The 121826-nt window shown below is 38.7% G+C and overlaps 6 protein-coding genes across 13 annotated transcripts; 3 read left to right on the top strand and 3 right to left on the bottom strand.

Moving 5' to 3' along the window:
- The first annotated feature begins 2739 nt into the window (after positions 1-2739).
- LOC117573105 (protein NATD1) lies at positions 2740-4080 on the top strand. The gene is made up of 3 exons (XM_034256022.2): positions 2740-2853; positions 2913-3234; positions 3917-4080. Exons 1-3 carry the CDS (start codon positions 2828-2830, stop codon positions 4028-4030), a joined length of 462 nt encoding a protein of 153 aa, XP_034111913.1. The 5' UTR covers positions 2740-2827; the 3' UTR covers positions 4031-4080.
- LOC117573102 (tetratricopeptide repeat protein 21B-like) lies at positions 4076-28145 on the top strand. Of its 5 annotated transcripts, XM_034256018.2 has the most exons (8): positions 4183-5620; positions 5876-6231; positions 6305-6478; positions 6794-6935; positions 7001-7250; positions 7312-7509; positions 25776-26016; positions 26563-28145. In XM_034256018.2, exons 3-8 carry the CDS (start codon positions 6368-6370, stop codon positions 27619-27621), a joined length of 2001 nt encoding a protein of 666 aa, XP_034111909.1. In that variant the 5' UTR covers positions 4183-5620; positions 5876-6231; positions 6305-6367; the 3' UTR covers positions 27622-28145. The 5 variants fall into 5 exon arrangements, with proteins under 5 accessions (XP_034111911.2, XP_051863665.1, XP_034111909.1 ...); XM_052007704.1 differs by having other exon boundaries at positions 4183-5531; positions 5876-6478; XM_034256020.2 differs by lacking the exons at positions 25776-26016; positions 26563-28145 and adding an exon at positions 11624-11738 and having other exon boundaries at positions 4076-5620; positions 5876-6478.
- LOC117573104 (survival of motor neuron-related-splicing factor 30) lies at positions 9307-10489 on the bottom strand. The gene is made up of 3 exons (XM_034256021.2): positions 10370-10489; positions 9677-10095; positions 9307-9611 (listed from the first exon to the last, which is right to left on the bottom strand). Exons 1-3 carry the CDS (start codon positions 10409-10411, stop codon positions 9341-9343), a joined length of 732 nt encoding a protein of 243 aa, XP_034111912.1. The 5' UTR covers positions 10412-10489; the 3' UTR covers positions 9307-9340.
- Positions 28146-37982: 9837 nt separating the features above from the next.
- On the top strand, positions 37983-111657 carry LOC117573245 (leucyl-cystinyl aminopeptidase). Of its 4 annotated transcripts, none has more exons than XM_034256304.2 (13): positions 37983-38084; positions 62469-62544; positions 78785-79038; positions 79102-79360; positions 80173-80252; positions 84009-84183; positions 86975-87120; positions 87176-87326; positions 87386-88080; positions 110311-110494; positions 110555-110751; positions 110806-111117; positions 111230-111657. In XM_034256304.2, the coding sequence occupies exons 2-13, from the start codon at positions 62473-62475 to the stop codon at positions 111465-111467; spliced, it is 2763 nt and encodes a 920-aa protein (XP_034112195.2). In that variant the 5' UTR covers positions 37983-38084; positions 62469-62472; the 3' UTR covers positions 111468-111657. The 4 variants fall into 4 exon arrangements, with proteins under 4 accessions (XP_034112195.2, XP_051863666.1, XP_051863668.1 ...); XM_052007706.1 differs by lacking the exon at positions 37983-38084 and adding an exon at positions 39347-39364; XM_052007708.1 differs by lacking the exons at positions 37983-38084; positions 110311-110494; positions 110555-110751; positions 110806-111117; positions 111230-111657 and adding an exon at positions 55379-55401 and having other exon boundaries at positions 87241-87326; positions 87386-87499.
- LOC127566118 (uncharacterized) lies at positions 50335-51242 on the bottom strand. The gene is made up of 2 exons (XM_052007728.1): positions 51053-51242; positions 50335-50981 (listed from the first exon to the last, which is right to left on the bottom strand). Exons 1-2 carry the CDS (start codon positions 51140-51142, stop codon positions 50697-50699), a joined length of 375 nt encoding a protein of 124 aa, XP_051863688.1. The 5' UTR covers positions 51143-51242; the 3' UTR covers positions 50335-50696.
- On the bottom strand, positions 53963-58305 carry LOC117573120 (uncharacterized). Its single transcript, XM_034256045.2, has 2 exons — positions 58183-58305; positions 53963-58123 (listed from the first exon to the last, which is right to left on the bottom strand). The coding sequence occupies exons 1-2, from the start codon at positions 58246-58248 to the stop codon at positions 54251-54253; spliced, it is 3939 nt and encodes a 1312-aa protein (XP_034111936.2). The 5' UTR covers positions 58249-58305; the 3' UTR covers positions 53963-54250.
- Positions 111658-121826: the final 10169 nt, after the last annotated feature.

The following is a 121826-nucleotide window of genomic DNA, read 5'->3' on the forward strand; positions in this document are numbered from 1 at the left end:
ATTTTAGTAATTGTGTAGAGAAGGTGCTTGTGAAAAGTTTGGCTGAATTTTGAAGACTGCCCTTCAGAAAAAATAGAGAAGTACAATGTAACTCTGTTACATGCTCTAGATGGAGAGGGAGAGAGCGATCAAGCGCCGTTAAATCAATCGCTGCAGCTGATGAACCAAAGCCTCTCTTGTTTTCTCTTAGCAGCTAGAGCGATGGTACCCAAACACCACAACATGTTGGACTTGCAGTCTACCACCAAAGCTATCGCAATGCTTATGAAGCTGCTATTTAACTCTAAGCTTCTAAGACACGAGTAATTGTTGCCGTGTTTAACTGCGTTTCAAAACTACAAATGCATACACATACCAATATAGGCTAGCATGTATATAATACGCATACGCATACATACAATACATACTTAGCAGGTGTGTTTGCCCATACAAAAGTATTTCTTTAATAACTTCCACAATTTTTATCTGATCGCCTACTTACTAGGGGTCTTAGTTGCTTTAGTCGACAATCTGGTATATTGTGCCGTCTATGGTATATTTTGAATGCGGTACTATATCGATATACCACATATACCATTTGGAAGTGTTTTTGCACTATATTTGGTATATTTTAAGAATAATACCGCAAAATATATTGCTCTTATTCAAAATGGGTAGAGGGTATCTCACAGTCGAGTACACTCGACTGTAGCTTTCTTACTTGTTTAATGTGGTACTATATCGATATACCAAATACACCATTTGGTATATTTTTTTTGTATTTTCAGTATAGTTTGAAAATAATACTACAATATTTTGATTTTATTTAAAATGGGTAACAGATATCTCACAGTCGTGCACATTCGACTGTAGCTTTCTTATTTGTTTTATCTATGTATATATTTTTAAATTCCTATCTCGCATGGATTTCTTGTTAAATGCTGTTAGCGAAATGAATGGATAAGTTAATTTATAATTTTTGCAGACTTCTGTGATTAAATGGCATAGCGGCAAGTAACACGCAAGATCCTTTATCAAAAAGAAAATTTTCTAAAATTTTGTGTTTTTTTTATGTTGAACCAGAGGCACAATTTATCACGCTCACCAATAAAGCCGTACGACCGCAATTTGAATGAAATGATATAATACACTTGGCCCTCGCTTAACACGGGGGTTACGTTCCTAGAAATCCTCGTGTTAAACGAAATCGTGTTATGCGAAACATGGATTTAGTACAAAATAAGGGGTTACGTTTGCAAAATTCAAAATTGGCAGCAAAAAAATTTTTTAATTTTTCAAATTTGGTCTGTTTTTATTAAAGTTTTATACATTTGTTCAAAATTAGCCAAAAGTTATTATGCATATGCCTTTAATAATTGCATAACATTCATATTTTAAAATTAAAATTTGGTATTAAATCAAACAAGTAAGAAAGTTATAGTCGAGTGTGCTCGACTGTGAGATACCCGCTACCCATTTTTAATAAAGGTAAAATATTGCGGTATTTTTTTTTTTTTTTTCAAAATATACCGAAAATACTAAAAATATACAAAATGGTATGTTTGGTGTATAGATATAGTGCACCATTCAAAATATACCATAGACGGACCAGATTGGCGGCCAAAGCAACTAAGAGCTAGGGCTCTAAGTAGGCGTTTTTGTCCATACAAAAGTATTTCTTTAATACTTCCACAATTTTTATCTGATCGCAACCAAATTTTCATAACTACTATAGTAATTATTGTATATACCAAAATTCGCAACTCTAGCTTTAAAATTACGCTTGTTATTAGATTTTTTTGATTTGCGGGGGCGGAAGTGGGCGTGGCAAAATTTGAAACAAACTTGATCTGCGTGCAAACATAACAAATGTCGAAAAAAAATTATAGCTCTATCTCGGACAGACGGACATGGCTAGATCGTCTCGGCTGTTGACGCTGATCAAGAATAATTATACTTTATAGGGTCGGAGACGCCTCGCTTTACCTGTTACATACATTTCCTGCCGGCACAGAGTTATAATACCCTTCTACCCTATGGGTACCGGGTATAAAAAGTTGCTTCTTCTAATTAACTATCAGGTTAAAACTTATAGAAATCTAAAAATGTTAAAAAGTAAAGAGATTCATTCATATTCATATCAATTTGAAATATTTTTGATGGCATTTATAGTTTAAGCCAGTTTGTTTCAACATGTTTTCTCTTTTGGTGGATCCTTATCAAAAAATCCTGTAAGAACGAGGTATTTAGCGTGTTAAAAGAAGGATGGGAGCAAATTTGTAACCGTGTAAGGCCGAGTTCGTGCTAAAAGAGTCCGTGTTAAGCGAGGGCTAAGTGTACAATACAATTTAAAGGTGAATAACTATAAATTGTAGTTGTCAATACAGTCTTTTTCTATAAAAAATCAAGTTAAAAATACTTGTATAATGAAAAGGACGGCATTAAATTTGTTGAAGTTGTTTTATAAAAATTAATTTATTTAATTTAATTATTTAAGTGCTAAAATTTTATAAAAGAAATTGTTGAAATCTCCAGAATTTAATCCATTAAAAAGGTGGCATCCCCTTTTTTTGTGGGAAACAGCAAATTGCCGTTCAACTAATTTATTTTAAGAAAGCTTCAAATCTTTATATGCAAAAGAGACAAAAAATCATCTCAAAAATATTAATATCGCTTATTTTTGCAAAAAAAAATATAGCAATGATAATATTTTTTAAGATGAAAAATATCGGTATATCGATATTTTGTTATTTTTCTGACATCCCTAGTTTATAATGCTTTTAATTAGATCGAAAAAACATATTTACAGCTCTTTTAAGTATATGTCAAAATAAATATTAACAGTCATATGTACAGTACAGATATACAGTACAAGTATATAATATTAAAAAAATATAAATATTTTTAACAGCTAATATGAATTCGATTTCAAGGGTTATCAACTGCGGCATTAAATGTCTAGGACGCTATTCTATTATTGGAGCAATTCGTGAGCCGGAATTTTGTCGTAGAACTCAAAATTTTTGTGTTTTCCAAAGAGTGAACGTGTTGGTCTCCTATGCAATTTTGCCAACCCCACGAAGATGGATGGGAACTACTTTTAAAATAAAACATGATGATAGCAGGTTTTATATTGAAACTAAAGAAGGTGTTGCTCAGTTGAAGTATGACATTAACGATGGAATCATGCACATTAAGCATACTGGTGTTCCTACAGCTTTGGGTGGACACGGCATAGGCAAGCTATTAGCTAAGGTATTTGCTTACCTAGTGATTAGTAGTATAATTTGTGTGTTCTATGTACATATATATTTAACTGTTGCCAATAGCAACTTACAAAATACAATCCGGTTGCGAGGCAAAGCAACATACATATATGTATGTACATATGTATGTGAACATTTAATTTCGCGTACAAACACATTTTTGAGCAACACTATTCAGTCTTTATTTTGAGGTGCTACGGAAATCAACTGCCCTTGAATATCATCAAAGGAATATTGTTTAAAAAGCTGGTACTACATTGTTATATATATGTTAATGTACATAATGTACATGTATGTACATACGTATATTTAAAACGTCAACGTTAACACTCAGAAAACACTAAATATGCATATGCAAACAAAAATTTTTTTTTAACCATAATTATCGTCAACATGCACAATTATTCTAGTCATATGCAAACAATAATTCATGTTAATATTGCAATTGGGGATTTTCAAATCCGTTGTAGGGAATAACGGTATCCATGGCCTTCTCAGGCGCGTTCTATCTAATTAAAAATATATTAACAAAAGACAAAGTTTATTTCAAGGCGATTTCATATTTACCAACTTATTTATTGGCTAATGACAATATTTATCTACATAATTAAATGTTTTGTTAGGCAGATAAATTCATTTATTTTCATATTCCTATTATAATTTCTTTTTAGGCCGCATTGGATTATGGTGTACAAAGCGGTCTCATTCTCAAGGTATCGTGCGGTTTTGTGAAGAATTACGTTGAAGTTTACGAACCGCAGTTCCTGAAATATATTATGCATTAACAGCTGTAATTCTGTTCTTTTAAATAAAGAATATAATCATCAAGTATGGACTCGAACGACTACACAAGCTTAATATTTTATTATGGCAGATTGCGTTATTACAACTCGATGCAAAAAATTGCATTAGATGGGTTGGCCAAGTTTCCGATGCAATCCGAGTTTCGACTATTTAACGGAATTGCACTAGCAATTGGTAATCGAATGCAAGAATGCATTCGAGAATTAAACCCTTTGAAAAATGAAGCGGAATTGGGATTGGCTGCCACAGTGGCACTAATACACGCTCATAAAAATTGTCACGTAATAGATCGAGACGCACTACAGGTACTAGAAACTCGAATTGGCGACAGAGTTAGTCTGAAAAACTCAAGTAATGCTCAATCATACTACTATGCAGCTGTTTTTTATTACTTGATTGATGATTTGAAGACTGCTATGGAACATATCGAAATTGTTATGAAAATGAAAGACAATACTTACGATGACGCATTGATATTGAGAATATGGTGTCAGCTTTCTTTAAGTTTCGACCAGTCGGCAGCTAATAGCAAAATCCAAAACACGCTGGAAATGTGTATTGCTCGAAGCAATGGAAAAAATATTGATGCATCCTTAGCACTTGTTCGATATTATCAAAACACTCGCAAGTTTAAGGAAGCACTTTCAGTCATTGAGAAGCTAAGCATTCGATTGCCTGAGATAAATATTCTACTTATTGAGAAAATGAATTTGCATTTAGCAGCCCTGGACTGGGACCAATCGATGGATACTTCAATGCGCGTCATTAATTTAGAGCCTTATAATATTGCTGCTTTACTTACTAAAGGCGTACTGCACATAATTCGCGAGAGTAATATCAAAGCAGGGGCAACATCACTGCAGCAACTCCTCGCATCTGTGGATCGCAACGAGCCTGGAAATCACACACTACTTCTGGAAATATGCCAACTATTCTCAAGAATTTGTTCGCGAAACTTTGATGTGCTTCAAATAACTCACTTATGTGTGGAAAAAATGAATCAACAGAATCCTGCCGATGTATTCATTTTAACTGAATTAGGATACCAGGAGTTGCTTTTAAACAAAATTGTTAATGCAGAATTGACATTCCGCTCGGCTTGCGATGTTAATAGTAGAAACTTTGAAGCATTTTGTGGTCTAACTTTGTGCAAACTGAAGGCACAAATGAATGCGGAAAACAGGCAGCAGATACGTCAGCAATTGGCATTTCTTATGAAGCTCGCCGAATACAAACCTAACCCTTTGGTTCTGTATATGTCTGCTTTACTGGCTGAAACTGATAATATTAAAGAGCAACAATTGTCACCAGTGCAAATACTCGAGGAAGCTATAGAATTACATTTCCGAAAACTTGAATCGTTTTCGTTTGGTATTGATTACATCCGCCACATGAATCCGGAATTTATGCTAGACTTATGCAAGACGTTCATTGGACAGACGCCCCCTCTCTTGCAGAAAGCCTACTTTGAGATCAACCTAAGTATGGGGCAGCAGTCAATGCACATTACGATTAAAAACACTCTGAACATACTGGAAAGCATACTTCAAATTTGCCCTGGACACCAAGGAGTATGCATTTGTATTATTTTAACTATCCCAATTGGTGAACAGAAATTATTTTTTAAAGGGATCGATATTTATTGTTACTGCACTTTATAAATTACAATCGGTTCAATTCTTCCAAAAAATTTTATTAGACATTTTGTCTATGTTACTCTTTCCATGTATTTATTCGAGTCACACATATCCCTTCATCAGCTTTAATCATTTATTTAATGACAATATTTTATTTGCACCATTTGTAATAATACATTTTCTAAACAGGCGATGTTTATGCGTGGAAATATTTACTTCATATGCGGCGAGTATTCGAAAGCCGTGTCACAGCTGCGAAGTGTACTTAACGTCGTTGGAGAGAAATATACTGATGCTTATTTGCTTCTAGCTCAGATACTAGTAGAGAAAAAACAATATACTAAAGCGTTCGAATATTTAGAGCTTGCGTTGGTTCATAAATTTACAGTGCGCGACATGCCTATGTATCATCTACTTAAAGGCATAATATATAAAAATCAAAATAATATTTTGGAAGCACATCAGAGCTTTCTGTTAGCGATGCAGTTAGCTGGTGGCGGGGTAAAAACGGAAATTCAACCTCTAGATTATAGCCTTGATAAAAGGTTAACTATCTCAGATAAAATGACTTTGTATATCGAGCTAATCTATATTCTTCGTGAAATGCCTGATTCACAGGGCATTTACGAAAGTGAGCGCATTTTACAAACTGCACTTGAAGAATTTAAAGGATCTGTTGAAATGGGTCGATTGGTTATTGCCCATTCGAAACTTAAGATTGAGAAAAGTGATATATCAACGGCAATAGATCTGCTTTCCTCAATTAAGCCAGATCAAACATATTACGTACAGGTATGTATATATGTACATATATATAATGCAACATAGTGTGCACAACATTTTTTTGATTATCTTTTTCTTAAATGTTATTTTGTATATGCGCTTGAATTTAAATTCGCACTAAAAGTTTGATTGCACTGTTAAAAAAAAAAAACGTCATATTTTTTGATAAATATGTATTTAGAAATGCTTCCTTCTTTTATTGAAGTTATAACAATTTTTTTTTTATTTATTTAATTTCATCAAATTTAACGATTGGATGATAATTCGAAGTGTATTGTAAAAATGGTAAAACAAAATAAAAATGTATTTTTCTGAAATTTAAAGGCTCGGATACAATTGGCTAATATTTACCTGCAGCATCAAAAGAATCGCTGTGGTTTCGCAAAGTGTTTTAAAGACTTAGTCGAAATTCGTCCTGAACCCCAAAACTTCTTGATGCTAGGGGAGGCGTGCCTATCTATTCAAGGTTGGACTTTAATTAAAAAATTTATAATTGATACATGTGTATTTTTATGCTTGATTTTATTTTAGAGACTACCACGGCTATTTGTGCGTACCGAAATGCATATAAGATGAGTCCATCAAATGCTGTATTGGCTAGAGAATTAGGTCGAGCATATGTTAAAAGTCATCATTATGCTAAAGCTTTAAAATATTACCACGAAGTAATACAAAACCCCGATTGCTCTGCATTAAAATTAGACTTAGCCGAATTGTTTTTAAAATTGAAGCACTATCAAAACTCAGTTAATATATTATCGGAGACAGATGGCCATAAAATGTATGTACATATATAAGAAAAAAAAAAAAATTTAAGAAAAATTAATTTGTTACTTTTTTAGAAATGATGACAGCTTGACAGAGCTCCAACTAAGAACCAAGAGACTTTTATTACTGGCTCGTGTCCATGAGAAGTCTGGAAATGTTTCCGAGTCTTTGAAAGCATTAGATCGAGCTCGCGATAACCAAGTTATAATTCAAAAGCGTTGCGCTATTGATCAGTCTGAGAGTTTACATGAGCAACACAAAATATTGTCGAAGTAAGTAGTTTTTTTTATAAAATAAACAATACAGAAAGCTATAGTTGAGTGTGCTCGACTGTGAGATACCCGCTATCCATTTTGAATAAAAGCAAAATATTGCGGTGCTATTTTTAAAATATACCGAAAATGGTACAAAAATACTACAAATATACCAATTGGTATAGTGTATATCGATATAGTTCAACATTCAAAATATACCAAAGACGGCACAATATACAAGATTGTCATCCAAAGCAACTAAGAACCCTAGTAAGTAGGCGTTTTCCCCATACAAAAGTATTTCTTTAATAACTTCCACAATTTTAATCTTATCGCAACCAAATTTTAAAGAATCATAACTACTATTGTTAGCTTTAAAATTACGCTTGTTATTCTATTTTTGATGATTTGCGGGGGCGAAAGTGGGCGTGGCAAAAAACTTGAAAATTATAGCTCTATCTCTTATAGTCTCTGAGATCTAGGTGTTCATACAGACATGGCTAGATCGCGTCGGCTGTTGATGCTGATCAAGAATATATATACTTTATAGGGTCGGAGATGCCTCCTTCTACCTACATTTCTATCTACATTTCCTGCCGGCACAAAGTTATAATACCCTTCTACCCTATGGGTAGCGGGTATAAGAACAAGAACTCGAGGATGCTCCATTCTGAAATACCCATTTTTAATAAAAAAAAAAAAAAAAACTGCGTTATTATTCTAAAGATATACATACCAATTTAATATACCGAACAAATACTAAAATATCCCGAAGATATATGCCAGAACAGGGCAGCTAAGACTTGACTAGCATATTTTCCTTCCATAAATAATGGTTTTTTAAATAACTATTACAATTTGTATCTGATCGTTTTTAAAATTTCATGAATCATAAACTTTAATTATGACTGTATGTATCAAAAATCATAACCTACCTTGAAAATTACTCTTTCTAATCGAAAGAAAGAATCGAAATCGTGGCAGAAATTTAAGACACACATGATCTGCGTGCAAAAATAACAAGTGCTGTCTCTTATAGACTCTGAGATTCAGTGTTGCATACGGATAGTATATTTTGTATTATATAGAATCGGAGTTGACTCCGCTGGTTGCTGGCGGCACAAAGTTATAATACCCTTCTACTCCTATAGGAAGCGGGCTTTTTGATGGAAAAATCGGCAATCATCATGAATCTTTAAGAACAATTGTAATATCAAAGTTTAAAACGTAATTTCTTTCCAGTCTACAAAAAAGTGCATAGTAAAACCTGGTTCAAAAACAAAAGTGAAAACTTTTAAAACCATAACGAATATAAAAACTTGTAAAAAAAAAAAATAGTAAAGAAGTTTCATAATCATAAGCATATGACCATATGTTCGATACACTTCACAATTCAAAGTCGAGGAAAAGGGGATTGGGATTTTGGCGCGCGTGTTGAAGAGGCAGACGAATTATAAATTGGTAGAATAAACATTATAAAGGCAAAGGCCTTTGATGGCATCACGAATAGATTTAACTTACTTACCTACTGGCCGTAATATTTATATTCTTCAGTTAAAGTACAAACCATAGCAGCTTGTATTTTGGACAGTGTTTTTAGAAAAATATAGTTTTAACACTGTTTTAAATACATACCATAATACATACATGTACTTTCGGATAAAGTAAGATAAGATAATAGGTAACTTGGACAACTATAATGCTGTTTTTTTACACCCGATACTAATGTTTACGACATCGTCGTAAAATTGCAAGATGTAAAAATACATTCAATAATACCTTCAGATGTGTTATATACATAAGTACAACAAAATATTTTGAGAAATCTATGCCTTTTGTTTTTATTATATTACAAGCCCTTACGATACTTTTCACCTATGGTAAAGTCAGTCATACCTTTTCCTGCCGTACCACATGTGCCAATACCCACTCTTCCACTAACGTTGTCGGGAGAGGCAAATATGCTGTTGACTTTCATGCCTGCTTTCTTTTGATTTTTCGTTGTAAAGTTAAGCCATTTATTTTTATCTGATTCACGCTCTTCTTCCAAGTCTTTGAAGCGTTGTTGTTTCTTTTGTTTGCGTTTTTTTAAATATTCCTTTTGGTTTGGTCGATGTCGTCTATGGAATTTGATAAATTATATTAACTGTTATGTACTAACAGAATTGGATATAAATTTTCTTACTTATTTGACGGAAATACTTCATTGCGGGTAGTACGTTCTCGCAACTCCTTAAGCGTTGTTGTAGAACGGTTCTGATAAGCATCAAAAATAACGCTGACCTCGCCCTTGCCAGTTATACCTTCGATGGTGGCATCGTAATATTGACCATCTTCTGTCCATTTGGCTTGGCATTTGTCTCCAATCTTCCAAACTTTGACGGATGTCACCAATTTCTCAGCCTCTAAAAGAGCAGCTTCAATATCATCAAAGTAATTTGCGGACGCCGATTTTGATGAAGATGGCTCTACGTACGATGATTTACGTTGTTCTTCCAATTGTGTTTTTATTAAATCTCGAGTCAATTTTATTACTTCTTCGAGGTCGTCCTTTAGTTTTAAAAGTTCCTCATTACACGGGTCTGTTTGCAAAGCAGCTTCAACCTTTTAAAGGCAAAAATAAACAGCAATTTGTAAATTTATGTTGGTAAAGAATGCGTAATTAAATCACACACTTCTTGTAGTCAGATATTTAAGTATGTACATTGAGCGAAGTACATTAGAATTGCATTAAATATCCCAAATTTAAATTGTCTTGTTAATTGTAAACAGTGGGTTTAAGTCCTGCATGCATTATATGGATTGTTTTCTGTACACACACCGACGTCGACAATATTAATTGCATTTCGCGCGTTAGGCCGTGTGTTTTTAAACTTACTTGTTGCAGCTGGCATTTATAATTCTGTAGATCGTCCGCCATTTCTATATTTGTATTTTCAGATACTGAATTAAAAAATGTTGGCTCTTTGTTTGTTAGTGATGACAAATCACTAAAAGCATCGGTTGCCTTTAATAATATTCGTCTATCGATAATATCGATTTCTTCTGTGCAACTGTTTCAGTATGGAAGCCGTAGTTATGACTTTTTGTGCACTAATAGCCTTTTTCCACTGCCACACAGTTCTTTTACGTTTCGAACTGACTTTTATGGGTTTAATCAAGATAGGATTGAATCGGTGCAGAAACAATTCTTATTGTTTGCTCTTCGTAGTTTAAATTGGAATCCTAATATTAGATTACCACCGTATCGCAGTAGACTTTTATTACTAAACCTTCCTTCTCTTTCTGACCGTAGAACTATGCAAGGTGCTGTTTTTATACAGAGACTAATTAATGATGAAATAGACTCTTTGGAGCTGTTAAGTCAAATTAGTTTTGCAGTTCCTGTCGGGATCACTAGGAATTTTCTTCCGCTTCTCATGTCACGTAGATCTCTAACTTTGCTTGCCATAATCCCTTCCGTATTCTGTGTGTGAACTATAATAATCTCAATAACGTAGTTTGCTCTAGTAAATTTATTCCTTTGCTTAAAACCTTATTATTAGCTTATTTATCGAGTATTTAATTGTTATTTATCTTATTATACATATATTCTAACATATTTTTAAGCTAATTTAATTAGCTGTCCAGCGTCTTTTAATATTTATTCGCGGTTTTCGTATAATGCATGCTGTTCACAAATTTATTTTGTTTTGTCTTCGCGTCAACAAGCCTGTGCTTGGTATCGCTGGGCCACTTGATGGTACTGCCGTTAGTACGTCAACGTCCAAATAACGTCAAATAATATGGGGCGAACGTAACGTAATTATAATTATAATTATATTATTATTATTATTATTATTATTATTATTATTATTATTATTATTATTATTATTATTATTATTATTATTATTATTATTATTATTATTATTATTATTATTATTATTATTATTATTATTATTATTATTTTCATATTATTATTTTTATTTTTATTAAATAATTGACTACATTCTTTCTGATTAGTGATAATTTCATGATTTTATGAGACAATCTCATATCGATTTTGGCCTTTCATGTTAGTGCATTACTTCTTAAAAATATTCTTAAAAATTGTTTCGCTTCGTTATATGTACTAATCGCAACCAAAATTCAGCTCTTTCTCTTACAGACAGAAAGACACCAGGGTCCACGGTTTCTCAAAACAACATTTGCTATTGTCCCCCGCAGATCAATATATTTTTTAACACGTCTTCTCAAATTATATAAAATAAGAAAGCGAATAATCTCAGGTCGGGTTGAATTTAGACCATACAATATTAATTACAGGTTTTATAATTAAATAAATGTAAAGATATTGTAAAGCTCTCTTAATTTATCAGTCCTTCTTATGATAGTTTTGTTGGCCACTACAGTTTGATTTGATACATCGTCTCACCATTAGAACTTGAATCGCCATCGCACAGTGGTTGCGCCCATAGGCCATATCGAAAATTCGACTTGAAAATAATTAGCCAAATTGTAAAGAATTTGTCTCTAAATTGTCCACATTTTGTCATTGCAAACGAGTTTTTTTCGGAATTCTAACGGAACATGCTAAAAATAGAATGCAAAGTGTGAACACGTCTTCAATTTTGCTGCTGCAGCGGCGCTTAGTGAGCTTTTCTTCAAAACAAAAGTGAAGTTTAAAGTGGTCGGACGTTCGCAAAAATTCACCAAATTTAATTATTTAAAATGCATTTTAAAGTTGAAGGTATTAACTTTAATAATTTGGTTTTATGAAATTTATCTGACTAATTAAATTTTATTTGTGTATTTTATAGCGATTAACCTTTTTTTGTCTATTTTGTGAACGTCTTTTTCATGTTTAGTTAAAGTTTTAGTTGTGATCCCACAAAATTCCACAAATAGAATGTATGTTATTGTGTTCGTCTGACTTTTAGGGTACTGTATACCTAAAATCAGCTGCAGAAATTTGCCGATGTTAATATAATCGGAAAAATACTGATGCCATCTAGCGTTTGCCAAGGGAAGTTTTTTCTTTATTGTGCTTTTGTTTTGTCCTCGTCGCTCGTGTTTGTAATGTTTTTTTTAAATTTTTTTATTTATTTATTTCATTCAAATTCACTTTTTAGTTAATCTTGCTCTTGTTTCAATTGGAGAATTATCGGAAGAAGCTGCAGAGTCGCGAAACAAAGAAACTATATAGAAAGCAGACCTCACGAAAAATATCTCGAATTGCCACAAATACGGATTTAATTAATAGACTACTTTTGTCTTCTGATCCTTTTAATACAGAAGTAAGGAAATTACCTTGCAAATTTAAATCCAATTTAATGATATCAACGTTAGATTTGCTAGAAGAATTTGATTGACTGTTTTGTTTTTCTATGTTTTTTGATTTCATTGATGTTTTCTTATTTTTTTTAAATTTATTTGTTATGGCCCCTAATTTGTTTACAAAATTGTCTAATTATTAATGTATTTGAATATTACTTGAAACTAGTACTTGGACTACTATTTGGACTATATTTGGCAAGCATATATAAAACTGGTCCAAGCATACAATCTGTACGTTTGGTTTACTTATCTTGAAAAACAAAAAAGTTTTTCATACTACATACTTATTTCTATCCTATCGTTCCTATGGTAGCTATATGATATAGACGTACGATATGGCCAATTTTTTTACTATGCATTTCAAATATTTTTTTAGAATTTTGGAAAAAATTTCACATTGATATCTCAAGGGAAAGTATTTATGACCGCGGCTCCATACAAGCCCAACCACTGTGCATCGGTTGTGAATATTAATGTTTTAAACAGTAAAAACATATGGGTAATTCCATGGCGGAATTTGTCCCGTGCGAGACTCTTTACATCGAAAATAACATAAACTGAAACAATTTTGAAAATAGGAAAAGTTTATTTTTATAGCTCTAGATAAGTACTTTAATTAGAGCTAAGAACGGTTTTGAAATTTTCTTTCTATTTTGTTTTCTGTTGTGATAATTGCAAAAATTGACCAATTCGTACGCAAATCCAAAAAATGAACGAAATTATATATTTTATCGGAAAACAGATTAAGTTCCTAAAATCAATCTTAGCTCTAAATATAGTGCTTGTCTAAATCTTTAAGAATAACATTAACTTATTTTTAAAATTGTTTCAGTTTATGTTATTTTCACTGCAGTGCACTGTAAAAAGTCTCGCACGGGACAAATTTCGCCATTGAATTACCCATATGTATTTGAAGTGAAATGCGTGGTTTTTATTTGCTACTCTAAAAAGGTCTATAGCTCAACCATCTAATATAAACTATTCAATATATATGCATTAAAAACTCGTTTTTTCTTCACATACTTCCATGTATTTGAAATATAAGGATCCACTATTCTTTATAAATAGTGGTTGAAGTTTGTTTATATTCTGACCACCTGTTTTACATTAAAATGGTGACACTCAGTTGGAAGCAGCAAAATGTGACAGGCTATTAATTATTATTAAGTTTTGCTTTTACTGATAACGGTTAGTTGGCGTTTCAAAATCACATTCAATTATAGCTTTTTTACCGGTTTTAATTGAATTTACATAAATAATTTAATTTGACTTCCAAATTGTTTTTCTTATTAATTGGTCATTTCCGCTAGTTGACTTTCAGTCAAATACTAAACTGACAATTGTGAAGAAAAGACACAAACTTTGATAAAAATAAAAAACTTAACAATCGCAGACAAAATTTTCATAGCAGTAAAGTTTTAAAATTTATTTTTAATCCGGCTCTCAAACTAGGGTGTCGAGTCATTGGAACCCCATTTATCATAAGACTGACAGAATCAAAACGATCATATTTCGATCAACACCATGATTCATTTCACATAAAGACGTATGAAAATTTTAATGATGCTATTATATTAACAAGTACGTTACATTTATAAGTACTATCATAACATAATCAATATAACATCATAAAATTGTTATGTTATTATTATTAGAAAAAGTCAACTAGGGTTGAAAATTGTAGAAATTTGTTAGATGTTTTCGTAGTTCCAGAAATGTGACTGATGAGCTTTCTATGAGCAGTTATTTTGTGTGGATTACTCAAGATGAGGTGCCATAGCTCGGACATCTCTTACAGAATTTCCTGCTTTGTAAGCCCAAAATGCATATGGCTTTTTTCTCAGGTTGATAAACCGCTATAGAGCCGGGATGAACGATGAAAAGAAGAGTTGTCCACGCATTTTTTTGTGAAACAAACAAACTTGCAAATGCAGAACCTTTGTTCCCTGGCCTGACTTGACCCAATATGAACGATGTTAATGGAATAAGTTCTCATCCTAATTAATTTTTCTTCATTAAGAAAGAGAAGAATCCAGAAATATTTTTTTGTGCGTAACAAGTGCTACTAATTAAAGATCGATAGATTTAGTAACCGCATATGAAATGCTGATACGAAAAAATTCCTCAATCGTTTTTTTTTTAATTTATCAATCTTCTGCTTCTCTTCACTTTGCCGTTATGAGTGCGGAATAATAGGTTTTCTATTTTTTCGCTTGTGGAACTGCAGATTTGGTATCATATATTTCAATATCGGAGTATCGATTCAAAATTTATTTATTTTATTTATTTTGCACCTGCGTTTTTTATATGGAGTTACACTTTTAAAAAAAGAATAAAAGTTGAAAATTATGATTTCATAGTTATTTTAAAATCGATTGAAAATACCTATTACCAGCTGAGTTCATAAAGTTAAGAAATTATTTTGTTGAAGCGCGTGATGTTTTCCCCTTCTTAAAAAATACACACAATTAATTATCAAAAATTAAATTTCTCATGACTCATTTATAGTAAAGCATTGACATGTAGGTCATGCTCTTCTTTTACTTCTTTGCTTGTTTAGTTTACTGCCAACTTTTTTTTTTAATTTTTGTGTTGCCACATAATCTAAATTTTAACAATGTTTAATAATTGTTTTTAAAACACTTGTGATCTGAATTCGGATACACAAAAAGTGGCATCACACTAAATCAAAATCAGCATCAAAACGTTGAAGTGTTTTTGGAAATTATAAATTAGATTAAAATTAGTAAAAAATATTAAACCTTTATAAATAAAATAAATTTTTCTTTTATTATTTTTAAAAAATGTTAACTACGTTCAATAATTTTTTTAAATCACATGTGATTTGAATTCGGATACAAAAAAGTGGCATCACAGGTCAAGCGATTTACAAAAATCTTAATTTTAATAATTTACTTCACAGAATACACAGTTTAATCACAAATTGAACACTTTTTATGAATCAACAACATTTTTAGATAAAAGTGAAGTTTACATGTTTTTTTTTTTGCAAAATTATTATTATATGGCCATGACAACGATAAACATCGTCCACGCAGATTGGACCAAAGATTTTGCGAAGAATTTTTCTCTCGAACACTCCAAGAGCAGCTGCATCTGACTGCGTCACTGTCCAGCACTCCGCACCATATAGGAGTACTGGAAGAATGAGCGTCTTATAGAGTGTGGTTTTTGTGCGTCGAGAGAGAGCTCTACTATTGAACTGCCTACTGAGCCCAAAGTAACACCTGTTGGCAAGTGTTATTCTCCGCTTAATCTTCAGACTGACATAATTTGTGCTTGTTATAGCAGTGCCTAGGTAGATAAACGCCTTGACGGACCCAAAGCTATAGTTCTCTGCAGTCAGCTGAGAATCAAGTCGCCGCGATTCTCTGCTAGAGCACACCATAAACTTTGTTTTCTCCATATTCACTGCTAGTCCTACTTTCCTGTGACATCACGCTTGGTGCGACCAATGATATCAATATCACCAGCGTAACCAAGGAGCTGGACACATCTGTTGGTTAATATTGTGGCCGTCCGATGCACACCAGCCTTTCTTATAATACTCTCCATTAAAATATTGAAGAGTATACAAGACAGCGATCACCTTGTCTGAGGCCACACTTGGTAGTAAAGGTTTCGGTGTTGCTCAATGTCATTCTGCAAAGTCTAGTCAGCTTTGCTGGTATACCAAGCTCAGACATGGCGGCATATAGGCGATCTCGCCGGGGGCTATCAAATGCGGCGAGTCGACGAAGAGATGGTACGTGTCGATCTGGTTTTCGTAAGACTTCTCCAGGATTTGGCGCAAGGTGAAAATCTGGTCAACAGTGGACTTGCCAGGCCTGAACCCGCACTGATAAGGTCCAATCAGTGCTTCAGCATGGGGTTTCAGTCTTTCACACAATAGGACCTTGTATGCAACTGGAAGAAGACTAATTCCGCGGTAGTTGGTGCGCACCGTGGCATCACCCTTCTTCAGGATGGGACAGATCATGCTGAGGTTTCAATCTTCGGGCATGCTCTCCGTGAGCCATATCTTACTGATTAGTTGGTGCATGCTCCCTACCAACATATCACCAGCTGCCTTAAACAATTCAGCCGGCAGGCCGTCAGCACCTGCAGACTTGTTGTTTTTAAGCCGTTATTGCATCCTTGTCTTCGATATGACTTGGGATTGGCACTTTAATATCAGTGCCATAGATTGGGGTTCGTGGATCATAGTCTTCAGAGTCTGTGCTTGAGCCAGATAACAGACTCGAGAAGTGATCCCTCAGTAGACCTGTAGACATCCACAATAGCTCAGCCTGCAGTATTCTTTTGTAGGCGGCGTCCTTTGCAGCTGTTGCGTCATCACACTCCTGATCATACCATGGATTCCTTGTTAGAGGACGCTGGAATCCAAGCACTTCTTCTGCCGAAGCTCGCAGGGAGTGAGATATGAGCGCCCACATATCGCTTATGTCTTCAGGTATTAAAGGTGCTCGGCTTAATAGCCCCGAGACGTGAGTGGAGAATTCATTCAATCCTGTTGTGATTGCAGTTTTCCGTTGTCCAGCCGTCTTAACGCACTTCGACGTGCAATCTTCGCCACACATAGCCGTGTGCAAATCTTAGCTGCAACAAGATAATGGTAGGAGTCCATGTTGGGACCCCGACAGGATCGCATGTCGAGTATATTAGATGCGTGCATTGCATCGATCACAACATGATCGATCTGATTTCTGGTCAGTCGATCGGGAGAGAGCCAAGATACCTTATGGATGTCCAAATGACGGAATACAGTACTACGAACTACCATATTATGCGCAGCCTATTAATCTGAGACCATTGCTCGAGGTGGTCTCATGTAGACTAAATCGCCCGACGGTGGCACCAAAGATGTTTTCTCGTCCTACCTAGGCATTAAAATCCTCGAGGAGAATTGGGAAGGACAGCGGCCATAAGCTCGGTCGAGCTCCGCATAGAAAGCGTCCTTGGTGGCATCGTCCTTTTCCTTCGTTGGGGTATGTGCGCATATCAGGCTGATGTTAAAGAATTTGGCAGTAATTTGGATCGTTGCAATTCTCTCGTTTGTTGGCCGAAAGTGAGAGACTCGGCGCCGCAGCCTGGCACCTACAACGAAACCACAACCAAATTCATGCCGTTCTGGATGGCAGCTGTAGTAAATGTCACAGTTCTTCTTTATGCAGCCTTGTCCTATCCATCGCACTTCCTGGATAGCAGTGATGTCAGCCCTACATTTGTTGAGGGTATCTGCTAGTTGTTGAGCAGCACCAGGTCTGTACAATGTTCGTACGTTCCAGGTGTATACTCTCAAATCATTGTCCTTTTTACGCTTGCTATGGTCGTCAACGTTAGAGCAGTTCCTTTCCGAGGCTTCTCTTGCTTCCTTCACTGAAATTGTGTTTTACATGGGTGGATTCTCTCGTTGCGCGCTTTAGTTTGCCACTCAACGGCTGTCGAGTGACAATCCAGGGAGAACCACGTGGAGGTAGTGCGTCGGCTTGAAGAAAGCAGTTACAGGAATCATGCTGGCATTCACCAAGTTGAATGCAATTAGACACTTTGACCTGTATGCCATTCTATTTTTGGCAAAATAGTCAATGTTTTTGATACCACCGTAAAACGGGGCACCTGTTTCACGTACAAGTGAAATTGAAGTAAAATTCGAGTGAAACTGTTTTCTGTGGCACCCCTGTATTGTTGTTATTATAATATTAAAATATAAAAATGTCAAAAATAATGTTATATTTTTGCCAACAACACTGACAAAATTCAAGAGATTCCAAAATCACAATCACTTGTGCCCGATGTTGGTGTTATAAAAACTGGGTCTGCATCATATAAATTTCTATTAAGTTTAACCTTCCGCCGGATCATTCCTTAAGCGACTGTATGTAAGAGAGGAATGGCTAATTGAGCTGCATTATTGATCACGCGGCAGTGATTTTGAAAAAGTGGTCGAAATTTGATAAATATTGTGGTATATTTATTGGAAAAAGTGCGAAATCGATGGAAATTAGCTGATTATTTCTCCTTAAAATTAATTAACATTGGTATGCACTTCTTTAAAAAAAAACAAAGTTGACAAATGAAAGGAAGTAGCCAAAGGTATAAGAAAATGTTTAAAGAAAATAGTCGATCAATTTGATCACTTTGTACAGAAATATGATCGTTGCAGATAAGTAGAGCCAATTGATGAATAATAACTACAATTTATATAAACTTATACATTACTTTTACTTTATACTTTTTGAATGTTGTCAGTGGCGCATAATTTGTTAAATTAACAGAACCAAGTGAGTTTTTAGATGATAGAAGAACCAAGCCAGGGAGGGAATAGCGTGTGCGGTGAAATTGTGGCAGTACAACCGCGCGGTTTCACTTGCTCCGTAAGCCTCCTTTCTTCTCGCCCTTACCTGGCATTTACAGTCGAGTCCACAATTGCAAGCACAGCGATATTGTGGTAGTGCGATTAGCCTTCGCACTAAATATTGGTTCCCATTATTGTATCATATCATTTCCCCTGTTGCGCGGTACTCAGACATAATCACGGCCATAAGAATAAATATGTAGTCCCAAATCTAGTAAAACTTGAATTGTAGGGTACAAATATCTTCAGATTTTTGTTTTTTACAAATATTACAATCGAGTATGTACAGTTTCAGAGTTTTAAATAAAGTTGGCAATTTGCTTAAGGTTTTTTATCAAAACCTTTATAAGCACAAGCATGCGTTTCTTCTGTAATTATTTCTTGGCCGTTTCATACGCTGCTCAGTGTTGGCTAGGTGCATTATAGTTACTTATGCAAGGCTATTCTGCGAATATGCGGTTTTGGGAATGTCTAGCGTTAATTTACATTTGAGAGAGGCTTAAAGAATATAATTGATTGATTGGGTCGGTCTCTTTTGTCAATTTTTCTTAAGCATTTTCAAATTGCACACAAAATTAATGGTGGAAACATATGCATAATAAATAAATATAATATATTGTACTTACTATGCAATCCAATTCGTTAATGTTGTGAAAACTTCGAAGCTGCCTCAACTTATGTATATTTAGACTGAAGGCTGCATCTAAAATTATAGTTTAGTAATTTAGAACTTCGCCAGGTATTGGCCACAGCCGCAGCTAGCACAGTCGTATTTGTATGCATAAACTTTATAGTGTACCAGAATTTATTTGTAAAATAAAGGAATTCTTTCAAAATTGTTAATTTTTCAATTGTGTCTAATTCTATAATAAGGTGTTTTGGCTTTTACCACACACTTCCTGCATATGCAGCTACCGCGTAGAAAAGGCAGATTCACGCCAATTGATATAGTTCTGAAAGTTCAAGAGCAGGTCTGATAACATTAGTAGATTTTACACAAAGAGTTACGACGTTTGACGTTTTTAATATGAAGATTTTGTATTGGAAATAAGTTCTAACGGTAATTCTGGAGTTTGTACTTGAAGAGCTTTCAATCAGCACATTATCATGGAGTCACATAATACATGGCGCTTTGTAGCCGAATTGTAGGAAACACCGGTTTGTAGTTTCTTCGACTGCAGGTTCGTTGCATTTTCGACATTGATCGCTATTTGTGGTGCCCAGCTATTCAGGATGTACAGCAAACTTTAAAGTGCATAAAAGCATAAACAAGCAATGCACATTAGGATGAAATGCCTTTATTTTGGGCAAAACCTAAAAAGTTCATGTTAATATATCAATAATGATACAATTATTTCAAGCTTAGAAAAGTCCCTAGACATCGAAAATATTTAATTGGTATTTTATTGTGGAGCCCTCGACTTGCACCAGCCGTTTAAAGTCAGCTGTTCTTGCCACGTGGTGCGTGCAAGCTTGCTGACTAGTCAAGTTTCTTAATTTTGGCGTTGTCGTATTTTTAAACAGTTTGACCAATTAACATACCTTAAATTGGAAAATGTTCTGCATGGTATGTAGTAAATATTTGTATAAGTATTTAATTATATGTGCTTTTGTGTTGTCATGTTTTTAATGAAATACGTAAGCAGTAGTTTTGTTGGTTCTAATAGTTTTGTTGGTTAATATTTCAATAGATGCAAGCAAGGTTTCTATTCGTCGAGGTGACTTACTTAAAATTTGGCTGGATGCAAATCGCCATGTCAACGCCTCTTTTGATTGTAATTCCAAATGATTTTCCGGAAAACGATTTAGAGGTGATTAAAAACAAAAAAATATAAAAAATAAAAACTAAAAAAAAAAAAAATTAAAAAAAAGAAATAAGAAAATGCGAAATTCACAATAATATAAGCAGCAAATTCTCCAAGTTTCAACTTTCTAGCTTGAAAATTACGGTTGTGGCCAAAATAAAGGCATTTCATCCCTAGTTTCCAGATTTCCCTTTCCCGAAATTAAATAAAAACACTCGCGTTTAATATTTTCTTAAATATATATTTAAACGTTCGGGTTGTTAACAATAAAACGTATAGAGAGGGGGTTATTGGGGGTGACCGCTATTGAGGAAACGTAGATCGATACTGGAGAGGCAAAATGCCGACGGCATTTTGCAGATCTAGCGCCGAGCCCTTGCAAAGCTCGGCTCTGAGGTTGAGAGTTTTGGGAGAGAGAAAAGTTGAGCGCACTGGATCTTGAGTGCTGCGGGTGAGCGAAAAGCATCGAGTGCTTTTTGGTCGGCGGAACGGATAGTGTGCCACACACCTACAATGCGCTTGCATCAACATTCTTCCCCCCTTGCAATATTGGGATTGCAAAGAATATCAAACTTGGGAGGATACCCGGCAGGACAATATCAGGATAGATAGAGTGGGTGATGTCTTGGAGCACAACGTCGCCGTGCAGACTCCTTCAGCGCCCACGTGAGTGATGGAGAGGCCCAAGGCCCCTGGCATCGACTCGCTGATGCGGCTTACGGGACAACACGGATCCAACTCACGCTTCGAAAGCCGCTGTCCCCATGTGTAGCCTGACCGCCGCGGTGGGGAGTATGCTCACTCCTTTGCACTGGAAAGTGCCGTCTGGGGGAGCTAGGCACGGGCCTGGTGCGTGGGTGAGTGGGCCTGTGGATGCCGGCCTGGGAAACGTTGACACGGGACGTCCTTGGTGGTTCTTCTCTGGAGGGTGCCGGGTGGTCGCGTCGGCTCCTGGGCTAGCGCGAGGTTGTGCCGGGAGGCACGGAAACCCCGCGCGGAGTGACCGGTGCCATCGGTGTAGAGGAAGACTTCGTCTCCGTCCGGGATCGTTCGACGGACTGTCGAGCTGAAAGAGGTTCGGAGGGGGTCCTGTCACAGGACCAATCGTATAGGTTCGTTCGACGGACAGTCGAGCCGAAGGTGTCGAAACAGATTTTAAATTGGGGCCTAACACAGGCTTGCGTGTAGAGGATCGTTCGATGGACAGTCGAACCGAAGAAGGATCAGAGTGGGGTCCCGTCACAGGACCATTCGAAGCTGAAATAGATGTAGAGGAGGGTCCTGTCACAAGACCATTCTTAGGGGTTTGTTCGACGGACAGTCGAGCCGAAAAAACTGAAATAGATTTGGAGGGGGTCCTGTCACAGGACCGATCGTAGAAGTTCGATCGACGGACAGTCGAGACGAAAAGGACGAGATGGACTTAGAAATGGATTCCGACACTGGACCGGTCAGGATCCAACCGAAAATGGTCTCTTGACCAATGAGGGTCCCACAAACGTTCGGACGAGAGCCGCCGAGAAGAACGGATGGGAGGATATCCGCGCCTAAAAGCACGTCTATCTGCGAACTCTCATAGAACTTGGGGTCGGCCAGCGGGATGCTTGGCAGATTGTCGAGGATGGTTTGTGGGACAGAGCATGAGGGCAGTTTTCCTGCTAATTGAGGAAGGACGAAAGCCGACGCCTCAATCTGCAGATCGGGTCGCAACGGGGAGCCAATTAGGAATTGGCAATGCTTTTGGGGCTGGACTGCTACAACTTGAGTCAGCCCAGAGACGTGGGCTTGAACGGATGTGTATGGCATCCTCAAGCGCTTAAACAATCGTTCAGAAATGAAGGTGATCCACAAAAAGAGTTGACCTGCCTGGAGACGGGGGCCTTCTTGGGTGAGGCTCTTGGAACCGTCGGAGCGTTCGTGCTGGATGACACCTCCGCTATCGCTTCTAGGGTGCGATGGCGCTCTAGAAGAAAAGCGTTCATGTCAACCCACTTTGGAATATCGCTCTTGTTTTGGATTGACTGTTCCCAAAGAGAAAGGGTCAACTTGGGGAGCCTCGAAGAACACAAGAAAACCAGGATGCAATCCCAATTCTCTACGTTGATCTTCGAGTGCTCTAAGGCTGTCAGACACCCTTGAATAGTGCTCTGCAGCTCCTGAATAGAGGAACCCGACTTTTTCCCAATGGCGGGCAAATTGAACAAAATTCTCAGCTGACTGTTTACGAGCAACCGTTTGTTCTCGAAACGCTCAGTCAAGCTGGACCAAGCAGACTGAAACCCTTCATTTGTCAAAGGAGACTTTGAAACAATTGAATGGGCTTCACCGCTGGTCTTGGAGTTGAGATAGAAAAGTTTCTCAACTTCCGACAGTCTCGGGTTCTGGATGTAGAGAGCCGTGAATAAATCCCGGAAGGTGGGCCAGCGAGTGTAATCGCCTCCGAAAACTTCGGTGTCGCACGGAGGTAATCGACACCCTGTGGGCATGAATTGCACATCTTGTGGTTGTACGGGTGTACGGGGGGTGAGCGCCTGGGATGCGTTGGCTATTTGCTCACCTAACTGAGCTGCACACTGCTCGTAGACAGCATAGAAGTACTCGTATTTGGCCTGAACAGTAGGGAGCTCTTCTGTGGTCATCTCCTCAGACATGACGCAAGAGCCTCATACTCATTCTCGACCTTTTCCCATAAGGAACGCATCTGGTCCCTTCGGACTTGGCACGTATACAGGGATGGGCTATCAGCCGAAGGATTGTTGACTCTCGCCGCAAAGTGACTGATACGATCAGTCGCGGCGATGAATTTTTTCTTTCTTTGTTTTGTGCCATCGGTTTTGTTTTGTGGATCGGGACGGAAGGAACCTTGGTCTTAGGATCGGATGAAGGCTGTGTGACCAAGATCAGCGGCTTGGATTTGACTGCAAGCCTGGTGCCAGAAGCGGGCGAAACGCTAGCTGACCATGCGGGGACCTCTCTTTTCGATTGCGAATGAATCGGCGAAGGCTGGATGCACGAAGAGCCGACTCCTTCCTGGATTTTGGTAAAGGGGGGCTTATCGAGGTTCTAGCGGCGCTAGTAGAGGGCACGGACAGTCGAGTTTTACTTTTATCGGGTTTGCCCGATGACATGCTACGCAAAGAGGATGAAAACTAACTGGGCGCTCTTACAGTCCGACAAGGATACGGACTGTATACTAATTTTTCTCAGAAGCGAAAAATCAAGAAAATATAAAAAGAAAATACCAAATAGAAATTGGTTTTTTGCCTGAAATCGACCCAGATAGTGAAAAGAATACGGAAAGAGTGTAGCAAACAAACAATAAAAAATACCGAAAAATACTGAAAAAAATACCAAATACAGTGCTGCGGTATTTTACACCTCGATGGATACGGATTGTAGCGGACACAGACGACGAAAGCAAAAGGACGGGGCGGGGGAAATTTTCCGCAACAACAAAGGATGTTCGTCGAAAAAAGAGACAACAACAAAAAAAAAACAATCGTACAAAAAAATACCAGAGAGCAAGACGCTGGAAAAGACAAAAATGTGTATAAATGTATGAGTATTTAAACGACAATTGTTTGGATTGCTGTTGGATTGGAAAAACAAATAAAAATAAATTATATTATGTGGTTATGATAATGTGTGTGTATGTGTGTGTGTATGTCTGTGTATGTTTGAACACTGGCTGGAGTAACGCCCATACACAGACAATCGAGCTGAGAGTTGCTCTTAAAGTACGCACACCGAATATTCACTTGGAAAATTAAAAGGGTAGGGTATGTCGAGTGCGACTACCACTGCCCTGCCAATCTATTACATCACTCGCAGAACTACTTGCAGTATGTGCGTATGTATGTATGTATGTCTGCACTGCGCTGTCAAACGTTTGAGCAGGCGAAGTGCACGTATGTTTGTATTCGGAGAGAGAGAGCAAGCGCTGCTACAAGCCGGTGCGCTCATACGTTAATTACACCTAGATTAATAGTTAATTAATTGTCTTAATAGTTCAGCGATTGCATTTAAATTTCTTTTGTGAGTTATTGATATTCTGTTCGGCTGTGTAACTTAGGAATTAATAATTACAAAAGGTCATCGTAGATATGATGACAGCTTGTATGTCAACAAAGATAGTTATTGAGTTATAACTGTTAGGTGGCGCAGCTATGAATATGTTTTGAATCGCCTTTTAGGCCAAGTAATCGCATTGTTGCACTTTTATTATAATTGGACTCTCGTTATCATTGAATGAAATGCAGCTTCATAATAATAATGGGGCTCAAGTGTTCAATTGGTATTATAAACTGTTTATTTTGATTATTTTAGAGACCATTTTAGAATTTTTACAGCCACATAGTAACACGCGTTTAACAGCGAAATTTAAGAACCTTTAAATTTTTGATTTTGGTAGATTTTGGTATTAATTAATAAAAATAGTTTAGCTGATGAAGAAATTGTTCTATTTATATGGGCCGTGTTTATTGGTTTACTCTAGACTTTCTTAGTCAATATAACATATGTCTCAAACTGAATATTTGTTATTTGTAGCTATTAGTACTAACAGTTTCATTTGCCTTTAGAATTTATTGTATACATTTTTTACCCCGGTTCCACGATTCCTTATGTATCACATGAAAATTATTATTTCTACAATAACGGTTTTACGATTGAAATGAGAACAAAAGATTAATGGTGTTAGAGAACTATCGATGTGAATGTTGCTTACTTAAATTGTTTTATCATGACTACAATTATTTCTTAAAATTATTGTCTTTTCTTTTCAGAATATGCTTACTTGTGGCGCAGCAAGCAATTCTTATAAAAAACAACGAATTGGCTTTGACCAATTTTAAGGAGTGCATTAAGTACACACCAAACGATATTGACATATTAGTATCTCTTGCAAAACTTCAAATGAAACTCAAGGAAATGAACTTATGTCAAAATACTTGCATGCAGATCCTGCAAATTAATGCTAATAATGAATCTGCATCATTACTAATGGCGGACTTATCATTTCGAAAGGTTTGTTTTGTTCGTTATCATTTTAAGCATTATACAAATTTTTGAAAAAGCGAAAAAGCGTTTAGAAAATTCGAAATCATGTGTTTTATACGGACAGACGGACATGGCTAGATCGTCTCGGCTGTTGATATAAAAAGGATATAAAAAGGAAAGGACAAGAAATGTTGGTCACTCATAATATTCATTGCGTATTTAAAATAAAATAAATTTGTATACAAATATTTTTTTTGTGGTAACCCAATTGAATATCGTGTCATGACATGCCCATGGTTGCCGGACAGTCCAGTAGTTCACTGGATGACTTGTCATACCAGGCAGTGTGTCCGCCAGCGTGACTGCTGCACACGGCCTTTATTGAGGAAAATAGGCGTTAGGGAAATTGGGCGTTGAGTCACGCTGGCGGAGAATGTCTGGCGTGACATGTCATTCAACGGTCTACTGGAATATCCGGCTGTCACGGTCTTGGCATGACACCAGTTTTTTCACTCATTTACTTTTATATGTATGTACATATGTATATGTAATGCACGTTTTATATTATTTCAGATGGAATTCGAGAATGCTGCGTATCATTTCTCTCAACTATTGATATTGCAACCGTGTAACTGGACAGCATTAACGCGACTTATAGAGGTTATGCGGCGTTTTGGCACTTTGCTGGAAAGTTTGCCGTTCTTACAGCGAGCAGCACAAGCTTCTGAGCAGTACAAAAACTCATTGGAACTTAACTATTGTAACGGGTTATTTGAATGGTATAATGGCAGCCTTAACAGTGCGTTGCGCTATTTTAATTTATCGCGTAGGGATCCTGTTTGGGGTTTGCAATCTAAACTAAATATGATCGATATATGCCTTAATCCTGATGGCGAAACACCGAATTCAAATGATATTTTTGAAGCTGGTGACAGCGGAGAGTTTAATGAATCTCGGTTAATTGCTCTGCGCACCGCAGAGCGTTTAATTAAGGAAATGGATCCTAAACCTGGAGAAAATTTTGAAAATGCTATAACTTATCGTGTTCTTTGGAATTTTCTTCAAATAGCTTCCAAGCAAAAATTCCAAATTGAAACAGCCTTGAAAGATCTTACAGAACTTAGTCAGACGGACGGCAATCCGTTAATGGTAATAGTTGTTTATGGCATAGCGTTGGCTTTAGTTCAATTAAAACAAATTCAACGAGCAAAAAATCACCTAAAACGCATAGCTCGCTTAAGTTGGAGCTATGAAGACGCCGAATATTTGGAGCGAAGCTGGTTGCTGTTAGCTGACATCTATATTCATGCCAATAAGTTGGAAGTTGCGGAATCACTCGTGGACCGAGTCCTAGAATATAATAAATCCTGCACAAAAGCTTACGAATTGGCGGGATATATTGCAGAAAAAAATCAATCATATAATAACGCAATCAAGTATTATGAAAATGCCTGGAAAAGTTGTGGGCGCTCCAAGCCACATATCGGCTATAAATTAGCTTTGAGCAATATGAAAAAGAAAGAATATACAAATGCAGTTAATATATGTCAGCAAGTTTTAAAAATTTACCCAGACTATACAATAATTCGCAAAGATATTCTTGAAAAATGTCGAAACAATGTAAGATCTTAAATTAATATTTATTATTATTTTTTTTTAACTTTGGAACACGTGACATCGATCAAGTTGTCCGATTAAGCTCACGCATTATTAAAATTGTTCATCGGTCAAATCATTGAGTTGATATACAATATAAGTAATTATTTTTAACGTATTTAGTAATATAGTATTTAGTAATATACAGCTAGTCAGCACCTTGACATCGTGGGGACAATGGCCCCAATATGGTCGCACCAGCAAATAACAACTATCAATTGTGCTGCGTCAGCATAAATTAAGTCACCAGGTCTCTGGGAACAGCGATCACCACCTTACAAAAGACGAATTATCTTAGGACTTAAATTCAAGCACCCAAAACCCTTAACGACATCCGTTGCGTCAGCAGAGGTTTTTTAATTATAAATTAAAATTTCCTAAGTTAGTTCTAATTAGATTCGATAAAAAACAGACGTCTTTTTTTTATAAAAAAATTCTTTGTTTTTGGTAGGCATAAAAACTTTGTATCTTTACTGTTTGCACTGATTATAAATTAAATGGACTTGATTTATATTTATTTGCAACTTTTCTACAGCACAGTTTGCATAAGTTCCACTTTGAGGTTGGGTCAAAACAAGTTTTATGTATTTTTAATGAATCGCCAATTTTAACGTTTTAAAAAATTCTAAATGGAGAGTTTATTTGATCTATAGCGCATATGCTTGCAGAAAGTGGCAAACCACCTCAAAAGTACATAAAAGTATATATACTTCTAGCAAGAAACCACTTTGGAGATCAGAGGTATCGACTGTCTTGCTTCTAAAAAAGACGTGCTGTAGCCTGTGCGAATCTCAGTCAAGCTAATCTGGAGGGAAGTACCACCAAAGTACTGAGGACTGGTTGCAAAAATGCTGCCAAATGTTTTGTTTGTGCAGAGGCTGGAGGATACCAGGCATTACACAGGAAGCAGCTATTGCCCTCTCAAGGGTATCAGGGGTCACGCGTATGCCAAAATGAATCAAAGACTCCTGCAGCTAACTTACACCATTGCTTGGTGGCCCAACAGCCACTTAAGCAAACGGCATCTTTGCCAAGTTAAGAGCATACGTCCTGCCTACGCCGATATCCAGGCAGCGATTGTCTTGGTTCCTCTAATGTGGGCGCGAAGATTACACAGCCGGGCAAGTTGAAAGTCGGCTGGACGCGATGCAGAGTAACTAAGCAGGAGCCCAGAACTCGGTGCTTTAAATACCTGCACTTCGGACACATCTCGAGTAAGTGGCAAAGCTTGGTCGGCAGAACAAATAGCTCTTCAATGCGGCTAGCAGAACCATAAAGCGGTCAGATGCTTTCTTTGCTCAGCCAAAGGCAGCAGTGAGGTTAACCACGGGGTGGATAGCAGGCGCTGGTCTTCGGCAAACACGCGTAACCACTGTGTAGCGGCTCAGGACCTCTTCTTGGAGTCGGTCAGGGAGAACGGGGTGGAAGTATGCGTCCTCAGCGAACCCTATTTAGCTACCAACAGGCTTATAGCGGCTTCATCAGGGCGCTACAAAACTTTTAGAATGTATTCTAAATGTATCGACCAGGGTTTTATATGAGAGCGCTAGACTACAAGATACTTTATTCCCTCGGCTTCTATACCCTGAATTTAATATGTGTATTATTACAACTTTGTGCCGGCATGAAATCCACATATGTATGTAACAGGCAGAGGGAGGCATTTCCGGCCTCACGCTTCATCAGCGTCTACAGCCGAAACGATATAGCCATGTCCGTCCACATAAATCTCGGAGACTAAAAATTGTAGAAGTTATTTAAGAAACAATTTAATATTTTAATTTTATATCACGGCTGTTGTCGGGACAACATTTTTAGAAAAAGACGGCAGCACGCTGGGTAGCCGTGAAACGTCGCGAAGATCGTTGTGGCACGGCGAATCGAGATATTTCATTCGGAGTCGGGATAACGCTGGGCATCTACAGAAAAGATGCTCAAGTGTTTCATCAACTCCGGCCCGACTTGAGCAGACTGGGATTAAAAGCCTGCTTGGACAGCAGCTTCCTCAGTCTAGAGGTGTCTTTAATGTTGTCCAGGAAAAAAGCTCTTCTTTTAGATGAGTGGATCATCTTCTTGTAAGATTTCAGACTTCATACATGGCACTATGGGTCAAAAGCCCAAATATGCGGCATAAATGATTTTTTTTTTTTTGAAATAGTGTTGTTTAATTATTTTTTTGGTATCTTGAATACTTATATGATATAACAAAATTTTGATAAAATTTTTTGGGAATACCCCTAATTTTTTGCGCGCTTTTAAAGTCAGCTGTTCAGTGTCGTTTTGTTTTAGACAAAAAACCCGCGAAAATTTTGACGACTTGCAGCTCGTAAATCAATTGAACCAAACATTAAAAGTTAAAAGTGTGTAAATGGAAAATAAAGGTCAAGGTATGTAAATTAATAGTTACTAAACGTTTTTCTATATTTCTAAATGTTTGTGTTGTTTTGACTAATGTGTTGCAAATGTGTTGTTCTAGCTTATTCTAACAAAAGTACATGTGTTCTGTGAAGCTTTTCTTTTAAGTGCCTCAAAGTGCCTTAAAGGTAAAAATGTAATATTTTTAACAAATCTCTATAGAATCCATTTTTAGTAATGGTTTTTGCCCGTTTTTGAAATAACAATACATGTTGCAGGTGTTTATGAGTTCTCTCATGCAGCGCTGCTCAAAGTGTTTTTTTAATAACTTCGACAATTTTTATCTGATCGCAACCAAATTTTCAGGAATCATAACTACTATGGTAGTTATTGTATATACCAAAATTCGTAACTCTAGCTTTAAAATTAGGCTTGTTATTCGATTTTTTTGATTTGCGGGGGCGGAAGTGGGCGTGGCAAAAATTTGAAACAAACTTGATCTGCGTGCAAACATAACAAATGCTGTCGAAAAAAAATTATAGCTCTATCTCTTATAGTCTCTGAGATCCAGTGTTTCATACGGACGGTTATATGGGGGCGGGAGGAAGGCGTGGTCAAATTGACACAAAATTTTTTTCGAAATTCTATCTTTCTCTCCCAGATACTTGTGCAAATTTTCAGAATCTTAGGTCCATTTTTAGAGTTTATGCCGCAAGTTTGGGCTTTTGGCCCATAGTGCATGGGTGCAATCTGTCGCGATGGTTAGGTCTAGCACGGTACGAGAGGTGGGACCTATATAAATAGATTCCTCACCTCTGTTGGCTAGACTCAGCTTATAGTTAAGGATAAAATCAATTAATGACTCACTCCTTGCATTGATATCAGGACTTCCCCAAACGCTATGGTGGTCGTTGGTGACCGTGCCGATTATGGATTGTTTGTTGGAGGAGCAGACCATGTTCACCAATATTTTCAGATCTTCTGGTAGAGCAGGTTCGTCGCGGGTCATATAGCCACCACGGTTAGATCGTCAGTGCTAAAATTCTGCGTGGACAGTTCCTCCCCCATCTCCTCTGTCAAATTGAGGTGTAGGGTGGCGTCGGTTATGCTCTCTAAACCGAGACTTGCCTCTACCTCCCCTGACCTCAACACGTTTTTTGAGGTGAAGGTACACCTTCACCCTAAGCCGCACGCGATTTACCCGTTATCACTGGGTAAAGGTTCATCAACCTTCAGCACGGACCAATCACTTGTCGGAATGGCCGGGTTCTGCTTCTTAAGCACCTGAACACCATAGGGGACAGGACCTTGGCATTCGGCATGGACGGAATATTATTCCTGTCCAGCTTGGCCCCCTCCCATTGTCCGTCCTCAAGTGCCGACAGATCGGCGTGGCTTTGTCGTCTCGGCTGTTGACGCTGATCAAGAATATATATACTTTATGGTGTCGGAGATGCCTCTTTCTGCTTGTTACATATATTTCCTGTTGGCACAAAGTTATCGCCCTATTGTCATTGGTCGTTTAACTTTTTTAGAATCCAAACTTATGCTCACACTGGAACGCGGTAGGCAAATATCACCTATTGAACCTACTTGGGTGTATATGTTCGGCCATACAATAGTGTTAACGGGTAGTAGATCTTGAATCCGAAAGCTTCGGGAACTGCTGTTGGCGATGCCGTTCGCCTTGAATGCCTTATGGCTTGAGGGTAAGATGCAGAATCTACGGTACGAAGTGTGCAGGCTCCTATGGGCTGGGCAGGGTAAGCTGGAAGTATAAGAGAACTCTATGCACACGCGGCTGTCTGCCTCAACACTTGCCTATATGGCAGAGCAAATTTGTTTGTATCCAACATGGAGTGCTTTCTGGTTCTGTCAAAATCTCCAAATTCGTACTGAAAACGGATGACAGAGACAGAAATGGAGACAACGATTGCAGAATCTGCCAGCCGGCAGCTGATCAGAATGAAAGGCACCCCTGATAGTCCGACATTTATTTTTGAATGCGCCAGGTGGATGATGCATGCAAGGACAACCAAGCGTTAGTTGAAGGCAAGGGTTCCCAACCGGCGTTAGGAGCATTCGCCTTAAGAAACGACATTCAAAATAGAGGGATTCATAGCGGAGGTGGGGGCCGATATTGTTCTCACCAGCGTAAGCGGCGACACCCTTTACATCTAATTTGCGGATAAAACGAATGAGGGAAGTTACGGTTATGCATGCATTCAGGAGTCATGTGTAGCGTCAAGCAACACAGTAACAGGGCTAAGGTTCTCCAAGTACAAACTTTTCGTCGTGGGTCGATACTTGAGTTAATCCCACACACTAAAATAATCAAAGCTAATATTCCCTTTTAAAATTTACCAGATCTAACTATTAAAACCAAGGGAACCTGTATGAACTCAAGAACATTGCGTTTAAAATTAAATTTAATAGTCTCCAAAATTATAACATTTAGGAGCCCTTGCAACATAGAATGAATAAAGTTCTCCAGTTTTATTTCCAGTGTTAATTCTTATCGTTTCGGGACGATAAATAAACTTGCTAGAGAAGATGAGATTAGATCTCTCCTGAAATCATCTAAGCAGCCCTTAAGTCCAAGTCTACTAAAGACAACTAATAAAGTGTGGACTGAGAGGAGCTCTGAAATCAATAAATCACATCTGATTTTCTCCGATATATTGACTTGCGAAATCTATCTAAGTTTCTCTAATATACGACATTCTGCCGGTATGACAACACAAAACAGAAAATAGAAGTATCTATACATCATGGAAGGGCGTTAAGCTTTATTTTGTGTCATAGAAACCTTTAGGTCAAGCAACCCGTCTAGCTACGAATCTCTCTATATTTATATATATTTGGTACTTACAGGAAATTTGTGTAACAGTCTGAAGAAGCCATAAAGTATATGTATATATTCTTTATCAGCTTCAACAAAACGGAAAAATAGATGATGAATTTAAAATGTTAAGACTTTCAATTGAATCGCCGAAGCGAAAAAATGCCTAGCCGAGAATATAATTTTTGTAGATACATTTTTTTTCCTGTCAACACGGGCTTATGAAATATGGATATAATACCACAAACATAGTAGAGTTCACATCTTTGATAATTAAGAGCTTTAAAAAAATATATTCAAACTGACATTATATTCATTTAAGCTTTTGATTCTGTTTATCACTCTCTATTATTTCATAAACTTAATCTATTCGAATTTCAAAATAACTTAATTAATTGGATATCTAGCTATTTAATCGTAAGAACCCGGAAGTAAATTTTAACGGCATTTTTTCTAAGATAGTTAAGGTCACTTCCGGGATGCCTCGAGTCAGCCACCTTGCTGATGATGCAAATCTATGTTTATCGTGTTCCGAATCTCATTGTAAGCACAGATTGCAAGCTGACCTCGACAGTTTCCAATCATGGTGGCAAATTATTTTTTATACCCGCTACCCATAGGGTAGAAGGGTATTATAACTTTGTGCCGGCAGGAAATGTATGTAACAGGTAGAAGGAGGCATCTCCGACCCTATAAAGTATATATATTCTTGATCAGCGTTAACAGCCGAGACGATCTAGCCATGTCCGTCTGTCCGTCTGTCCGTCTGTGTGTCTGTGTGTCTGTGTGTCTGTCCGTCCGTCCGTATGAACACCTAGATCTCAGAGACTACGAGAGATAGAGCTATAATTTTTTTTCGACAGCATTTGTTATGTTTGCACGCAGATCAAGTTTGTTTCAAATTTTTGCCACGCCCACTTCCGCCCCCGCAAATCAAAAAAATCGAATAACAAGCGTAATTTTAAAGTTAGAGTTGCGAATTTTGGTATATATAATAATAACTATAGTAGTTATGATTCCTGAAAATTTGGTTGCGATCAGATGAAAATTGTCGAAGTTATTAAAGAAATACTTTTGTATGGGCAAACACGCCTACTTACTAGGGGTCTTAGTTGCTTTAGATGACAATCTGGTATATTGTGCCGTCTATGGTATATTTTGAATGCGGTACTATATCAATATACCAAATATACTATTTGGTATATTTTTAGTATTTTTGCAGTATATTCGGTATATTTTGAGAAAATTATCGCAAAATATATTTCTTTTATTCAAAATGCGTAGCGGGTATCTCACAGTCGAGTGCACTCGACTGTAGCTTTCTTACTTGTTTTTAATTGTAGTAAGTGTAACATGATATCCTTTTGCAGCCATTTTCAATTTAATTGCAGTAAACGGACATATTCTTTTACAATGTAAATGTAAATTGAAAACCCCAGAAAGTGTGTTTTAGCGGTCCAACAGCCAGAAAGAGTGACAGCTTCAAATCTTGTAGCCAAATTAATTTATTAAATCTTAACGTAACGTGATATCCTTTTGCAGCCATTTGCCATTTAAAAATACTTATATTTTATATACAAAACCTCATAAAAGTATTGAGAATACGAATGATTTAAGTATCCTTTTGCATTAAAAACTTAAGTTTGAATTGAATATCATGTCTTTAGCTACGTTGGCATACTGGGGTTTACTAAGCGTTAATTAAATGATCCCTTTTTTACAGTACTCCTCTACACTTCAGATGTGCGGCCGATTCTTGAATATGGGTCTTATATTTGGAATCGCCAATATAAGGTTAATCAAAATAGATTAGAATCCGTTCAAGAACAATGTTTGGTCTTCATAGCCTGAAGACCTTCTTACCTTTCAATCGTAGTAGACTCCTACTTATAAGTTTCCACCCTCACTGCGATCGGGTAAAACCATGCGTGGAATAATGTTTTTGTACAAATTCAATAATTTAAAATTGGTTCGCCCGAATTGATTAGTCAACTTAGTTTTAGAGTTCACTACAAATATTATACCTTTTTCCCTCTTCACCTTTTTTCTTGGATTTGCGCGGTATCAAGTTCTTGCATAGTGTCATTGAGCCACTTGATGGTGCTTCTTGCTTGATGAATTCGTGTCCGCAATTTAGACTCGTTAGAAAATTCACCAACACAGGCACTATAACATATCATATGTATGCCAACTGCATATGTGACGTCTTAGCACGAACTTATCCAAATTTAAGCAAATCAAAAGTTCTTTATCGCTAAGCCGCTAGATTGCGACGCAGACTGTCATTTTGCACTGAAATTTTTTTACTTGCTTCTTTTGAGAGTTGCTTTCTTGTGGAAGGAAGGCAAAAAGGTGCCGAAACGAGTAAATCGGTAAACATTTATTTCCGAAAAGTAAGAAAGCTGCAGTCGAGTGTAATCGACTGTGAAATCCCATTTGAATAAATGTGTTCAAACGGATAGGCGGTCAGACAGACGGCTATTTCGTCTCTGCTGTTGATTCAGCATATATGTATGTATGTATATACAGGGTGCGCCATCTAGACAGGACCTAATGAAATGTTGAATAACTTCTCCATTTTTTAGCCCATTTTGGAAAATAAACAAGATTCATTTAGGGTATAGAATGCCATTTATTGACAATTCACTCAGAATACAATATCGATCAAATGACCGCCTTCATTAGAAACACATTCCGCAATTTCCGCTTTGATATTAGCTTTTAGTTGTTCAATAGTCTTCGGTTTGCTGACATACACCTTACTCTTCAAGTAGTCCCACAGAAAAAAGTCCGGTGCCGTCAAATCCGGCGAACGAGGAAGCCACTCCAAATCACCCTTTTTTGACACAACGCGTCCCGGGAACTTGCTCTGCAATTGAACGATTGCTTTCGATGTACAGCGCTACAATTTCAGCCCGATTTTCTGCTTTGAGTCGATCCATGTCTAAAATGGCATAGGCTGACGTTTCAGAATCTGGCTGGCTTGTCAAAATAGGCTGAAAAATGGCGGAGTTATTAAACATTTCAATAGGCCCTGTCTAGATGGCGCACCCTGTATATAAATGTATGTATTTGGCACGCAGTAGGAGTCGTCTGCGACGCCATATAGCACATATATATTCACAAAGTTATAATACCGGAGCACATGCAAGTAAGAGAGTAAAAGCAAAGCTGAGCGGTATTATTACCGCAAAAACACTGAGAAAATAATATACATATATATATATAAAATAAAAAATAAATAAATTCTCTTCGATATAGGCAAATAAATTTCGTGTTGGCTTTTCTTAACATAGTAAACCAAAAAATTTTGGGATTTTGTATCCTCCTCTTCACTTTTGAAGCTGAGTAAGTGCCATTGTCGATTTTAAGTGTGGAGCTGGCAAAAAATAGTTAAGGACAGTGTAAGTATTACAACGTTAATTAAATGCATTTGCAGGTCCAAATACATGATAGTACCTACTGTCACGGTTGCCATTCGAAAAAAATGTTGTGTACCCAAAATTTTGAAAAAATGCACCAATTTTAGCAAAAATGTACCACAAATTTTTTTTCGTTATTTTTTAATACTATATTTTGATAACGTTTTTTTAAATTATCTTTTATTATTTCATATTTCATTTTTTTCCTTCAAATTATAGTATAGTATTTACTATATAAAAGAAAACAAAAACAGAACTTTTATTTAATCACTTATACTTTTCAAACATAAATAAATCAAAAACAGAACTTTCTCTTGAATAATAATGAATCAATTTTTAAACTATCTAAGTTAATTTTTAAAAATGAACAGACTTTTGTAGACCAAACATAGTGAAGGTATTTACAATCAATCAATTCCTTGCAATTGTTTGTTAGTGTTAGTTGTTATATAGTGTCTTAAATTCAAATTTATTTGGCAATTTAGTTGCAACGACATCCTGTTGTTTATGAATTCTATTAAGCTCCTGAACAGCGGTTCGTCAACACCTTTTTTTTACTTTCAATGTCTGTCCAAAATTTACGAATATCTTTTTCTTTTCCCTGATTTAAAGAAAGTCGGAGTTGGTTCCATTGGGATATTATATCATGAGGATCACCATTGTATAAATTTTCAAAGGTTTTTATTAGAGGTACTATGGAAAGTTCTTCTTCGTTTAGAAATTTGGCTGAATCACAAATTGTGATTCACAATATATACATATATATACCAAATATACCATTTGGTATATTTTTTAGTGGTTTTAGTATATTTTAATAATAATACCCCAAAATATATTTTTAGTATTCTTGTAGTAGAGTTGGTATGTTTTGAGAATAATACCGCAAAATATATTGCTTTTATTCAAAATGGGTAGCGGGTATCTCACAGTCGAGCACACTCGACTGTAGCTTTCTTACTTGTTGAATTCAAACAAGTGAGCCAAACTACAGTCTAGTGTACTTGACCGTAACCCACTACCAAATTTTTATATAGGCAAAATATTGAGGTATACTATCATATTGAAATATATTTAAAATTATTTTATCGCATCAAAATTTTCAGGAAACATAAAGGGTGTAGTTTTAATTGTTTGTACCAAAAATAATTTCTCTAGCTTGAAATCTTTTCTTAATATTTTACTTTTTCAATTTGAGGAATCTGTAGTGGGCATTTTTTTAAAGACCTAAGATATAATAGCCTTCTCCCTATTGGTATATATAAACCCGCTTATATCTTGTATTTCTTTATTAAAATATAAATAATACAAAAATCATTATTATGAAAATCAATGAATGATTGACAAGTGAGAAAGCTACTGTAAGCTATCCACCTTTCCTTCCACCCTTTTACTTTATCGAGTAGTCAACCACATGATTAATTTGAGATTGCTCTATATTTTGTTATTGTTCATCTCAATTTATTCATACACTTGAGTAGTTTTATACTTGTTTTGGAATCATGCAGCAGTCAATTTTTTTTTCTTCGAATAGAGTCGGAAAAGTCTCTTCCCGATGATTGCCGTCTTCAATGATCATCCAATTTTTTGCTGAGATGTGAGAATTAAGTTTAATTGGACACACTTACGAACATTAAATTGTTCATTGTGTTGTAAAAGTCTATTTGTACATGTGTACACATATACATAGATATGTTCCGTACACATGTACATGCTATTGCATGTCAAAACGTATTATGCTTGAGAATGGTGCTATAATTTAGTTTCAGATTTTCTTCTCGTTGATAAGTTACACTCGTCTTATGCGCCGTATTCAAGTAAAGGTAAAAAAACAGTATTGTACAGTATATTATAATTACTTTATTAAAATACACAAGTATGAAATGTTAAGTTATTATAAAAAACATGAAATATACATAAATTTTATTTGAACGCAAAAGGTATTATTGTTGTTGTGAAGTACACTTGTGTCAATTAAAGAAAAGTATATAAAAATATTGAGTCCGTATTGTATGCGTAACTAAAACCAGAATTATCAAATAAAGAAAATATAATGAACTCTTGCAATGTGGCAGTGCGACAAAATAAATGTGAAAATACTAGCTTTCATTTATGATAGAATCCCGAAACAGTCGATTATTATTATTTCGATTATTTTCATTACATTTGGTGTTATACAGACGACGTAACAGTTCCTCGTAGATTGTCTGAGTTTTGAATTCCTCGATGAGTTATGCTCTGAGTGCCACCCAGTTGTTAGGTTGAGTGATCTATGCGATCCTCAATGTCTCCATAGAGTTGCAGTCCGATAGCTCTAAAGTTAACACTGTTTCGCCGGACCCATCTTCTTGTATATAAGGATAAAATAAAATCGATTCTTTTCACAAATGCTGATAGATTTTCTGCGCCAATATCGAATGATCCACGCTTCACTTGATTTAAACATTGGCTTAAATGTGATACTGATAGTTCAACGGCCATGATGTTATTTGTTTCTTTTTTTTTTTTGATTGCTTTGTATAAGAGTTGCTTATGGGTACACAATGATTTTAGTTTAGTCACGACTGTTTTATTTTTTTTTTTTTTTTTTTTTTTATTACTGTATGTTTTATATTTTGAATCTTCTCTTACGAGACTAACAAAATGTGTTTAAATCTTAAAAATACTACATTATTCTAACAGTTTCTTAAACTGTATTTATGGTAGGCGGTCCTAGTAATTGTCGCTGGATGGGACGGTCGTTACGACGAAGGCGGGAACGGCTGCATACTAATGTTAGTGCTCTAGCAAGGTGATTTGGATGGTTCGACAGCTTGATGTAGTAATTTTCCATGTGTTGTGCTATTTCATCTCGGACGGGAAGTATATTCAAGTCTCTCTGAATGTTTTCACTCCGAACGTACCACGGTGCCCCGGTGATAGTTCTAAGGATCTTTGCTTGGGCTCTCTGCACGATCTCTACGTTGCTGTTGCTGGCGCTCCCCCACAACTGAGAGCCATAAGTCCAGATTGGTTTCAGAACGGAGTTATAGAGCAGGACCTTGTAATCCAGACTAAGGGGGGAGTTTATAAGCCAATGCAGACTGTTTGCCTTCAGCCTTAGGTGAGTTCTTTTAGCTTCAATGTGCGTGCGCCAGGTGAGCCGTCTGTCGAGATGTACGCCAAGATACGTTACTTCATCTGATTGGGGAAGCACGGTGTTGTTTAGTGTAAGGTTGGGGCAATTTCGTCTATTTAAGGTAAAAGTTACGTGTTTACATTTTTGCTCATTTACTTTTATACGCCAGTCTGAGAGCCATTTCTCTACAGCGTCTAGATGGGTCGCAAGTTGCGCTGAAGCTTGTTGTGGAAATTTAGATCGGCTAAGGATCGCGGTGTCGTCGGCAAACGTAGACATAGTCAGTTGTCTACTCGTAGGGATATCAGAAGTGTAGAGTAGATATAAAGTCGGCCCGAGAACACTGCCTTGAGGAACACCAGCTTCGATATTATGTTCAGCTGACATGACGGTATTGCATCTCACTACAAATATCCTGTTGTAAAGATATGACTTCAAGAGTTTATGCGTGCTATTAGGGAGCATTATTTTGATTTTGTGCATTAGGCCGTCAAGCCATACTCTGTCGAATGCTTGAGAGACGTCCAAAAATACCGCAGTACAGTACTCCCTATTCTCGAATGCTGTTCGAATTTCTGATGTTATGCGGTTCACCTGTTCGATAGTTCCATTCCTATCGCGAAAACCGAATTGATGTGCTGGGATACTATTATGTCTTCTTAAGTATGGTATGATACGGGTTAAAAGGCATTTCTCAAAGAGTTTTGATAGACACGAAAGTAGGCTTATTGGTCTGTATGAGGAGGTGAGAGTGTGGTCTTTTCCTGGCTTTGGTATCATTATGATGATTGACTTTTTCCACCTCTTCGGGAAGCAGCCGATTCTTGTCATCGCGTTGAAGAGTTGGCATATGGTACCAACAGCACATAGTGGGAGTTCAGTAAGCATTTTTGGTGTTATTAGATCGCAGCCCGGAGATATTCGCGGTTTCAGCTGCTCTTTTATAATTTTTATGACTTCGCATACTCGAAATCCAATTGGTTCGGCAATAGGGAAGTCTACATCTGTTTGTAAACGTATATTAGGCAGGTTTGTTACTGGATTTGGCTGGAAAACATTTTGAAGGTGGGCAGCGAATGTGTCGGCTTGGTCTTTGTCGCTTCGGGCCCAGCAACCTGCAGGGGTCCGTATTAGCGTAACCGTTACTGTTGGTGCGCTCAGTGTTGAGTGAGCTTTCCAAAGTGGAAATTTTGAGATAGTTGCTCTATATAGCGCTGTATGGATCTGTCTTCTTCTTGTCGTAGAGCCTGGGTGAGTCGACGTGAAGCTTCTTTTAACTGTTGTTTTGCAGATGGCGATCGAGATAATTGCCATTCGCGCCGGGAGCGACGCTTTGCCAGAACTAACTGCTCTATTTCTGCATTCGTGTGCTTGGTGTTATGTGTTATATTTTGCCTACGTGGTGTTGCGATTCGAGCCGCTGAAACCAAAACTGTTTCGATATTGTTTACGGTTCTTTTGATGTCATCTTCGTCGGTTAGCCGTGGTGTAAGTTCAATGTGTGAGCTTATGTATTTTTTGAATTTGAGCCAGTTTGTGCTGTTAGAGGTTAGCATGACGGGGTTGTCATTACTAACTGGCTGTTGGTTTAGGCCAAAGAGTACAGGCGAGTGGTCTGATGATAGATCCGGTAGAGAACAGGCGCTAATCAGATTACGTGGGATGTTTTTTGTAACTGCGAAGTCAATCAAGTCTGGCAATTTTCTTGGATCACTAGGCCAGTGAGTTGGTGAACCAGGGGAAACGCAGTCAAGCTTGTTGCTAAGTTTTATAATTGCTTGATACAGCTGTCTTCCTTTCGGGGACACGAGGCGAGATCCCCAGTGCGTGTGCTTAGCGTTATAGTCTCCTGCTGCTATAAAGTAGTTGCCTAGCGAGTTGAAGTAGTCAATAAATTGGGCTTCGGATATCGTAAAGCGAGGAGGACAGTATACCGCGGCTAGTGTTATATTGTGACAATCCAACTGTATAATGATAGATGTGGCTTGCAGATAGCTAGTTGCAAACGCATTGTGGAAGTGGTGTTTAATGCGGTTTTTAATCAGTATTCCAGTGCCTCCATGGGCCTTTCCATCAGGATGATTTGTACTGTAGAACAAATACTCTCGGATTTGGAAATTGTATTTGTTGGTAAGGTGGGTTTCTGCTAGTAGCATTACGTCGATTTCATTGTCATTCATGAATTGTGCTAACTCAATTTTGTGCCGTGGAGCGCCGTTGGCATTCCACAGTGCAATGCGTAGGGGAGCCATTGATTATTTTGAAAGAGTGTTTTGGAGCATCTGAATCAAAATATTTTGATTTGTCATCAGACTTTGCATGGTTGTTGTGTATGCGTTGCGTGATGTGTGCATAAGAACTGACTTTATTAAATATGTGTGTATAACTAATTGGTGATTACAGAGTTGCCAGATTATTATTAATATAATAATGTACGATAGTATTATTGTTAGTGAGGAGAGATTTTAAAGTTTTTAATTTCAGTATATATAACACATCTCCTTCCTAAATTAAGAGCGATAGTTAGTTTTTGATTTTCTAAAATCTTTTGGCTGGAATCGGTTAACTCCTTGGCGAACTCGTGTGCTTTGGCGGACTGGTATTCCCGATGGACGTCGTACTGGTTGAACTTCCTTGGTCTGTTGGGTTACGGTTGCTGGTGTATCAGGGGCTTGTTTCTGAGCGGATGATGAGTTTAGCGGTTCATTTTGGTATTGAGATTCTGGACTTTTAGTAGGGATGTCAGGTACAAACCAGAAGTCGGTTGATTTGTCATCGTCGTTAACATTTGAGGATCTTGATTTGAGCTGATTATAATGACGTTTAACATAGCCACTTTTGGTGCGAACTATGTACATCATTTTCCCGACTGTACGATCAATTATTCCTTCAATCCACTTTTCTCCCCTTGAAAAGTTTCGAGTGAAGACCGGCTGATTAACTCTGTATTTGGTGTCTTCATGTTTGTGTTGCACAGGCTTCTCAAATATTTGGCTCAATAGTGTTCGAACTGGTCGACCGTGTATTAATTCCGCAGGAGTTTTTCCTTGGGCATTTGGTGTAAACCTGTAGGATGCGAGGTATTTGATCACTGCTTCTCGAACTGTCAATCCATCAGATAAATTTTTCTTTACAGAAAATTTGAAAGTCTGTACAAAACGCTCTGCCAATCCGTTGGATGCGGGGTGCGGTGCTGTAGTAATGTGCTGTATTCCATTTTGTTTGCAAAATACTGCGAAGGCGTCAGCAGTAAATTGTGGTCCATTGTCACTTACTATTGTTTTTGGATATCCCTCAATTGCGAAGATTGAGGATAGTGCTGCAATCGTGTGGACGGTTGTAGTAGACGGCATTTGAACTGCAAATGAAAATTGTGAGAAAGCGTCTACGCAAATTAGCCACATGGCGTCGAATATTGGTCCCGCGAAGTCAATGTGAATACGTTCCCAAGCTGTTGTTGCTTCCGGCCAACTATGATATTCTCTCGGCGGTGCTGGATTGTTGCATTTGCAAATGGTGCAAGAATTGACAAGATTTTTGATGTCTTGGTCAATGGTAGGCCACCAAACATGTTGCCTGGATAGCTGCTTCATACGAACAATGCCCCAATGTCCTTCGTGCAGGAGCTGCAGAATATGGGCGCGAAGATCGGCTGGTATAATTACACGACTGGCATCTGTGTGTAAGCAAAGTAGTTGTGGGTTAGTGGTGATTGCAAACCTACGATTGAAATATGGCAACAAATCGTTTTGACTCGGTTGAAGTTTTTCTAGCCAGCCTTTAGTGACGAATTGTAGGACTTGTTTGAGAACTTTGTCGTTGCTTAAGTGTTTGTGAATTGTGTCAGCATTAATTGGCGGTGACGATTCAAGAACCGTGTTGCAGGCTTCCTCTTCTTTGTCGAAGTCTGAGTCCATACCTTCTGGAAGGCGTGAAAGAGCATCGGCGTTGCCATGTGCTGCTGTGGCACGATATTGAATCTCAAAGGTGTATGCCATAAGAATGATAACCCAACGTTGTAACCTATTTGATGTCATCGAAGGAAGATGCTTGCCAGGATTGAAAATAGTTACAAGCGGCTTGTGATCTGTAATCAACGTAAATTTTCTTCCATATAAATATTGGTGAAATCGTTTTACTCCAAAGATTATAGAAAGTCCTTCCTTTTCGATTTGGCTGTATTTCACCTGGTGCTTGTCTAAAGTTTTTGAAGCGAAAGCTATTGGTCTTTCTGTGCCGTCATGCTGACGGTGAGAAAGCACTACTCCAATACCAAAAGATGATGCATCAGTTGCAAGTATTAGCGGTAAATTTTCGTCAAAGTGGGCTAGTTGCGTTGCATTGATAATGTGCGACTTTAAATCCGTAAATGCTTGTTGTTGCTGAGGTCCAAACGTGTAATCTACGTTTTTTCTGCGAAGCTGGTTCATGGGAGCAGCCAATTGCGAATAATTTGGAATAAAGTTGCAATAGTAATTTACTTTACCCATAAATGCTTCCAATTGCTGCAGATTCTCAGGAGGTTTCAGTAGTTTAACCGCGTCTAGGCCTGAGCTGTCTGGAAGAATTCCATGTGCGCTAATTCTCCGTCCCAAATTTTCAATTTTCATCTTTGAAAAAGAAGCATTTCGCCATTTTGCATCTAATTCCATTTTCCTGAAGGATTGCTAGATAGATATTTAATAAAGTCAGTTCTTATGCACACATCACGCAAAGCACATGCTTACGCATACACAACATTATTGGCGACGAGGAGAAAAATAAAAAAAAATAAAAGTGAATCGTGTCGCGTAGTCGTTGATATTCATCAAGATGCCGGCAGATGACAACTTAATACAAGCAATTCTTGCTCAACAGCAAGAATTTACAACAGCGATATTAGATCAGCAACGCAATTGGATGCAGGCAGTATTAGAAAAGAACGCAGCTCCAAGTGTGAGTGATTCAAGCCACGCGGGTGAATCTCTCTGTCCTACATTTCATGTATTTGACAAAGAAATACAAAATTGGGAGTCATATCTCGAACAATTATCGCAGCACTTTAACGCATATTCGGTCAGTGCAGATCAAAAACAAAAAGCTTATTTTCTTTCGTGGTGTGGTGTAACAATATTTGAACTCTTAAAAAATCTGTTCGGCAGTAACAATTTGAACACGTATACATACAAACAACTCACAGACAAGCTCACAGATCATTTCACAACGAAACGACACATTGTGGCAGCTCGGTACGAATTCTTCAAAAGAGGAATGCAACATTCACAAACACATAGAGAGTGGGTAGCCGATTTACGCGGCTATGAGACAACGACAAAAACCGTAGCAACGCTGAAAGAAAATGTTGAAAAAAATATTCCACTTAATGCAGTAAACGCGTATTCAAAGAACTCGAGAGTTACCAGCTCAAACAAAAACGCATTAAAATCGTGCTCGGGTTGTGGACATTCTCACAAAAAAAAGAAGTGCAAGTTTCGCGATGCTGAATGCCATAAGTGCGGTAGAAAAGGACATATAGCTGTCGTCTGTATGTCAAAGCAAGACAAAACACAGTTGCGAAATAGATTCCAAGGCCAAAGACAAAACAAAAGCGAAACAAACGAAATAGAAGCGATAGAAGCAGTGAACAGTATTACAGGCGTAGTAAAAAGTGAAATGAACAAAAAAGTCATTGATCTTGAAATACTTAAACAAGTGATTTCATTTCAAATGGACTCAGGAGCAACGGCTTCTGTAATTAATTCAAATACATATGCGCTTTTAAACAAACCAGTATTGCACAAGTGCTCGCGAGTGTTAGATGCGTTCGGACATACACCAATTCCGTTACTCGGAGAGCTGCACACTGTTGCGTATCAAAAAGCTGCACACTGTTGTGTGGCAAAAATGAAAAACAAATAATCATAATTGTGGCAAATGCGGAAAATTCGACCAATCTTTTCGGAATGGATTTATTCAAAACATTCGGGTTTGATATAATGCCAGTGTCGAACATTAATGAAGTGCGCAGTAACGAAGTGAGTGACATCTGCAAAAAATATAAAGACGTATTTGAGTCAGCAATGGGAGCTATCAAAGACTTCAAAGCCAGCATAGTCCTAAAATCGTCAGCAACACCAAAATTTTACAAAAGCCGCCAAATTCCTTTCGCACAAATTGAGCAATTCAAGGCAGAAGCAGATAGGCTCACACAAGCCGGAATATGGAAACCAATCAAGTTCAGCAATTGGGCATCCCCAATTGTTCTAGCACCAAAACCAGGTGGAGCAATTCGGATTTGTGGCGACTTTAAGCAAGCAGTAAACGCACAAATCGATGTGGAACAGTATCCGTTGCCTACAAAGGAATTTCATATCATCCGTCATGGTAAGCAATTCAGCAAAATAGATCTCAAGGACGCTTATCTACAAATGGAACTGGATGAGGAATCCAAGAAAATCATGGTCGTGAACACACCGCTGGGGCTTTTCCAATATCAGCATCTTCCATACGGAATAGCCAGCGCACCAGCAATCTTTCAAAGATATTTAGAGCAACTTCTAAAGGGGATAGAAGGTTGTGGAAATTATCTGGATGACATCATCATCTCAGCGCCGACCATCGAAGAACATTTAAAGAGAATAGACCAAGTTCTAGCAATCCTTCAAGAAAATGGAATTAGATGCAAAATGGCGAAATGCTTCTTTTTCGAAGATGAAATTGAATATTTGGGACGGAGAATTAGCGCACATGGAATTCTTCCAGACAGCTCAGGCCTAGACGCGGTTAAACTACTGAAACCTCCTGAGAATCTGCAGCAATTGGAAGCATTTATGGGTAAAGTAAATTACTATTGCAACTTTATTCCAAATTATTCGCAATTGGCTGCTCCCATGAACCAGCTTCGCAGAAAAAACGTAGATTACACGTTTGGACCTCAGCAACAACAAGCATTTACGGATTTAAAGTCGCACATTATCAATGCAACGCAACTAGCCCACTTTGACGAAAATTTACCGCTAATACTTGCAACTGATGCATCATCTTTTGGTATTGGAGTAGTGCTTTCTCACCGTCAGCATGACGGCACAGAAAGACCAATAGCTTTCGCTTCAAAAACTTTAGACAAGCACCAGGTGAAATACAGCCAAATCGAAAAGGAAGGACTTTCTATAATCTTTGGAGTAAAACGATTTCACCAATATTTATATGGAAAAAAATTTACGTTGATTACAGATCACAAGCCGCTTGTAACTATTTTCAATCCTGGCAAGCATCTTCCTTCGATGACATCAAATAGGTTACAACGTTGGGTTATCATTCTTATGGCATACACCTTTGAGATTCAATATCGTGCCACAGCAGCACATGGCAACGCCGATGCTCTTTCACGCCTTCCAGTAGGTATGGACTCAGACTTCGACAAAGAAGAGGAAGCCTGCAACACGGTTCTTGAATCGTCACCGCCAATTAATGCTGACACAATTCACAAACACTTAAGCAACGACAAAGTTCTCAAACAAGTCCTACAATTCGTCACTAAAGGCTGGCTAGAAAAACTTCAACCGAGTCAAAACGATTTGTTGCCATATTTCAATCGTAGGTTTGCAATCACCACTAACCAACAACTACTTTGCTTACACACAGATGCCAGTCGTGTAATTATACCAGCCGATCTTCGCGCCCATATTCTGCAGCTCCTGCACGAAGGACATTGGGGCATTGTTCGTATGAAGCAGCTATCCAGGCAACATGTTTGGTGGCCTACCATTGACCAAGACATCAAAAATCTTGTCAATTCTTGCACCATTTGCAAATGCAACAATCCAGCACCGCCGAGAGAATATCATAGTTGGCCGGAAGCAACAACAGCTTGGGAACGTATTCACATTGACTTCGCGGGACCAATATTCGACGCCATGTGGCTAATTTGCGTAGACGCTTTCTCACAATTTTCATTTGCAGTTCAAATGCCGTCTACTACAACCGTCCACACGATTGCAGCACTATCCTCTTCGCAATTGAGGGATATCCAAAAACAATAGTAAGTGACAATGGACCACAATTTACTGCTGACGCCTTCGCAGTATTTTGCAAACAAAATGGAATACAGCACATTACTACAGCACCCCGCATCCAACGGATTGGCAGAGCGTTTTGTACAGACTTTCAAATTTTCTGTAAAGAAAAATTTATCTGATGGATTGACAGTTCGAGAAGCAGTGATCAAATACCTCGCATCCTACAGGTTTACACCAAATGCCCAAGGAAAAACTCCTGCGGAATTAATACACGGTCGACCAGTTCGAACACTATTGAGCCAAATATTTGAGAAGCCTGTGCAACACAAACATGAAGACACCAAATACAGAGTTAATCAGCCGGTCTTCACTCGAAACTTTTCAAGGGGAGAAAAGTGGATTGAAGGAATAATTGATCGTACAGTCGGGAAAATGATGTACATAGTTCGCACCAAAAGTGGCTATGTTAAACGTCATTATAATCAGCTCAAATCAAGATCCTCAAATGTTAACGACGATGACAAATCAACCGACTTCTGGTTTGTACCTGACATCCCTACTAAAAGTCCAGAATCTCAATACCAAAATGAACCGCTAAGCTCATCATCCGCTCAGAAACAAGCACCTGATACACCAGCAACCGTAACCCAACAGACCAGGGAAGTTCAACCAGTACGACGTCCATCGGGAATACCAGTCCGCCAAAGCACACGAGTTCGCCAAGGAGTTAACCGATTCCAGCCAAAATATTTTAGAAAATCAAAAACTAACAATCGCTCTTAAATTAGGGAGGAGATGTGTTATATATACTGATAATAAATATAGTCCCATCCTCGTCGCCAATAATGTTGTGTATGCGTTGCGTGATGTGTGCATAAGAACTGTCTTTATTAAATATGTATGTATAACTAATTGGTGATTACAGAGTTGCCAGATTATTATTAGTATAATAATGTACGATAGTATTATTGTTAGTGAGGAGAGATTTTAAAGTTTTTAATTTCAGTATATATAACAGTTGTTCTCATAAAAGCAATGAATTCCTCCATGCTTTGTTGCAGTCTGAGTATCATCGTTTCCATTTTATATTCTTTGTGCTCTATGGGTTGGTAAGGGACTGTAGGTGGTGATTGGTCATTGCAAGCAGGGCTCGCCTGATTAGATTTTATAACGCTTGCAAAGCTTACGTTTTTAGTTACGTTGGAACTACCGAGTGATGACCTGGCTGCTGACGAAAAGAAAACTTCAGGCGTGAGTTTGGAGGGTATTAATGGTGCGTTGTGGGATCGCGTTGTTAAGACTTTATGGTTGATACGACTTTTTAGCTCCTTGTATACTGGACAGCCTCTGTAGTTTGCGGTGTGGTTTCCTCCACAGTTACTACATTTTTTAGTGGTTGGGTCCTTTTGTGCTTTACATTCAGCAGATGTATGCAGTCCTCCGCAAGCTACGCATACAGAGCGGAGTGTGCAGTAAGATTTAGTGTGTCCGTATTCTTGGCAATTTGCGCACTGGACCGGGCCATTACGTTTGTGCGGCTCTTCGACTGTAATTCTGCGGTGCAGTAAGAACTGAAGTTTGTAGATGGGATGTACTTCGTTTTTCTTGAGGGCCTTGGAGTCAGGGACGAGTTCCACTTTGAAGAGAGGTTGCGGTTGCTTGTTTCTATTGCGGATATTTATAACGGTTTTTACGTTGAAACCTTTATCTTTTAGTGCCTGTTCTACTTCAGTAGTGTTAACATCTGGTTCGATGCCTTTTATGACCACTTGTTGTCCTTTGCTACTTTTTAGCTGATAAGTGTAGTAACTTTTTTTCTTGGCGTTTAGGTGCTCCGTAAATTTTCTGAAGTTTTCTTCGCTTTTCACTTGGACCTTGGTTTCATGAATGTCTCCTTTAGTCAAGGGGATTACATGGAAGCTATCTTTACCAATAAGATCGATAATTGTGTTCACAAGGTTGTTAGAATTTTTCTCTCGGATGTATAGCGGAGGCGGCTTCGCTTTGCTTTTGTCCGCATCCGTGACTGTAGAAGGCATTTCGTTGGAGATGTCAGCCAAAATTTCAAATCTATTTGCTGTATTAGGGTTCTGCATAGTTCCTTGATCGGAGGAAGCCCGATTGATTTTTGCAACGTTACCCATTTTCGAACCTTGTGGACTTTGTTTTCTTTTAATGTTTACGTAGCGATCCATGCCAGTCTGTATGGTCGAACCTTGCTTTTTACTTGGTGCGTTTGTCAGTGCAAACTCAGCTGACACAGCAGGTGGAACGATCGACAGTATCGGGTATACAGACGAAACTGATGTTGTTGTTGTCGTCATTGCATTTACAGTTGCAACTGACGTCACTGTGCTAGTAACCGTGGCCAGACATGTGTGCAGTTGGGGCGAGGCAAAGCAAGGAAGGGGGGAAACACATTTATCGCTTACCTCGCTTTGCGCTGTCGGTAACGCAGACGGAGAGAGAGAGTACGCCCTTTCGTTGAGAGTAGGCTTGAGTTCGTTTTTCGGTGTTGGGGTTAACGCTCGCGGTTGATCGGCAGAAGCTTTTGTTTTTGCTGATTCGTCTGCATCTGTCGACACGAAAGTGAAGTATGCATTGCTAAGAGAGCGCCGACGCTCGTCTAGCTGACGTTGGCGCTGCGACCGAAGCTCGCTTTGGTTCATCACCTTATTTACTTTATGTTGATTTTATATGTTTATTATTATTAGTTACAAAAGTGCACTAGTTTTAAACACAAAATAAAAGTAAGTTGCGACTTTTCATCGCACTAAGCGTCTTTTCGCCGTTTGTCTTGATTGATATCGGGGTTTTTTTTTTTATATAATTGGTTGTCTTCCGGAGCACAAAGTGAAATAAAAACACGTCTGCACTCGTTGGCGACTGTTTTATTGACTAACACTTTTTAACCGGCTGCGCCATTAGATTTTGCGTTTACACAAAGTACAAAAAAATAAAAAGGCAATTTTTTTTCTTTGCTTGTAGACGAACTTTATTTTTCCTGAGTATACATTACAATATGATAGAAAGCTTGTTTGAGAGTTAGGGGAATAATTGAGTGAATATTTCAAGCCCGGCGCAGTACATCAACATCCTTCCCCTTACAACGAGTTGCAAGCGGTGTCCCTATACACATAGATCGAACGGAATTCAGGGCCATTGGCAGGCCCTGTTGCCGAGTCAAGGCTTAGTAATGTGAGGACATATGTACATCTGCATCGTGCACGAAGGACCCGTCGATGGCTGGAGGTGGAGGTTGTTGCCATCGACCGTTCGGAGGGGGGTGCGGCAGCCAAGCTGAGGATCAACATGGAGTATTACTTCTCGACAAAAGGTACGGGGTCAGAAAGCGGATACTCGCCGTGCATACGCTTTTCATTCGAACCCTGTGACGGATATCCGTTAGGGTTCGCTCGAGGCAGTCCGTCGTCCTCGGTGCTCGCCGAGCCTCCATGAAGTGCAACAGCGTATGGTAGTCCCCAAAATGCGATGAGACTTTCACAGTACATGGACTCCTCTGCATGCACAGCACCGAAAGGAGTATGTACCGCTGCGGTGGACGTGCTGGACCTCTTGTTGGGACGGCATATTTTACGCAAGGGCTGAGAAAAGAATATTTGGAGTGAAACTTAATTGAAACTTACTCCAAACATGAAAGATAGTAGAACAGTACATGACGATGTTCAGGATTGCTACGATAATTGACGAAGCAGGCAATTTTAGGTCCTCCTGACGAAGATGTGTCAGGATTGCTGACCTCCATCGGAAACAGGATCAACTTCACAATTGGGATGCGAATAGGTCCACATGTCGTATGAACGTCGAGTATGAATACTCGTTAGTAGGTTGTCTCCCTTCACGATGATCATATTACTGGTCCGTAGAATAGTTGTGTAGGATTGCACTTGGTCCGCTTGTGCTGGTCCTTAAGGGACTCATCCTTTCAGCGGAGACAGAATTGCTGCTAAAAAAGCCTTTAGCCGTTGCCAGCGGCTCATGATAGAAGCGCTGGGTTGCGTGTCTGGTTCGGACACAGCGACCAGTGGACCGCACATTTATAAGTGACTGGAAGTCATGGCCACTAATCCCGTATGATCCTTCGACATGGGGAGTTTGGAATTAAATTCAGGCACACCTCGATCTTGGATAGAAGGGTGGAAAGTTCTTCAAAAGTATATTTGTAAGATGACGTGGCTTTTAAAAGTGACTTAAAAATCTACAAGCTCGCTTCCCGTAGTTCGCGCATATATGGGACTCTGGGAGGGTTGAAATGCCAGAATAGGTATTGGTAGTCAGTTTTAGAGATGATGCAGTCTCGTGTGGTTTCCAGAAATTCCCTGGACGCTACAAAGAGGGTCTTCCCGTTGTCAGTGTGCATATGCTGAGAATATCCACGTTGGGCCACAACGCGAAAAAAGGCAGACAATAATTTTCGGTAGTGAGGTCTGACGTTTCTGCCAAGTATTTCTTTTGTGCTGAAGCACACAAAGACTCAAGCTGTAGAAAATTCTCACTTAGATGATTTTTTGAATTATTTTTGAGTACCCTATTGTACTCATCATCTTTTGGATGTTAGTCGTCCACTTCCGTAATGGAAAGCCAGCGCTGTCCAAGGCTGTCGGGTATGCATTCCTGCAAGTACAGCGTCTGCGTACCAGACATCGTCAAGGGTGGCAAATTTCGACACTCAACTCACACCCATAAATTTTTGAGTGCCGGTGCTACTTAGCACGCGCAAACCGAGTGAGAGATACACACTTACTCAAAATCATGCAAGTGCTGCGAGTATGAGTCATTGTCATACTCAGGCCTTTCTTGCACTTGCCTATTCCGATCATTTTAGGCACTCGGCTTGTACACACTTGTGTCTTGCCAGTGGTTGTTCTTCGTGCACTCGATCATTTTAGACACTCGGCTTGTTGACACTTGTGTCTTGCCGGTGGTTGTTCTTCGGGCAACCGATCATTTTTGCACTCATGACGAAATGGCTTGTGTCTTATGAGTATCTGTTCAAATTCTGAAAAACACCCAAGTGTCTTGCTCAGATACCCAAGTGTTTTGCTCAGACACCCAAGTGTTTTGCTCAGACACCCAAGTGTTTTGCTCAGACACTCGAGTGTTTGATCAGAGAATCGGGTGTCTGAGCAAATACTCGGGTGTTTTTCCCCCACCCCTATTGATGCTTGTGTGTCGCAGCTCGCGGTTAGATTTTATGACTTTTGACTTCTTTGAATGATTTTTGGGTGTTTTTTTACTTTGACAAATGGTCAAATAAAATATCAGGTGGTTTTTCCTGAAATTTATGGAAATTGCACAAATTTGCAAAATACCCTTTTGTAATTATATAGGCATTTACAATAGTGTTATAAACAGGTAATAACATTTCTGATTTTCCGGTTATTGATGAATATAAAAAACCCAAAAACTCATAAAACAGGTAATATTTCACTTTACAAACCCCGGATTCTGGCATTTCAAATTTCATCAATACGTGTCAGTAGTGCTGCATCTGAAATAATCTTTTCTTTAGCTGGCAATGTCATTACAGAAAAGCGTAATAGATTGGGACCTAAATCTGTAGATAGTATAGTTTTTTACATTCTTTTTATAAGCATAAAAATAAAACAGATTAGTTGTATTTTTACTTGTTTTGTTCCTTATCAATATATAAAAATTCTTTAAAATTAAAATTTAATTTTTATTTATTATATAAAACATCAAATAAATACACTACACAAAGCCAAAAATAGTTTTCGAATTTAAATTTTCAAGAAATAAAATGAGTGCAAGAACAGCGCACCAGCAATAACAAGAACAATACAAAAAGCCGACGGCATTTCTTGCATCTCAATATACATATATACAAACATACATATGTATGTACATATGTACATACAATCGTGCCGGTCCACTCATAATTTTTTACCAAGTGTATCGGATACACTTACCCATAACCACCGGCACCGGCTTTACCCGAGTACATAGAATCACCGATCGCAAATTGCCGAGTATGCCTCGGCACTTGCACAATAAGTGTCGGGCCTTTCTTGATACTCACACTCATGAGTATAAGCCTTTCGATACACTTATTGCTCATGAGTATAAGGCTCATGAGTGTGTGTATTTTTGGCTACTCACACTTATGAGTGCAAGTATATCGAGCACATGAGTAACCGGTGCATCGGTTGAGTGTGTATACCCGTGCCGTTCTCTGCTGCGTACATCTGTTAGAAATGGCTTGGCTTGCCAAGGGAGTTCAGAAGTCCAGAAACACTGCGCAATTAACATCAAAAGTTATGGTATTCAGCTTCAAATCGCTGAAAGGGTGCATGGCTGGCATTAGTGATTTAGATTTAGCAATACATTATCGATATATTTGATTTAAAGACACCGAAAATATCGACACTTGACTTGCAACGTGAGATCGGATTAAAGGATGAATGAAGTTTACCAGATTGTCAACCAAAGCTAAAATTATTTTTAAATAATTTCTACTTGGATGTGAAAATAAAGTTTGATTGCGTAAACTTACAAACATTAAATTAGTGGATTACATGATACATGTATATGTATACCGTATACACTTACATACATATGTACATACACCCAACAAAACTCAAACCTATTATATTCGAGAATGGTGCTATAATTAGTGTCAGATTTTCTTCTCGTTGTTAAGTTACACTCAACTTATGCGCTCTATTCCAGTAATAGTAAATAAAAAACAGTATTGTGTTCTATGCAAAATCAATAGTTGAATGAATTTTTACAATTCTTTTATTTAAATCCACAAATATGATTAATTTTTATTAAATAAACACCAATCGAAATTAAATTTTAAAACAATAAGAATTATTTAAATTTACATTGATTAAGATGTATCAGTGGTATCCTTAAGACTCGTACTGTGAATTACGTTGTTTTCAATTGAACAAAGTTTATAAAAGTATTGGCTCCACATTCTACGCGTAACTGGATCCAAGATAATAAAATATAAAAATATAACAAACCCTTGCAATGTGGCAGTGAGACAAAATAAATATGAAAATAAAATACCCGCTTTCATTGTTGACAAAAACCCAAAAAACCATGTGAATCCCAATAAGAAAAATAATAAAACCGATAATCGGATCTGGTATATTACAACAGTTTTTTCAGTGTGTCGAATGGATGGATTGGTGGTACTCACTAATATATTGTGTATAATAAGACAAAATATTATAAAGTTTGCTATGATAATCACAGCTATAGGTAAAATTACGCCGAAGTAAAGTGCATACCCTGAAGGATAACAAATACCGCCTTTACCAAAAGAATTGTGATCCAGCAGAACGACAAGAATGACTGGTAAAAGGGGCAAACCCCAGCAAAATAGGGTTGATTTCATTAAGAATCTTGTTGGTCGAGTACGGCCAAATACTTGAACATACCTTTTAAATTGTAGGTATGCAATTACCATCATCCAGAAAAACTGTACCAAAACAGAATAGTGCAGAAAAGCTCCAATAGTCACGCAACTTGGTATAATCTTATTTATAATTAAGTGTAGAGAATATTCCTCTGTGCTGACAAAGCAAAGGATTATCATTTCTAAAGCGATTGCAGCCGAAAGTTGTAGGAGCACTTTGGATGAAGGTTTTTGTCGCCAAGACTGAAATGTTGCAGCCGTAATAAAAATTCCACATATACCCAGAAGTGATAGTGAACAACCTATCACCGTTATAATATCTAAGACTTGATCGTGAACCTGTCGACTACTGAACTCAATATCATCGTCAACATTAGTAATGTTAAACCCTACTAAATAGGCAAAGGGTGTTAAATGGCTCACTTGGCATATTACAATATCTTGATGAGTTTCTTGAATTCTTAGGTCTAGCCAAATTCCGTCTTGGGCCCAATTTTCGTAATTCCAGTATCTACACGGATCTGTCTCAGTACTAATATTATCTTTTAAAAACTCATTTTTTTGAGTACGAAAGACTATTGGCAGATTTTCCGGTAACTGTGTACTATGACCAGGTAAGGATATTGATACTACCATACCAATTACAGCTCGTCGATCGTGGATACCTTGGGCTTGAAAAAGCTTGTCATTTGAATAAATTTTAATAACAATGCTTGTCTTAATTTTTTCGGTAACATTTACAGTGTTTAAAATTCTATTTAAGTTATCCAAAAGTTTTTCTGGTAGATATGTAGCAAATTCCAAATTTGGCTCCGAAACAAGTTCTTGAATATCGTGAGATGACTGTAAGAATCGAAAATGTTGGTGCTTAAACGCTCCATTTAATATATGGGGAATATCTGTGAAGTTATCATTCTGAAATATGGCAATCCCCGAAATATTTGCTACATACGGATTTATAATAAAATAGAGAAAGTTGCACGAAACTTTTGCAGTAACTCCGATATCCACATATTCCAATATTTCAAGGTCCATTGGTGCGACATCAGTTTCGTCTGACGTTGCATTTGCAATATTCTCAGATGTTTGTACCGCCAAGGTGTTAATTGTGGTTTCAATGGCCTCTAGTAATTTGTTTGTAGAATTTAACGTAGCTGATATCCTTATAGTACTTTTCTTTACATTTACTATATAATTGTATATCTCTACAATATCATGTGCAGTGTATTTAATCACATCGGTAAGATTATTCTTTTCTGAAACGTTTCCATTCAAGTTCTTCTGAATGTATTTTACTGATGACTGCAAAATATTTGCGGTATAATGAATATCTGCAGGCAACAACTTATTTGCATTTTTTTGTATAATACTTTTTAATTCCTTTACAGTCTTTTCTGGGAACTCCCTAGTTATATTTGAGTTCTGCAAGCTGTACAGCGTTTTTGTTATTTGGCATTTCTCATTTTTACATTGGCACAATACCTTTTCTTTAAGCTCTTCCCAATAAGCACCGTATGTAAAATTGCCTAGACACTTACGCGTTAATGGCATTCCATTGTTTTGGAGACATAACGTAGATAATGTTGCCATCTGTCCTCTGAGTGCTTGATTCCATACAAATATTTCATCGCTATTCGTATTAACCAATTCTGGGAAACAATATTCTGTACTGCGTACTAAAGTTTTACGATCGACATTGTAAATTAATAACAACTTCTGCAATAGTCGCCAAACTTTCATCCTTACAGAAGTATCGTGCCTGATGCGTTGTTCATTTTCTAGGCTATCGCGTTCTTCACTACTGTCTTCTTCACTGTTGTCTACCGCTGAGTTCATGAGAGAGGCTGTTATATGAATCCAGTAAATTGTGTAGTTTGATGCGAGCATTTCTATAGTCATTATTCGCGTGTTGTGTAAGATAAGTTGGGGTGAAATTGCTTTACTTAATTTTCGTAGTTCTTCGTGGTCATGTTTTGCAATTCGTTTGATATTTTTCTGCATGATATTACTGCACAAGTCAAATTTTGAATGTCTCATGCACGTCATATTTAATTTTACAGAAAACGTGTGGCCGCGGGTTTCTTTTGAAGTCACTACTCTTGAGCTGATAACTAATTGAAAATTTTGAATCGTGTGGCATTCACACCAATATTCCCCTGGGTCTTTTCCAACCAGATTTACTTTATAAATAGACTTTGTGTTATTTTCATTTTCCCAAATCAAATTGATATTTGTTTCTCGCAGAAGATCATAATCAGCATTTGTAAAGCACTTTATACCATCATGATCACCTATTCGCCAAATATATTCGCGGTTATAAACTATTAAAATTAACATATCTAGTTCAATATCTATTTTCAATATCAACTGAACAGTGTTAAATTCAAGATTAACTATTTCTTTGTATAGTATCGGCAAATTATCTGAAGATTGATTTTCAACTTTCACTTTTTCATTCCGGTTCATAAGAATCACATAGCTATCGGCAGAATCGTCCAAATACCGATCAACTTCAAAGAATTGGTCATGTTTTATTTTTGGTATAGTTTTTTTTAACACTCTCCTCAGAATATTACGATTTTGAAAATATTCCATTAGTGAAATTTTCATATTCTCTACAAAAGGGGATTTCGTTTTGCGTACACCATAGCATTCATTAGGTCGATAGCTAAGTGCTCTGAAACCTTTAGGGCACCCTGAAGCTGCTATAAAATTGTCTTGAAATAGGCAAATCGAGTGCAGCATTTCTTGACAATCTTTCATAATTATATTAGGTTCAGCGTCCTTTTTTTTTAAATGACTATTGATATATTGTGCTGACATGCAATTACGATTAGAGTTAAAATCCAAGATTTTCATTTTATCGTCATCGACAACTTTCCCCCAATGTTTACCTGGCAATCTTATCTTGACTGGCATAGTATTATCATCCCGTCGGAATGGTAACCAATATTCCTTGATATTTCTATGAAATAGATACAATAAAAGATTTGACAACTGAGATTTTGAAAGATCTGATGGTACAATTGCATTTGATCCATAACAAAATGCGTCATCATATTTATGTGGCATTGGTGAAATTTTAAGGCAAAGATAGTCGCTTTCATCATCATTATAGATTTCCATCAAGTTTTCTGGGCAATATTGATTTTTTTTATTTTGTTGCCGGCAAACTACTTTTTCTGGTAGCCATTGACCGGTTTTTGTATCGCATTCACGTAAAAAAAGTTTCCAATTTTCCTTCCAACATAGATAATCTTCGGATGTTGTATAACGAACGCCTCGAAATTTCCATACCGCTATTCCTCCAGTTGTTTTCGTTGTGTTGTCTTCACACTTCGCAGTTTAAGGTTTATTAAATTTTTGATAATGAAATAAAATGTGTATAATCTAACCTTTACTTGAAAAGTGTACGAGCAATTTACACATAGGACTATAAAGAATAAAATTTGACTGGTCATTTTACAATTTATATTCGAAAGAACAAAATTTCATTGTAGTTCGACTGTATTTTTAGGTATGCACGATACAAATATTTCCCATTTGAATTTTGCAGCCATAACCCACTCAGAGATATCTTATCTTTAATCAGAGCATTTCTTTATCTTTGTTATCTAATGTGTATTTATACCCAGTTGATACTTAGAAGTTGCGGATTGGATATTACATTAAATTTTAACAATTTTTTTGTGCCAATCATAAAAATTAAAAGTCATTTTAGCGCTTACTCCATTTCATGCCATTTCTACGCAAAACTAAATGTGCTAGTAATATCAATGCAAGGATACGGTATCAATCTTACTAGAACCAGAGTAAACAAAAATAAGCTACAATTATAGTACATATGTCTGCACGAAAGTGCTTTTGGTACACACAATAATAACCAAAGTATTTTCGACTCTTTAAAATTTGGTTGCGATCAGATAAGAATTTATATATATATATATATATATATATATATATATATGTATATATATATTGTATACGCATACACATTGTGTATGTATATATTTACATGTAGAAAATTCTTTGCCCTGACTGAACCTACACTTCAAATGGCAACACGTAAAAGTTGATTTTTCACAATAAATTAAGTGCACACTAAGAAGTGGCTTTTCACAATTTGATGAGCAAGTGCACTTAATTAATTACATCGGCCATCAAAATCTCAAACAAGCATCAAATGTGTTCCGAAATAAATATGCAAGTCCGTATACATACATGCATATACATACATGATACAATAGTAAAAGGTAGTCTCCGTCGGAAAAAGCTTTCGTCAGTGCGAGTTCGTATTTCAACGTTAAAGATTGTCTGCGGACGAATTTTTTGATGAATTAACCCTTATGCAAAATTACATTTTGCAATGTATGCCGTAGACACGGATAGAATTAGAACGTAGAGAATTATAACATATATTTTTAAAGTATGTTCATAAACAATTTACATTTTAAAATAATGTCAAGGAGACATTAATATTAGCTTCTAAATATGAATTCATTTGCTAGGAATATTTTTCACAAGGAATACTTTTCTTTCCCCAGTATTCGAAAACGCCGCATTATCCCTCAGCAACTCTAATTTTATGCCAACAACATAGTATCAAAGCAGTTTTCACCTCCAAACCATAGCTATGGCGTTCTGATTCACTTGGTGCCGTCTTTTTACTGCAGTAGCCTCATATTGTACCACCCTCATCGACGAAACCCTGGAAATTAATTTTAGTTAGAAGAAAATCACATTTTTCCCATTTTAAACGTAGGTCATATTGAGGTAGGTCAGCCTCTGCCAGTACCAATTAAAGCTTGAACTTACATTCATCTTCCTGCTGACCATACATGTTTATGACATCAATGCATAGCTGCAAAACGTCTTTGTAAATAAGATCTTGAAATATAGTATGTAATTGATGATTCGCATAAAAACAGCTGGGGTGTTGCATTATCCAAACGGCGCCCTCGTAAATTCAAACAGGCCCTCTTTTGTTATGAAAACAGTGAATTTTTGACTTTTGACACCACAATATGTTGGGGTTGCGAACAGAGCGGACGCAGTCCTTGTGCAGTCGCCATTTGACTGCAGACATTAAGACACGAGCAATTGTTGTTGTCTTCTTCGAGCCTTTCGTCGCGGCAAAACAAAATTGACGTGCGCTAGCTGCTTATCTGCGAGGCAACTGCACGTTGCAAAACTTCACATGTATGCATATCAATATAGGCGAGCATGTAGATATATAGACGCATACATACAAACGAAGGCACAGCGCAACGAAATACGCTCATGCTCATTGCTCTGCATTCGGTCTGCGACTGAACTGAGTGTTAGAACTTCGATTTTCGAAATGAGCCGAAAAGGCTCTGAGGTTTTAATCGCAGCGCTTCTCTCTTCTGGGGTCACAATAATATTGTTTTGAATGAACATGCTTCCTGGAGAACTGCTTCATACGGAGAATGCCCCAATATCCTTCATGAAAGTGTTGTAGAATATGAGCGCGAAGATCGGCTGGAATTATTACAAGGCTCGCCTCTGTTGGTTAGTGGTAAATGCAACCCTTCCATTGAAATTTGGCAACAAAACTTTCTGGCTCGGCTCAAAATATTATATTATGTCCAGTACTCAGTGACGAATTGTAGTACTTGTTGTATGAAAATTTTGTCAGCATTATTCGGCGGTAGCATTTTGGGAGCAGTGTGGTAGCCTTCCTCTTCCTTGTCAAAGTCTGTATATGTATGTACATATGTATATATGTACCTACCGGAAGGCATGAAAGAGCATCGGTGTTGCCATGGGCTGCTGTGGCACGTGAAGCACTACTTCGAGGCATCAATAGCAAACAGCGGTAATTTTTTATCGAAATGAGATAGCTGCGTTGCATTAATGATGTGAGATTTGAAATCTGTAAATGCTTGATGCCTTTGAGATCCAAAGTATATGGCACATATTTTCTGCGAAGTTGGATCAAGAAAGTAGACAACTACGACTAATTTGGGATAAAGTTTTAATAGTAATTTACTTTACTAATAAACGCTTCCAATACCATTTATTCTAGAAGGTTCTCGAAGTAAATTAGAAAGAATACGATTGCGTGGAAAATGATATTGATATTGGAAAAGGCACAGCAGAGAATTCTCGATCTGGATTTAATTGGGATGACTCGACAAGATCTATTTTGCTAATTTGCTGACCGTGACGACGGATACTCCACCTATTTTAAGTGCTAGAACAATTGAGAATGCCCAATTGCTGAACTTTACTGAATTCCCAATTCCCAATTGTATGGGCATAAGATTTCTGCAAGTATGGACACATTTTTAAGAGTTAGTTGCTACCTTTGATGTTTTGATATTCATGGGTGATCCTGCGCAAATCGGCTATTCATTTTTCTCTTGAAGAGCACGTAACGAGCCTCAATATTTTCGTTTTGAAATGTTCTGTGAGCTTGTCTGTTAGTTGTTTGTATGAAAATAAACAGCTAAATGATATGCTAAACCATTTCAACAACTAGGGCGAGATTCACAATGCAAGTACAGCGATAGCGGCAAACGCCCAACACCGGCTGCTGCTGTCTGTTGCTACGTAAGCATTTAACAATGAAAACATAATTAAAGAGTCCCGAGGAGTAGCAAGAATGATGATCGTGTGTGGCAGCTTAATAGCAAGAGTAATGCGCATCGTAGCGAGAGCGAAAAGTATCAGAATTCTTAGAATATTGCCAAAAGTTTGCAAAATGTGTTATTACAATAATTTAAAATGGCAACATTGACATTGACATTAATTTATGTAGTGTAAAAAAAAAAACAAGTAAGAAAGCTACAGTGGAGAGTGCTCACACGCCTTGACCCGTTACCCATTTTATTAAAAGCAAAACCTGGGAGTATAATTTTTAAATATACTAAATTTATATCGATATACTATTAAATTAAAAGTGTTTTCAAAGAGTACCAGGTTTTTAACCATAGCAATTGAGACACGACTGCAGCTGCCGCTTTTTACTATAAAAGACATATTTAACTTAAAAAGGCTAAATTTGGTATATTGATTTAGTACCACTTTCAAAATGTACCATAGATTGTCAGCCAAAATATTATTAGATTGTCAGCCACAGCTACTAAGTCTCTTATAGTCTCTGAGATCCAGTGTTTCATACGGCCAGACAAACAGACAGTCGGACGTCCATGGCTATATCATTTCGACTGTTGACGCTGATCGAGAATATATATACTTTATGGGGTCGGAGATGCCTCCTTCTGCCTGTTACAGACATTTCCTGGAGGCAAAAAGTTTGTTTACAATAAAGATTTTAACAATTATAAATTGCGATGTTGAAAATATAAGCTAGAAACCAGTTGAATACAAAGAGAGAAATAAAAGAAGATGCCACAGTGACTATGTCTCTTTCTTTTCTAACTTTTTATGCCGCCAGATAGACCGACGCACGGTGCTAATTCAATTTATCTATTTATGCAGATTCAGAATATATATATGTATATATATGTATTATATATTTACTTTATAGGGTCGAAAAATCTTTCTGAATGTTATACAAGTTTCCTATTGAAAAATTTTCACATTACAATGGGAACTGCGTATAGAATTAAATATATAAGATAAGAGGAATACAAATAATTTTTTTATTTTAAAAATATAGCTAACAATTTTTATTTTTCTTTTACCATTCTAGGATAATGGGGATCAAGTGGCATGCACACTGTATTTTACATCTACTATTCTTTATTTTAAATTTTCAAACAAATAATGTAAGTAATGCATATTATAAAAATCATTTTTAGTAACTAACATAGGCTGTATTTGTTACAGTTGTGTTAATTAAACTCATGTCAATCAACCCTTTATGATTTGCTCGCACTAAAAAATAAAACAAGTAAGAAAGTTACAGTCGAGTGTGCTCGACTGTGAGATACCCGCTACCCATTTTTAATAAAGGCAAAATATTGCGGTATCATTTTCAAAATATACCGAAAATACTAAAAAAATACTAAAAATATACCAAATGGTATATTTGGTATATCGATATAGTACACCATTCAAAATATACCATAAACGGCACAATGTACCAGATTGTCGGCCAAAGCAACTCAGACCCTTAGTAAGTAGGCGTTTTTGCCCATACAAAAGTATTTCTTTAATAACTTCCACAATTTTTATCTGATCGCAACCAAATTTTCAGGAATCATAACTACTACAGTAATGATTATATATACCAAAATTCGTAGCTCTAGCTTTAAAATTACACTTGTTATTCGATTTTTTTAATTTGCGGGGGCGGAAGTGGGCGTGGCAAAAATTTGAAACAAACTTGATCTGCGTGCAAACATAACAAATGCTGTCGAAAAAAAATTATAGCTCTATCTCTTATAGTCTCTGAGATCTAGGTGTTCATACGGACAGACGGACGGACACACAGACGGACAGACGGACAGACACACAGACGGACAGACGGACATGGCTATATCGTCTCGGCTGTTGACGCTGATCAAGAATATATATACTTTATAGGGTCGGAGATGCCTCCTTCTACCTGTTACATACATTTCCTGCCGGCACAAAGTTATAATACCCTTCTACCCTATGGGTAGCGGGTATAAACATCTATTAGGTTGATCAAAGAAACATCTCGTCCTCCATAAAGTATGTACATGTACATATAACAAAAGTAAATAGTAGGCAGTTTATTTATTATTATTTTATTTTTTTAATTATTTATTATTTAGATTTATTGTTGTTGATTTAAAAGAAGAAAATGTACTTCATGCAGTCTGAGAATCATTGACTCGGGTTTGACAGAGTGAGAGCTTTGCGAGAAGCGAGCTGCATTGCTCTGTATGCTCTGGGCAAGATGAAGCGATAATGCGGTTTGCGAAAAGCCCTTATTTTAATTTCGCTTAAACGCTTCGCTTTCACTCTGATATCTTTCAAGCGATTATATAAAAAAACAAGTAAGAAAGTTACAGTCGAGGGTGCTCGACTGTGAGATACCCGCTACCCATTTTGAATAAAAGCAATGTATTACGGTATTATTTTCAAAATATACCGAAAATACTAAAAAATAGTAAAAATATATAAACTTGTGTGTTTGGTATATCGATATAGTACACCATTCAAAATATACCATAGACGGCACAATGTACCAGATTGTCGGCCAAAGCAACTATATACCAAAATTCTCTAGCTTTAAAATTACGCTTGTTATTCGATGTTTTTGATTTTCGGGGGCGGAAGTGGGCGTGGCAAAATTTTGAAACCCTCTTGATCTGCGTGCAAACATAAACAAATGTTGTCGAACAAAAATTCTTATTCTTCTCTTATAGTCTCTGAGATCCAGTGTTTCATACGGACAGACAGACAGACGGACATGGCTAGATCGACTCGGCTGTTGACCCTGATCAAGAATATATATACTTTATAGGGTCGGAGATGCTTCCTTCTACCTGTTACATACATTTCCTGCCGGCACAAAGTTATACTACCCTTCTACCCTATGGGTAGCGGGTATAAAAATACACCAAATGGTGTATTTAGTAAATATCGATATAGTACCACATTCAAAAAATACCATAGACAGCACAATATACCAGATTGTCGGCTAAAGCAACTCAGACCCCTAGTAAGTAGGCGTTTTTGCCAATACAAAAGTATTTCTTTAATAACTTCCACAATTTTTATCTCATCGCAATTAAAGTTCGTGATCGGTGTCAACAGCCGCTACGATATAACCATGTCCGTTTATCCGTCTGTCTGTCCGTATGAAACACTGGATCTCAGAGACTGTAATAGAGACTATTTTTTCGATATCATTTGTTATGTAATAGCTATATTACTAAAGGTTCGTGAAAATTTAGTTGCGTTAAGATTAACTATTTAGGAAATCGACATTTGGTAGTGTTAAAAGATCAATAACTTCTAATGGGTAACTGCTGCGTTTTTTGTTTTGATGTACTCTTTTCTTGATGTGGATGCTGGGAACCATCGGATCTGATGAATCAAGTGCTCTACAAAAAAACGTCAGTCATGGTGTTTAAGCGACTATTTTGTTTTGCATACGAAGGTCTATCATTTTTTTGTTCCGAGCTTCGGATGCATTTTCGCCTAGGCAACCAAGTGGAAAGGATGATGCGGCAACGATCTGGGCCCCTTGAGCTAGTATTTTATGTACAGTAGCTGACATTGGGTACCAGGGTACCAGGGATATTTGCCTATACATAAAAATTCAGTTTTTGCGCAGAAACTTTTAAATGTTGAAGCTTCTATTTGCTTGAAATTGCTATTAAAATAAAATAGAAATTTTTCAAAATCTGGTCGAACCCAAGAGCATTTGCAAATTTGTCGGTATGGAAAAATGCTCTTCTCGCTGTGTTCCCGTCGTTGCAACAACGCGTTGGTACTGCCGCTTCCATTTGCTTAGGGCTTATCGACTTGGAGCCAAGCTCCTCCTACAATTTGTGCTGAATTTCTGTTTTCGGGGCAGCTTTTTCGTTGTCTTGAAGGCCTGCCACTTGTCAATACCAATTCTGTATGACACTTTTAAAACAAATCCGAAAAAACGAATCCACGCATGTAGAGGACTTACTCCATACTCGAGCACATGGGAGTTCTTCGGCGTAAATTTGTCCGAATGAACATCAGCGACAGTCATGAATTCCAGGGCTTTGCTCCACAGGTTGAGCAAGACTGCAGTCGACTGGGTCGAATTGGTTTCTGTCAAAATATTAAGAACTTTCCCATCCATTAATATCATTTTCAGTTTAAAATTTATAGGCAAAATGCTGTTGCTCTCATCTGTGAAACCAAATGGCACTAAATTTTCAATTTCCGAGTCAAGTCGTTTTTTCTCTGCTCTGATATGACTTTGTGTTTCTTTTATGAACTCAATTTTTAGAGGCCTGCAAAATCAAACAAACTGCGGAGACCGATTCATCCAAATACCTCGACCTATTGAATCCACTAACTTAAGCGGAATTAGTGTTGTCACAAACAAAGACTGATCGAATGTGTCTGTAGCTTCCAATGTGATATTTTGCTTGTAAAGGCTTTGCCTAGTTGAACCGTCAAATCCATAACTGGCAATTAATGTCAAACCGGAAATATCTTTATAAACATTAACAAGTTATGTAATGAGACAGACGCGACAGATTCTGTAATACTATATATAGACCTTTAGGTCTTCATTTATCTTTTGCACAGATAATTTGCTTGTAGCTTGGGTAAATATCACAATTTCTCTTTTTACTTTCCAGTCTAAAGCCATTCTCCATCAAAAAATCTAAAGCTTCTTCTAGAGTTAATGATACAAGCTCAGCTTTCGTTGTTCTTTCCTCCACGGGTTTCAAGCACGCTTTCTTGATTGACACTATTATCATTTTCTACTGAAACTTCGAAAGTTAATCTATGCTTTAATCGAGAACGCCCTTCATCATAGCTTACTCGTGGCCGTCCGTATACCTTGGAACTATCCGAGAGCATTTTTTTATTCCAGCATCAACATAAGCAAAAAAGGTTTATGTCATCGTATTGTAAATAAATGAAAGAACAAAACTGCGTTAATAGTTGTTATAATCCGGCACAATCCAACATATTTTTGTTCCACGAAACTCGAAAAATGCTAGGTTAAAATTTTTAAATATACAACTCTACAAAAGCTCATACATATACACAAAGACAAATCACATTAAATAAATTTGCATACCTCCACTAATATTTTCCATTTTATTTTGTTTTAAAATGTTAAGTATAACTTTTGCAATCTTACTTTGTGTAGGGGGGCGTCTTCAGGATAGTAATAACACTTTCACTTTTGAATTCTATGTTTTGTAAAAACTTTTACAATACGTTTTTATTAGCACTTGTAAAAACACTTGTCATGTGCACAAGAAAAATTCGAACATATGAGATGGAATGCAGAAAAGCACTAAAAGTGGGCCGGGTGACCAGCATACTTTGTCGCTATCGATATCAATCGATCGCGACCACACTGTCAGCTGTTTTGAGTGTTTTTGATCTAACCTAACGTGGTTATGGGCCATTGGCAAACCGTTGGTGCTCGGCAGGATGCCAAGTTAAATGATGTGAGGATACACATCAGTGCCGAGCACCAGGGACACCATCGATGGCTGGAACCAGCGTTCGTCGGCGAGCGTAATGCTACGAAACTGCTCCAAGTTCTCGCCATCGACAGGTCGGAGGGGGGTGCTGCGGCAGAGTTGGGAATCCATCTGCAGCAGCACCTTTCGACGGAACTCGGATGTCAGCGAGCGGATGATCGCCGTGCAGATGCCGTCCGTACCAACGCGGGTGACGGATAGCCCATAGGCCGTTGCCAATGATGCGCTGATACGGCTAGTCGCCGTGCACGGGTTGATCAGTGCTCGCATCTCGAATGTCTTACATCCGGTGTCGATCAGGATGTTGGCCGTCGGAAGGATGCTCACCGTCTTGTCCTGAAACAAGGATGTGAGCGACGTCGGGAAAGCCCCTTTGCGCGTAGGTGAGGCCGGTCGATGGTGAGACGGCGTGCGGGAACGTGACCGTGCTGGAGTTGAGGACCGAGTCGAGTCCGGTCGGTCGTCTCCTCGTCGCTGACGACTGGGGCGAGCGCTGCGTGACTCCTTAAAGTGCAGGAGCGTGTGGTGGTCCTTGTGACACACCCTGCACCGGGCAGGATTGCCCGGAATGTTGGTGGGCCAAACAGTTAGGGCAGTACTTGTTAATAAGTACTGCTCTCAACCGTTTTTCCGCTGTCAGCCTGAGGAAGCACTGACATTTACGTAGGGGGTGGATCCCACGGCACACGCGACACCGGAAGGAGTTGGTGCCAGCGGGGCGGCTCAGGTTGGCGCTGTATGTGGTGGCATACTACATGCATTGTCCACACATTAAACAAGAAAGCAAAGGACAGCACATGACGACGAATAGAAATACGGAACAGGAGGTTATTCGTCCTTCCGTCCTTCTGACGTAGAGGGGTCAGTCTTGCTGTCCATCGGGAGTAAAATTAGTTTGGCGACGGGTCTTCGGATAGTACCCCGCGCCGTAAGCACATCTACAACTCGGACCTTGGTATCGGTGCCTGGACACGTTGTCAGCACCCGTCCTAGGCGCCACTCGTTGGATGGAAGGTAGTCTTCCTTTATGAGGACCATGCTACCGATCCGAAGGTTCCGTGTAGGGGATTGCCATTTCGTCCGTTTATGTAGCTCATCCTTCCAACGGAAACAAAATTGTTGGTGAAGAGCCTTCAGTCGCTGCCATCGATTTAGGATGGAGGTGGCCGGTTGGTTAATTTGTGGTTCCAACACCGAAATAAGTGGGCCACCTATGAGGAAATGGCCATGAGTTAGCGCAAGTAGATCCGAAGGGTCTTCGGTCATAGGAGAGATCGGCCTCGAATTCAGGCAGGCTTCGATCTTAGCCAGAAGAGTGAATAACTCTGTAAAAGAGTGCCTTAAAACCCTTTACGCCGGCTTCCCATAATCCATATATTTGTGGGGCGCCCGGCGGGTTGATGTGCAAGGATAGGCTTTTGTGACCATGTTGTGCGATGATACACTCCCTCGTCGGTTCCAAAAAGTCGATGGAGATCACCTTGTCAACTCCAACGAAAGTTTTCCCGTTGTCCGAGTGCATTTGGTGTGGACACCCGCGCCGTGCTATGAAACGGGAGAATGCGGCCAGGAAAAACCTTGCTAGGTACTTCCGAAAGCAGCCATGGTCAGTAAGGAACTGAGTTAGGTGATAATCCAGCTCCTTGTGCTTGCAGTTGGCCCATGCTATTAGGTCAGGAATAAGTACGTTTGTCCATCGACCCTTTGTTGATGATCGCCATCTGCCCTGCCACTCAACTAACAGATGCTCGTACACTATGGTCGGGTTGGCTCCCGCCCGCATGTCTGCAAGTGCCCTGATCTCCAGGTCAACTGGTGGCGTCCCTGCCAGCACTAGTGCCGCATCCTCCGAGATGGTACGGAAGCCCATTATCAGGCGTAGGGCTACTGTGCGATAGACCGCCCGCATCTCCTTCAGATAGGACGGTTTTCCCGTTACGCAGCTCCATATTGGAACGGCGTAGAGCAGTGTCGCCCTCGTCACTGAGGCCATCAGCCTCCTAGCAGGCATTCTGGGGCCGCCGACATTCGGCATTAACCTAGCTAGCACCGTAGCTGTCATAGCCGCCTTCCTGCTGGCATATTTTGCATGTTCCTTGAAGCTCAGCCTATGGTCGACCAAGACCGCCAAGTACTTCAATGCCTCCGCTGACTCCAATTGTACGCCATTTACATATACATATTTGCAACTTCTCAACCCCTTTCCTGCTGCTTAGTAGAACCACTTCGGTCTTAAGTGCTGCAATTTCGAGCCCTCCATTCTCCAGCCAGTAGCTGCTACAATGGTATTATTGCAAAGAGATTGCAGTTCTACCAGTGTCTTGGCTACGGCAGTGATGGCCACGTCGTCCGCAAAGCAGTGTAGCTGCGTATCACGAGGTGTACTGATGGTCAGGATACCATTATACATAATGTTCCACAGAATTGGTCCAAGGACCGACCCCTGCGGAACTCCCGAGGTGACTTGGTACTTTTTTGGGGAATCGGTCGCTTCGTACCAAAGTACTCGGTCCCTAAAATAGCTGCCAATTATACCCTTTAGGTAATCTGGGATTCCCATGGAGCTCATGGCACTAAGAATACTGGTCCATCTTGCTGTGTTAAAGGCGTTCTTCACGTCTAAAGTGACGATAGCACAGTATTTCTTTGCTCCTCCTAGCCATCTTTCTCCCGCTAGTGCATTTTGTGCAATATCCCGGACGTTGGCCAATGCGTCAAGAGTGCTCCTTCCCTTTCGGAAGCCATACTGTTGATGGGCCAGCCCATTAAGTCCCTCCGTAAAAGCTTCTATCCTACTGTAGATTATTCGCTCGAATAGCTTTCCCACAATATCCAGCAGGCAGAGTGGGCGGTAACCACTGGCGTTGGATGTGTCGCCCTTCCCCTTCGGAATAAGAACAAGTTTTTGCTCTTTCCATGTGCTCGGGAATATCCCTTCCATGAGACATTGTTGGAAGGTGCTGCTGAATATGTCCGGTTTGGCTACTGCAACGGCTTTTACAACTATCCCTGGGATACCGTCAAGTCCAGGGGCCTTACCGGGCTTTATCCTGCTAGCGGCTTGTAGAATTTCCTCAGGAGTGATGCAAGGAAAAAGTGCTCCAGGAGATACCTGCGCCGGCTGCCATAGGGATGTTTGCTTGGGAAACAGCTCCTCTACGATGTTCGCCATGACATCGGGCTCCATATATATTTTCTTAACTGCTGATTTAATCCTCTTGTAGACGATTTTATATGCTCGTCAACACTTGCGAGCAGGTCCTTGAACGCCTCGGCTTTGGCTTTTGCAATGGCTTTTTTCAACGTGGCACGAGCTATTCTATGGCGGTCAACCATGTGCGAGTGGTTTTCGCGCCCCCGTGCCCGCTGTGCCCGTCTCCTCGCTGTGAAGCACTCCGTCCTCAATTCCCTAAGGGAGTCACTCCACCAGTATACTGGTGGTTTAGTCTTCTTTCGCGTTCTACGCGGCATTGTTGCATCGCATATCCTTCTTAGTGATTGCGTAAGATTTGATACTATTGTCTCTGCAGGTCCAATTGGGTTGTCCATATCGTCAATGACGTAATTTAGCATGTCATTGTCAATTTTGTTGACGTCCCACGCCCGTCCTAACTCACTTATTCGTTGTTTCCTTATCACGCACGTCAGTGTAACATTAAAAACAATCAATGCATGGTCACTCATTGTCACGTCGTCAAGTACCTCCCACTTCGCATTCCCTGCTACAGCCCTACTGGCAAAGGTGACGTCAAGGTATGATGAGCCTCTGTCGTTGTCAAATGTTGGTTTGAGTCCGTCGTTCAGCAATATCAGGTCGAGCTGACTAATTGCATTAATGACTGCCCTACCTCGTTGATTTGATGTTCGGCTCCCCCATTCTACTGCCCAGGCGTTGAAGTCGCCCGCTATAACCGCTGGATATGTATCCTGTATGTCTATGGTTCTTGTAGGTTTAAATTTCAAATATATGTAAATGATACAGATTATTAAACTTATGATTAATGCAATTATACAAGTTGTGATATTATTCTTCGATATTAATTTTACAACGTCTTTATGTTCTATTGGTTTTATTTTTATTATTTGTAAGGGCGTATACAATGGAGTTAAATTTATTTCGGGGTTCAAGTGGTTTTCGCTCAACACAATTTTTCCTATTTTAATTTTACATTGTCTTATTGTAATTATTTTGTTACCTTTGATCGCTATGTTTTTATTTATTTCTTGGCAATCTTGTCTTACAATGGTATCATTTATATTCCAAGTTAGGATATTGGTTGGTTCTACATATTTAATTATTTGATTAACTGTTACAGGAACGAAATTACATATCGGGTTAGTTCTTTTTATAATATTTTTAATACATTCATAATTTATCTCTTTGTAGTCTTGGTTATAAATTTTAGTTTGTTCTTCGAAATAAGTATCTTTACCTGAGTGATCGAGCTGATAACCGTTACTATCGGGTTAGGGTATTATGTTAATGGTGTGAACAGTTTTTTGTTTATAGGGATGTGTGATATGATAAGTATTTGATTAGCGTTAATTCAGGTTGATGTTTTGGTTAGCAATATGTTACTACTGTCTACTTTTTCTAACTTGTCGTAATTAAGTAATTTTGGGTTGAATAGTCCCAATCGGGAAAGTTGCATACCCATTGGAATATCTTCTATGTATTCGGTAAATTGGATAAGTTCGTATAACATTTGTTCTACGTCGTTATGTCTATCTTCAAATTCTTTAATCTCTTGCATATTACTGTTGACCAGTTGAATTTGTCATCTATTTCGTGTAAGTTAATTGAGTTCGTTACTACTGATTCTAAATGGTTTTGAATTTTCATTCGGTCGTTATCATTTAACGTTCCAAATAGGTATTTAAATGCAGATCCCACCATGTTAATCAATCCTCGTTTTTGTCTATTTGTTTGGTGTACGGTTATACCATTAAGTTCTCTTAGCATTTTGTTGTATAAAAGTTTAATACGTGGGTTATTAGTGTAGTCACTTATTTTAGTATTGAAATATTGGGTTAGGTTGTCTATATCAGTAAGATTAATGCGGAGACAATGATGTTCAGAGAATAGGAGATACCCGTGATTACTATCGATGTTGTTTATCTGTATCTGTTGAGTTTGACATAGGTTGATACAAGTGAGGAAAAGTATTACGACGGACCAGGAGCCTGTAGGGTAGGAATTTGATTAATTTTTTTTAGTTTTTTAAATTGGGTCTTGTAGTAATGGGTTTCCCTATTTCTGTTAGTAATTTTATAATGGTTGTCGTCGGTTTGTTCTACATTTTTAGTTAGCTTGAATGGATTTTCCAATTTGCCTTTTTGTAGAGGTCCCTTCCTGTATCTAGTGTCAACTGCGTATTCCTTTCTGTGTTTATTTATTTCGTTAATTTTAGTTTCTTTGTTTTGATGTGTGTCTAGGGTTGGTTGTCCGGCGTAAAGAAAAATGTGAGCGGGGGTTTGTCCAGTAGTGTCGTGTCTGGTTTTGTGATTGTAAATATGAAGTATTGTTTCTATTTTCCTTAATTTGGCTTCGTTGTCATCTGAATTGTTAATAATACGGATTTTTTGTTTATTGTCTTGTGCAATCTTTCTATGTCTGCCACGCCTGTTTTCGTTGTATGAAGTTGCAATTCAACATCTTCGCTCTCAAGCCATCGTTTGAGGGCTAAGCTGGAGAATGCGCCATCTCTATCCGCTTTTAAGAGTCTGGGTTTTCCCAACTGATTAAATATTTGCATAAGAGCATTTTTACATTCTTTGGTTTTTATCTGTTCGAGAGTAGCGAATTTAGAATAAATGTCTATACAGCTTAAGTAGTGTTTGCTTTCGGAAGAGTAAATATCTATTACAAATTTATCTCGGCAATGTTCGGGTTTTGGTGTGATTTTCATTTGCATGTTGGTGTTACGTTGTTCTGATTTTGCTAGATTACATATTTGACATTCGTTGATTATGTTTTGGATGAGGAGTTGACTATTGGAAAAATAGTATGTTTCACCGAAAAGTTTTGTAGTTTTTTGGATTCCAGGATGTAGAAGTTGTTCAGAACTAGTTCTTTAAATTTCGATGTATATAGCGCTGTTTTTTGAGCAAAAATGGTCAAGTAAGTATTGTTTAGCTATTTCTGTAGAACGGGATGAAACGGGATGTCCATCCTGTGAGAGGACGGCTCCTAAAACTACGTTACTGGCGTCTGTAGTTACTACGAATTTTCTGTCAATATTTGGTATTTTTAAAATTGGGTCCTCGGAGATTCTAATTTTTGAAATGCTTCTATATAATCCTTTTGATTAATATTTATTTTAAACTTTTTTTAAACATCTAGTTAAGGGTTTGGCAATATCGGCAAAGTTGGGTATAAATTTTCGGTAATAAACGGTGAGTCCTAGGAAAGCTTTGATCTCTTTGGTTTTGGTTGGTAAGGGGTACTTTACTATGGCTTTTATTTTATCAGGGTTTGGTTTGATACCGTCTTCAGTAATGACGTGTCCTAAAAAAGTTGTTTCTTTTTTTGAAGAATTCACACTTATTTAACTGTACTTTAAGATTTGTTTCTGAAAATTTTTTGAAAATTGCTTGCAAGGATTGTAAATGTTCTTCTAAGGAGGTTGAAAAAATTATAATGTCGTCTAGATATACCAAACAATGCTTGTTCAAAAGTGGCCGAAGTAAGTTGTTCATGCAACGTCGAAATGTGGCTGGGGCAATTTTAAGCCCAAATGGCATTCGTGTATATTCGTAATGCCCATTTTTGGTCGAAAACGCTGTTTTAGGTATTGATTCTGTGTCCATTTCGATCTGATGGAAGCCCTATAGTTGTGAAATAATTACTTTCCCTAATTTGCCTAGTATTTCGTCCATGTACGGGATAGGGTATCTGTCGCTTACCGTAACTTCGTTTAGCTTTCTGTAATCAATTATAATACGGAATTTTTTCTGTCCGGAGGCGTCTATTTTTTTTTTGGTACAACCCAGACGGGGCTGTTGTAAGGTGAGTTACTTTCTCTTATTATACCTAGTTCTAGCATATCTAGAATTTGTAATTCTACTTCCTTTTCGTACGTTTGTGGGATGCTGTATGTTTTTGAATATATGGGGGCATTGTGGGTAGTCTTAATGTTGTGTCTTTCTTGATTAGTGAATGTAAGTGTATCACCTTCATGATATTGGATATTTGTAAAGGCTTTTAGTAGTTTAGTTGGTTTTTTTTTTCTTCTATATTCAAGTGTTCCAGTCGAAATAGGTTCGATTCAAGAGCGGGACTTTCTAAGGTTATAAAGTTCTCGTAGAAAATGTGGTATTCCTGAATATTACTTTCCTTTATAGGAAAATTTGTGTTAACTAATTTATATGTTTTATTGAACAATTTAACTGTCTCTTTCTGATAGTCTATGATTGCTTTAGATTTAGATAATAGTTCGCGTCCGATTAACATATCATATCGGTTTGAGAATTGGTGAATTAGGAAATCCTGAGCAATTGGGAAATAATTATTCGGTGGAAGGGTTGTTAGTTCACTTAATGTTAGTGGGCCATTACTAGTGTGGATTAGATGCTTAGTTGGTTTGATGGGTGTATCGAAAATATTTACTATGGAACCAGTGTCAATAAGACACCTTAAATTGTTATTATTGTGCCTGATCATTATAAATTGGCTGGTTCCAAGGCTAATACCTGAAAATTTTCCATTTGCTCAGTATCGTATTGCTCTTCGTCATTTGATACAGGTTTTTCTTCTTTTCCCTGGTCTGGATTTTCATAATTTGATTCAAAGGAATTGGGATTCATGTCTGAAGTGTCGTATGGTTGGTAAAGGTAATGGTCAACTTCAGGGTAGTCAAGATAGTACGGGTAATAAGGGTAGATTGTGTTGTTTGGGTATTCATGAGTCGGTACTCCTTCTTGGTACCTTATTTCGTCTATACTCATTTTTGACTGTCCACTGTCCGACGGTCTCTGTCTTTTGACAGGGTTACTTGGCATATTTTCTCTTGGTGGGAAGTTATGTATTTGCTACACTTGCATAGTTAGGTCCAAATCGGTTCTGATCGAATATGTTATTTCTATTAAATGGTAACTGTGGGACGGTAACTGGTAACTGTAACGGGAACACTTGGTTGTGGGTGTACATATGGGGAGCGATATTGTGGAAAAGGAGTATAACTACGTCTGGGTACTTGAGGTGCTGTTCGATAGTAAGGGTAAGGTTGATAGGCAGTATTATAGGAGGGTTGAAAGGGTGCAATTGGCTTATTCTGGTTATTCTGATTATTGTGATGTGGATTATGTTGGGTTCTGATGGTGTTGTGTAATGGTTTTGCATTATCTTTATTCGGAACTACTGGATCATAAAGATCCTTTTCTTGTAAAACGTTTATAAGAGCTTTTAAATTAGGAATGTTGCAATTAATTATTCTGAGGTAAATGTGGGTGAGTAATTTCTGAACTAAGCTTTCGATACTTGTTTGAATCAGTTTATTGTACAAAAATGTTTCGGATGCGTCATCCTCTAAGTCTAACTTATTGCTTAATTGGCGTACATTACCTCGAAATTGCGTGTTCCGAAAGTCCTCTAACAGTCGATGATTAGGAACGTGAGGTTTGTAGTTCAGGATGAGTTGCCTCCTGAGTTCCGCCCAGATGGTGAGGTTGGTCACTCCAAGCGTCCGGATGACATCGCTACTGATGTTTCTCTTGATGTGCCCAAAGATTATGAGCTTTTGTCGTTTTTCAGTCGGTCCTCAGGTGCGGCTGATGAAGGTGTATAGTGTGGTCGGGTCACCTTGGACCGCCATTGTGCGGTTGTCTCTTAGGTTGCAACTTCTTGGTTTACTTTCATTTATTTATTTACTTATTTATGGTTTATGTTTTATGTGTGTCTCGGTTAAACTTCTTGGTTTACCTTCACTTATTTACTTTTATTTACTTATTTATATTTTGGTTTGTGTTGTTGCGCGCTTAGCTATCTCGCCAATTTTAGAACAACCTTTACGGATTTATTGTTCTGGCTAGTTCTAAGGCGTCTTCTTAACTTTTAGTTAAGTTGTTTATATTGTGTTCACTTTCACAAAACTGATTTCGCGGTTACCGTCGCGAAAGTTCTTTAACGGATGATAAATTAGAGAATTGGTAAGTCGAGCTATCGCATCAATAATTATATCATCCTACCGGCTGCGCCACTTACGTGCACTTACGTTGAGTCGAATAAATGACCGGCAAATTAGCCTAAGGTCTTGTTAGGAATGACTGCTTTACTAATCAATTGGAATTTCAATCTCGACGGTACACCGTAAATTGACGGTATATTCAATAATATCGCCTGTTAGTACACAATTGTATAGCCGAAACGACAGTAGCGTAGGAATCATGTCTTGCTAAATTATGGCGCCAGTCGTGAAAATGTCATTCAACAATTTGCAAGTAGACAACTGCAGTCTCAATAATGATGCGATATGACGAAGTGGTGCAATGTCGTTGGAAACATGCGATCTAACTTCAAAATATATTTTACATTTCGATTAAGCCATTGAGCTATTTCTAATCAATTTTTTTACCAGTAAGAAGAGCATTAAATAATCCATTCATTAAGCAGAGTCATCCAATATCTGTCACACTCGCTTCATCCGGTCATTCGCGCAAATTTCTATTCACTAACGGAGTCCAGCTTCACTGATATACCCTCGACCTCCAAAAATGCGCAAAGAAACACTTTGAATTACTTGCCTTCGTGACTCTATGAAACGGGTCCGATAAGAATCCAGCCATAAATAGCCTCTTGACTAAGGATGAGCTCAGAATGACTGACAGAAAAGATGTCGATTTGTGCACTTTTATGAAACATTATAAATTCCGTAAGAAGGTATGCGGTTCGCTGAATGCAGACTTATTCTCTGCTACAGATCAATAAGAGCGGATGCTTCTATATGAAGTCTAGGCTTTGTTAAAGATCTAAAGTGACATAATTTCAACGTTTAGGCCCCAATCCCCTGGGTAATTCCGTATTCTTGAGGCTGCATGGATTATGTGTTAGACTAATGGCTCTGAAATGAAAGTCGCTTCATACCCTGAGTCGATTAATGCAGCTGCATATGTAGCACCGAGCTGAAGTGTATATTCGAATTTGGCCTCAGATTGGAGCTGCCGATGCACTACTGTGCTATATAGTAGAGTGTTGGGGCTCCCTTTGCACGGGAAGCAATTATGCGCGCTTCTGCATTTTCAGGTCATACGATAATTTTTTGGTTGCTCTTATTCTTTTTATTTACAATCTGTCTGTTAGACAATAAATAAAATGTATAATTAAATAAAAGTGAGATGGTTAGACGAAAGACAACCATGCCCGAAATGGGATTTGATCATTGATCAGCATTTAGAGGATGGAAATCACATAATTTAAATCTTGGACCAAAGCTTAGGTTAGACTGGTTATTCTTGGGATAGGTAGAACATAGACCAATAGAGGTCCGTAGCAGTACCGGTGTTGAATGTCTTCATCCAAGAAGTCTAGAATCCAATAGATACTCGCAGTTTCACTTGCGGTTAGCTACATTATTGCGCTTCTGGTTTCTAGGACTGCCTTGAATTTTATCACATAAATTTATCTTCTGGCGGCTTGGCTGTTAACCAATATGTTAATAGAATTGCGAGCAGCTTCTGCTCTAACTGAAGATGTTAAGGGCATTGCGGTTGCCAAGTCTTTTTCTAGCATACCACTGCTCGAGAAACTGGTCAAGAAGAGGGCAACTGTCTCCTGTCAGCGGCAGACAGCTACTCCAACCTATGCCGAGAGAAGGACGCTGAAGCCGACAGTAAAGCTGGAAAGTCTCCAGAGGTAACAGGTCAGGAGTCAAGCAAAGGACGTTGTACTCATCGGTTCATTCTAGTCATAAGGGAATGGACGATGAGGAACCACGATAACTTCCATCTTACTCAGGCCATCGGTGGTTATGGTTGCTTAAAAGAGTTATTTGTTCCGGGTAGGGCTTGAAATATCGGGAAAATGGCAAATCAGTCTTGCCAACTGTGCATGGGCACATGCCACACTCGAGCTTTCTAAGATTTTAAACGTTTTTTAAACACAGTTTAAATATCGCGGACATCCAGTTGGAGCTGTAAAGTCTTTGTTTTCGTCGCCCTGCATAATGTTTGTCGACGCTTTGCGATAAGTGCAAGTGCTATAGTACTAAGCTTTTGCTTGGTTGCCAATTGTTGACGCCAAACAGAAAATTCAAATCCGAATTAAAAAACAAACGAGGAGCTTTGAGTGTTACACAATAGAAAACCAGTGCTATTGTGTTGAATATCATCAATATAGTTTCATCTTAGTAATACCTGATTTCTGAGTCCTTACTGTAATCTCTGGTGGAAGATTAGACTTAAGTATCGCGACAAGTCGGTGGTGGTTAAAAGTCCGAAGAAATTTGTGGCGTCTGAAGGACTGCCTCCTCCATCCAGGCGACTGCAGACGGTATCAAATCGAAACGTGATCTGGAGTTTATCCATAATGCCATTAGTAATCTAGGCTTGTGGTAATCTAGCTCTGCAACAATCCACAGTCATGTGATTGTCAGATTCAAAATAGGAAACTATCGCCTATACATAGCTGTTGCCTCCCCATCCCCCAATGCTACTATGATTTCGTCAAGCTTTTGCCTATTATATTTGTAAGAGACGCATAAGCATTAGACTAGGGTAGAAATAATACCAATGCAAGAGGATGCTGCTTGATGGAGTCCTTCGCACCTCTTGACATACGAGTTCACAGTTAACATCAAAAAAAGATTAATGTGAAATTCCATTCTGTTTATCCTAACATATACGACATATATGTATATATAATATATAAATTTTGCATTTGCAGGCTGCAGTGAAGCGGAGTATAGATATGTCCGCTGCGTACTCCCTCAATACAGATGATCGTTTACCAAAAAGTGTGTTACCAATCAGCTATGAAATTCACTTAGAGCCTAACTATGAAGAGTGCACATTCAGCGGACTTATCAAAATAAAATTGAGCTGGGCTGCAGATTCGAAAAAGATTTCGTTGCATGCTCATCATGACTTAAACATTAATGACAGAAAAATTAAGATGCACAAAATTAACCAGAAATACGGGTATGTATAATTTATTTAGTTTTAAAAATAATTAATAATGAATTAAGAATAAACTATTTTTAGTGATGAAAATTCTACAGACTATGTGGCGGTGCTGAGAGGCAGTCGAATTCCAAAAAAAAATATTTATGTAGTATACCTAAAAGAAACAATTATGCAAGGTACCGAGTGTATTTTGGAAATACCTTTTGATGGAAACATTTGGAGTAGTGCGGAGGGGTTTTTCACAGGATCCTATGAGAACACAACATATTTTGCTACTAACCTGCGATTAAATAATGCACATCGCTTATTTCCCTGCTTTGATGAGCCCGGATTCAAGGTAATATATGATTAATGGCCTCTGGCTAGATAACTCAAGTTGACACGCCAAATAATGCATATGTATAATGAGAAAGACGTAGCGGCAAGAGCAAACGCGCTTAGAACGTGAAACAATAAAAGTAGCGGAGAGCGCGAAAGTAAAATATATTTCTTCTATTTTGATACATATTTAAATAGCACAAGAAATATATATATTAGCACAATTTTCAGCACATGTAGGGTAATATGCAATAATAACATTTCTTGTTATATAAAATATGTCTACAAATTGTAGGGTTATTACAATTTGTATCTGATTGCAATTTGTATCTAATTATTGACATCGACCAGTAAAAATTACCACTTGAATGATACATATATTAGCTGAAATCAATGAACCTAACTCCCCATGGCAATTATTTTTCTAAAAAGGTGGAAATAGTTTTCAGAATTCAAATAAAATTGTAATATGAGCAAAAATGGCTTAAATAAAAAATGTACAGCTATAAAATATATTATTTGGTAAACGAAAGTAAAAATTTTATGCATCTGAAGCATTGTTTGCACAATGAATATAGGAAGATATGAAAATATAAATAATTTGCAATTCACCAAAAAATTGTTGGAGAAGTAACTGTCTCACTGTCTCAATGTAATTAAAAAGATGCAGTCCATAGGAAATTCATATCCGTTTATATGTATTCAAGGCATGTGCGTGAGAGCTCTAAACAAATAAGTCAAGACTGGAGTTAACAGCAAACAAAAAGCCAAAGTTTAATATCAATTTAAATAAAGTCAAATGCACTTAAAATTGTTTCCCAATTTCAACAGGTACCGTTTATTTTCTCAATTACAAGACCGAAAGAATTGGTTGCGCTCTTTAATACACCTTTAAATCAAAGCACCGAGCAGTAAGTTAATAAATTTAATTGGAACATAAAATTTCCCAGTACTATTTGATCAATATAGTACTAGCATAATACTTTCATTACTACTGTCATTATTAGCATATGATGACGACAATGTCGGCAGCTCTAGCGAAGAGTTTTATAATTTATGTAAACTTTAAATTATTAAAAGGTGGGTAGGAATCAGCGACCCACGCTTACAACCGGAGCATATTCATACATATACCTTTTTGTATTACGCACATGGCTTATTGAGGGTGGAATAGTATCTGTCGTAGTTACTTGCAAGCTCTCAATTTATAATTTTTTTATTCATTTTTTATTTTTTCAAGTAAGTGGAAAGGCCCACACATAACTTGAGAAACAAAAAGGTTGAAGACCTTGTGCGTTCTTTTACTTTTCATTGCGGTATATAGGTAATCTAAACAATATTTTTTTTACGAAACTGCAAATCTGCCTATTTGTGATTTTATGACCTGTGTATGAGCCTGTAATAAATGCGGAATAATTATTTGAAGAAATATTTTTTTGAATTCAAGTGGTATTTATTTTTTTTGGTAATTTGCTGGAATGCCTTTTATTACCTTACAGCAATTATTCATTAAACAAATAGGAAGTCAGAGGCGACGATCGATATGTCGATCCATAAAGAAGATAGGGTGTGCCAGCATTACCAGAAAAAATTAAGCGCAAGAGAACAACTGATACCATTCTCTATAAAGATAAATCTAAAACTACATTTGTTAGACGCTACTTGAATGATAATCAAAATTTTGTTATCTTCGAGTAACAAAAAGAAATTATGTAACTTAAGTAAACTTTAAGAATAATTAAGCGGGTAATTCAAACTAAATAGATTTATGAAACATGTAAAAAAGCTACAGTCGAGTGTGCTCGACTGTGAGATACCCGCCACCCATTTTGAATAAAAGCAGAATAAAAGCGGTATTATTCTCAAAATATTCCAAAATACTACGAAAATACTAAAATATACCAAATGGTATATTTGGTATATTGATATAGTGCCACATTCAAAATATACCATATACAGCACAATATACCAGATTATCAGCCAAAGCATCTAAGAACCCTAGAAAGTAGGCGTTTTTGCGCATACAAAAGTATGTCTTTATTAATTTAATCAATTTTTATATGATCGCAACCAAATTTTCAGCAACCACAATTATTATATTATTATATTATATTATTATTATTGAATATATATAAAAATATAAAATAAAATAAATATATAATATATATATGTCGGAGAGTGAGTAAGGCAGCATCTCGTGTCGGCACATTGGCACTGCGTAGTTGTAGGTGCGTATCGGCACATTGACACTGCGTAGTTGCTTGTGCGTTTCGGCACATTGGCACTGCGTAATTAAGAGTGTGCATGTTAGATTGCATCATTCTTTATTTGCGCTTTGTTGGTTGTCCGCATTTTGTCGCTTTGACAAGTACAGTTATTGCGGGGCGACAGCGACGAGACGCCGTCGCTGAGTGTGGTTCGATGGCTATGGCGTAGGCAGTAAAAGGATCGAGCAGTCAGTGTGCTCGTGCAATCGCCTGTGAGAGCATCGAAACTCGCTTCGCGATAATGAATAAACAGACTTCGGTAGAACAGACTCCGACATATATAAAAATCGCCACTCTAGCTTTCAAATTATATACTTTATAGGGTCGGAGATGCCTCCTTCTACATGTTACATACATTTCCTGCCGGCACAAAGGTATAATTGTACCCTATGGGTAGCGGGTATAAATAATAGGAGGCGTATCCGAGCTCACGAATTATAAACGACGAACAAGATTTTATTTTTGGAAGACAATGAGGTTAAATATTAAATCTCATTTTGTAAGCTTACAAAGCTTCTTTCCCAAACTTATGCAAATTTTAAGTAGCTCTCAAGTGACATATGCAATGGTAACTGTTTATGTTGCTTTGGCCTAGGCCTTGCATAATTATATCTCAGAATTTACAAAAGCTAAATAAACTACATAAATTGCAGAGTTCCCTTAAACCGGTCAATGTGATCGGCTTACTGACAAAAATAGAAGAGAAACAATATGTCTCTTCTTGATTCGAACACATTTCGCAATACATTTTAACAATAACTTTTCTCGGCACTATAGAGCAAGTGCTAAATAATATTGCTCTGAAAAAGACTGGCAAAACAATAGAGCCCGCCCAAACGATCTCTTATTGCTTGAGCTTGAGCAATATATTTAAATGTAATGCAAGCACTGACGTTACTCTAAAGAGTAATTTCGGCTTGAAATATGCCAGATTGTCTCCCAATTTGTTTGCAATGGCTTATACGATGGCTGATTACTATTCTCTGTAATTTCTATCTGGAAGTCTACAAGCTATGTCGAGAACGTTGTCACCGGATTCAATTAACAGAGGGATGCGATGGCTATCGTACTCAATTCTAATAGCTTCGCCAGAAAATGTACTCTCTACTAAGAAATTTTTTAAGAATACTGTATTTTAAACATTTCTTAATCAATTCAATTGTCTGTAGAATTTGTCTTGCTTATGATTACCACGAGTATTCGAGAAAGATCAGGTCGACCAAGGCAGAGATCCGCAGGTTGGGCCGAAGTCTGATATGAAGAGTTGGATAGATGACTAGAATAGGAGTTGAGGGTGTATGCGAGGCGACAACAGAAACGTCGACAAGTTGATCAACCGCTTTTAATAATGCATCTGAAATAGATATTTGGTCAAGATAGGTGTCAAGAACAATCTTCTTTCGAAGACCGTATTGGGCTCCGGGAATTCTTGTATGGCCCTTTGCTTTTCTTGGTCGATTGTAGTAACAGCCAGTAGTAGCCAATGACAACAAACAAAATTGTTATAGAAATAAACAGATTTTTGTTGTTACAACATTTTTTAAACCTTTAAGCACAAATTCAGTCGCATGCTACGGAAGGGTTGTAAGATCTGAGCGTCTGTAGAGATAATTTATCTATCCATTAATATAATTAATTAAGAATTTGTCTATTGCAGGATTGGTTCCATTTATTACAAAATTTGAGTTAGAAAGAAAATTGTTTTCTTCTCAAGCATTGATATACAAATATGCAGCTTTTCTCTGGTACCTTTATTATTGCTTGTAGTTGAATTGTGGTGTTGAATGCAATATGCTTTTTCATTTAACGATCTGAAAAAAAGAACTAAACGTACATTTTCAAGTTGGGTCCAGTCGCCAACAAAAATTGTAGCAACTGTGAAGGTAACAGAAAAATTCAGAAACTATCCTGTTTACAGAGAGCTAAATAGTCGTTTACATAGTCGTCACTCTCAAATTTTACACCTAGGTTTTCTTCTCTACAGTAGCCAAGATTTCACGTAATACTACTTTTACTAATAAACTCATCAAATTTGAATACTGTTCATAAGAAAACAAGATAGAGCAGCTTTTTCACAAAAACAGTCTACATATTTAATAGCTTCTTCTCGTGGAATGCCATCGTCTTACTACGTTAGAACACAATTCCCTAACGATATCCTCATTAGCTTCTTGCAGAAACAAGTGAAATATAATAAATAAATACAATAATAACTAATATACCAAAAAAAGCCTTTTATAAATGTTAGTATTTTTAAATACTAACATTTATAAAAGTCGTTATATATTTTAACGATCTATCCATTTTCTCATTTTTATATGATTAAAGTGTTTTGTAATACTTTAAAGTGGGTTTTCTTAATGTTTATTTTTCCTGCACATTATTCTTATATCATTGTAGCCCAAAATTAAATGAATATGTTATCGACTTTTTTGAAAAAACGCCACCAATGTCAACATTCACATTTGGATTTTTCATATCAGCCCTTCAACTATACAAGAATACAAATATCACGACGTTCTCTCAACCTATTATTCAGATGTGGACTTTGAAAGACGACGAAAATCAATTAGAGGTAGAGTATTTTAAATTATATAATAAAGTTTTTATTTTAAATATATCGCAGAATCATTTGGTAAAGAATGCATAATTATTACTTATTCTGATAAGCACAACAAGGTTTGTTTGTTTTTGTTTGCTATCACGATGTTTCACAGACTGTTCTCAGAACTTAGCATATTTTCGATTCACATGAATTTTATCAAGTTACGAAATCTAGAAGGACTATCGGCATCTTTTTCCAGCTAATCAGTTAACGTCCTACGACCAGACCTCACTCAGCAGCAGAGCGCATCTCCGTTTCTCCCGTACGATACTCACCTACAAAAATCCTGCGCTGCGATATAGCCTTACAAATCATACATTCTCGTTTACTGACTTTAAAACACATTTTTTTCTGTTCTTCAGTTAAATTTTATTAATAAACTTTTCTTCACATAACATTTTAAGCGTTAATACAAAAACAAGCTAATTTATTTCCTTACATTAATTTATAAATTCTGCGCAGTCACCTCGACCCCTGCCATAACTAGACATTCTGTTATTGTTTTATTGTCATTCATTCTCCACTTGGGAATTCAAGGAGAATCTATGAATACTACACACTTACGTCCCTGTAGGTAATGATGAAAATGTTTTATGGTATTGACAACAGCCAAAGTCTCCAGTTTATACAATTGATATTTCGATTTAGCAGGCGACGTGCATTTGCTAAAAATGTTGAAAATTGTATATTATAAAATATATTATTTTTATTTTATATATTAAATATATTATTTTTGAAATAAATCTTTCGATTTCAAACAGCCAATGGGTTTAAAGTCTCATACAAATTTGGCACAAACTGGCGAAAGTAAGAAGCTAACCCTAACCCTATTACCATTTTTGAAGTTGTCAACTCTACCAACACTTGAATTTTGCGTGGATTCCGTCAAATCTTAGTTTTTAGAAAGGAACAGTGTCATATTGAATGAAAATACAGACTTCTTCAAGTTTTTATCACGATCTGCAAACTGTTGAAAGCTACATATTTATTTTCGGTCACTATTAAGATATTGTCGATGTAGACGATGGCCGAACTATAGGCAAGATTACAAAATGCTTTATATTATAGTGTCCTGAAACACGGATGGTTTTTTAAAATATTGTCAAGAATTTATTTTGGTCTTCTGGCGTGACAAAAGCTGTGCCTTGAATTGAATCGACAATATATATGTAAATGAAGACGCCGGTCATATCTAGCCATCAAAAATAGCTTTCCCCGCGCAACCTATTATTATAATCAGAAATTAGAGGCAATGAATATTTTTCTGCCAGTGTATTTTCATTCAAAGTACTGTAATTACTACCATTATTCATTAAAACTATTTGCTCTTTGTCATCATCGCTAATTCTATAAGGTCAGCATTGCACTCTTTTTTTGCGGATCTATTATCTGTGGTGTTCCCTCTATAAACCAATCAGAGTAGCCTTTCAGTATCGACATCTACAGAATTTTCTTAATTTGCAAAAGCTACGACATCAACTCTTTAATATTTACACTAATGCCCTGGACAAGCAATACTTACGTGGAGAAGCAATACGTGACATTTGTCAATTACAACAACAACTGTTCGATATTTATTTTAGAACAAATTCGTTACGTATGGAAGTCGTTTTTCTTTGAATAGTGAACATTCAGCACCGGAGTCAGAACAAAACGCAATAGAGTGATTTTCTTATTATTCCCTTTGAAAGGAACATCACGTGTCATGTCTCATCACGTTGCACTTGGGATATCAAATGTTTGATCGATCTTTAACTACAATTACTGTTACTGTTTTGATAGTAGCCTTTTGCGTTTTTTCCCCTTTCTTTCCAGTCGACTACAGTGTTGCCAACGTTTGTTGAAAAAAAACTGTTTTTCACGGGAAAAACGATACAAAAAAGCTGAAAAATTAGAATGCGATTGTACATTTACAGTAACTGCACAAAATTCTTCTTTCATACGTGTCGTCTCTACGTGCATAAGTTTTAGGCTCACCGCTTGTTAGCCAGCCAAGCGTCCCGATATTTTTATACCCGCTACCCATAGGGTAGAAGGGTATTATAACTTTGTGCCGGCAGGAAATGTATGTAACAGGTAGAAGGAGGCATCTCCGACCCTATAAAGTATATATATTCTTGATCAGCGTCAACAGCCGAGACGATATAGCCATGTCCGTCTGTCCGTCCGTCCGCCTGTCCGTATGAACACCTAGATCTCAGAGACTATAAGAGATAGAGCTATAATTTTTTTTCGACAGCATTTGTTATGTTTGCACGCAGAAAAATCGAATAACAAGCGTAATTTTAAAGCTAGAGTTACGAATTTTGGTATATATGATAACTACTATATTAGTTATGATTGCTGAATATTTATTTGCGATCAGATAAAAATTGTCGAAGTTATTAAGGAAATACTTTTGTATGGGTAAAAACGCCTACTTACTAGGGTCTGAGTTGCTTTGGCTGACAATCTGGTATATTGTGCCGTCTATGGTATATTTTGAATGCGGTACTATATCGATATACCACATATACCATTTGGTATATTTTTAGTATTTTTGCAGTATATTTGGTATATTTTGAGAATAATACCGCAAAATATATTGCTTTTATTCAAAATGGGTAGCGGGTATCTCACAGTCGAGTACACTCGACTGTAGCTTTCTTACTTGTTTTTTTTTTATATTTTAATGGCATGTTAAATGCTTCGACATATCCTGAATGGAAGGATTATTATGTTGACCAAATATGGTTAAAAATTACGTTTTGTTTTATTTAAGGAAACGTATATAAAGATTGTCACCATTTATAACAAAATTAAACATTATTTTGGGACACATATTCCCCTATCGAAAATTGATGTGGTTTGCATACCTGACTTGCCTCTAGCCCGACCTGTGGATAATTGGGGATTGTTACTTTTTGGGTAAGTTAATTTTACATTGATAATTATATTAGCTTGACTTGTTTATATATTTTAGAAAAAGAGATCTTCTTAGAAAAGGACTTTACGACATAACTCATGAACTTATTTATCAATGGCTAGGTTCGTGGGTGACGCCCAATTGGTGGAATGATGCCCATCTTAATAAAGCAATTGCTAGTTTTTTGGCGTCTGATATTGTATTAGAGGTAAGCTCATGTTTCCTATGTGAATATTATAACTTCAATTTAATCAATAAACATTGCAGATGGATGGAGGCGTTGAATTTAATGGAAAATATCCAATGACTACACTGTATTCATTGTATTACGAATTCAGTAAAAGATACCCACATTCACGTATAACTGGAATGAAACAAGAGACAATTTCACATAAAACAGAGTTAGTATTACGAATGCTTAATTTTACGTTGAGCAAAAAATCTTTTCAAATTGGAATACGAAATTTCATTTTGGAATATCAATATAAGACATTTTGTGGAGATGACTTTTGGGAATCTTTAAACTCACAATCACTAAAAGATGGAACACTTAAGCCTCATTTAAATGTGGGGGTCATCGTAAATACTTGGTTTGCATATCACCGTCTTCCAGTAGTCAAAGTCCTTAGAGATTACACTGAAAAAACGGCAATTCTGCAGCAAAAAGTGTATCTAAGAGAACGGCCGCATGATGTTCCAGAACAAGAAAAAATGCTTTGGTGGATTCCAATTCTACTTAATAGACAGGATGGTCTGAATTTTTCAAGTGGTTGTCCTTATCTCTGGATGGAGAATAAGAAGCAAATAAATATACAAAATATGCCCGAAAAAGATCAATTTATAATTATAAATTATGAAGAAATTGCACCTTTTCCAGTTAATTACGACAATAAAAATTGGAAAATGTTGTCAGATTTCTTACAAACTGACAATGGAAGGAAACAAATTCCACCATATACAAGGTAAATATGTAACTACATAGACATACATATATAAATATATATGTGTGTACTAACAAAGCTATATTTATTTTTTAACCACATTTTGCTTATATGTAAATTAATTCAAACGATTCATACTATATTATTTATTAGTTTTATTGTACGTATGAACAAATAAATTCATTTAGTTAACAAAGCAAATTGATTTATGCGATTTCACGTCTGTTCAGTGAACAGTGTTCACCACGCGCTTGAAAACAGAAGAGAGTGATCTTTTCGTTTCCGGTTAACCTCGATAGCTCTAACTAGATAACATAGATTTCTTAGAAAATACCAATATTTCTCATTAAGTGTAACTTATAAAATACCAATATATCACATTCGTGTTTAAATAGCGTATTGTTGAAACTCCGCTTTCGGTCACCCTGGTCTCACATGATCAGCTGTTGTGGACCGCACTATTGATTCGTTTTACTTAACTACTCCCCTCCTCGAGTTTAAGGCCGCCCTCGCCCGACCCTATCTCCGCAACGACGTCCCTCAACTGCTTTGCAGACTTCTTCGCAATGATGACGCGTCGACAGGTGAGGCCGACACAGATGAGCACGCAACACACGGCTGCCACGAAGAATGCCACATTGTAGATGCGATGCGTTCCGGCTGCTTCCTTAAACTTCTCGATCTCCTTCAGGTTACGTTCATTTAGCTGAAGGTACGGGAGGCTCAGAAGTTCTGAGTCAGAACATCTTGGCTGGCGGTGATGTTCAAGATGGGAGAGTTGGCGATTCCAGGGACTCTATTCTGGGCGTTGTTGTGGTTGATGAACAGAGTCCCGTTGATCTTGGCTCTGTTGTTGAAGGTGATGAGGTGTGTGCCCTGCACTCTGACTTCAGTACTGTTGTCGACTTGAATCATTGGTGGATTATCGTTCTCAGGATGAAGTTTTTATAAATAGTTACATTTTTACAAGAAAATCTGAGTAAGGTCACTTATCAGTGTGTCAAACCAAATTGATCTTAAGTCTGCATGATCTAATACGTTTAGGCTAACAATGTAAGCTTTTGCAAGGGAAATAACCAAGACTAACTTCATCGAAAACATTCTGCTCCTAGCCAATAGTCTCATAAAGACGGCTTGTGTCGATTTGTGAATCTTTGAATTCCTTTAAAGTTTGGTTGACTGTGGAGGTTAGTTTATTTATTCGATCCAGAGCTCTAGCGTTTATTTCGACCTGCCTACAGTTAGAATTTATTAGCTTAATCTCTGTAAATCTAGTTTTTTCTAAAAATGCGTGTTTTTTTATTTTTACTTTAGCTATTTGTTTTCTGCAGAGAGGTTACCCACCACTAACGGAAGATTGATGGAACTTATGGCAAGGTGGCTAAATACAAATGTGCCTAGCGGCTGACAAATATATGTGCCTAGTGGCTAGAAAATATAAATGCCTAATGGCTGATGAAAATATCAAATAAGTGCCTAGTGGCTAAAAAATATAAATGCCTAGTGGCTAAAGAATATATGTGCCTAATGGCTGGAAAAAAGGAAAGGGGGTCATTTTATGTTGTCTTTATGAACCACCCTCCCCTTAATAAGTACCGTGGTCCCCAGGTCCGCTTCCACCGCTCTTTCTTCGCACAATGGCGTCAACTTGTTTCCCAGCCTTCTGTTGGATTTAATCAATACTTTCTCGCCAACCTCAAAGACTCTATTCTGCAGCAAAGCATTTTCCCTGCTCCTTAGCGCGTTTTAAGCGTTTCTGATTTTGCTTTGGATTTGGTTTTGAGGTTCGTCCGAATGCGCCTGAACTACATCGACCGGCCTTCTGTTAATAATAAAGTGGATCGATTTATTGTACTCCGTTGCCGCCAACAAAATAACTTCTACTGTGTCACTCATTTTTTTGTCGATTTTTAGACACCTAGCAAGCTCTAGCAAGGTGCTATGAAAGCGCTCTACTTGCCCATTCGAAACACTGTGCAGCAGTGGAGCATTTGCAATGTTGACGCCGAAATTGTTGGCCAGCATTGTTGAAATTGTTTGTGAGTTCAACGACGGCTCATTGTTACAATAGATTGTCTTAGCTTTTGGGAAAAAAATCATCAATTGAAGAAGCGCCGGCTTCAGATCTTCAATGGTTCTTGACGGAATGGGCTGTACTACAGCGAACTTGGAGAATTTGTCAATGCAGATGAGGAAAAATTTTTTGTCAGTGGAAAAGATGGGTATGTGTATCATTTCCCCCGTGTGTGAAGGGACTGGTGTCTCACCTAGTTCTTGCTTCCTAGGGTGCCTGTCGTATTTGGCCCTGCGGCATACCTTACAATTCAACGTTATCTCGTTCGCGAGCTTTGTCATTTTTGGGAAGTAATATTCTATTAAGACCTGCTTGACGTTCTCTTGTACTGCCCTGTGGGCGCGATTATGTTCATCCGTCAAGATTGCCCTTCTCTCATTGACGTCGAAGATGTCAGCGACTATCTTCTTGCAATGATGGAATTTCGTCACTGGGAATGTTCTAACCAGTTCATCTTGAATCTGGGCGAGGTTGTGGAGGTCGTAATGGATCGCGTTGACCACCTTGGGGTTGACCGCAATTTTTATTTCCCTAATTAAGGATTCCCTGTCTACGAAATGAAGCGTATGCCGTGTTTTTTCTCGGAACAATATGACTTTCCTTGTTAAAGGGTACTTTGCCTCCTCAATCACGATCTGATTTCTAAAGCAATTTATTGGCTTATCGGAGGTCTCGATGGTGTAAGTGACAGATGCTTCGCTGTGTATCGTAGCGACGTCAGAGCCGGGGATGTTGTCTACAAGGGAATTCACGTTTTGCCGTGATAGTGGCAAAGATAAGGTCCATACAATTGCTAGGAGTTCACGCTCGTTAGTAGCGTAGTTCGCCTCTCTGTCTTTGAGAGTTCTAGAAATCATTGTGACTGGACGGCCATTCTGTGAGAGGACCGCCCCAATGCCGTACGCCGAGGCATCGGTGGTCAGATCGAATGGCTGCTTGTAATCAGGATACATTAGCATGACCTCTTCGGATGCCAGAATATTTCTTAGTTTTTCGAAAGCGTTGCGCTGTTTTTCGTTAAAACACACAGGAATATTTTTTGATCTGTATTTGCCGATTGTGCCGTTTTCACCTTTTAAGATGTCGGACACTGGTTTTGCGATGGCAGCAAAGTCTTTCACAAAACACCTATAGTAGCTGGCTAGACCTAAGAAGGATCTAACCTCGTATAGGTTTTTGATTCATGGTAATGCTGAATGGCCCTTACTTTTTCGGGGTCAGTTCTAGCTCCCTGATCAGTGACTATAAACCCAAGGTATTCTACGCTTGTTTTGAAAAACTTAGATTTTTCTTTAGCGACCCCCATGTTTGCTTCACTTAATCTTTTCAAAATTCCGTCAACGTGTTTGAAATGATCGTCTTCGTTTTTTTAAAAAATTATAACATCTACGTAAACGTAGCATGTCTTACCGATTTCTTCGCGGAGCATATCGTCGATGGCTCTCTGGAAGATGCTTCCCGCGTTCTTCAGACCGAACGGAAGCCTACAAAATTCGTACTTGCCTTCATTTACGGAAAATGAGGTTTTTTCACGATCACGTTCCGCCAGAGTTATCTGGTGGTAGCCTGACTTCAGGTCCAGTGTCGTGAAGTACTTTGCTTGTCCGAGGTTCGCCAATATTATTCATATGTTTGGCATTGGGTATTTGTCGGCAATGGTTTTTGAGTTCAGCTTCCTGAATTCTATTACCATACGTTTTTCCTTGTTACCCATTTCGTCGACACCTTTTTTGTCAACAACCCAAATTGGGTTGTTATATGGTGATTTGGACTTCTGTATGATTTTGTCTTTAAGGAGGTCTTTTACCTCCGAATCGACGAAGTCGGCCACGCCCATAGGGTAAGGGTGTAGCTTAGAGTATACAGGCTCCTCGTCCTCCGTTCGTATGGTCGCTACAACCGAAGTGTTGAACGGTAATGCCTCGTCTGGGTCGGCGAATGCCTTGACCCTGAGCTTTAGCATCTGTGGGAATTTCGCTTTAACACATGATGGAGCTTCTATAAATGCTGCTGTTGTGAGATTAACGCTTACACATTTATGATACTGGATAGTCTCGGATTTAGAGCCTACCCTTAATTGCTTGCTTTTTAAGCATAACTCGACTCCTGCTTGAGCTAGGAGGTCATGGCCTATAATGCCATCAAATGTTGACAGGTTGTTTATCAAAAAAATGGGGCGGTTACGCCGAAGATTTGTAACAAGCATTTTTCGGTAACTTTGTTTGAGCCATGGATTGAATAAATCGAGAATGGCTTATCGACAGGGGAAATGGATTTTAGTTGCTGAAATGGCTTTATGTAGCTCTTTGTAGCGCCCGTGTCGATTAAAAATTTTCTGCTGACCCCTGCTACTCTTTGCTGAATAAACGGTAGCAGGGACTCTCCCCTAAAAAATTGACTGTATCATGATCTGAGTCTGCGTCTATATTGCTGACGGCTGCAGTGGCTGTTTCATTGTAGGAGGGGAACGTTTGCGCCTGCAATGTGTCTGGCGTAACGTGATCAACTCTTTGTCGCTGACCTCGTATAGACGTGCGCTGAGAGGCGGATCGTTTCGGGTTTTGGGTGTAGTTATTTCCCGAGGGACTTGGCTTTGAGAACGCCGTTTTTTTACGAAATTTGGACGAGGATGGGTCTACGTCCATTGGCTAAGGCGTATATGAGTTGTTTGGTTTGTTTTGTTCCTGGTCACCTTGCTTGCTACCCTGCTGCTGCCTAAAATGTGGGGATTTGGACTGTTTCCAGTTTGATTTTTGGTCTTTCCCTTGAATCTTCTGTTCCGCTCTGTTGGCTTTTTCTTCTAAGCTTTTAGCGAAGTTAGCTGCAAAAGCGTACCTTTCGTGATTTAATTCAACCTCTTGCGCAAGGGCTAAAGCCGTAGGCAGGTCTTTAGGGTTTGCAGCAAAAAGTATATCTGTGAGACTACGTTTAAGCCCGGAAACAAAAACTCGCAACGCATCGTCGCGGAATTTGTTACGTAAGCCCTTCGCTAGGGCTGGCTCATAACTCATGTTGACTTTGTTTATTAAAAGAGTGAGCTTTTTCTCGACCTCGTCATGATATTGGAGAAGTGGCATGTTACCCTGTCTCAACGTACCAAGCTCTTGTTCAATGACATGCATTGGGCGCTTGTCACTGTATGTGAAGTCAAGGCGACTTATGATTGCTTCAAAGTTATAACTGTACCAAAAGAGGCAAGAACTGCATCGGCAGGGCCTCGAATTTTACTCCTAATTATGATTACTGCCTGATAATGGCGTGAACTGCCATTATACGGTTTGAAAATGTCGTAGACGGCTAACGCCGCTTGTCTCCAAGAGACATACGACTCTTGGACCCCTGCAAATTCTTACAGGCATTTGACGGAATCCAATAGATCCAATGGCTCGTCGCAACGTACGTCGTTTCTTATCTCTATTGCAGCATATGTCTGCACTTCCGGTTGTTCAACGCGAAACGTTGCCATCTGGCTTGACAATTCGTTGATTCTCTGTATCAGCTCTTGTTTCTCCCGCTGGATTGCGGCTGCTTGCTCAGCTAAAGCGTTGGCGATAGCTGCCTCGACTACAATTCTAAGCTGCTATGGGTCCATGGCTGCCTGAGGGTTTCTGTGACTGTGCCTATATGCAATAACTCTACCTCCAAGAATTCTAATGTGGCTTTGAGTGTCTGACCCTGAACTGTTAGATTCTTGTTTATTCTATAAATACTTAACGGCGAGCTCATAAGTTGTGGTAGTGAACTTTTAATCTGCTGGCGTCAAAGATAAACATGAGCCTATTCACAATCAACCAAAGGAAGGTGTTTTATTTTTCAATAATGAATATTTAACTGAGTTACAAAATATAGCGGCTATGCTAAATGTTATTTAATAGACTTAAGTTGCTGACTTAAAAACACTTTGCTACAAGGAGCTTTACTTACATGATTTGTTATTGTTGTAGGCTATAATTCCCGCGCAGCAGTCTCCGGTTTGTGGTTATTGTTGTAGGGTGTAGTTCCCGCGCAGCAGTCACCGGTTTGTAGTTATTTTGTGGGGTACAGTTCCCGCGCAGCAGTCATTGGTTTGTGGTTGCTGCTTTGTATTGTGGCCACAGTTTGCAGCTGATGCGACTGCGCTGCCGACGTCGGCGTTACGTTTTGCTGCGCTGCTGTTGTTGCGGGCTTTTGTCAAATTGACTTTTGTCAAATAGCTTGGAGCTGTATTTGAAGTTGTTGCCTTTTGTTGCAGTTTGGTCAACGTTGTTGATTTTTCGTTTTTATAACCGCGATATTCAAACGCGTGGGTAACTGGTTGGGCGCCAATTAATTCAAACGATTTATACTATATTTTTTATTAGTTTTATTGTATGTATGAACAAATAAATTCATTTAGTTAACAAAGCAAATTGATTTATGCGATTTCACGTCTGTTCAGTGAACAGTGTTCACCACGCGCTTGAAAACAGAAGAGAGTGATCTTTTCGTTTCCGGTTAACCTCGATAGCTCTAACTAGATAACATAGATTTCTTAGAAAATACCAATATTTCTCATTAAGTGTAACTTACAAAATACTAACATGTCTTATTAAGTGTAACTTACAAAATACCAATATATCACATTAAGTGTAACCAACTTATAATTCTGAGTATCTACACTTTGGTATATGTTTCGTGTTTAAATAGCGTATTCTCCGCTTTCGGTCACCCTGGTCCCACATGATCAGCTGCTGCGGAGCGCACTATTGATTCGTTTTACTTAACTTGCATACATATATAATATAACATAAAGTTTTTTGTTCGTCCTCGACGAACTGTTAATTTATAGGAAAATTGCACTATTCTGCGCACTTGAAAAATACAAAGAAATTTCTCATGATAACGGTATAAAAACATAGACTGATTAATTTAGAACCTCCTAAGTCGCCCATAATAAGTCAATACTCTACCCTGAAGCATTGTATGTATATTTAATGTACATATATAATCATAATATCATTAATTTAAACTGCAAATGAATTTTCATATACCATAAAAACACGTAAGAAAGCTACAGTCTTGTGCTCGACTGTGAGATACCCGCTACCAATTTTGAATAAAAGCAAAATATTGCGGTATTATTCTCAAAATATACCAAAATACTACAAAATACTTAAATATATCAACTGGTATGTTGTTATATCGATATAGTACAACATTCAAAATATACCATAGACGGCACAATATACCAGATTGTCGGCCAAAGCAACTCAGACTAGAGGTGGAGAACTATCGATGGCACTATCGGGACTATCGATGGTTGGCCACTATCGACACGCTCTCGATAGCGGCGCGCACTCTCGATAGTGGTCAATCGCTATCCGTATACCCGCTTCCTCCGTAGAGACGGAGAGGGTCTTCAGCAAAGCAGGACAAATCTTTTCAAATAGGCGTACAAAATTATTGGTTGAAATTAATATTTAAATAGCAGTTAAGAAAAACCTAAAAAATAAAACTTCATATTATTTGAATTACAATTATTTATTATTTTTAGATAAAGATTGGAAAACCAATTTCATTACTCTCATACTTTAAACAAATATGGATTATTTTAAAAACTAATTAAATTATTTTCTTTTACTGTACTATCGACAACTATCGACGCTAGATTTTCCTTGCTATCGTCGATAGTCGATAGTTTATGGAAATTATCAATAACTATCGATTGCGCAGACTATCGATAGTTCTCCACCTCTAACTCAGACCCCTAGTAAGTGGGCGTTTTTGCCCATACAAAAGTATTTCTTTAATAACGTCGACAATTTTTATCTGATCGCAACCAAATACCGCAAAATATATTGCTTTTATTCAAAAGGGGTAGCGGGTATCTCACAGTCGAGTACTTTCGACTGTAGCTTTCTTACTTGTTTTTTTTTTTAATTTTTTTGTTTATTGGCTTTGTTGTTGGCTATTGTTGTCGTCCGTGCTTTATCTGTTATTTCTCAGAGCGCTGCTTCAGAAACGATCATACTCTTTTTTTTTTAAATCGTTTGTTGTTATTGTTGTTCTTAACATCCCATTTTGCATTATTAATTTTTCAAGAAGTCGAAAGTATTGAGGTAGCTGTTGTTTGCGTTTATGACTGGTGAAGATTCCTCCACATGAATTGGCCGTGCTGGCCGTGGTTGCAATAAATAAAAAACTGGGAATCTGAAAAGGGAAATATTCAAAAAGCTGTCTGATTGAAAACTATACAAAGACTTCTTTGACCGGTCCGTTATGAGATCAAACTTTAGGCCACCTAGATAAAAATATCTTTTCCCCACCGGTGACATACATATTCTACTCGTCAAATTGTAACAATTCGGTCTCTAATACTACCGGTCATGTTTTATCGTGTATGTTTAGTTAAAGTATGACAAAATCATCTCTTTGGCAATTTTAGACTTCAATTTTTGGAATGCGTCTTCTTGCTTGTCGCCCCAAACGATTACTTCACGGCCCTTTAACAGTCTCCTCAAGAGTTCAGTATTATCAGCCGATCAGCTACGAGCTTCCCAATATATGTGATAAACCCAAAAATCTACGTATCTCTTCTTTATTCTGGGGAACTCTGAACCTTGTGATGACTGACTTTTTCTGGGTCGACTTCAATGCCCTTGTCCGACAAGAAGTGGCCCAAGAGCTCAATCTCTGAGTTCTCACTACGCATTTCTTGTCATTTAGCACTATGTTGGCTCGAAATACGCTTTTAACAGTCTCCAGCGTTTTATCGTGTTCCTCCAAGCTATTTCTAATTTAATGCGTTGGGCAGGGCGACAACAACTCTTCCATTAATTTAAAAAAATCTCTAGAGTTGAGTTTACACGCCGCGGTATGCAATAAATGTGGTGATCTCGCGACTACCCTCGTCCAGCTCCAACTAGTGACATACGTTTTTAAAGACCAGCCGTCCAGAAAAATATGTATCGAAAGTTGGTAACGGATAATTTTCGCGCCGTATGTCTTTGTTGCCCGTCGCATTTACAGACATACTCGTACTCGAATGTCACCATTGTCTTTGAAAGCAGTTACGACTGGAGATCCAAGGGCTTGGTCCCAATACGGTTTCAGATTTAACGCCTCGTCCAGCTTATCAGTAATTTTAATCTCCAACGCTGTTGGTACTCATTTTACGGGTTGTTGTATCGGAATTACCAACTCGTCATCGGAGAGTTTAACTACGACATTGCACTATTTGGGAAATAAAACAACCTTCTTAATTCGATTTGCGTCTAAACCAAGTTTTAGAACGTTGTGTTCGATGGCCGTGTTACGTCTCAAAACTGATTGTTTACCCTTTTCGATTAGGTAAACGTAAAACAATCAGTTCTGGATTATTTTGTACTGAAATCGGAGCCTTGAAAACCTGCAACACTTTGAGTAGGAAATAATCGGATGCGTAGGCGCGAAACTGGCTTGCAAATTCCACCCGAGTGTTAAACACTCTTGTTCCACAAAGTTTCTCCAATCTGACTGACTTACCAGATTGCATTTTGAGCCTGAATCAATGATCATATCGACTGTATCGCCACAAATTTTGAAAGGGATTTCTACCTACCTTTTAACAGTCTTAATGCCAATATCACCAGATGTGGCCTTTATTGTCGAATTTTCATTGCGTCTCGATGAAACCTTATCCTTCTAGCGATATTACGGCCCTAAAAAAGTCTCTTTCAAAAGTGAAGTTCCGCAGTGGCGAAAAATATTCGTTCAGCTTGGTGATGAGGGGTGGGAATACATAGTACTTTGCCTGCTCGTTTAACGGAATTAAGGCCCCTGAAATGTTGTACCGCCGAGGTACAGAAACTTGTTCGTCTTCTTATAGGCGGAGGTGATCTCTTCCATGTCTAGCACTCTGTTCGCCATAGCGCTTTGTCCATTGTCAGGCACAGAAATGATTTAAGGTCAGTCATGATTATATTCAACTGAGAAATTCATAAAATTCAAGAAATTTATAAAACAAAACAAAACAAGTAAGAAAGTTACAGTCGAGTGTGCTCGACTGTGAGATACCCGCTACCCATTTTTAATAAAGGCAAAATATTGCAGTATCATTTTCAAAATATACCGAAAATACTAAAAATATACAAAATGGTATGTTTGGTATATCGATATAGTACCCCATTCAAAATATACCATAAACGGCACAATGTGCCAGATTGTCGGCCAAAGCAACTCAGACCCCTTGATCTGCGTGCAAACATAACAAATGCTGTCGAAAAAAAATTATAGCTCTATCTCTTCATGATGGATCTTACATTGGCGCATACATATTTTCTCAATTGACACGAAACATCGCAAATCGAAAGTACGCGATATTTCCCAGTGCTAGTCATGGTTCAATTTCTAACTGATACAAAATTTATGTGTGGTGGAACATAACTATTTGTTAAAAAAAATATGTGTGAACATAAAATTTCATGAACAATTTAAATACTAGACTAGGCATATTAAAAATGTACCAATATGAAAAAAGTGATCCAATCTACCAACGCATAAAAAATTTACCAGTTTTGGTACATTTGTACCAAAAATGGCAACCGTGGCTATATCGTCTCGGCTGTTGACGCTGATCAAGAATATATATACTTTATAGGGTCGGAGATGCCTCCTTCTACCTGTTACATACATTTCCTGCCGGCACAAAGTTATAATACCCTTCTACCCTATGGGTAGCGGGTATAAATAGCCTTAAGATCTGAATGATTCTTGGTCAATTTCATTTTATTTGGTTTTTAAATAACTTTTATTTATTAAAACACGATTGGCTTTATTTTCTTCGAAATTAACATTTTATTGCGCTATTCTATTTCTGTTTTCTTTGATTTTTGTTATGCAACAACCGCAATTAAATCGGTCATTGTATTCAATCTCATTCTTTTTATTTCCTTTTCATTCACTCTTCTATTTCCATTAAAATAGATTTTCGTTTTGCAACAGTCATAATGACTGGTGGTGAAACAAAATAAATACAAATTTAAGTGTTTTAATTAATTTGTTTTATTTTAAATAATTATGGATCATCATATTTTTTACATATGTATGTATATTAATTTTTTTTTCGGTGCATTTTGCACTAACACATGATACAATAATACATGTATCATGAACTAACATATTTCATACAAACGTCGCAATTTGTTGTTGTTGCAAAAACCGATTTGCCACCATTTCCGAAGTGGACGGGGTGTTTTTGAACATGGGGTATTTGACAATCAGCATCACTTGCTACGTCTTGACTTGACTGATAGTCCACCTCTTGACCTCTTTGGCCAAACGAAATACAAAATCCTTCCTTGAAATATTTTTTCCTGTTGTATTTTTAAATATAATCCTGTCATTTATTCCGGCTTAAAATAAAATATTACAAAATACTTGCATAGCCATCTTCTAGATACGGATTTAACACTGTATTTTCGAGCCATTTGATCAGTGACGTCAACACCAAATTTAGTTTTATTATAAAATGTCACAGTTTCTGGCAGTTTCTTTCGATCGGTATTTATTTTGACGCCTTTGTGCTTGCTACTCAATAAAATTTTTTTTTTTGGGCTCGCTGTTATCAACAGTAAGTGTACATTCATTTTTTGCATACAGTAATGTTGAAATACAAACCATATCCTTATTTTTCTTGTAAATTTTTGGAAGGTCCCGTACCAACCAACGCACAGTGGGCCGGATTCCCGATTTGGTGGCATTAAATCGAATATTGCATTTATCGAGCTGAAACTTGGCTTACTTCAATAATAAACCTCTCTAAATATAAGCAAACTTCCAAGTAAGTTTGACCACGCCTACTCCAATGCCCATATAGCTATCATGATATTTTATTTTAATTTTTTTTTTTTTTATTGCACACCTTTTTGTCGTCGCTCAGTGTACATTCATCTATTTGACCAAATACAAATTTAGCCAGCGCGGAAGAGTGGCGTCCGCTGTCGATCCACATGTCCCAGCAACGTGGCATGATAGAACTCAAGCACATCTAAATAATTGAAACATCGGAGAAGCCGCAAAAAGCCGAATTTAATATAAAGTGTCTACTATTGATTAATATACATTACACACCGCACAAATACGCAGAACACCTTTTTTTCCTCTAAAGAAGACGAACACTTTTATTAGCTTTTTGTTTTCTTTGGACAACACAAAACAGTACACATATATAACGTTAAACAAATTATCACACAAACTGTGTTTATTATTCTTAGTTTACATACCTCCAACTTCAATATCCATTTTACAAAATATAAAATTTTTCTTTCGTTTGGATTTGCCAAGCGCACAAAGTCAGCCAAAAGTTTCCCGCCAATTTTGTCACAAAAATCAGCTGTTCAATCACCTGACTTTAAACATCTGTAAAAATTGCAAGGTTGCACTTTTGACAAAAATATTTATTGATACTTTCTATCTAGGGTATCTAGTTTAAATATGTATATAAAATAAAAATTAAGATTTTCTTCCATAAAATTTTGGACTTTATGCCACCAAATCGGCAATCGGCTATTAGTTTAGAAGCTAAAGGAACGCTAGAAAAAAAGTTGTCGGTTGTTACAGTCCTTTCTTTCATGATAAAAGGCTCCAGTAGTCTCACTACTACAAATTCACTGAGGCGTCTTGACAAATTTCGTGTTTCGTCTTTTCCTAGATAAGGAAAACCATTCACGATATACTTCGTTTCAACGCCAGAAACTAGCCAGAATTTTGTCTTGTCTGGTTTGTTTGGCATATACTGTGTAAATCTACACCTGGCTTTCGTTGGAAACAATTATTCATTTACTGTATTGCTCCTGGTTTGAAACAGTTTTTCAGTTTATCTTGTGAAATTGTCCATTCTTTGCTTTGAAACTCTTGAAGCTTCTAATTCGGTGCAAGATTTGACATTGTCTAATATATGGTGGTCAATCAATAGTAAAAAGGCTCTTCGATTATATTTGTTTTAGCGTATACTGTAGGTCCAGATATGACTTTAAATATGCATCGACTTGGTAACCTTCCAACAACACCTCCTTCCAATATTTTTCCAAATAGTTCCACTTGCAGAAACTTTTCATTATTTTCTTCGCTAGACTTTTCTCCATTACTTTCATCATCACTGCTCTCAATATAGAAACTATTGTTACAATTATCGCTCGTATCGCAAAACTTCGCCTTCACTTTCAACATTTTTATCTTCAAAGTGCGAAAATTCCGAAGGTATGTCTTGTATTTGTATTAAATTCAAAGTAGTTCGTTTTGTCCGTTTTTCCATTTGTATTTTCTAAGAGCAATGAAAATAACAAAAGGGGACTCCTTCTTTTATCTTCCCAACTAGTCGACTTTGAAATTCAACATCAAAATAAATATTCATTTTCCGCAGTAAATCTCACTCTGAACTGAATAGAACGAACAAATGTCAATTTAGCACATCGTTATTTAATTGTTATTTATCTTATTATACATATATTCTAACATATTTTTAATCTAATTTAATTAGCTGTCCAGCGTCTTTTAATATTTATTCGCGGTTTTCGTTTAATGCATGCTGTTCACAAATTTATTTTGTTTTGTCCGCGCGTCAACAAGCACGTGCTTGGTATCGCTGGGCCACTTGATGGTACTGCCGTTAGTACGTCAACGTCCAAATATTACCCTATAAGCATTTCAAGAGAATTTACAAAAACTAAACCAAAATCTGTGAATGCCGTAGAAAACACACTTGTTTATTGGTAATAATACTGCTACCAGTTCTACCAGTCAAAATTACTGGCATCGGTATAAGTACCAAACAAAATTTTTTTTTTTTTATTATGGATTCAAAATAGTTACAAAATTTATTACATTTATTTGTTGTTATAAAAGTCATATAAAAGATTCTGGAAAAAATATTCAGTCAAAGTCAATATTTAAGGTCCAAAAGGCAAAACCAGTAATTTTGACTGGCTCGGTAAATCTTGTGTTAGAATAGATTTTGGTTATGCAGTAACCGCAATTTAATCGGCAGACACAGTTCAACACTTATTTTACTCACATTTTATTGCTTTGCACACCACCTTAACATTTATATACATGTCGGAGTCTGTTCTACCGAAGTCTGTTTATTCATTATCGCGAAGCGAGTTTCGATGCTCTCACAGGCGATTGCACGAGCACACTGCCCGCCCGAGCCATAGCCATCGAACCATACTCAGCGACAGCGTCTCGTCGCTGTCGCCCCGCAATAACTGTACTTGTCAAAGCGACAAAATGCGGACAACCAACAAAGCGCAAATAAAGAATGATGCAATCTAACATGCACACTCTTAATTACGCAGTGCCAATGTGCCGAAACGCACAAGTAACTACGCAGTGTCAATGTGCCGATACGCACCTACAACTGCGCAGGGCTAATGTGCCGACACGAGATGCTGCTTTACTCACTCTCCGACATACACATATTCATACATATGTACATATGTGTATAGGCGCAATTTGAGCGTCGGCGTGAGTGTCGCAAATGCAACGGTTCTTTATTATATAACTTTGTGCCGGCAGGAAATGTATGTAACAGGTAAAAAGAGGCATCTCCGATCCTATATTATTGATCAGCATCAATAGCCGAGACGAAATAGCCATGTCCGTCTGTCTGTCTGTCCGTATGAAACACTGGATTTGAGAGACTATAAGAGATAGAGCTATAATTTTTTTCGACAACATTTGTTATGTTTGCACGCAGATCAAGTTTGTGTCAAATTTTTGCCACGCCCACTTCTGCCTCCGCAAATTATTTAAAAGCTAGAGCTTCGATTTTGGTATGTATATACAATAACAACTATAGTATTTGTCATCCCCGAAAATTTGGTTGCGATCAGATAAAAATTGTGGAAGTTATTAAAGAAATACTTTTATATGGTATGTGTATGCATGTGTAGTTTTGCAACGCATATAAACACGACAACAATTGCTAGTGTCTTAGATGCTTAGAGTTAAATAGCGGTTTCATAAGCATTGTGATAGGTCTAGTGGTAGAGTCAAAGCTACAGTCGAGTGTGCTCATCTGTAAGATACCCGCTGCCCATTTTGAACAATACAAAAATATTGCGATATTTTTTCAAAACATACTAAATTAATATACCGTAAACTTAAAAAAAAAATCTTAAATGTATATTTGGTATATTAATATGATACTACACTCAGTATGTACTATAGAGTGCAAAACATACAAGATTGTCAGCCAAAGCAATTACGACCCTTAGTAAGTAGACGTTTTTTGCCCATAAAAAAGTATTTCTTTAATTACTTCGACAATTTTTATCTGGTTGCAACAAAATTTTTAGAAATCACGAAGACTATAGTCGTTATTGTATATGCCAAAACTTGCAGGTCTAGCTTTAAAATTACGCTTGTTCGATTTTTGTTGATTTGGATACTGATACGTAGGGCCAGGAAACAGTTGACACCGAATGTAACTGTGTTTAACTCGAAGTCACCGATCTCACCGTCCGACGTACGAAACAGAATTCGTTGGAACGGTGTGTGCTTCGAGTCCATAAGGATTTGACGATACATCTTCTCTGCAAAGTGAGATCCGTTTGGAGAATGGGCCTGGATGAAGGATATCATTCAGACTTTTGCCATTTGAGGATGGCTAAGAAGCGTTAAAAGCGACCCGCACCTTCGTTGTGGTCCTATCTGGTTTGAAGACGGCATGATGAGGCAGATCAAAATTAGGAGTCATGTGACCCAAGGCCACGTTCTCCTGGAAATCGGCATTGTACTGCTCTTTTAGAGAATCGTTTCTGCACAAACGATTCTCGTTCTTGAGAAACTAAGCCAGCGCTTTGGATCTGGAATGACCCAATTCAATCCCATCGGGCTTCCGGAGAAGCCCGAGAAGCAGTGAGAATCCAGCAAAATACGGTTTTTTGCGCAAGAAGTGAGCCACAAATGTTTGGCCGGGAGCCGCTCAAAATGACTGACGGAAGGATATCCGCGCCAATTAAAATGTCAATCTGAGCACTTTTGTAGAAATATGGATTGCCAGTTCGATCGCTGGTAGATCCCTTAGGATACTTTGCGGCATATGGATTGAAGGCAGCTTGCGTGACAACTGTGGAATGACGAACGCTGGATCTCGATATGGAGCCTCGGCTTCGTTGGAGAACCAATGCTGAAGTGACATAACTTCTGCACTTGGGACGCAACTGCGTGATTCAGCCCAGATACTTGGGCTTGCACGGACTGGAATGGCAACTTTATGCGTTGGAATAAACGCTCAGAAATGAAAGTCGCTTCGGATCCGGAATCGATTAGTGCACGTGCGGTGTGTGTAGTACCCAAATGGCATACATTGATGACCGCCGTGCCGAGAAGAATATTCTGAACGTTAATGTCAAAATGATTCTGCACGTTTGATTCTGAGTGAACTGTATGTTAGAAAGTGTATCTGAAGTTGAAGAGGAAGAGGCACCATGATGGGCACCATCGCCCCGATGAAGAAGAATATTGTGCCGGCCCTTGCATGTAAAGCCATTGTGAGCATTCGCACACTCTCGGAGCTGATGACCTCTTGCAAAACAATTTAAACAGAGGCTCTTTTGTTTAATGTAGGTCATCCCATCATTAACCGACATTTGAAGGAAACGCGAACAGACTCGGACAGGGACAGAGACAGGGTAATTCTCTTTTGAGCACAAGTCACACGATTTGCCTTTCTGAGTAATTCGGGCCTTAAAAGAGGTAACTCACTTTGAACTCTGCTGTGGAAGGGATGATCCAGCGGTAGCGTTCTGCGAGTTGGAAGTTTGTTTCACGTCCTCAATAGCCTCGAGTGTACGATAACGCTCGTTGAGGAACGTGCTCATGTCAGCCATGCGAGAGTCTTGGACTTGTCCATCAATGATTGCTCCCATAATGAGAGTGTACAGGGTGCGCCATCTAGACAGGACCTAATGAAATGTTGAATAACTTCTCCATTTTTTAGTCCATTTTGGAAAATAAACAAGATTCATTTAGGGTATAGAATGCCATTTATTGACAATTCACTCCGAATACAATATCGATCAAATGACCGCCTTCATTAGAAACACAAAAAGCGGCCCTTTTTTGGGCATTTCGCATTGTATTTGACAACATTTCGGGCAATTCCGTAATTTCCGCTTTGATATTAACTTTTAGTTGTTCAATAGTCTTCGGTTTGCTGACATACACCTCACTCTTCAAGTAGCCCCACAGAAAAAAGTCCGGTGCCGTCAAATCCGGCGAACGAGGAGGCCACTCCAAATCACCCTTTTTTGACACAACGCGTCCCGGGAACTTGCTCTGCAATTGAACGATTGCTTTCGATGTACAGCGCTACAATTTCAGCCCGATTTTTTGCTGTGAGTCGATCCATGTCTAAAATGGCATAGGCTGACGATTCAGAATCTGGCTGGCTTGTCAAAATAGGCTGAAAAATGGCGGAGTTATTAAACATTTCAATAGGCCCTGTCTAGATGGCGCACCCTGTAAGTTTGGGGAGCTTGGATGAGCAAAAAAAAAACCAGGATGCATTCTGCGAAAGGACTAGAGACAGAAATGTTTGAATGCTCAAAAGCGATCAAGCACCGCTGAATCGTACTCTGCAGCTCCTTAATCGCTGCCCCCGACTCTTGTAAAACCGTGGACAGGTTGAAGAGTATTTTGAACTGGCTCGTGATCAGTAAGCGCTTGTTTTTAAAGCGCTTACAGAGAGCACTCCAAGCCGATGCGAAACCATCGTTCGTGAGCGGAAACTTGGCAATGATCTCGTTGGCCTCATCTGCAGTTTTGGAATTCAGATGGAACAATTTCTCGACAGGAGTCAACCTTGGATTGTTGACGAAGATGGCCGTGAAAAGATCACGAAAGGTCGGCCAACGTAAGTAATCCCCATGGAAAACTTCGGTATCGACTGGAGGGAGCCGGCAGCCACTGGAATACACAGGAGGCGCGGATGTGTCACTCCTGACTGACCCGGTTACTCGGGTAATTTGCCCCTTCAAGCGGGCGAGACACCGCTCCTACACTGAATAACAGTCATCGTATTTTGCCTCCATGGCCTCTATTCCTTCGTTGTCGCCGTCTCGATGCAGTGCATCAGCGCACGTGGCATAAGCGGCCTTGAAATTGTCCCAGAGAACTTGTAGCCGGTCACGACGATTCTCGTACGTAACATAATCTGCTTATTTATTGTCATAAGGGCGGAACAAAGTTCTCCGGGTCGACAAGTTATTTATATATATGTCGTAGAATGGCTAGTTTGTCCATTGTACGTGTGCGTATAGTGTTTGTGTGGCGACACGTTGTCGCTAGTAGTTTTAAAATGCACAGTAGCTGAGGAAAAGAGACACACTCTGCTGCTGAGCATGGTCTGATCGTAGAGCGCTGACTGAATGAGAGAAACAGAGAGGGCAATAAATATTGCAGGAATTGTGAAATTAGACAGAACTCTGTGTTACTGAAGTCAGTTGGGAAGCGTCTCTTGCTGTGCAATTATACAAAAAAATGGAAACAAATGAGGAATCTTCGACATCAGAAGTGGGATCTGCTTTGCCTACTGCTCATGCCACCGATCCGTATTTGTCAGCGTTGGAGCTGCAAAACCGCAACCTACTGGAAATCATCGAAAGCATGCAGACACCAAGGGCACCGCCAACCGATGAAAAAGCGTCATATGTGACTTTTCCAAAATTCAATCCTGACAGCGCTGGAGCGGATGCTTCCTCTTGGTGTTCAACAGTTGATCTAATTTTTGCGGATAACGTGCTCGAGGGTAGCAGCCTGGTGATCGCCCTAAGCAAGGCACTAGAAGGCTGCGTATCACAGTGGCTTTCCCAAATTTGCTTTGCCGGCATCACTTGGGCGCAAGTTGTTTATACAAGCTGTTTATACAACGCTTTGTTGGAATTGAGACTTCTGCCGCCACGCTATTAAATGTTCTGAATGATCGACCAAAGCCGGAAGAGGGCTTCGCTGAATACGGTAGCCGTATTGTGACGCTACTTATGTCAAAATGGAAAGCCAAGGATTTGGAAGAAATAGCGGTAAAAGACAACAAGATGACGCGCTGGGTTTTTACAAACAACGTGAAAACTCTTTCAAAAAAAGCGCAGTATAGACGACATTGTCTATCTCGGAATCCAGTGCCTGAGAAAAATAATGATCAAAATAAAATACCTGAGGAAAATAGTGGTCAAAATAAAATACCTGAGAAACGAATAAATTGGACTGAGGTAACCGACAACTGGTTAATTTCGGAGCAACTGCGTGATAGTGAGATTTTAGAAATATCAACTAAATTAAGAAATAATGAATTACCAGATAATTTAGATAAAACCTATGAATTCCGTATGTACAGCGAATACAGCGAAATGGTAAAACTAAATGTCTGCCGGTAATTCCAAGGTCATTTAGATGGGCAATTATCAATCATGTCCACGAATCAATAATGCATTTGGGATGGGAAAAGACATTAGATAAGGTTTATAGCTATTATTGGTTTGAAAACATGTCAAAATATGTGCGTCGGTTCGTAGAAAACTGCATCACTTGTAAATTATCGAAGCCACCCGTAGGTAAAGGCAAGCAGAGTTACATTCTATTCCCAAGATAGATATACCGTGGCACACAGTACATATTGACATAACAGGAAAATTGAGTGGTAAAAACGACTTAAAAGAATACGTTATTGTCTTAATAGACGTATTTAAAAAATTTGTTTATTTTTACCACACTTTGAAAATAGATACGGAAAGTTTTGTTAAGGCCGTAAGTTCAGATGTTTCTTTATTTGGCTTGCCTACCCGAATTATAGCGGATCAATGTCGTTGTTTTGCAAGTTCGTAAGTTCTGTTCCTCTCGAAAAATTAATTTGCATTAAATTGCCACCGGTGCGAGTAGGGCCAATGGTCAGGTAGAGCGAGTAATGAGTACACACAAAAGTATGTTGACGGCTGTGGAAACCGGTCAGAGATCGTGGCAGGATGCGTTGGCCGAGGTGCAATTGGCAATGAATTGTACGGCGAATAGAGTAACTAAGATTAGCCCATTAGAATTGTTAATTGGTAAGGAAGCTAGACCTTTTGGCTTACTACCAATAGATGAAAAAGTTGATGACAAAATAGACAGAGAAAATCTAAGAAAACAAGCCAAACAAAATACGGAAGGCGGCGCACGATATGATAAGCGCAAGTTTGATAGTAATAAACATACTTTAGGCGATCACGTATTGCTTAAGAATGAGGAGCGTCATCAAACTAAGCTTGACCCCAAATTTAAAGGGCCGTTTGAGATTGTCAAAATACTAAATGGAGATAGTTATCTGTTAAAGTCCTTAACAAGTAAGCGAACTTACAAATATTCCCATGAATTCTTAAGAGCTTTGCCGAATAATCAGCTAATACGCGATGATAGAGACGGCACGATGGAAGATGCGTCTGACGATCAAGAAAGAGATTCATCAAAAAATAAGTGGCATAAAATTTGTATAGAGATATTCCGAAAAAGAATTTAATGTTAAAAGTGTTAAAGGAATTACACTAATGTTATTGTAATGTGTTAAAGGAACTACACAAATGTTAAAAAATGTTAAAGGAATTACACTAATGTTATTGTAATGTGTTAAAGGAACTACACAAATGTTAAAAAGTGTTAATGGAATTACACTAATGTTATATTGTAAGATGTGTTAAAGGAATTACACAATTGTTAAAATGTGCCAAAGGAAATGCACAAATGTTTTATTTTACAAAAGAGAATAATGTTATTAAAGAATAACTAAATGAATTAATAAGATTATGTTCAATTGAAGAAATGTAATGAATACAGAATATTTGATATTTATATACATACATACATAAGTGATTTTTTATTTTGAAAGCTTTTGTCCAATACATGAAATAAAAATATCTGTTTAAAAATAAAGAAAAGTTTAAAGTGAAATTGAGTCTCGTGGTATTGAAATCTAAACACACGAGGACGTGTGAGTTGTCAGGAAGGCCGTGTCGTAGAATGGCTAGTTTGTCCATTGTACGTGTGCGTATAGTGTTTGTGTGGCGACACGTTGTCGCTAGTGGTTTTAAAATGCACAGTAGCTGAGGAAAAGAGACCCACTCTGCTGCTGAGCATGGTCTGATCGTAGAGCGCTGACTGAATGAGAGAAACAGAGAGGGCAATAGACATTGCAGGAAATGTGAAATTAGACAGAACTCTGTGTTACTAAAGTCAGTTGGGAAGCGTCTCTTGCTGTGCAATTATACAAAAAAAATGGAAACAAATGAGGAACCTCCGACATATGTATATTTAATCAATTCAAATTTAAATTAAACCACTTAATTTCTCACTGATCGCGTCCGACTTGCAAGTGCGTAATGCAGAAACTAAATAAGTTTTTCAATTTTCTGTGATCTCGATTATCGCAATAATCTGTATTCCGTTATTTTAAGCGCGGTTTTTACTTTGTCCTTACTTACCTGGCTGGCGCAATGCCAACTCGTGCAAAACTGCAAGGCTGATGTGTGCCTCTAGTAACAAAAACTTAACCAAATTCGTCATGCCGCTTTCAAGGAAAGACTGCAGGCTAATGCTAGGCATTTTAACTGGTCTTTTTCTGTCGGCTGCATGCTGTAAAGCTGGGTATCATGAACAGTGATCAGTGCAGGAAATGCAACGAGCCCGGGGTTAAGGAAACACTCGAGCATCTTCTCTTTAGATGCCCAGCGTTATCCCGACTCCGGCTGAAATACCTTAATTCGCCGTGCCACAACGATGTTCGGGACGTTTCACGGCTACCTCCTAGGATGCTGCTGGCTTTTGCCAAAAATGCATCCATACTGCGCGACTTCTGAGACGTAGATACGCTACCGATACAGCTACCGACCTCCACTGGTCTATGCTTTGCCCCGTACAGGGGCAGCCGGTCCCACCTAACCTAACCTTACTTACCTTAACTCCAAATATACTCAGACAAGAGAGCATTTTATGAATCTATGTTTATTAAGCACTGATTACGCTTCGAGAACGCTCTTATTTATGTGCATGCTCAGAAAACGCTCTTAAGTTCATTAAGCAACTCCATCAACAACTTTACCAGTATAAACCTTTCGCGCGTGACTAAGCAAGTATGTGATGTAGAAGCTTGGCTTGCGTCATAAGAGATATCGTGCTAGTTTAACAATTAATTTTTCATTTTAACATTTCAGGGCAAAATTACTACATGATGCTTGGAATCTTGCTTTTGCAGGGGATCTTAGTTTTTCAGCTGCCCTAAACATGACTCTATTTATAAAATATGAGCGGAACCACATTGTTTGGAATCCAGTTTTTACATTTATAGATCAAATTGGACGACATATAGATGAGTCGGAAGTACATGCAAAATTTGAGGTGCAACAGAATACACAATATTAAGTACCTCATAAAAACTAAAATTAATCTTAATTTCAGTCCTACGTTATATTTTTGTTGGCTCCTTTTTACGAAGAGTTAGATGAAGAAGTCTCAATCGAAGACAACTGGAAAACTGACATTCGTACATTAACCAAAAGGTTCTTATGCCTAGCTGGTTATAAACCATGTATAAATGAGTCCGAACAAATTTTTGAAATTTGGCAGAATACCACCAACCCGAACCATGAATATCCGTCCGTATTCATTAAATTTATATTTCTTGATATATTTAACCTTTTATTTTATAGGGAAGCTTCTCATTATTTGTGCCCCATATTTAAATGGGGTTCTCTAGAGAAATGGCAATTTGGATTAGAGCGAGTGATGCAGTTTCCAAAGTCACGAAAGTTGAGTGAAAGAACACATTTATTGAAAGCACTAGCCGGTTGCCCCACACAGCCGGAAAAAATTGAACGACTTTTAAAAATAACAATTCTTGAAGATCATTCAAATTTTACTGATAACGACAAATTTTTAATTCTTACTTCACTAACCAGCGGTTCTAGTCATTATTCACTGTTGAATTTCGTATCTACAAACTGGATGACTCTTCGCCAAAAGTGAGTAATAAGTAATATATTTTTAATATTAATACGAGCGGATCTGATGATGAAACATATGTTACTTATATATCTTGTTCATAAAATAATATAAAAAAATGGTTTATTTCAGATTTAAAAATAAAACTAATTTATGGGACCATTTAATAGGATCGGCTACTGGCTTTTTCTTAACTCAGAAAGGTTATAACATGGTCTACAAGTTAATTGAAGAGCGTGCTGGAGAATTTGACAGTGCTCAGCATATTGTAGAAAAATCTCTCCGAAACATAAAAGAAGAAACTAAGTGGAGTGAAGAAAATATTCCGGTTATCGAAAAGTGGCTAGATCACTTATTAGCTAATATATAAAATAATCTTACATATATATTATAGATTCAATTAAATATGATAAATTTTGTTTTTGAATATTTAGTATACCAAGTGAGATTTGTATGCTTAAATTACCTTGATAACTTCAAGACAAGGGACTTTTTAAGTTGAAATTTAGATAATAAAACAATGTCATTCAAATACCAAATCAGATGATTTAATTTTGAATAAAGATACAGAATCGATTTACTTTAATAAAGAAAAAGACTTCTTGTCGAAATATTTTACATACAAGTTAAGAACAGAGTTGGTTTTCAGGTATACAATGTATATTATACATCGAACTGCATGTTATGAAGCACACTGCAGCGCAAAACCAACGATACGTGCGCAGCGTCAGTGATATTTTGATCATTAACTCCTAGGAACCAAACTACGGAAACGTCAACAACAATAACTACACCAGCGAAGACGCAATACCAATGTCAGATCCAGCAGTTGCAGCGGTACGATAATAACAAGAGCAACGAAAAAGCAATGCCAGACACAGACAGCAATTGCAATAGAAACGGGAGCAACAACAAAGGTAGCGAAGGGAACCTCGGAGCAGCACCGCCGGCAGATCAACAGTCAGGGGCCTCTTCTTTTAAAGTTCATTCATCAAAAGACAGCCCAACCGAAAAACTCTAAAAACTTCATTTGTTTACTATAAATTATTGTAAATTCCTTATTCTAAGTTTTTCATATTTCGATCTTCAAGTGCAAATTAACAGACGTTTCCCGTTTGTTTGAACACATATTTACATACAAGTTAATTATTTGTGTTAAAAATAATAAGGAAAAATATTTTAGCATTCTGGAACCTGTTCCTTATTGATTCAAATTAAAGAATAAAGACTAATTCTAAAACTGGCCCTATATGAAGCTGTGAGTTTCAGTAACTTAATGCCTAGATCGCAATACGCAAACTTAATGTAAACTCAACAGCGAATGTTAACATAAACACTGTTGATGCCAGATGATGGCAGGTGTGACCACTCAAAACAGCTGACAGTGTGGTCGCGATCAATTGATATCGATAGTGACAAAGCTAGTATACTGTGCGTGCGACCTTGTCACACGCGCAGTCACACTGATCTAGTTTATCCTCACGTTGGTCACCCTGCCCTCTTTTAGTGCTTTTTCTTACAACATATGTTCTACTTTCGCTGACCTGCACAACAAGTGCATTTTTTCAAGAGTGCAAGTGTCAAGTGTGCAAGTGCGCGGACACGTTTTTGTTTCGCCGATAGTGCACCGAGTCGTTTAAGCAGTAAGCACAGCCTGCAAAAAAAGAAATTGTATCAAACGCTTCTCGGCAAGTAGAGTCACTCACTCTGCATCATACTTCTGCCGCTCGAGTCCAGGCGGCCGGAGTTTTGGAGTTTTTATTTCGGCGGCCCAAGCGTCGCCCGTGGGTTCGGGTCGGAGAGGGGCAGAGATATACCATCTCTCGCTCAGTGAGTAAGTCAATGTCCTTTTCTGGCGAATCTCTCTTTTTTCTTGCTTCCACTTTCACTGCACTTTGCATTTTTGCAATCTCGTCACACTCTGCCAGCTGTCAGACGATCAGCTGGTGGCAGTGTTGGTCAGCGATTGCGGATTGCAACCGGTGGAGCCAAGTCAAACAGCTGAGTGGTGAGCACAGCAAAGAGACAAACCACTGCATATATGACCCATAGCAGTGACACGAACCAAAAGGAGTAAAGAAACGCGGCATACTTTCAGGAGCTACAGAAAGTGCTGCATTGCCGAAGGTTCTTACTTAATTTTAGCGCCTGCCATAGCAGAATCGTGAGCTAAAGGTCGTGGAACTGACCAATTACCAACCTCTGCCGTGTAACGGCGCTCAAAAAACAGAGGCCCTGGTGACCGAGTCGGGGCGGTATAACCTCCTCCGACAAAAGTCGTAGGAAATTCTCGGCCAACGTTGGACTGCTTGGTAGAGCGTTATTATATTATATTGAGTATAGCAGATTGGTTAGTGACCGATATTGCTCGTCATGAGCAATATTGAGACGAGTGAGGCGGAAGCTGAGCTGCTGGCAAAGTTCCTCAAGCTTCCAAGAATCGCAAGTTCGCCCCAGAGCGGAGGGCCTGCATCTGCGCCCCCAAAGGTGGATGAGCTTGTGTTTAGCTTTGATGCAGGCGAAGAAGCGGCAACGCCAAAAAGAGCCCGGGAGGATCGGAGTCCTGGTGTCTCATCTGAAGCGGTGCCAAAAAAGATTAAGATCCATAGAAGCCTTCAAGAGGCGGTAGAAGAGCTGGGCGAGTTGATCGATGGGCTGATTAAGACATTTACGCCCAGAGAAGTGCGACACGTCACACAAACAAACAAGAATACGTTCGCACGAATCAAAACCGTGCAAATTGAGTTGGCAGCTAGTTTAAAGATGTCGGCTGTAGAGACAGTGGAGCAGGTGACCGCAAAGACACTGGATGAAGTCTTCAATAGCGTACGTAGCTCTTCGACGCAGACCTCGCCGAGTAATGCGGTTGAAGACAAGCACAAAACTGATTCTTCCACAAAGCCCATATCCAAACAGCGTATTTATCCTACGGTTAAGAATAAAGCAGAGAAGGAAAGCGTGCATCAGGATACTGAAGGGCGCAACACCACAAATAAGCCACCGAGAAGACGCAGAAGGCCGGACGCCATTATTATCTAACCCACGGATGGGATATCCTATAGTGAAGTGCTCAAATTGGTGACGCGTAGCAACGATAGCAAGCTACAGAGCGTCGGTGAGCAAGTAAGACGGGTAAGAAAAACTGCCGGTGACGGACTGATTTTGGAAATGGGGATGAACTCCAAGCCTTCTATGCTAAAAATGAAGGATGAATTAAGCGAAGCGCTCGTCTTGAAAGCCAAAGTGAGAGCTCTAACTCAGGAAACCATCCTAGAGATCAGAGATATAGACTGCCTGGTTTCTAAAGAAGACGTGCTGGTAGCCTGTGAAAAACTCAGCCAAGCGAATCTGGAGCTAAGTGCCATCAAAGCACTTAGGCCAGGTTTTGACGGCATGCAGCTGGCAATTGTTAGTATGCCGAAGGAGGCTGCATCATCTATTCTACAGAATGGAAAAATCCGGATAGGCTGGACAAGCTGTAGAGTGAGAGAGAGGTCTGAGAGGCCAGAAAAAAAGAGGTGCTACAAATGCCTGGAGTTTGGACATATTGCTAAGTTTTGCAAGAGCACGATCGACCGCTCTGGGTGCTGCCTAAGATGCGGTGCAGCTGGCCATAAAGCGGCGCTTTGCAAAAATGCTGCTAAATGCTTCATCTGTGCAGATGCGGGCAAAGAGGATACCAGACATCACGCAGGAAGCAGTCACTGCCCTCACAAAGGGGCCAGCGGGGTCACGCAGGGGCCAAAATGACTCAAAGGCTCCTGCAGCTCAACTTAAACCACTGCTTGGCGGCCTAAGAGCTACTGAAGCAGACGGTTAGAGAGTTAAAGGTGGATGCTGCTTTGCTGAGCGAACCATATAAGAGAATTCATAGTCCAAAGTACGTCGAAGACACGGAAGGAAAGGCGTCAATATGGGTATGCGGCCTGGAACAGCCCCAGCTTACTGATGTGCGCTCATCGCGTGGGTTCGTGCGGGCTAGATGGGGGAACCAGTGGCTATACAGCTGTTATCTGGCTCCCAGTCTCACCATCTCAGAATTCGCATCCGTCATGGAGGAGATAGCACTCGATGTAAGGGGAAAGCCACAGGTGATCATCGCTGGTGACTTCAATGCCTGGGCGGAGGAATGGGGTAGCAGCCGGACAAACGCCCGAGGACAAACAGTGTTGGAAGCCCTTGCCACATTAGACCTGGCCCTCATGAACCATGGCAACCAACACACTTTCACCAGAGCTGGCACTGGATCGGTTATAGATCTAGCATTCGTTAGCTATCCAATTGCTAGATCAGCGAAATGGGCCATTAGCAATGTCTACACAGCGAGTGATCATAGGGCGATCACGATAGATTTGGACCATACCGAGTCACCGCGAGTAAATGGATTACAGAGCGGAAAGGCTTACAAAGTTGACACCCTGGACACGGAAGCTTTCGCTGGATCCTTTGCAGTTCCCAACTGGAGTGACAACGCAGAGGTAAGCGCCGAGCTGCTCATGCGTTCAATAACGGATGCCTGCGACGCTAGCATGGCGGTGCGAAGATCGTGCAAAAGACACCACGTACCAGTATACTGGTGGAACCAGCAGATCGCAGACGTAAGAAGGCGATGTATAAGATCGCGAAGGATCCTGCAACGTTCACGAGGCAGAGCTGATTTTGAGGCAAGAAGGCTGGAGTACGCGCTTAATCGCAGGCTGCTGAAGAAGTCCATCCTGAGCAGCAAGAAGGAGAAATTCCTAGAACTTTGCGACGAAGCCGACCGAGACATCTGGGGAATGGCCTACAAAGTGGTGCTTAAAAAACTCAAGCCAAATACCTGTGCAGTGCCTAGAGAGGAGGGCGTCCTAAACGGCATAGTGGATGCTCTGTTCACGGGCTCATTCACTGTTCCATCAGTGGAAGATCACGTAGAGCACCGGCTCTATACGGAGGTCCCAGAGGTTACGGTAGAGGAAGTACTGCTGGCAGCGGCAAGAATCAAGGACTCCAAGTCACCTGGGCCGGACGCGATCCCAAATCGCGCGCTGAAGATGGCGATCAGGCTCCATCCGCAGTGCTTTACAGAAGTTTTTGGACAGTGTATGAGGCAAGGTGTCTTTCCCCGCCCATGGAAGCTGCAGAATCTGGTGCTGATCCCAAAGCCGAATAAGCCACTAGATTCGCCGTCGTCCTACCGACCGATTTGTCTGCTTGATACAACAGGCAAAATATTGGAGAGGCTGGTGAGCCATAGGTTAGAGGAGTCTGTCTGACAAGCAGGAGATCTGTCACCCATGCAATATGGTTTCAGAAAGCATCACTCAACCGTAGACGCTATCTCACAAGTAACGGACATAGCAAGGAGAGCCATAGCAGGCAGAAGATGGCGTGGTGGTGCAAAGGAGTACTGCATAGTCATGACTCTGGACGTCAAGAATGCCTTCAATTCTGCAAACTGGAGCTGCATTATAGGCGCCTTAAGGCGGTTCAACACCCCGAGCTACCTAATGGAAATAATTGAGGACTACTTCAGGAAACGCATTCTGAGATATAGAACGGATAACGGAACCAAATCGTTCAACATCACTGGAGGAGTACCGCAAGGATCAGTGTTGGGCCCGCTACTATGGAACATCATGTACGATGACATATTGCGGCTCGACGTTCCAGAGTCTGCAACCATTGTCGGCTTTGCAGACGATGTGGCCTTAGTGGTGACAGCGAAACAACTAGGCGACGCTGAGCTACTTTGTAGTGCAGCGGTTGCCACTGTCAAAGACTGGCTTGCGACAGTGGGGCTGCAATTGGCCGATCACAAGACTGAAGCGGTCCTGATAAGTAGCCGAAAGATCGTCGAAGTGGCTCACATTAACCTTGGTCGGACCTCAATAGTGTCGAGCCGAGCCATTAAATACTTAGGCGTCCTAATCGACACGCGGCTCAGCTTCCGTGAACACCTGGACTATGCTGGTAAGAGAGACTATGCTGGTAAAATGTGGTTAGAGCAACAATGCTCTATGGCGCTCCGGTATGGGTGCAAGCAATGGAGGTGAAGGCGTATAGGCGGAAGATGCAGACGACCTATCGACTCTGCGCGTTGCGAGTCTGCAGTGGCTTCAGGACCAAATCGGATGACGCCGCTTTAGTGATAGCTGGCATGATGCCGTTGGATACTCTGGCGTTAGAGAGGACTCACAGCTACAATCACAAGAGGGCTAACCAGATGGAGGATGTTCACTACATGTCGACCAATTTTAAGACAGAGTGCCTAAGGAAATGGCAAGATAAGTGGGACACATCTAGTAAGGGCCGCTGGACCCATGCTCTGATCCCAAACATAGGCAAATGGGTCAGCAGAAATTTCGGATTCGTCAACTATCATCTGACGCAGATCCTGAGTGGGCACGGCTGCTTCCGCAGCTACCTATGTAGATTTGGACACGACAGCGACCCGATGTGCCTATATTGTTATCCCGAAGCTGAAGAAACGGCGGAACACATCCTAGTGTGCTGTCGGCGCTTTGCTAGTGAGAGACGAGAGCTCGAAGAAGCGATAGGATGTAGAGTCACGACGGACTCTATTGTGAACCGTATGCTGGAGAAGGAGGAATACTGGTCAGCGGTATGCAGCTATGCAGAAAAAGTGACCACCGCACTACGAACTCTCGAAAGGGAACGTACCCGTAGGCGTAACGGAGGGGAGTGAGCTCCCGTCAAGGTCTCGTGAAGCAATACCTCACGGCAGTACCACGAGAATTTCCTTGACAGTTTTCTTTCTAACCTTTTTTCTATATTCTAGTGCCTAATGTTATGTTATATTTATTATATTTAGTATTAGATCTAGTTCCTCCGAATAAAAAAAAAAAAAAAAAAAAAAAAAGAGTGCAATAAAAGACTTTGTAAAGTTTACAAATACACAATAATTCCAAAGTGAAAGTGTTGTTTATTTATCTGAAGACGCCCCCCTACTAATTTTGGTCCTTCGAGCCGGATATTTGGATATCGCTCGACCCCAGCAAGCAATCGGTTGTCAAGATAAGTAATACACTTTTTTCTCCATACATTTTGTGCAAGTGTCTTTTTCCTTGTACCTTATATATATGTGACACAGCATATATATAAGTACATAAGCGTTCTACCGGCTTTCTTTCCGCTATCTTTTCTACTTTGTGTATACTTTGCACAGTATATATATATATATTCTTATATGTATATGTATGTGTAAGTATCTATACAGTTTAAAAGAGTTCGCTTATATTTTACGATTTGGCCGCTGTTGTATGTACTTTGTTACATTTCTGTCGTTTCGTGTTTGTCTGTTTTTTTGACACACTCCAGTGTATGCAACCTCTTCGTGTTATTTTACTCTAAATAACAAGGAAGTTGCACTCTATTAAAGACAAACGCGCGTAGATCCACTACACTCCATATATATATATATACACATATATATATACATATACATACGACACATATACATCCACATACGACACACATACATACACGAACACTTCCATACACGACACTTACACACATATACACTCCGTATATATTCCATATACACTCCGTATATATTCCATATACACTCCGTATACATTCCATATACACTCCGTATATATTCAATATACACTCCGTATATAGTTGTGTCGGCTTTGTTCACTATCCTGTGATAGCCGAAGTTCCTTTCCATTTTTTGTGCTTGCTCTCGGCTGCCGAAGCGTAGTATGTCCAAAAGCCAAAAGAGTGAAAAGGACTCTAAACTTTCATTAAAGCTTCCGACCACAGCTCGTCGCCTGTCGTCCGCTTCGCCCGCTCCTTCGGGATCCAAATCCGCCACTCCTGCCGCTCAACTCCGAGTCAAAGTTGATCGTCCGTCGCCGTCCGCTTCTTCTGCAACTACACGATCCGTCCAGGATCTTCTTCGTCGCCGTCTCTGACAGACTGGTGCACTTTGAGAGTCGGGTCAGAGGGCCTGCAGCCGAAGACGACAATGTACACACGTACGAGATCCGTCGTGGCCGCCTGCAAGCCCTCTGGGACAGTGTAGAGACCGCTTATGCCACGTGCGCTGATGCACTGCATTGAGACGGCGACAACGAAGGCATACAGGCCATGGAGGCGAAATATGGCCACTGCTATGCAGTGTATGAGCGGTGTCGCGCCCATGTAAAGAGGCAAATTACACAAGTTTCCGAATCAACCAGGAGAGAAGCATCCGCTCCTCCTGTGTACTCCAGTGGCTGCCGGCTCCCTCCAGTCCATACCGAAGTATTCCGTGGGGATTACTTGCGGTGGCCGACCTTCCGTGATCTTTTCACGGCCATCTACGTCAACAATCCGAGGTTGACTCCGGTTGAGAAACTATTCCATCTCAATTCAAAAACCGCAGATGAGGCCAATGAGATCGTAGCCAAATTTCCGCTGACGGACGATGGTTTCGCGTCGGCTTGGAGCGCTCTCTGCGAGCGATTCGAAAACAAGCGCTTGTTAATAACGAGCTAGTTCAAAATTCTCTTCAACCTGTCCACGGTTTCGCAAGAGTCTGGAGCAGCGATTAAGGAGCTGCATGGCACAATTCAGCGGTGCTTGACCGCTCTTGACCACTCAGACATTTCAGTCTCTAGTCCTTTCGCCGACTGCATCCTGGTCTTTCTTTGCTCATCCAAGCTCCCCAAACTTACACTCTCACTATGGGAGCAATCATTGGTGGACAAGTCCAAGATTCCCGCATGGCAGGACATGAGCACATTCCTCAACGAGCGTTATCGTACGCTCGAGGCTGTTGAGGACGTGAATCAAAACAACTCGCAGAACTCTACCGCTGGACCATCCCGTCCACAGCAGAGTTCAAAGCGAATTAACTCTTTCAAGGCCCGAGTCACTCAGAGAGGCAAATCGTGTGACTTGTGCTCAAAAGAGAATCACCCTGTCCGGGTTTGTCCAAGCTTCCGTGAAATGTCGGTCAATGATCGGATGAGCTACATCAAACAGAAAAGTCTCTGTTTAAACTGTTTCGCAAGAGGTCACCAACTCCGAGAGTGTACGAGTGCGCACAATTGCTTGACATGCAAGGGGCGGCACCACACTCTTCTCCATCGGAGCGACAGTGCCCACAATGGTGCCTCTTCCTCTTCCACTTCAGCCACACTTTCCAACATACAGTCCACTCCGAATCAATCGGCAACAAATGTGCAAAATTACTTTGCCATTAACGCTCAGAACATCCTTCTCGGCACGGCGGTTGTCAATGTATGCCATCTAGGTACTACCTACACCGCACGAGCACTAATCGACTCGGGGTCCGAAGCGACTTTCATTTCTGAGCGTTTATTCCAGCGCATAAAGTTGCCATTCCAATCCGTGCAAGCCCAAGTATCAGGGCTGAATCATGCAATTGCGCCCGAACCGCAGAAGTTATGCAACTTCAGCATTGGTTGTCCAACGAAGCCGAGGCTCCATATCGAGACCTCAGCGTTCGTTATTCCACAACTGGCAGACAAGCTGCCATCATTCCGTGTGCCGAAAGGCTTCCTAAAGGATCTACCAGCGATTGAACTGGCAGATCCAAACTTCTACAAAAGTGCTCAGATTGACATCTTAATTGGCGCGGATATCCTTCCGTCAGTCATCCTGAGCGGTTCCCGGCCAAACATTTGTGGCTCACTCCTTGGCCAACAAACCGTGTTTGGTTAGATTCTCACCGGCCCGTCTCCCAGAATGTGTCGACAACTGTCTCTGCGTTTTCGACAAGAGTCGACGATCAACTCGACAGACTAAGCTCCAAAGTTTGGGAGGCGGAGGATATTCCGTCGAAGCTGGTTAGCTGCGAAAACACAACTTCACGCAGCAGATGTGGCAGAAATCGGGTGACTCTTCCATTCCGGAAGCCCGTCACCACTCCTAATTTTTATCTGCCTCATCATGCATTCAAACCAGATAGGCGCCGACACAAAGACGAATAACCTACTTCGTTTCTCTATTCGTCGTCCTGTGCCGTCCTATACTGTATACTGTTCCATGTGACAATGTAAAGAGGCTACTGAAATAATCATTTGTTCTTATTTCGTTCCATGTTGCATGCCATTCTCCGTGTGGATGGGCCTCAACTCGCTCGTACACATTGAGGTGTACTTCTACTACATGATTGCTGCCATGGGACCCGAGTACCAAGAATTCATTTGGTGGAAGAAGTACTTGGCCACCTTCCAAAGATTGCAATTCGTGGCCAGCTTTACGCATCAATTCCAGTTGCTGTTATACGGATGCGATTACCCCAAGGGATTCATGGCGTGATGTTTCTGCTCCTCTTCTCGATTCTCCGAACGACTTCACCTCCCTGGTGCACGGCACTGATGTGTATCCTCACATCATTCAACCTGGCCTCCTGGCGAGCACCAACGGTTTGCCAATGGCCCAGAACTCCACATTGAGTTGGATTCTATCCGGTCCATGTGGACAATAAATCCGTTTGCAACTCATTGCAAGGGGGGGAGGATGTCGATGCCAGATGATGGCAGGTGTGACCACTCAAAACAGCTGACAGTGTGGTCGCGATCAATTGATATCGATAGTGACAAAGCTAGTATACTGTGCGTGCGACCTTGTCACACGCGCAGTCACACTGATCTAGTTTATCCTCACGTTGGTCACCCTGCCCTCTTTTAGTGCTTTTTCCTACAACATATGTTCTGCTTTCGCTGACCTGCACAACAAGTGCATTTTTTCAAGAGTGCAATAAAAGACTTTG

Source organism: Drosophila albomicans, chromosome 2R (genome assembly GCF_009650485.2).
Source record: "Drosophila albomicans strain 15112-1751.03 chromosome 2R, ASM965048v2, whole genome shotgun sequence".
Taxonomy (NCBI): Eukaryota; Metazoa; Arthropoda; class Insecta; order Diptera; family Drosophilidae; genus Drosophila; species Drosophila albomicans.

Bases quoted from the DNA above. Each gene is read 5' to 3' on its own strand.
- LOC117573104 (XM_034256021.2), bottom strand. From the start codon at position 10,411: ATGGCGGACGATCTACAGAATTATAAATGCCAGCTGCAACAA. The intron at 10,096-10,369 runs GTAAGTTTAAAA...TGCCTTTAAAAG, and splicing joins ATAAATGCCAGCTGCAACAA to GTTGAAGCTGCTTTGCAAAC. The intron at 9,612-9,676 runs GTAAGAAAATTT...CAAATTCCATAG, and splicing joins GAAGTATTTCCGTCAAATAA to ACGACATCGACCAAACCAAA.
- LOC117573120 (XM_034256045.2), bottom strand. From the start codon at position 58,248: ATGACCAGTCAAATTTTATTCTTTATAGTCCTATGTGTAAATTGCTCG. The intron at 58,124-58,182 runs GTTAGATTATAC...TAAACTGCGAAG, and splicing joins CGTACACTTTTCAAGTAAAG to TGTGAAGACAACACAACGAA.
- LOC117573102 (XM_034256020.2), top strand. From the start codon at position 4,076: ATGGACTCGAACGACTACACAAGCTTAATATTTTATTATGGCAGATTG. The intron at 6,479-6,793 runs GTATGTATATAT...TGAAATTTAAAG, and splicing joins ATCAAACATATTACGTACAG to GCTCGGATACAATTGGCTAA. The intron at 6,936-7,000 runs GTTGGACTTTAA...ATTTTATTTTAG, and splicing joins GGCGTGCCTATCTATTCAAG to AGACTACCACGGCTATTTGT.
- LOC117573105 (XM_034256022.2), top strand. From the start codon at position 2,828: ATGTACAGTACAGATATACAGTACAA. The intron at 2,854-2,912 runs GTATATAATATT...TTCGATTTCAAG, and splicing joins AGTACAGATATACAGTACAA to GGTTATCAACTGCGGCATTA. The intron at 3,235-3,916 runs GTATTTGCTTAC...ATTTCTTTTTAG, and splicing joins TAGGCAAGCTATTAGCTAAG to GCCGCATTGGATTATGGTGT.
- LOC117573245 (XM_034256304.2), top strand. From the start codon at position 62,473: ATGGGGATCAAGTGGCATGCACACTGTATTTTACATCTACTATTCTTT. The intron at 88,081-110,310 runs GTAAATATGTAA...TTAACATTTCAG, and splicing joins CAAATTCCACCATATACAAG to GGCAAAATTACTACATGATG. The intron at 110,752-110,805 runs GTCCGTATTCAT...TTTATTTTATAG, and splicing joins AACCCGAACCATGAATATCC to GGAAGCTTCTCATTATTTGT.
- LOC127566118 (XM_052007728.1), bottom strand. From the start codon at position 51,142: ATGGAGGTCAGCAATCCTGACACATCTTCGTCAGGAGGACCTAAAATT. The intron at 50,982-51,052 runs GTACTGTTCTAC...TTCTTTTCTCAG, and splicing joins GCAATCCTGAACATCGTCAT to CCCTTGCGTAAAATATGCCG.